This window comes from Delphinapterus leucas, chromosome 14 (assembly GCF_059928025.1).
Source record: "Delphinapterus leucas isolate spDelLeu-1000000601 "Yukka" chromosome 14, BTC_Dleu_Yukka2, whole genome shotgun sequence".
In the NCBI taxonomy this organism is placed as follows: Eukaryota; Metazoa; Chordata; class Mammalia; order Artiodactyla; family Monodontidae; genus Delphinapterus; species Delphinapterus leucas.
In genome coordinates, this window is record NC_143142.1 from 27,426,334 (window position 1) to 27,548,229 (window position 121,896).

Consider the following 121,896-nt stretch of genomic DNA (forward strand, 5'->3'; position numbering starts at 1 on the left):
AAAAATAGTGCTACCATATGATCTGGCAGTGCTACCTCTAAGACTATATGCAGAGAATACCGGAAATCAAAAAGACACATGCACCCAAGCATGCACTGCAGCACCATTTACAATACCGAACATGTGGAGACATACAAAATGTCCACGGACAGATGAACAGATAAAAAAGATGTGATACATGTACACAATGGTATCATTCCGCCATGTAAAAGAATGAGATAATGCCATTTGCTGGAACATAGATAAACCTAGAGGTAATCAGACTACGTAAAGTAAGTCAGAATCAGAAAGATAAATATCATGATATCACTTATAAGTGGAATCTAAAAATAAACACCATTGAAATAATTGAGAAAACATAAACACACTCAGGGATTTAAAAAGAAAATATATGGTTACCAAAGTGGACAGAAGGGGTCAGGGATTAATTAGGAGGATGGGATTAATAAATTCAAATTATTTCATATAAAAAAGATATGGGGCTTCCCCAGTGGTGCAGCGGTTGAGAGTCCGCCTGCCGATGCAGGGGACACGGGTTCATGCCCCGGTCCAGGGAAGATCCCACATGCCGTGGAGCAGCTAGGCCCATGAGCCACGGCCGCTGAGCCTGTGCGTCCGGAGCCTGTGCTACCCAACAGGAGAGGCCACAACAGTGAGAGGCCCGCGTACCGAAAAAAAAAAAAAAAAAGATATGGAGGGCTTCCCTGGTGGCACAGTGGTTAAGAATCCAACGCAGGGGACACGGGTTCAAGCCCTAGTCTGGGAATATCCCACATGCTGCAGAGCAACTAAGCCTGCGCACCACAACTACTGAGCCTGCACTCTAAAGCCTGTGAGCCACAACTACTGAGCCCACACACCACCACTATTGAAGCCCACACACCTAGAGCCCATGCTCCACAAGAGAAGCCATAGCAATGAAAAGCCTGCACACTGCAACGAAGAGTACCCCCACTCGCCGCAACTAGAGAAAGCCTGAGCACAGCAACAAAGACCCAATGCAGCCAAAAATAAATAAATTAAATAAATAAATTTTTAAAAAAAAGATATGGAGCAAGGTCTTACGTATACCAAGGAAGAGCTATCAACTCTAATAACCTATATGGGAAAAGAAGCCGAAGAGGCACAGATATATGTAAATGTTTAAAGGAAAAAGATTCTCTATACCCACAAACAACACAACATTGTATATCTGTGTTACTCCAATAAAAAATAAAAATTAATGTAATTTATTATTTTTTTAAATAGATTTATTTTATTTATTTCTGGCTGAGTTGGGTCTTCGTTGCAGTGTGCGGGCTTCTCATTGCGAGGGCTTCTCTTATGGCGGAGCATGGGCTCTAGGCGCACAGGCTTCAGTAGCTGTGGCTCACCGGCTCTAGAGCACAGGCTTAGTAGTTGTGGCGCATGGGCTTAGTTGCTTCGCAGCATGTGGGATCTTCCCAGACCAGGGCTCGAACCCATGTTCCCTGCATTTGCAGGCAATTCTTAACCACTGTGCCACCAGGGAAGCCCAATTAATGTAATTTAAAAAGTGGTAATGAAATATCACAAAAACAAACAACCCAATCCAAAAATTGGCAGAAGACCTAAATAGACATTTCTCCAAAGAAGATAAACAGATTGCCAGCAGACACAAGAAAGAATGCTCAACATCATTAATCATTAGAGAAATACAAATCAAAACTACAATGAGATATCATCTCACACCAGTCAGAATGGCCATCATCAAAAAATCTACAAACAATAAATGCTGGAGAGGGTGTGGAGAAAAGGGAACCCCCTTGCACTGTTGGTGGGAATGTAAATTGATACAGCCACTATGGAGAACAGTATGGAGGTTACTTAAAATACTAAAAATAGAACTACCATACGACCCAGCAATCCCACTACTGGCCATATACCCTGAGAAAAGCATAATTCAAAAAGAGTCATGTACCACAATGTTCACTGCAGCTCTATTTACAATAGCAAGGACATAGAAGCAACCTAAGTGTCCATCGACAGATGAATGGATAAAGAAGATGTGGCACATATATACAATGGAATATTACTCAGCCATAAAAAGAAACAAAATCGAGTTATTTGTAGTGAGGTGGATGGACCTAGAGTCTGTCATACAGAGTGAAGTCAGTCAGAAAGAGAAAAACAAATACTGTATGCTAACACATATGTATGGAATCTAAAAAAAAAAAAAGATCATGAAGAACCTAGGGGCAGGATGGGAAAAAAGACACAGACCTGCTAGAGAGTGGACTTAAGGACATGGGGAGGGGGAAGGGTAAGCTGGGACGAAGTGAGAGAGTGGCATGGACATATATACACTACCAAATGTAAAACAGATGGCTAGTGGGAATAGCATAGTGCATAGCACAGGGAGATCAGCTTGGTGCTTTGTGACCACCTAGAGGGGTGGGATACGGAGGGTGGGAGGGAGGGAGACATAAGAGGGAAGAGATATGGGGATAAATGAATATGTATAGCTGATTCACTTTGTTATAAAGCAGAAACTAACACACCATTGTAAAGCAATTATACTCCAATAAAGATGTTAAAAAAAAAAAGAAGACAGAAAGATAATTTTTGTAAAGAAAACAACTCTTTGTAACATGAATAAAAGCTAATCAGTTCTATGCATCCAAAAAAAAAAAAGTGGTAATGAGACAAAATTTGGGTGTTTGTTCTGGCACATTCCACTCCAATTTACAAGCCCCAAACAGGATTTCCACGAAGGCTCTGGTTGCCGGGGCAACCAGAGTTGGGCCCGAGGAGATTCTGCCGCCTTGTGGCTGTTTCCCGCAAAAGCAACCTCAAAACGATTAATTATGGGCATTTAATATTCACAAGGACTGCTGGGCTCTAAATCACACTTGTCCTCAAAATATGTCCAGGCCTAAATGTTTGAAAATAATTGAAAACACGGCACACTTCCCAGAAGGCAATTTCAACAGGTAATTTCTACTCACACTGTTTATGAAGAATAACAGCACAAGAAACATGCTCAACATAGCAGTTAGCAGACACATGCAAATCAAAACTACAAAGAGGGATCAGCTTGCACTGGTCTAAAACACCATCACCCAAATTTACAATGAATAAATGGTGGAACGAGCATGGAGAAAGGACATGGTTTTATGTTGCTTGTGGGATGTAAATGGTAAGAGCCACTATAGAGAACATTACGGAAGTGCCTTTAAAAGGTAAAAAAGGATATACCATATGATCCAGCAGTGCTACCCCTAAGAGAATATGCGGAGAAAATCAGAATTCGAAAAGACACGTGCACCCAAGCGTGCACTGCAGCACCATTTACAATATCCAAGATGTGGCGACATACAAAATGTCCATGGACAGATGAACAGATAAAAAAGATGTGATACACGTACACATGGTATCTGACTCCGCTATGTAAAAGAATGAATTAATGCCATTTGCAGGAACATAGAGAAAACTAGAGATAATCATACTAAGTGAAGTAAGTCAGAATCAGAAAGACAAATATTATATGATATCACTTATAGTTGGAATCTAAAAATATGTACCATTGAAATAATTTAGAAAATATAAGTAGACTCAGGGACTTAAGAAGCAAACATGGGGCTTCCCTGGTGGCACAGTGGTTGAGAGTCCACCTGCCGATGCAGGGGACACGGGTTCGTGCCCCGGTCCGGGAAGATCCCACATGCTGCGGAGCGGCTGGGCCCATGAGCCATGGCCGCTGAGCCTGCGCATCCGAAGCCTGTGCTCCTCAACGGGAGAGGCCCGCATACCGCAAAAAAAAAAAAAAAAAAGCAAACATGGTTACCAAAGGGGACCCAAGGGGACAAGGGATAAATTAGGAGAAAGGGATTAACAAATATAACCTATTTCATATAAAACAGATATTCAACAAGGATCTATGTATACCAAGGAAGGGCTAACAACACTCTCATAACCATTATGGGAAAAGAAGCTGAACATGCACAGACATACGTATATGTATAAATGAAAATGATTCTGTATACCTGCAACATACATAACAGTCTATATAAATGTCACTCCAATAAAAAAATTAATCGAATTTAAAAATTGGTAATGAGACACAAGATTTGGGTGTTTGTTCTGGCACATTCCTCTCCAATTTACAAGCCACAAACGGGGTTTCCCCTCAGGCTCTGGTTGCCGGGGCAGAGTTGGGTCCGAGGTAATCCTGCCGCCTGGTAGCCCTTTCCCAAAAAACAACCTGAAAGCGATTGCTTATGGGCACTTAATATTGAAATAATTTAGAAATAATTTAGAAAAGATAAACAGACTCGGGGACTTAAAAAGCGAACATATGGTTAGGAAAGGGGACAGAAAGGGGCAAGGGATAAATTAGGAGGATGGGATTAACAAATACAAACTATTACATACAAAACAGATCTTCAACAAGGATCTGTGTATACCAAAGAAAGTCTATCAACACTCTCTAATAACCATTATGGGAAAAGAAGCCGAACATGCATAGATATATGTATATGTTTAACAGAAAAATATTCTCTAGCCCTACAACAAACACAACCTTGTATATCGATGTTACTGCAATAAAAAATAAAAATTAATCTAATTTAAAAAGTGTTAATGAGACACAAGATTTGGGTGTTTGTTCTGGCACATTCCACTCTAATTTACAACCCCCAACAGGATTTCCCCTAAGGCTCTGGTTGCCCAAGGAAATTCTGCCACCTTGTGGCCGTTTCCCACAAAAGCAACCTGAAAGCGATTGGTTGGGGGCACTTAATTTTCACAAGGCCTGCTGTGCTCTAAATGATACTTGCCCTCAAACAATGTCCAGGCCTAAGTGTTCGAAAATAACTGAAAACAGGGCACACTTTCAAGAAGGCAATTTCAACAGGTAAATTCTACTCACCCTGATTATGAATAGACACCCCATAAGAACATTCTCAACATAGCGGTTAGCAGAGACATGCAAATCACAACTAAAATGAGGGATCACCTGGCTCCCGTCTGAGAGGCCATCATCAAAAATCGACAATGAATAAACGGTGGAGAAAGCATGGAGAAAAGGAAATACTTTTATGGTCCTAGGGAGATGTAAATGGTTACAACCACTACAGAGAACATTATGGAAGTGCCTATAAAAGATGAAAAAGGATCTACCGTATGATCCGGCAGTGCTACCCCTAAAGAGTATCAGGCAGGAGATAGATGGGCTCCAGGCTAGACATTTACAACTGGCCTCCTGTTCACACTTCTTGGGGTGAGAAGAAGATGGGCTCCAGGCCAGACATTCATTACCAGCCCCCTGTTTACATTTCCTGAAGCAAGAGACAAACGGGTTCCAGGACTACAGATTTATGATTGGACTCCTGTCTATATTTCGAGATCTGCACCTCGAAAAAACCAGCAACAGAAATAGGGTAAATAACTGGACATTGGACATTTTTATGGCAGGGACAGAGTGGGACTAAACCCTGTTAAAAGATCAAGAAGGGCTTCCCTGGTGGCGCAGCGGTTAAGAATCTGCCTGCCAATGCAGGGGACACGGGTTCAAGCCCTGGTCCGGGAAGATCCCACATGCCGCGGAGCAACTAAGCCCGTGCGCCACAACTACTGTGCCTGCGCTCTAGAGCCTGTAAGCCACAACTACTGAGCCCATGTGCCACAACTACTGAAGCCTGTGCACCAAAACGAAGAGTAACCCCCGCTCACCACAACTGGAGAAAGCCTGCACGCGGCAACAAAGACCAACGCAGCCAAAAATAAATAAAATTAAAAAAACAAAACTATGCAATGTATTGAACAACTGTAAAGGTGTGAAGTAAAAACACATGATCATATCAATTATTGCAGAAGAAGCTATAATCAAAATCCAGTGCTATTTCATGACACAAACACTCAAGAAAGTAGGAATAAAAGGAAATTTGTTCAATATGAAAAAGAGTAGTATACAAAGCCACAGCAAACATCACGCTCAATGCTAAAAACTAAAAGATTTACTCCTGAAATCAAGAACAAGCCCAGTAAGCTGGCTTTCACCACTGTTAATAACGTACTGGAAGTTCTACCCAGAGTTTTGAGGAAAGAAAGAAAAGGCATCCATGTGTGAATGGAAAAATTAAAACTGTCTATTCACAGAACACAGATCACACCATCTTATATATAAAACTTCCTATAACAACAAAAAATTATTTGACTAGTCAATAATTCAGCAAAGTTATAGGAAAAAATGTCAATTCACAAAAATCGTATCTTATACGTATATACTAGCAATAAATAATCTGAAAAGAACTTATGAAAACAATTCCATTTTAAATAATGTCAACATTAATATTTAGGAATATATTTAATCAAGATACAAGACTTGCTTTTATGTATCTAAAGTTGTATGTTTGAAATTATTGGAAAGTAAATTACTTTTCAAAACACCATGTCAAAACCATGCCAGAAAAGCAGAGAAAACATCAAACTTCCATATAGAGGCCAAGCCTTACCCAGATCCAGTTCACCCAAAGTCCACATGTAATTTAGAAACTATATTAGGACTTCCCAATATAAAGGACTTCCCTTTCTTCCCTGTTGTGGATGACCTGGATGCGGTAGAAACAGTGGGATTTTGGAATTCCAATTTTCCACATCATTCCACCAAAAAACTCTTAGAAATAATAAATGTAAAGATGCAAAATCAACACACAAAAATCAATTGCGTTTCTAAACACTAATAATGAACCATCAGAAAGAGAGAAAAAGACCCTATTTACAATTGCATCAGAAAGAACAAAATACCAAGGAATAAATTTAACCAAGGATGTGAAAGACCTGTACACTGAAAACTTTAAGACATTGATGAAGAAATTGAAGAAGACACAAATTAATGGAAAGATACCCCGTGGTCATGGAATGCAAGAATTACTGTTGTTAAAATGCCCATTCTACCCAAAGCAATGTGCACAGTAAATGCAAGCCCTCCTGAAATTCCAATGGTAATTTCCACAGAAATAGAGCAAATCCTCCTAATATTTGTGTGGAACCACAAAGGACCCCGAATAGCCAAAGCGACCCTGAGAAAGGAGAACAGGCTGGAGGCATCTCCCTCCCTAACTTCACAGTCTATTGAGAAGCTACAGTCACCAAAACAGTGCAGAATTGGCACAAAAACAGGCACAGGGACCAGAGGAACAGGACAGAAAGCCCAGAATTAAACCCATACGGGTGGGGTCCGTTAATTTATGACAAAGGGCCAAGGACACACCAAGGGGAAGGACAGCCCCCACAATAAACAGTGCTGGGAAAACTGGACACCTCATAACTCACACCGGCTACACTGGACACCAAACCGGCTACACTGCACACTGCATACCGGCTACACTGCACACCAGCTTTCCACATCAAGCCCCTCTGGGTCGTCTGAAAACAGACCCCCGCCCCTCAGCAGTCAGCCACCCACAGGAAGCTTCTCCTCACTTCTCAATTTTTCTCACCTTTTCCTCCCAGCATCGTCTGGGTCGTCAGGAAACCCAGCTCCCGTCAGCGTGGACGCAGCTCCACTTTGTCCTGAAGCCGAAACCCCAGCAAGTCCTAAGGAGACTGAGCTCTTATCAGCAGAGAAGCTGACCCCGGCACCCCAGCCAAAGCTCCCGTGGTGCCTGCGGAGACACAACTCCTCTCCGCTGCGCTTAGAGCCGAGCCGGCAGAGAGCGCGCATGCGCTGTGTGTCAGAGAGGCGAGCTCAGCGCTACCCTGTGGTCAGCGAGGGAAGTGCAGGCCGTGCCTCCCTCCCAGGTCACTGGAGACAGCACCGCCTGCTGGCAGAACTGCTGAATCCATTACACTGTGGAAATTCAAACTGAAATAGAGACAATATCCCATAACTTTCCTAAAAATAGTTAAAGAACAATGAATTGGAAACCATATGGAATGAAATAAATGTAGACGCAAACTTTACAACTTACACCAAATTCACTCAAAATTATTCATGGACAAATTTTAAATGCAAAACTATTCAAAATTATAGAAGAAAGCATAAAAGAAAATTGACATGAGCTTGGGTTTGATCATATAGTTCACGAGCTTTGTGGTTTTAACACACAACACAAACAAGCAACCCAGAAAGAAAAACAAGGGATTCTGTGGACTTCATAAAATTAAAGATTTCTACTGGGTGGAAAACCTCATTCAGAAAATTAAAAGAGGGACTTCCCTGGTGGCACAGTGGCTAAGAATCCGCCTGCCAATGCAGGGGACACAGGTTGGAGCCCTGGTCGGGGAAGATCCCACATGCTGTGGAGCAACTAAGCCTTTGCACCACAACTACTGAGCCTGCACTCAAGAGCCCATGTTCCGCAACAAGAGAAGCCACTGCAACGTGCAGCAACAAAGACCCAACACAGCCAAAAATAAATAAATAAAATAAATAAATTTATATTAAAAAAACCTCAAAACTCAAATTACCAGTGTCAGGAAGGTAGAAGGTCATCACTACAGTCCTCTCAGACATTAAAAGGATTATAAAGGAATATATACTTATAAATTGAAAAACTTACATGATATGGACCAATTCTTTGAAAGATATAAATAAAAACTCAAAGGAAAATAGATAAACTGAATAGTCCTATATCTATTAAAGAATTTAAATTCACAGTTGAGAACCTACAAACAACAACAACAACAAAAAGCCATCTGTGAATTCTGCCAAGCATTTAAAATAGAAATAGTATTAATTCTACAAATCTTTTCCAGAACATAAAAGAGGAAGAAACACTTCCTGTCTCATTCTATGATACCAGCATGACTTTAACACCAAAACCAGAGAGCAATATTATTTAAAAAAAAAAAATCAATATCCCTCATAAACATAGACACAAAAATCCTCAACAAAGTATTAGCAAATTGAATTCAACAATGTATATAAAGGATAACACATCATGACAAACTCAGGTTTATCCCAGGAAGGCAAGGCTGCGTCAACATTTGAAAATCAATCAATGCAATTCACCACATTAATAGACTAAAAAAGAAAAACCATATGATCATCTCAACTGACACAAAAAAGCATGTGACAAAATTTAACATCCATTCCTGGGCAAACTAGGAATAAAAGGGATGGCATCACAGGAAAGGAAAAGAAAAAAGAAAAAACCCAAAACATGGCGCCTGCCAGCTCCCATTCCTGGAGAGAATCCCACCAGGCCTCTGCCCCTCAGACCAATGCTTTTAACTAGGGAATGAGTCTCCTTCACACCCAAGTCTGGGCACTGTTCAAAGGGCTGCCTCTGCGCTGGGCCCTGGGGTGCGGGAGTCTGCACGCGGGCCTGTAAGAGCCGTTCCTCAGCTGGCTGGGCCCCGCCGGTCTTCAAAACCAGATGCTGGGGGCTCTTCTCTCAGGAGCCGGTCTTAACAGTTGGGCTGCCGATGTGGGGTAGAACTCTCAGCTCCCCAGGGAGAAGCTCCGGGTTTTGAGTTCCCTCCCGGTTGTTGGTCGCTGGACCACAGGTGGGGTTAATGGAGAGATTGTGTCTCTGCCTTTCCTACCCCCTTCAGTGTGCCTTCCCTCTCATTTACCCGATGGGAAAGGGTCGATCTGCCAGTTTTTAGGTTTTTTTCAGAAGAAACTTCTCCATGTACAGCTGTAGAGTCGGCGTGTCTGCAGGAGGAGGTGGGTTTAGGATTTCCTACACTGGCATCTTGAACCAGATCCTAGATAATTCATGTTTCTTATCATTTTTGAGCCACAGACAGATCCCCAGATAATCTGATGAAAGCTCTGGGCCCTCTCACAGGAAAATACATACACACACATATGTAGGGTAGTTCACAAACAATCTCTGGAGGTTATGAAACCCTCGAAGGCCTTCCAGGGCCTTCCAGGAACCACAGGGCCCAGCATGAAGCCCCAACCCAGGGACTTGGCGCTGCATTCCCCCCATGCCTTTCCACAGAACTACAACGCTCTAGGGCCTCCTTTCCACCCTTTAAAGCCCATGCCTCTTCCCACCTTCCCTAAACCTTCTAACAACCCCACTCTGAGCTGATCTGCCCCTCTGCAGAATCCTTCATCTACACAAGCCATGTGGTTCTAGGATTATCATAGACCCCCTGCTTTTCTTGTCCAGGACTTAATGTTGTCTCCAGAGGATAAACTTTGCACACAATAGGTTCTCAGTTTTGTAATCTGTCAATATTGTTTGGCTTAACACCCCAGGTATACCTCACAGAGGCTAGTCTTTGAATATCCCTTAAATGGCATTTCTCATGCACCATAGAACATGGTCCTGAGCTTTGATTACTCTGGGAAAATGTTATTGGGGCTCGGCACAAAAATAGCCTTTGGGAGGAAAGTTAAAACAACTGGGTAGGGAATCACATCTCCTTTAACATATCAGAGGTAAGTATTGCCTTTAACCAAAACAGACTATTTTTCTTGTATTTTTCCTTTCTTCTCACTGATATACAAACTGAAGCACACAGATATTTGCTCCTAGTCCCATAAAATATCTCTGAAGCCCAAACTGGATTGAAAGTGGACAGCAGTGGCCCTTTCAGTTTCTAAAATGCTACTAAGTAAAACAATACAAAATGTCAAACACCAAGAAGCACATCACAGCGTCTAGGTAAACCCTTCCTCGATGTGTAAACGGAATTAAAGCCGAGGGCTCATATCTGACTAAAGAGAAAGTACTCACCTGGGGCACATGGAGCCAGCAGGAAGGAAGGTTTACTAGCTCCGAGATGCAAAGCAGGAGGGAGTCAGGAGCGTTCCCCTGACAACGAAGAAAGAACTTTGGAGAAGCGTGGGATCACTCTGCTTCACTCGGTTTGGGGACAAGAGCCCCAATCTCCTAAGTGCCTGAGGCTAGGGTAAACTCAAGGTGAAAATAAGAGCTGCCGCCCCCCCAGGAAGCTGACCGAGCTTTAGCATGAGGCTGAGCTGTCTGCCAGGGTCCCATGAAGGCACAGATTGAGATTAGGGCTTCTAGGATGAGGCAGGTCTGGATTTGAGTCTCATTTCTACAACTTCTAACTTCTGACCCTAACCCTAACCACCCTGAATCCTCCCCCTTGCGATGTCGGAGTCGACGGGTTCTGTGACTGTGGGAAGAGGAGCGCTGGGAGGGGCCATCATGGAGGAGGCACTGAGGATGCTCCCAGCCATGAACGGAGAAGACCCCTTCCTGCCACATTGGCCTCCAAGACAACCAGCTCTGTCACCATGTTCCTTCCTCTCCTCACTGCTAACCTGCCAACCACAGCCTGTCCTTCCTGCCTTCTGAGATCTGAAACATACCCTCCGGAGGACTGGAGCTGTGATGCCTGCAGGCCCTGGAGTGAGGGACGGGGACGGGGCAGGAGGGGTGGGAAGACGGCACCGATGCCCATGACCAGGGTGCTCGGCTTCCACCATCCTGCAGGGAAGGCCAACCAGAGCTGTCCCCATGGGAGGAACAGTCTGACATGGAAAAGACGGCCTGGTGTGTGAGCTGCCAAAACGTCCCTGGATTCCTGGCCCCGTGAGGCCAAGGAGGACTGACTCGCACAGATTTGCCACCCAGGAAGGTGTTCAGGTGCAGCCAATGAAACACCCTGTTGGCTATGAGATTCCATGGAGCATCGAGGCACATTGCAAGTTGGTCTCAGACCCTGCTTTGCCCTTTCCAGACCCTGACTTCTGTTCATCAACCCAGACTCAGTTCACCTTGCCTGCAGCCCTGCAGGTGGCTATGGCAACCAGTACTGCTCCACCAGCTGCCTGGAAACTGGCCCAAGCTCACTCTTATCAGCAACCCCCTTCCTTCCGATCAGGACTCATGTGAGCCCTACTGAAGGTGGGGGAGCCCTCCCTGGCCCCAGCTCAGCGCGGTAAGCCATGTCTTCCACCCCAGTTGACACTGGCTCACCTGCATTGCCTCCAAGGCTCAGGCACAACACGCTGAAACCTAAAGCACTTACGTTTCCAGGTAAGAGAGAAGCATGCCACCACATGCTGTGGTTGGATTTAAAGGCCATTGCGGCCAATAGAGCTTGTCAGAGGAGGCCCTGAACCCTGGGATCTGGTCCTGAAGAAGACCAGTGAGGCTGTAGCTGTCCTGCTGTCTGGTCACTCGCCAAGAGAGCCACCCCATCCTGCTCAGACCAAGAGCAGCTACAAGTGCAAGTCCCAATTTTCATCACATGGTTCTTCCAGAGGAAGACACGAGGAAGAAGTAGAAAATTAGGTCAGGCTGGGAGACAGGCAAGATATTCCAGCTAAGAACATCCAAGGTGCCACGAAGAGAACACAGGAAATAGCACAGAGGGAGAAACCTGTGAAAACCAAAAGAGCAGACCCGGAAGCCTGTTAGATGCTGGACAGAGACCTCAGCAGCTACCCCTCTGGGAGGGACAGCCCTTGGAATGGGAAAACTGCCTTCCCTTCCATCTCAGTATACAAGATTTACTCATTTTTCATTCAAAAAAAAAATTTTTTTTTTTTTCTGGTACGCGGGCCTCTCACTGTTGCGGCCTCTCCCGTTACGGAGCACAGGCTCCGGACGCGCAGGCTCAGCGGCCATGGCTCACGGGCCCAGCCGCTCCACAGCATGTGGGATCTTCCCGGACCGCGGCACGAACCTGCGTCCCCTGCATCGGCAGGCAGACTCTCAAACACTGTGCCACCAGGGAAGACCTCAACAAATGTTTTGAGTAGCTACTGTGTGTAGTACATTGAGTTTAGGCACAATTATTAAATATATGTGTGTTACATGTAAAAGTAAATATACATATATGTACTGTTAAATATGTACATTGGTCATTTCTCATTATCAAACGCATTTACACATTTTTGTGAGTTATTCTGTGAAATAAAATTCTTCATTAACTAACCCACATGCTTACAACACAGGAAAAACAATGCTCATAACAATGATATTAAGGCACAATAAGATGTAAATATTAATGGTACCTAAAGACTATCAAAGGAAGATATAACACCTTATATTTTAATGCATTATATGCATTACGTATTAGTCTGCTCAGGTCCCTATAACAAAGTATCACAGACTGGCTCAAACAACAAATTTACTTTCTCTCAGTTCTGGAGGCTGGAAGTTCAAGATCAAGGTGCCATCAGTGCTGGTTTCTGGCGAGACCTCCTTTCCTGGCTTGTAGATGGCTGCCTTCTTGCTGTGTCCTCACGTGGCCTGCCCTCTGTGTGGATGGGGAGAAAGACCTTTGGTGTCTCTTCCTCTTATAAGAACACGAGTCCTATTGGAGTAAGGTCTGGCTCTTATGACCTTATTAACCTTAATTATCTCCCTAAAGACCCTATCTCCAAATACAGTGATATTGGGGATTAGCACTTCAACATATGAATTCAGGGGGACATGATTCAGTCCATAACACATAATACAAGGAAAGTCATAATCTATTCTATACAAAGCATACATGGGAAGGAAATTCATATCTATGATGTGCCATTTATAAGATAGGTTTAATTATGGCCAACTTATCCAAGGTGATAAAATTAGTAAAGCAGAGAATTAGTGATCAAATATTGATCTGATTCCAAAATCTATGTTGTCTTCATTATACAAACTAGGATAGATTTATTGTAAAAACAGTGGCAATTCTTCTATCCCCTTTGCAACATGACTTTGAAGCTCTTCTTTTCAGGAGGTAGAGACTATTCCCCCATCCCTTGAATCTGAGTCATTAAGACTTACTGTGGTCAATAGAATGTGGGAGAAGTGATGATGTGCCAGTTTCCAACTTAGGGCCAAAAAACCTTGTGTACTTTTGCTCCATCTCAGAACAGTGTCATTGCCTTGTGAACAAGCCCAAGTAGCCTCTGGAAGATGGGAGACAGTGTGGAGGAGGGCCACGCTGAGGCCACCTGAAGCCACCCTAGACCAGCCTACAGCCAGCCAACCACAACATCCGAGAGCCCAGCCAAGACCCGAGGTCCATCTCTGACCCATAACTGACTGCAAACTCATGGTGGAGCAGGAGGACTCTTGTATAACACATACTTATTGTTTTAAGACACTGAGTTTGGGTGTGTGTGGGGGTTGTCATGCATCAGTAGCTAACTGATACACAGCCTACCTTTCGTCGAATTCTAATTCCCTAATATTGCCACAGGGTTATAATATATGGTGCCTTTCTGTTAGCCAGTGTATATACATAATTATAGTTATAATGTATTGCATTCCCCAACCTCTAGGCCTGTGAGACATGATTGTTAGGGCTGCTCACATAAGCACAGTATTTACCTATTGCTAGGATGGAGGGTCTCCAGAAAACAGAATCATCGATGGATACAACTTACTCTGACAATGCTTCCTGAAAGTCAGTCAAAATTTTAGCTGCCTTCTAAGTAACATGTTACAGTCCTGGAGCTCACATTCCAGGGCTTTCTCCTCCTCCAGGTCCACCATCAGAAAGTAGCCACAGTAAAGCAGAGACTAACAAGACACAGCACCCAGCCCCAGAAAATGGAGGGCCATATACAGCAGTGGAACATCTGATATCACGGTCCTGTGTTGCATCCCTTTAGAAGTGGACAGTACAGACTTGGTGGGAGATAAGGACAATCACCCAGAACCTGAGCCGAGCTGTAGTTCTAGCTCTGCCCCCACCAGCTCTGTGACCAAGGGCACCCCACTCTAAGTTCTTTGAAGCTTAAAAATGAAATGGTTGAACTTTTCTAGGGACTTTTTCTATTTTAATGTGCTATAGTTTCTGAGTCTTTATTCTAAATTGTCTTTTAAAAATATTTAAATTTTCCACCAAACTTCCCTATTTCACAAAAGTTCTCTTTGTTGCCTCCTGTATTTTTCTTGCACAAATAAAAGGGTGAACATCTATGGGTTGCTTACAACAGACACCACTGCAAACCCTTCACAAGGCCTATTTTCTTTAGTCCTCACAACAACCCTAGGAGATCAATCCTATCATTATTGTTTCCATGTTATAGGTGAGGAAACTGAGGCTTAGAGAACAAAGTAATTTGTCCAAGTTCTCAAGACCACTAAGTTGCACAAATGTATTTTTAAACCAATTAGCATGACTCTAGACCCCAAAATTCACCACTGTGTTGTACCAACCCTCTCTCCATATTGCCCCCATTCAAGCCACCCCATAAACATGCAGGCTGTACCTTGGGCAATTATTTGTCTATTATTTTATAACGTAAGTAGAGGAAGCAAGGAAAATGGAAAATTTCAGTAGAAAGTCTCTTTCTTATATGGCTGGAAGGAGATACAGTAAGAAAAGATGATTAATGAGCAATGGGATAACCAGTCCTCAAGCTCTAAAAACAATACCCAGGTAACGATCCATATTTTTTGTTCATGACCTTTGCTTTATCAAATATTTATATACATTTAAACATCATTCTTAACCACATTAGAAAAAATGATATACTTATAACTCATCTGACAATGAATGCTTGGGGACAGAGAAAAATTGCACCCTGGCACCAGGCACAGTATCTGGTACATAGATCCCAGTGAGTGCTGGTTTGATGAATGGTTCTTTAACAATGTTCTTCACCTGACAATAGGGAGACTGTGCATAACTACAGCTTCTGCAGCACTCTTCTTATTCCCAATCTTCAGGGCCTCTAGACCCACAGCTAGCGTGGGAACTTTTCCACTTACGAAAAGAATTTACCAAATGTTGACCATTGTCACTGCCACCACCCTGCTGCCAAGGCCAGAGTTCCCCACACTTTGGTAGTTTTTTTTTTTTAATGGATTTTATTTATTTATTTATTTATTGGATGCGTTGGGTCTTCCGTTGCTGCACGCCGGCTTTCTCTAGTTGCTGCGAGCGGGGGCTACTCTTCGTTGCGGTGCGAGGGCTTCTCATTGCGGTGGTTTCTCTTGTTGTGGAACACGGGCTCTAGGCATGCGGGCTTCAGTAGTTGTGGCTCGTGGGCTCTAGAGCGCAGGCTCAGTAGTTGTGGTGCACGGACTTAGTTGCTCTGAGGCATGTAGGATCTTCCTGGACCAGGGCTAGAACCCGTGTCCCTTGCATTGGCAGGCAGATTCTTAACCACTGTGCCACCAGAGAAGCCAACCCCCACACTTTTGGTTGATGGTCCCTGCATTTGGTTGCCATTGATAATTAAGATTTATGGAGTTCCCATATTCACTCCTCATTCCTTATTTTACTGTTAAAAAAATCATTGGAAATTTTATAACTATAAGCCTTTGGGGTACACAGTATATAAATAGGTATAGTTCCTGCCAAAGTGAATATTCTAAATCCTCAGTACAGAGTCCATGAGGGAAGACAAGTTTTAGTCAGAACCCTCAAGGCAGGTGTCCCGCGTGAGTGAGGGTGGACAGTTTGCTACTGTATGAAAGTGCATGTCCTCCCACACACTGGCTGCCGGGCAGCCCCAGACACTCCCCTCTCAAACTTGGCAGGACATCTGTTTGTGAAATCAAGGACAAAGATCAGGTCCACACAAGACAATGGTTCTCAGTGATTCTAAATTACACCAAATTGGGGTAATTATGAAGCCAAATTATTTTCCATTGTCTGAAGGGAGTTAGAGGGTTTGGAGAGAATAAGACAAGAAGGAAATTGGTTATTCCAAAAGTTATTTTGCCATTATTCCAAGAGTTTCATCTGGAGAACTTGACTCATACAAAGCAAGAATAAGTGTTTCTCAATGGAGTTGTGAAGGCACTTGGAGAGGCGGGCGGCACTAGGCGCTGAGTTAAAACACCCTCATCCCCAATTATACGAATATGTTAGTTTTCTGCCAAAATGTTCACCTTCTTTTGGCCCTGGCCTGGGTGTAGAAGTGCTGAAATGCATCCCCATAAACCTTAGCTTCTATATAGTGGGGATGTTGATCGTTCACTTTCTGCTTTATCCAAATGTATAAAATGAAAAGAGATCCCTGTCCTTCCCATAACTCAACACTTGGTTGATTCAGCCTAGTTTCAGAATCAACTATGAACATAACCAAAATGAGCAGATTTTGCTTTGCTAAGATTACAGTTTGAACTAATACAGAACCATATGCATTGAAATAAGAAAAGTACTCTCAGTTCTGGATCCAACGCTACCAGTCTCTTCCATTCTCTGGGTTTGTGATTTATACTCAGTGAAGACCTTATATTTTGCATGTGTTTTCTTTCAAATGATAATATTTCCCATACTTTTCAAAGATTTTTCCTTTAAAATGAATCACAGGTCTCAACCTATCAAATTCAGATTTTACGATTTTATATTCAACATTTAAGAGCTCCAAAACATATTCTGCTCTAGAACCATACTCGGACATGCCTCTACCAGCCTCCATTCCCTAGTTGTTTTTAAATCTAGTTCTCTTTGCAATCTCCTCTTAGTCATCAGTGCTTTCCGTTTTTAAATCATTGTTGAGAATTTCTAGCAATAAGTGAAATTCTCAGAGAGAAATTTACTTCTAGTGTAGGTTATCTATTGCTGTGTAACAAACCATCCCCAAATTTAGGGGTTGAAAACAAAAGGAGTCCTTTATTTGCTCATAGTCTTGCAACATGAGCAGGCATAGTGGGGACTCACCTTTGCTCTTCTGGCGTCAGAGTCTCTTGACTGGGCCTGTAGCGGCCACTCCAGAAACAGCTCACTCCCGTGGCTGGCGGGTCAGCGCTGGCTGTGGGGAAGTCAGCGGGGCCATGGCGAGGGGCCTCACTTTTCCTTCACATTGGCCTCTTCAAGTAACCGCCAGAGCCTCCCTCCTCCCAGCATAACGGCTTTCTCAAAAGGCAAGAAGCTGAAGCTGCAGGTATTCTTTAAATATTAACTCAAAAATTCCGAAACTCCCTTCTTCCATATTTTTATTGATCAAAGCAGTCACAGACCCATCCCAGAATCCAGGACAGAGACATAAGCTCCCCATGAGAGAAGCACTGTGTGCCCATGGGGAAGAAAGGACTTTTTAAGGTTATTTTTGGACACTAGCTCCCTCTAGCCACAACAATCCAAGTCCTTCTCATACAAAAAACACACTAGGGGCTTCCCTGGTGGTGCAGTGGTTGAGAATCTGCCTGCCAATGCAGGGGGCACGGGTTCGAGCCCTGGTCTGGGAAGATCCCACATGCCGCGGAGCAACTGGGCCCGTGAGCCACAACTACTGAGCCTGTGCGTCTGGAGCCTGTGCTCCACAATAGGAGAGGTCGCAATAATGAGAGGCCCGCACACCGCGATGAAGAGTGGCCCCCACTTGCTGCAACTAGAGAAAGCCCTTGCACAGAAACGAACACCCGACATAGCCAAAAATAAATAAATAATAATTTAAAAAAAAAAAAAAAAAAAAAAAAAACACACTAACCCCTCCCAAATCCCAGAAGTCTTGCCCTCATGAGGCGTGAAACTCTAATTCCAGGATCTTGTGATCCAAATCTCAAGATAAATCTCTTCCTTTGTGGTTCCTTGGATGCAGCTTCTTGGGTAGTTTATCTTAATTTGAAGACCTGAGAGCTAAGGAGATAAACTATCAATTTCCCAATGTGAGAAAGGCAGAGGGTGTCCCATTCCAAAGGGGACAGGGGGAGGGAGGAAGCACATAGTCCAGAGCCACCCTGAAATCCATCTGGACTCATGGCACCAGTTCCTTGATTAGGACCCAGTGCTGCCGCCCAGGGGTGGTTCTCTGTCATTCTTGGCTCCATTCTCTGAATCATCCTTCCTTTCCCATAAGAAATGGCCCATGCTGTAGCTGAGAAATTTCTCAGCCTGCTTCCTGCTGATACGAGCTTGAGAGCCCAGAGTCCCCTTTTTATTATAAACTGTATAAATTTTCCCTTTCAGTCCAAGATGATACAATTCCTTCAAAACATTTGTTCATTTTTTATGTATAAAATTAGACAAAAGTCACAACCACACTCCATTAGACAGAGGCCATGCCACATTTTTTTTCTGAGAAAGGTGCTTTTTCTACCTTGAGCTCCATGTAAGACTGATATGGAAGAAAGACCTTGAGATTCTTAGAAGCCCGTTTGTCTAGCTGGCAGCTGTACAGGCATGCCCTTGATATTCTTAGAACTTTTGTGCAGTGTAAAGGCACCCCTTTAAGTCTCTTGTGTCTGATCTAAGGCTACTTGACTCTGAAGGTATGTTATGCTGGAGGTGCTCTGGATTTTACCTCTTCCTTAAGGCCATTTATTACTTACAGAATATCTTGCTATCTGGAGAGGCTGAGCATGAGAAATTGTTTTATTTCCAACATGGTAAATCCTGGCTTATTTATATTTCTTCTAAACTCTGCTTGAAAGGTAAACAGTTGCCTCTGCCCATCTAGCTATCCCTGTACTTTATTACAAACAGCTGAAAGGAGCCAGTCAGCATTTTCAAATTCCTCCTTAGTCAAATCCATGAGCTCATTCAGTACCTATTCTAACTTCCTTGTTGCTGAGGCCCACAATTTCAGCAAATGTTCCACCACCATATCGCGTGGATCTCCTTTTCCCATTCTTCTTATAAAAATTTTCTCCCTGTCCTTCAAGCCTTCACTAATAGTCTCTTTGGAAAGTTTCAGCCCTCTGCCCACCACTCAGACCGAAAGCCACCTTTTTTAGGTTTCTGTTACTTGAGCACCCCGTGTTTAGCTATCACATTCTTCAATCGGAGTTGGAAAGCCGTTATGAGTATTAAGGAGTATTATGATGTGTCGTAGTAAAACAGCCTACAAAATTGCAGAAAAAGCTGGAGAAGCAGGAATCTGAAGGGGAGTCGGAGACCAGAGTGAAGTCACAAGCAGCCCTCCTGAAGGCTGCCAGGGTGGGTCACCAAAGGGAACAGGCAACGAGTCTAGTAAATGGTAAGCCTGGCCTCTGTATCTGGCCTGACCATGTGCCTGGATCACTGGGGGAGAGCCAGACCAGCAGTCAGGATGAAAGCCTGACACCAAGGGAGAGATAAGGCCAGGACGACCTTCAGAACAGTCCCTGCCTACTTCTCAATCCCATGTAACTTTCTCCTTTAGCCAACTCTGACCTGGAGTCACACAGTAAACGGGGTTCTGAAAGACACAGTTCCAATTTAGCCCAGTTGATGTAGTGCAAAACCACCACACTTCACTTTTAAAACCAAAGAGACCTGGATCTATGTCAAAGTTTCAAAATGTTCTCTGGACTATTCTGCCTATCAAAAGTGTTCGCAGTGGTAACCAGTTTGTTTCTGTTTTTTCACTTCTGAAATGAGGTGATCCTTGGGAAAAAAGCCATCTTGACCAGCAGATGAGAAACACAAACTCTCTCGGATGTGCTGAAATGTGTGTAGAAAGTTGTCCTTCTTGAAATTTTGTCACTGCCATAAACTAAGCAAGACATTTTCATATGATGATCTTAGGCCAACTTATGCTTTTGTGGTCCTGTTTTTATATTATACAGCAATCTTACCAAAGGAAATTACAGTGAAGTGGGGTGACAAGACAGGAATGGTGCTAGTTATATTTTCATTATTCTTAAATGCAGGTTGGATCACAACACTTTCTCACCAAAAGTCTTTCAGTGACCACCCTCGCCTTCCGAGCTCTGTCCAGCCTTGACCTTCAGCTGCAGGTATACAGCTCAGAACCCCTGGGCTCTCTTTGTGATCCAGGTCCCATGCTCTGTCCATGCTCCTTCCCCTTCCTGGTGCCCCTTCCCATCCTCTACAACACCCCCCACCCCATTTATTCAATGCACCCTTCTTTCTGCTTGGAAGCTTCCTACTCCTCATTCCAGATCCTGCGCCACATCACTTCCAGGAAGCTTTCCTGGATCCCACAGCCCTGTCTGGTCTGATTTACCCATATCTATTTCATGGTGCATGTTACATTCCAGTAGAGAGCAGACTCTGTCTGACTCAGACCTAGCTAATGAGTGCCATGGGGCAGATATAGGTCTTATTCTTCATTACAACTTCAGCCAGAGGACAAGACTGGCACACAGATCTTCATAAATATTGGTCAAGTATAAATGTTCTGATACGTGGGTAGTGGGAAGGACAAATAAATGAGTAAACAAGAAAATCGATGTGTAAATGAGTAAGCATTTCCTCTGAGCCTTGCCCTGTGCCCTAACTGCCAAAAACACCAGCCAGAATTAATGTGAAACCCTGAGATGACCAGCAGAGCTGGGCTAAGGAGGAGGGCTCCATGACTACCCAGATTCCCTGAGCAGCAGTTCCTGGGAAATCAGGAGGGGCTGACAGGCAGACAATGACAATCTAATGGCAAAACCCACAATTCTACCAGAAAGACAGATGTGTGAGTGTTTCCTTCCCACCCTGGATTACTTCTGTGCCATACAATAAATGTACTGCAATTGTCATCCATGGGGACTGAGCTGTTTCTTCCACACAGCTGGCCCCAGGGAGAGCTGCATTTCCTTAAATACACCCGTGAGAAGATGGGGCCTGTAGAATCTGACTCAGACGAGACTATCTACTGTACCCCTAGTCCCAGCCATGTACCCACATGCACAATCACACCCAAACATGTCCACACAGCGTGGTCCTCCCCCTACATCCACCCAGTCAAAAACTGGCAAACCAGAGGACGAAACCCAGAAAATTCTGATACAGACAGAACTCCTAAGATCTTAAAGCCAGATGGGAAACTATGAGTCAAGACAAATCCCACTCCTCACTATTGATTTTTTAAATTTATTGTAAATGCAACCTGCTATCACTGTGAGGAATAAAACCATTTAAAACCTGTATGAAATCAATAGAAAACTTATTTCATTACCTGCCTCCATAAACGATTATTCCCTGGTGTCCACCATTGCTGTGTGGCATCTTTCACCACACCCCATGTGTGTATTACATACACATAGATGTGTGTCTTGAATGCAAACATAAGCAAATTGTATATACTGCTATGCAGCTTGCTCTTTCCGAATGTTACAGATTTACAGAATTCTTTTATTTTCATTCCCTTCCTTCACACCCTCTTCAGCACAGTCATACACTCACACAGACACACACAGACACACACAGACACACACACACACACACACACACACACACATGCATATGTTTAGTTTTTCCGTTGCGTGCTTTACCAATTTGGTGTTTTCTACATCTTGCTTTTCTGACACAACAATATCAGGAAATATCAACTAGTTTAGCTGTAGTTCATTCTTTTTAACAGCTGGGTTATTCCATTCCAAAATGCCATAAATATTCTGTGATGTGGACACACCATAATTTAAAAAAACATTTCTCACTTGATGTACATTAATTTTCTGTTTGTTGTTACTGCAACCAATACTGCAATCGATACCTTAGATGTTAGATTGTTTTCTCAAAATGATGTAACAATTCTAATTTCCTCCAGCAACACATGTGACTGTCCTTTCCACATACTCCCAACAGGAATAGTAGTTATGACCATTTTTATTTTCACCAATCCAATTATGCCTTTATTTTCCACTTCCCTGACTGAGGCTGAACCAAACATTTTATATATTTACTGATTTCTTAGGTCTACTCCTCTGCGATTGGCCTGTTCACAATCTTTGACCTCCTTCTTATTACATTGTTAGTCTTTTTATTACCAGCTTGTAAGGTACTTTTATATATTTGTTCATCCAACTGTACTTATTAAATACATACTAGAGCAGGCACTCTTCCAGGCACTGAAGAAACAGACAAAAACCCCTGCCTGTACGGGGCTTCCACTTGGATGTGGGAAGACAGACAGACAGATGGTCAGCAAATTACCTCATGTCTGATGGAGTAGTGCTGCAGGAAAGGTAAGGCCAAGAAAGAGCTGGGAAATGCCCAAGGCAGTCTCTACCTGACTTAGGCTTTAAAAAAATTTTTATCTGAAATTATAATTTGTCATTTTACTTTATGGGATCTTTTTCCTTACAAATTTTAAAGAGGTCAGATGCTTTTTAAATATATTTATACCTTCCAGGTTTCTTAAGTTGATTAAAAAAAAGCTAGCAAAGTAATTTCACACTTAACCGGTTTCTTGATTACTCCCAGATATTTATTATTCCACATAAATTTTATCATTATTTTATGCAATTCAAAAAAATTGGGATTTTAATTGGAATTACATTAAAGTTATTTATTAGTTTGGGGGTCACTGATAAGCTCACATTGTCTTCATATCTAAAAACATAGTAAAATGTTTTTACGTTTTCATATCTTGCTTTATCCCTCAAAAAGATTTTATTTTCTTCATATAGCATCTATAATTTAGTATTAAATTTAATTCCTAATCATTTCCTCATTTTTTATACTATGAATTGGAATTCTTTTTCCTATCTCAATTCATTACTTATTTTTGCTGGTTAACCAAAAAAAAAAAAAAGTGTTTCATATTTATTTTTTATCCAGTCACCTCACCAGAATTCCATAATAATTATGTAAGTTTTTATTACTGAATTTTCTCTGTATAAAATATCATCAAAGGCAAACTACTGATATTTTATCTCTTCCAATACTTTACTATCTTCTCTTATCCCATTAACCAGGCCTATGGAAACAGCATGGGAATATAAAGAAGACAGTTGGCATCTTGTTCCCAAATGAGAAGTTGCAATTATTGTGCAAAGAGAAAGGTATGTTGGTGGAACCAAGACACAGATTATAAAGCTGTCTCTTAAGCCACACGTGTCACTTCAGCTCACATTTCATTGGCCAAAGCATGTCATGTGGCCAAGCCGGACTTCAGTAGATGGGAAATACATCCCTCTCTTAGAGAAGAGTGACTAGGGGGTACCGTAGAAGGGGTCCTTTGCGGGGGGGGCGGGGCAGAAAATATTTTGAACAGTAATACAATCTACCACAATAGTCTATATCAGATAGCAAACTACAGCTGTAGCCAGATTCTATTTTTGCATGGCCTATGAGCTAAAACTGGTCCTTATATTTTTAAATTGTTGGAAAGTGTTAAAGAAAAAGAAAAAAGGGAAAAAAAGGATCGTTCATAAAACATGAAAATTATATAAAATTCAAATGTTTGTGTCTATAAATAAAGTTTTATTTGAACACAGCCATGCTCATTCCTTTGTGTCTCCTGTGGCTGCGTTCACATAACAACAGTAGTTGAGGTGAGTAGTTATGACCTACTTCAAAGCTACCAGCTGCTCCCTGCTGGTGGCCCTTCGTTCAGGGCCTTCTCTCCACATCCGTTCCGCCTCCTTCCCAGGCACCTCCCGTGAAAACCATATTATGTCCCCTGAGGTCCACTTCTCTCAGGACATAAGTAATGACATCAAACTGCAAACATTCCCATAGGGCATGCCACAACACCCATCATGGCTTGGAAGTAATGTGCCATTGCTTTAAGACCCTAGACACCATCTTATTACCACAGGGATCTGAGGTTGTCCAGTAACTACACACATATGTAAAGAACATGTACACCTGCACGGAAAGAAGGGCCCATCCCCGAGTCAACACCACCAGCTATAGAGCTGGAACTTCAGAGATGCAGGGTTCAGTACCTCCAGACAACAATCCACAAACACATTTTGTCACCTGAGGTTACTCCATGGGACGTTAAAACATAAATGCTTCTTTGCTTTGTACCTTCAAATAAGAAAATCACCCCCAGTGGTATGTGGAATTTCCATCCAAGTGTAGATCTTTGTCTGTGGCTGGCTGGGAACCTCTTTGTTTCCAGCTTAAGGAGTGCCTGACTAATCAAAGGTTAGTCAGAGATTTTGCAGAGACTGGAGCACACATGCCAACTTTATTATGGACATTCAGCAAAAGAAATACTTTCACACTAAAATTGATTACTTTGACAAATGTGCAGTACATCTTTTGCACAGAAACATGGAAAACTGACAAAGTGTGATGTATACTGATATCTTAGGAACTAGAAAACAGAGCTGCCACCAGGGTGAATTGAAACTGGTTACTGGATAATTCAAACAAAAACACCCACAGGTGAGAGGGGGTGAGATGAGGAGGCCACAGCACCTGCCCTTAAGGAGCTTATAACGGAGTCAAGAAAACTTCGGGCAAATCATCACAACACAGGGAGGTAAGTGCTGTGTCCCATGTGGCCGGGGTGCTCCCCTCCCTCCAGAAGGAAGGAGGTGGCCACATGGAAGCTTGCACAGGAGCAAGGAGAACGTGGGAAGAGAGCATTTCAGGGTGGGTGGAGCTGGGTGACTGTGCCAGCCCCAGGCCCCGGAAACTGGAGAGGAAAGAGAAGACACACCACAAAGGGCATTTCCATGGAGAAGCGCAGCTTTCATGCTATGGATCAGTAGTCTTGGAACATTTCTGCTCACGTGCCCACTGAAAGGACTTTGGAATCCTATATCCCCATGTGCGTTTCTCATGGGACATCAAACATTTTTCATCATGTGCCTAAGGAACTGCAAAAGGTATAATTCCTGGCATATTGTACATATTGACATTAAAAAACCGTTACATCACTTATATCCAGGAATGTCTAAATGCTATACAATTTGATATCTACCCTGTGATCCCTTTTCAAAAATACATGAAAAATGTGTTCCTAAAAGTAAGAAATTTTACATCATTTTTTTTTGTCTTTGCACTTACTGAGGGTAACTTTTTTTTCCTTTGGGAAACACTTCATTGGATCCCTTGCTTATTTAATGAGAAGCCCAGGCCTGGGAGGGGCATGAGCATGAGACAGGTGGGGGTTAAGCTACTCTGCAGCCATAGTTCTCAAAGCTTCAGGACATCAGGACCAGCTGGAGGGATTGTGAGACCCGGGTGGCTGGATCCCTGCGTCCCTGACACGTTTTCAGGTCATGCTCGTCTGAAGACCAGCTTTAGGAACCACTGCTCGACAAAACCAAGCAAAGAGGGGTTTTCTTGGACAGATTTTTTTTTTTTTTTGGTTGTTCAAGGAGATTTTCTGTTTTTCTCTGACCCACCGAGAATAAAAGGAATTTGGGGAGGCCAAGGATCCAAGCTGCAAAGAACGTAACATAAAGAATTCTACTCTGAGGGCTCAGCCCTGCACCAAGGTGGTGTCAGGCAGGGGAAGGAGAGACAAAGGGGTCTTTTGGGTAAAGGGGACCAGCCCTAGAACAGAAACTCCACAAAGGTGGCCACTTTGTTTGTTAATTGCAAACTGTCGGCACCCACAACATTGCTGGTCACACAGGAAGCTCTCAACAAATGAGTGAATAAATAGTGCAGCCTGGCCGATGAGCTGAGCTTTCCTGCTTCCATTCTGCTCTTCCCAAGCCTTGCGTCCCACACAGGAGCCTTGCACTGAGGGGTGAGGACTCGCTGCCCGCCCTCTGCTCCCAGCAGTGCAGGAGAGTTTGGCTCGAGACGGGCCGAGGCAAAGGTGAGATGCTGGAGGCAGCAGCTCAGAGCAAGTGGAGGCTGGCAGCAACCCTGGGAACACTGGTTACGAAATCCCACCAGGAACTGGGGAAGGAGCCAGACTTCTGACAGTATCGCAGAATGGTAGCTGAAGTAATTTATTTGTATATTTAATATTATTTAATATTTTATATTTGGACCAATCAAACACGTTTTAGGTATGAAAGATAGCTCATGGCCTAACAGAATGACACTGGAAGAGTATTTCACCTCCCTGGGCCTTGGTTTCCTTAACTGCAAATCAAAGTTTCTAAACCAAAGGACCTCTGGGTCCCTTTCCAGCTCTGAGGTCTGGGATGTGTGAGAGGTTTTTCATTAAAAGCAACAGTGATTGGCCCTGGGCATGTGGACTTGCTCTGAAGCAAAGCCAAATGCCTACTTTTTCCTTTTCAGGGGAAGATCCAAAACCAAAAGTGATTGACAGCATGCCCAAGCCAGAACCAGGCATTTACTAATTGGGGAACCATATTGTTCTTCCATATAAAGTAACACAGGTAGGTTGTGCTTTCTGATAGGAATAATCTCTCCCTGGTGAAGACAGGTAGTGCTAAGAGAAGCATTTCAGACAATTTGGCTAAGGGCAAAAGGAGCACCCTGGGATGCTGTGTAATTTAAGCATGAACACTCTTCAAACATCCTCTAAGAGTGGAAACTGCCTTAGTCCCAGCTGCAGACCACTCAGGCGCCATCCGTGATGTTGAGCTAAAGGATCAAAGAGCGTTCTTGTTACAGAACCACCTGTTGCTGTGTGATGAAAGCGAGACACAGACACGCTGAGCTTCAGTGAGTGAAAGGGGGCACCAAAAAAAGACAAGTGAGCCCTGGACACGGGCTGAGATGCAGGTGCAGTGCTGGGAGGCTGGGCCGGTATGGCCGGGGGCACGCACCTGACCACTCTGCAGACTCCTCCCGAGCCGGCTTCTTTTGGACCTGTGTGTCTTTGAAGGAAAGCTTCCGTGTGACCCCTCCCCACCCCCCTCCCATCCCTGGGCCCTGAGACCCAGTAGTAGATAAGGGAGGAGGAGAGAGGGGGTTGGGCCCCCTCCCAGCTCCTCCCGTGGGGTGGTGACAGTCACCATATCCTCCGCTCTCCCCTCAGACCCAGGACTGCAAACGCACAAGCAGGCATGTGTGTCCCCAGGGCCTGTGCTTCCCCGCGGTTCCCTACATGCTCTGTAAACAGTCCTTTCACTCAGTTCTTCTCAGATAGCCCATTTGATGGAGCCTCCATTCCAGGACCACAACAGTTTCCCTGTCTAACGGAAGCTCCGTAATCTGGGAGGGATGTGGGAATACCAGAAAAGTTCAAGAAGAGGAGAGAATAAGTGGTTACTGGGATGAAGTGAGAGGTGGGACAGTGGAGGGCTCCTTGCAGAAAAGAAGGTGGGGAGACAGTCATCAGGCCTGGGCCCCTTGAAGACTGAGCCAGGGGGCAAGATGAGATGCAGATTGACATCCACTTGGCCTTGGGCAAGTCAGCCTTTCTGGGGTCAGTTTCATCCTCTAGGAAACAAGGAGGGCTCTAACTGGATTCCCTAGTGCCCATGCCGCTGCAGCTATGACCTACTCACACTTCACTGTATTCTGTGAAGTCCCCCACCCTGAGGGCAGTGCCCTGCACCTGGAGGGGCTCAGGAACAAATTTCAAAAATAGCCACCGCCCTACAGCTCCCTCCCCAAATCAATCAACGTTATCCTTCTTACACTCTTCAGTTCAGGGTGTGACTGGTACCCACCCCCCGCCCCGCCAGCGCATACACACCAGTCAAAGAACAGGACACGACAAACAAAGGCCAGTCATGAAAGATTTGCTATGCAAGGCACTTTTTACTCTTTTTTTTTTTTTTTTTGCGGTACGCGGGCCTGTCACTGTTGTGGCCTCTCCCGTTGCGGAGCACAGGCTCCGGACGCACAGGCTCAGCGGCCATGGCTCACGGGCCCAGCCGCTCCGCGGCATGCGGGATCTCCCCGGACCGGGGCACGAACCCGTGTCCCCTGCATCGGCAGGCGGACTCTCAACCACGGTGCCACCAGGGAAGCCCTTGCTACTCATGTTGTCAAAATTCTTACCTACTTTTAATACGCTCCTCTAAATAAAAAATCAAATTCCTTTATATGGCATACAAGGTTTTTCATGACCAAATATTTTCCTGCATAATTAGAGGGAGATGAGTCAAAAAAGAAAAAAATGAAAGAACTAAAATGGCAAAACCTCCTCTCTTTCCTAGGGCTTAGCAAACCCTCCCTGAAATCTCTCTTCACTCCTACATGGAGCCGCCCAAGCCTCTACACGGAGGGGACCCCCCCCAAGACTTGCCTTCTCCAACAGCGCTCCCTCTGCCAACCTGCCTGGGGCCTGCTCCCCGACCTGCCACCAGCTTTCCCAACTAGCTAATCAGATCTTTGGCAAAGGTTCTGGAAACAGCAGGTCTGAGGGTTGAGGACAGGTGTCTCTTCTCTCCTAGGTAGCTTTCTGGGGGCACTGCCCAGCTTTTACATACTGTTCAACTACGTGGCTCTGGTGGGAAAGAGGCCCGCAGAACAGCCTCGTGTGGGCCCCAGGGCTGTTGTGGGGCTCAGGGGTGTTCACAAATGCTCTGAGACCTAGAATGACCCTGGTGCCGGCAGCGCCCAGGAGAACATGCTTCACCTCAGGGACAGGCCAGAGGAAAGACAGTTTATAAAAATATGTTTCCTGGGCTTCCCTGGTGGCACGGTGGTTGGGAGTCCGCCTGCCGATGCAGGGGACATGGGTTCGTGACCCGGTCCGGGGAGATCCCACATGCTGCGGAGCGGCTGGGCCCGTGAGCCATGGCCGCTGAGCCTGCGGGTCTGGAGCCTGTGCTCCACAACGGAAGAGGCCACAACAGTGAGAGGCCCACGTACTGCAAAAAAAAAAAAAAAAAAAAAAGTGTTTCCCTGCCTGGGAAATCAGACTCAGACCTCTGTCCTCAGTCCTCTCCAGACCACTCACGTGGGGACATCATTCAGCTCAGGGCTGGAGCTGCTCTTTTCAGAAATGGCCACCGTTTTGGACTCAGCCCCAAAGCCCCAGGTCCACCCTGACTTGGCCCCAGGCCGCATTTAAATACTCACATCAATGTGCCTGATACCAACAGGAGTCCTCCCCTGCAGGCACTGGAAAACAGAAATCCAACAATGTTGTACCCTTAAACTGAACAATTTTGCTTTGAATGATGGAGCTCTTGATGGTGGATTCTGTGAAGCTTAATGACAGAGGAGAATCGGCAGCACACGAGGTTTTCTTCTTGTGGCAGCCCATGCTCTGCGGGGCCTTGGGCACACAGCCCCTGTCTCACTGTTTGGTCTTGTGAAACATGGATGATGGGCTTATTCCCCTCTTCTTAAAGAGATTAATGAGCTAAATGTTTGCAAGATGCCTTGAGTAGTTTGCTTAAAATTTTAAAACAAATTCTTCCAAAACCATTTCCTCAAAATCCAATTTTATTGAATTCCTTGGTTGAAAACTAACTCTAAAATGATGTTAAAAAGGAGCAAGGGGGCTTCCCTGGTGGCGCAGTGGTTGAGAGTCTGCCTGCCGATGCAGGGGATGCGGGTTCGTGCCCCGGTCTGGGAGGATCCCACATGACGCGGAGCGGCTGGGCCTGTGACCCATGGCTGCTGAGCCTGCGCGTCCGGAGCCTGTGCTCCGCAACGGGAGAGGCCACAACAGTGAGAGGCCCGCATACCGCAAAAAAAAAAAAAAAAAAGAGGAGCAAGGTCACAGGGTCTGCCGTCTGCCATAAACCTTGTCATGAACATTGGAAGCAGCCTTGCTCAGCTGAGCCCATGGAAATTGTGACTTAATCCAACCGCTTCTTTTCATTTCTCTGACTTCGCATTACCAGAAGTATGCAGTGCGTTTCGAATGACATTTATCCAAGGTTATGACAACAAACAACTGTCTCTCCAGTGATGCATTTGTTCTGTGCGTCCCAGCCCAAGGCCCTTCTCTTGCTTTTCTTTCAAACCTCATTCGTTCTCAGTCATCTCGGCCAGAAAGTTCCTGCTTCAGAGCTGAAAGTAAGTACATTTTCTACTAATTTCTCAGGTTCTTAAGTGCTTTGGGATCATAAATAGAACACTTAGGGAAAAATCTTGAGAAAAGATTCTATTCAGAATTCCTAATAGCTCATCTTTTAAATTATGGTCTTTCATCTTCCTGTGGGAGTACATTATTTTCTAATTAAACTGTAACAACAAAATCTCTTACTTGTATGTCTAACCAAAGCAAACTTCCCTCCTGATGAATTTCTTAGCTTCTCTACAGTTTTGGTCGCTACATCATCATCAAGCTCTATTCAGGACTACAAGCAGGTTTTTCCTAATGGGATTAGGAGCAGAAAACGTCATGTTTCTTTTACCTCCTGACAGTCACCCTTTTACCTGATTAACCTTCTGTTTCCATTCTGGTACTGGTGCATAAGCATCTCTGCCATCGACATATACATGTGGACTTTCTGTGGTTCTGGGGCAATTAACACTCTGCCTTTCTCATCTACAAGTTCAATAGTCCTCTGCCTTCCTTGGCAAAAATACAGGGTGTAGGATAAATGAGAATTAAAAGCAGATTCCTGATCACATACTCCTCCAAAGTGGTTGTCACTTGGAAAGCCATGCAGTCACTGCAGACCTGAGACATTCACTCTTTGCTTGGTTGGCTCTGTCATGGGGAATACGTATTCCCCAAAACGGAGGGCTCAGTCTTTTCACAAAAGCAGCTATTCTTCCTATTTTTATTTCCCTAAGCTGCCTTGAGATGATCCCACCACTCATCTTCCTCCCAAACACATACACACACATACACATGTACACACACGTACACACATGCATATACCTGTACGTACATACATGCATGCGCACACATGCAAAACCAAGGGGGAAAGAACTGAAAGAGTGATGAGAGGCCGACGCTGAGAGCAGGGCCTTGAGCAGGATTGGGAGGGGCAGGCGTGCAGAGGGCTGGTCATGAGCCTCACTGGTTCACGCACTGACCGGAAAGGCCCATGCACACTGAGGCACCAGGCCTGTGACCGCGAAGCCGCTGTGGCTGAGACAGCAGGTCACACTCAGTCCTCGAGAAGAGCCCCCACGGGGCTGTGGGAGCCCAGAGAAGGGGGCCCCCAGCAGATGGGGTAGGACACCCCCCGGCGAGTGGAGGGGACACCATGGAGCACCTTGGCTTTTCAGTGGCCCGGATTTCGTGGGGGGGGAGGTGTGGGTGTCCCCCTCCAGCACCATCACCCTCTCATTCCTCAGGGCAACCTCAGGCAGCTCAGCGTAAAAAGAAAAGCCAACCTACCTTCACCTCATTAGTTTTCCAGGCATGTTTCCCACCTGAATACTTAATGGCTAATTAACCTCATGTGAGATCCGTCCGCCTTGTCATAAAAACGCTGGCAGGTCTGTGCTGGGGGGTGGCATCCGGGGCCAGGACGTAAGGACAGGTGGCGGGAGCACAGGTGGGGCAGCTTAGGGAAGGCAGCCCAGAGAAGGGGGGTCCAGGAGGGAGCGCTGTGGGGCGGGGGGGCCAGGTGGCCCTGAGGCTCCGAGAGCTGAGAGACAAGAAGGTGTGTAAAGGGCGTGGGTGTCATCTCAAGAAGTCTGGCTGATATTAAAATGATACAGAAATTCAGAAGAAGATTTACACTCAGGGCGCCACATGCACTTGGCAACGTGCCAGCGATGCGTGTGGGGCCTTGGAGCAGGACAGACTCAGTAGCTCAGTGACCTTGAGCAAGTCCCTCTCTGAGCCTTAGTTTTCTTATTTATGAAACGGGTGGGAGAGCAGGGAACAGGAATAGAATGTGCCCCTCATATTTAACTGGAGCACTGAAGAACACCTCTCACCCCGCACCGTCTCTGACCTTTAACGTGGAGACCATTGTAAGAGAAGCCAGGGCAAAATCAGACTGCTTTTAAAGTACAGATTTTAAGGATGTGCTGGTGTATTGGGGAGTTTGCTCTTTTATATGTTAAAATATTAATTTAAAATGCTAAACATACATTTTGGGCCCTGCGCAGGAGACAATGAATCCTATACAGCCTTAGGTAAAGCCATATAGCTACAGAAATCAAGGCAGAAGAATAGACAAAGATCAATGGAAGAGAATAGAGAGCCCAGAAACAGACCCATACAAATGTAGCCAACTGATTTCAACAAGTGTGTGAGAGCAATGCAAGGGAAAAAGGATAGACTTTTCAACAGATAGTGCTGGGAGAAAACACTTGCAAAATACATATTGGAAATGACTTTTTTTCCAAAATATTCAAAGAAATATTAAACTCAGCAATAAGAAAACAAACAATACAATTTTAAAATGAACAACAGATATGAATAGATGTCTCACCAAAGGAGATCTACAGATGGTAAATAAACATAAAAATAATACTTATCATTTATCATTAGAGAAATGAAAATTAAAATGACCATGAGATACCACTAAATACTTATTAGAATGGCTAAAATCCAAAATGCTGACAATACCAAATTATGGTGAAGATGTGGAGCAACAGGAGCTCTCATTTCTTGCTAATGGGAATGCAAAATGGTACAGTCACCTTGGAAGACAGTGTGGTGGTTTAATACAAAACTAAACAGACTCTTACCATATGATCCAACAATTGTGCTCCTTGGTATTTACCTGAGTTGAAAACTCATGTTCATCACAAAAATCTGCACATGGATGTTTATAACAGCTTTATTCATAATTGCCAAAACTTGGAAACAACCAAGAAGTCCTTCAACTATTGTTTAGCTAGAAAGCCTAAAAAAGACAGGGGTGAAACTTAAATGCATATTACTAAGTGACACAACCAGTCTGGCCATGTGCTGTGTGATTACCATTATATGACGTTCTGGGAAAAGGAAAACTATAAGAGAGTAAATAGATAAGATATTACCAGTGGTTTGGGAAGGGACTGAAGTTGAATAGATGTAGTACAAGGGGAGTTTTAGGGTGGTGATACTATTCTGTATGATACTGTAATAGTGAATATATGACACCATGCATTTGTCAAAACTTATAGAAATTTACAGCATAAAGTGCAAATCTTATGATTTCAAAATTTAAAAAAAATCATTTAGGAGGTTAGAATGTCTCAGGATGGAAGCAACCAAAGAATCTGATTGTATCATAAATACATGAAAGAACCTCAATGCATGTGGTGGGGGAAAGGTGCTGACATAAGTGACTTTGAAAATGAGTAGAGACTGTAAGACAAAGGCAATCTGCTCTCTAGTTGATACAGTTCACCACAGGGATGTGGCCTAACAAGTCTGAAACCACTGGAGGTGTGCATCTGGACCCAGCAATTAAATGATGCCCTGCACCTGGCAGGAGCTGAGTTCCTCACTGTTGGGCCAGGAGGTTACAGGTAAGCAAGGAGAGGAGGTCAGAAGGCTCCACGTGGCAAGAGACTGGAGCTGGAAACTTCAGGATGAGCTCATACTTAGCTTCATGTAGATACAGATGGAGAGAGAAGTATTTGTAGATGTGTGTACACACATGGCTTAGTGTATACACATGTGTCTCCTTACTCTGTTAGTGGAAAGGGCTCAGGAGCAGCAACACCGCAGAAACAACATACACATTAGCCCTCAGATCTTGGTTTTTAACACCATTCTCCAATAAAAGGAGTCAGTGATTCTTGGAACAATGACTGATTCCATGACGATAGCACAAAATAACAAGATGAGCCTGGAACATCTTGCAGTGCAGAAGGTAAATAATTGTTCCAAAAAATCACAGTGGTGAGGGTATGTTCAAAGGGTATGTGCCAACTGCAAGAGCTCCCAACAGCCAAAGTTGGGACAATTTAAGCAACAAAATAAATAAAATAATATTGGATTATAACCTAAAGTATAAAATAAATATCCATGTATCCATACTGATACCAATGATTGAACAAATCATAAATGGAAGACAGTAGACAAATCTCCCATGCAGATTCCCAAATAATTTATGTGGCTCTTCCATTCACAAGAGGCAGGCACAGCTCTCTACTCCTGAGGTGTGGGCTGTGCATACTGACCTCCTTTCAAAGAGGTCAGATGGGCAGGGGAGAAGTTAGACAGACACGACCTCAGCCAGGTGATGCCGGAAAAGTCGTGTTGACAATACGTCCCTTGATGTGACGTAATGAGGATATAACTTTACTTCGTGTGGTCTTCCTCCCCCTAAAGTCCGTAACCCCAGTCTGAGCATGAGAAAAACACCAGACAAATACCAACTGTAGGACATTCTACAAAATGCCTGACCAGTACTCAAAACTGTCAAAGTCATCAAAAACAGAGGAAGTCTAACTGTCACAGCCAAGAGGAGCATAATGAAACATGCTCAATGTAAAGATGACTAAATGTCATGTGGGCATGAACAGAAAAAGGGCATATGGTAAAAACTAAGGAAATATGAATAAAATATGGGTTTTAGCTAGTAATAATGTGTCAATATTGTACCGTTCATTGTGGTTAATGTACCATACTAATGTAAGACGTTAATAATATGGGAAACTGGGTGTGCTGTGTATGGTAACTCTCTAAACTATCTTTGTAACTTTTCCATGAATCTAAAATTGTTCTAAAATAAGAAGTTTATTTTTTTAAAAAAATGTTCATAGCTCCATCACCCAATTAAAATTGGACATATGTCTTTCAGAGATTTTTCTATGCCTTTGCATGAGTGTATATATACTCTGCACCACTGAACCATGACTTTAACCATAGAGTAGTGGTCTACATCATGGGCCTGCCAGAATTTATTTAACCAATCCTCAGTCACCAGTTATATGTATGGTTTTTCAGTTTCCCACTATTATCATTAACATGTATACGCAGTGAGCATCACTGTATGTACATCTTTGTTCGTATCATTGATGATTTGTTTAGAGCCACTGAGTCAGCTTTGTAGGTCCTTTGTAGCTTTGTAGAGCTTGAGTCAGGTTTGTAGGTCCTAAAGGTAGAGTGTGACAGTGGAACTCTCTCTGTCACCTTCTATTGGGTTAGGGTGTGTGACTAGGATCCTCAGATTTTTAGTGATGACACATTTTAGTGATGACACATTTTTAGACACCTAAATTTAACAAAACTTTGTACCTGGATTTTGAGCAATTTATATTTATTGAAACTTAAATAAATCAGCTGTGATTATGATCTTTCACAACACCTTCATTTATAACTTTTTTTTTCATCTTTTCATCAATTTTTATTTCTCTGAAGTGTCATTTGTCAGTTAGGCTCCAATGTTAATAGAAAACTGTTTGCTTTAACCATGTATTTCTCTTTTCCTCCTCCAACTTTCACTCCAGCCAACTATCAGTATTTTCTCCTGTATGAAAAGAACTTGGTACCAAGTGAAGGAGGGGGCTGACCTGCTTCTAGGAGAAGCCTTTCTCAACTCACCTGCCTACCTTTTGATTTGAACCAAATGGAACCCCAGGAATCTGAAATTACATTGATAATATCGGGCTTATACTTTTTGATCACAGTATCTATTTCCTTTTACTCATTAGAATGATACAGTGCTTTTTATCCTGAATATCTCATAGAAGTCATATTTTAATATAGACCTCATGTAACCAGTATGGGTTGCTCCACAAAGTAATGGTAAAAATAGTCGCATCTCTTGATATTTGAATTAAATGTTCAAGCACCAGCCTGCTATGTAGGGAAAAAAGGCCAGTATCTTCCTCTGGGCTGCCTCCTATCCTGAATGTTCTAAAACCCCAGTGGTTTACGGACTCTAAACTGAACAGTGAGCCTGGCATTGGTCCATCTAGTACTGTCTGGACTCCTCACTGCCACTTGGTGCCGCTGTTGGGAACTGCTCCACCTGCTCGCAGAGGTGCTGGTCCTGGTGGGCGTGGTTCCCAGGACAACCAGGGCGGGGCCTGCTTCCCAGGACTGTCAGACCACCGCCCGAGGTCCTCAGCACTTCAACCCCATCACAGCAGCCCCCGGAGTACTAGCCACCCCGGAGCTCTGGGACAAAACTGGATTTGACATTCACCTCTCTCTTCCTAGAGAAGGACCGTCCACTGTCTCTTTCTCTTCCTGAGTAAACATTCCCAGATGCTAGGCAATTTTTCTTTCAACAAGTAAGACATCTGATTTCAACTCCTTTCTACTGACAAAGGCTAGTCACTTGCCCCTTTCCTTCTAAAAACCCTCTTCCTTTCTCTCCTGCACAAAAAGTCTCATTATTTTCTGTTTTTACTGCCCAGGAGAACTTTGGCCAGGCACGTGCTCCTGCAGATAAAGCTGTTTTCCTGGACTCTAGGGGAGCTGGTCCCTCACCCTTTCTACAAGGAGAGTGAGGCTGTTCATTTTACAGGCGCTACTTCAAATAAGAGGAAACCAAAAAATTAAACTCTAGAAGCACTCATTTTCCCACAAAATTCTAACTGAAATTTGGTCTGCCAATGAAAAAATAAAACCACTAACTCTGTTTCTTGCACATTTTCTATACCTCCCCCAAACATATCTTTCTAGAAACACAAACTGTTGATTATTCAATTGATGATGTTCACATTCTAACACATCAAAAATAGTTACTGGGCACTTCAGTGAGTTACTGAAGTGGATCAGAGAGGAGGAGGGAGAACCTACCAGCCCCCGACCCAGGGGGTTACCTGCTGCTCAGGAGACACAGCACAAACACCGGAAGCTGACCTTTCAAATAGGCACAGGGTGCCACATGACAAATGCAAGGCAAGAACAAAACACGTTTCAGGACGTGAGAACAGAAAGGCCACCTGGGTTGAGTGGTAGGCAGAGACACTCTAGATGTTTGTTCTTGACTTGGGGCTAAAACAAAAGTAGGATTTAGAGGAGAGATTGCGGAATTCTAGAGGGAAGACAGTAGTAAAAATGTTGAAGCAAAAATGTGCTAAGCTTCCTGGAGATGATAAGAAAACTGGGCTGGAAGGTGGGTTCTACATAGAATACCAGGAAACATGGCAAAAAAATGTTAGCCTGGGACAGATTGTAGACAGCCGTAAATGCCAAGTGCTTTAAAAATGGATTTTATTCTGTAGACAATGAGAACTCCTTTATGGAGCCCACACTGCATGTCTGGCTCTGGGCTGGGTAATTTACATGTAGTGTCATATATAACCCAAACGTAACGCAAGAGCTCTGAACTAAGTAGTCTTGTCCCCATGTGCATGCGGGGGAGCTGAATATGACAAGGCTTAAGGATATCTATTTCTTTGATGCTTTTTCTTGATTTCGATGATTATTTCTCTGGTGAGCGTCTTCAACTGTATTCTTATGAACATATCTAGCTCTCTTGCCAGAAAAGTGCACCATTTCTCTGGAATATAGTTAAACAAGGTGGCAGATCTAAATATCCTACAAACTCAGCCTCTCCACTTCAGTGATTCAGCCTTTCCACTGACACTGAGCTGATGCTTTTTAGACATGAAGACTGTTGATTGCTGTGGAGTGGTTTGTGAAGGCTTAGCCTGATTTATTACTTGGTTTAATTCTTTGCAGCCTTCTGGAATTAATTTATTTGTATGATTGACAGATGGCCCAAAGTGATGCATGTTACACTGCGGTGTGTGGGGTAGTGAGGAATCTGAAGAATGCTAGGACTGTTACTAAAAGTCAGAGAAGTGATTCTTTCCCAGTGTGCTTTTCTTCCCTTAGAATCACCTGAAGTGTAGAGAACTTCCATGTTGAAGCTCCTTGATTTGCTAACTTTACTTTAGAGCCCTATCAATATTTACAATGAGCAGCAGAATTGAGTTGCTGAAGCAGAAGGGCCTTGGAGACACCTAAGCTTGTCAGGTATGCTGCTGAGAATGTTTTCACTAAGAGATATTTTTTGCTTGTCTTTCCCATCAGTTGAAAAAAGGGGGCTTTATATTAATTATCATAGCTTTTGCTTCCCCCTCCTCCCCTTTAAGGTAACAGTAATCTCACCTAGTCTCAACTGTCACTTGGCTGTCCTTACCATTTTTATGTACTTTGGAGTTTGATATAAATGTGTTGTCTCGCTGGCCAGGGAAAACTCAATTGAATTACTAACAAAATAGGAGATTTTGAGTTTTATACACACAACTAATTAATTGAGTATTGATTTTTCTCCAATTACATTATACAATGCAAATGAAGAAAAAAGGCACAGTCACTGAAGTAGAAAGGTACCAGGGGAAAGGGGTACCCACCACACAGACTGAAGATTTCCATCACTTACAAAGTCCCTCACAACAAGCAGAATCTTTTCAATTTGTTCACTTGTTCAATTACTTTTATGAGAAGTCCTTCAAAGTGTTCTGCCTATTCAAGTCAAACACCTGGGATTGAAGGTGTGGACTGGCAGGTGCTCAGCTCCTTGAGGCGAGCGGGCAAGTGCCTTGGCAAGACAGCTGACAGGTTACACACATTCCAACCATCACACAGACTCCTGCCAGGAGTGCCAGTGCTGAGTGGAGTTGGGTGCTGGGCAGCAGGGAGGTTGGGGAGTCTGCTCGAGGGGAAGCAGTAAGCTCCCGGACCAACCCACATCCTCCACCCTGCCCCATTCCTGTGCTTCACCCTCCATGGTTTAAGTTTCAGCCAGAGCCACTAAGCTCTGGTGAAAATCCGAATAACTCTTCGGAAGAGTGGCTTCCAACATTTCAGTGGGCTTCATCTTAACATGCAATCAGAGTAATATTCAAAACACTTAGAACATGCCAGAGGACACTGACCCCCTACAACCCGACACTAAGGTAAACTGGTCCATTCAAGACAAAGTCTACCATTCAGCTACTTTAAATTTATGTAAAACCTAACCTGTCCCTGCATGTTGGTTTTTAAGACTTTGCTGTTGTTTCCTATTTTTCTTTCTTTCTTTCTTTCTTTTTATTTAACATCTTATTGGAGTATAAATGCTTTACAATGGTTAGTTTCTGCTTTATAACAAAGTGAATCAGCTATATATATTCATTTATCCCCATATCTCTTCCCTCTTGTGTCTCCCTCCCTCCCACCCTCCCTATCCCACCCTTCTAGGTGGTCACAAAGCACGAAGCTGATCTCCCCGTGCTATGTGGCTGCTTCCCACTAGCTATCTATTTTACATTTGGTAGTGTATATATGTCCATGCCACTCTCTCACTTTGTCCCAGCTTACCCTTCCCCCTCCCCCCTATTTTTCATCTTTTCTTTTTTTACTGGATCATATTTAGCTTATTTCACTACTCATTTTTTTCCACTCTTTTTCTTCTGTTTTTGAATTTAAGACCAAGAAATAGAAATCAGTTATAAGGACAGTTTGTACCCAAACAGGAAATGCTGGGTGGCTCTTTCAGCCACATGTCGAGGGAGGCTGGGTCTGGTGCGTTTGTCGGCACTGAGACAGAAGTAGGAGGTAAGATCAGAAAGTCTCAAATGCCCTGAGAGCACAACAGCGGTGGAGAGTCTGCCCGAGATGGGATATCAGAGTAACACAGAGGGAGGTAACAACATGCATGGCAAGTATGTAGACCAAAACCTACCAGGTGTTTTGTTGGCAATGATCGAAAAGTTTGATAACCCTGTATTGAGGAGGCTATGGGGGGAAAGTGCTCTGCTGGTGAGGATGTAAATTGACACAACCCCTCTGGAAGGCAGTTTGACAATATCTATGAAGACCAGTGATGCATATACACTTTCACTCAACAATTCCTTTTCTGTGAACTTATCTAATTCATTATGCACATGAGAAATTATATACTTACATGATTACTCATTACAGCATTCTTTATACAGCAAAATGTCTGAAACAACCCAAGTGACTATCAATACACACAGATTAAATAACGTAGGACATATCCACCCAATGGAATACCATGTAGTGGTTTTTTAAAAAAGGAGGAAGGAGGAGGAGGAGAAAGAATGAGAAAGTGATCCATCTACTTTGTGGAAAGTCTCCAAGATGAAACAAGGTACAAAACACTATGTACAATACACTGACTGTTGAACACAAAGGGCAGGGGATCATGCTGGCCATGGAAATGGGCCTTTCAGATCTGCTGTGGGAAGTAGGGCTGACTGGTGCCCAGCGCTCTGTGTCTGGATCCCACCATGTTCCTGCTGAGGTCCTATTTCCTCCAGACTGCCTCCAGTCCATGACTGGGCACAGTCTATTTCTGTTGGAGCTAGGATTCCTCTAATTGGCAGCTGGCTCAAGGACTCCCCACTGGCCAGGTCAAAACTTCCCAGATCTGTGCTGTGGTCTGAGACTCCCCCTTTCTTCCTCTTATTTGCCCCCAGGAGCCAGACCCGCCTCACAGCCTGAAGGCTCCCCTGTTGCTCTTGTTACCTCTCCCCTTCACCCTAACTAATACCCAGGAGAAGATGCACATACTCCTATTTTCTTTTATGGGCATAAAGAAACTCCAGAAGATTGATCACCTCTTTGAGGAGTGGTAATGGCACACAGGATAGAGGGTTGGGAGGAAGACTTTTTACTATTTATGCATATCTACACATACACAAATATACGTATATAAATATATATGACTGCAGTACCTATTCAAAAATGAAATAAAAATGTTACATGCATCTAGTGAAAACAGGGAGAGAGGGCAGCACAGACCTGGGATGCAGACAGCAGCCCTGTGGCATTGTGATTTATAATAAGAGACATGCATTTGGTCTTCCTCCTCTTTTCTGGCACAGAGCTCACAAGACAGCTGGAATTCTCTAAGTGGGGAGAACAATCAAGTTGTCTTCTGTTATGTTAATGAGGTGACTTTTAGAAAACTGGTAACCTAAGGATGGGGGCTGGTTGCAAGGGAACCCAACTCCACCCCTGAGGGGCTGGAGGTTGAGTCAATCACCAATGGCCAGTGATTCAATCAACTGTGCCTGTGTAATGAAGCCTCCCTAAAAGCCCAAGAGGAGGGGGTTTGAAAAGTTTCTGGGAAAAACCTTTCCTGGGAACCCAGACCTCAGTTCCTCACTGGCTCTCTCTGAAGCCTAGGTTCTAAAACTCCATCAGCTGGAAAAGCCTGGAAGCCCTATAACAAAAACCACTTATCCACTCAACAGAAAAATAAGCCATGTTACCCTCCTTCCCAGCTGTTCTCCCAAAGAGCCATACAACAACCCCCAGGAGCACAGAGAACACGGGCACAGTGTTGCTGACTTGTCTCCAGAAAGGTTCAGGGGAGCCTCCCAAACTGCCCGCCATCTCCAGGGTGCCTGCAGCCCTTCTACTCAAGGCCTCGTGCCATCACTCTCCCTTCTCAACTAAAGGAGGGGATTGCGGGGCCTTGCTCTTCTCTGAATTTCTTTAATAATCTTTGAGAGAGAATTGGAAAAACAATCCTGACTTGGTCATATGTACAGGTTTAAGGTTTTTAAGTTATTTTATTTTCATTTCTACTAAAGCCAATAAAAATTCCTTATCCGATAAATATTTATAGAAGCACTAAGATTAAGTGATTTCTTTTAGCAGATACTCATCTCTGGAGCCAAACAGACCTTGATTTAAATTCCAACTCTGCCTCTTATAGCTTATGGAACTTCAGGCCAGTATCTTGGCCTTTCTGCCTCAATTCCTCAGATGCAAATTGGGGAAAATAAGACTACTTTGTACTGTTGACAAGAGGATTAAAATAAGATGCCATGCACAGCATGTGGCATTGTACCAGTTGGCACATAACAGGAATTTAATAACAAATAATAAAGCCTTTTCCTTTCTCTTAGAGCCCTGCAAATATATGAAAATTAGATATTTTACATTTTCTGGTCAAAGACAATAATCAGTATAAAAATCTCATTTTACAGTTGCCCGTGCTCCCTTGGCTTTTGCAAACAACATCGGCCCAGTTATGCCGCGTAACAGTTGTTGGAGCCACATTCATTTGCCCTGTGATGCCATTAACTCTGGTGACTCGTGTTCCTCGAGACCCAGCCCAAAACCAGAAGTCAGTTTTGCTTTTTGTGGTCCTTATGTGATTATTGTTGCTCCCAATTCTCTTCTTTGTGCCCAAAACCTACCCCTCAAGCCAAATGAGTGAACAAAAGTTGTTGCTGGGTCAGATTCTGGTCCTCCTCCATCATGCCCCTTCCCCCTCAATGACCCCCAGGGCAACACCATAGACAGAGATGGAGCCTTCTAGACTCTGGTTACTGACGTTTAAGATCAAAGAGCTTGGTCTTCAGACAAGGAATTAATCCTGGAGGTGAAAAATAATATAAGAAGGACTGAAATGTAAAAGATCACTCTACAAACCAAGACTTGGCCACCGTCAAGCTCCACACTGAGTGTGACCTCCTTGGGGGTGTGCACAAGAGCTAATCAGTTGACAACCTCACACTCATAGCAAGGCCAGAATCAGCAGGAAGCAAAAAGAAAAAGAAAAAAACACAATCAAAACCAAAACACCTGCTGGTTTAAGAATACATTGATTCTCTTTTTATTGCGGGATAATAATTTTTGGTGTCATTTTCTAAAATGCTTTGTTTGGCCATCATTTTAGCAATTGTTTTCACCGACTGAAAGCACTCTGGGGAGCACCACCCTCCCTGGCAGTGGCATTGAAGCCATGATTCAGCGCTCACTGAAGTCCAGACCTCAGTGGTCTAAAAGGCATTTTCAGAGACAAGTGGGAAAAGTAAAGATGGTTGCTGTCTCAAGGAATGTAAGAGTTCCACTATTAATTTGGAAAAGAATCGCCCATTTGGTACTTTTTTCCCATAGAATCTGAAAAATGAAGTTATAATATTTTGTTAGGTGATAAAGAGCACAAACTGGATTGTTTTCATTTTCTACTAAAGATCTTATAAATAGTTAATGTTGTTTTGCTTTTAATGTTTACCAGACACATTCCTTTTTTTAAAGAAATAGCCAAAACTTTTAAAACATCCATTATATTCTCCTATTATGAAGAATAATTTAACTTTACCTCTTATATTGAATGTTAAACTGGGGTAGTTTCTTTTTATTTTATTTTTTTTAACTTTATTTTATTTATTTTTATTTTTGGCTGCGTTGGGTCTTCGTTGCGGTGTGCGGGCTTCTCATTGAAGTGGCTTCTCTTATTGCGGAGCATGGCACGCGGGCTTCAGTAGTTGTGGTGCACGGGCTTAGTTCCTCCGTGGCATGTGGGATCTGCCAGGACCAGGGCTCAAACCCGTGTCCCCTGCGTTGGCAGGTGGATTCTTAACCACTGTGCCACCAGGGAAGCCCTGGGGTAGTTTCTTAATAGCATTTGAGCATCCATAGTAGTCTATGGCTCCACCAAATTAGAAAACAAATTTATAAACAGTATTACCAAATCAAATACATTTTTACCCTAAAATATGGAACTGAAATCTGTGAGTTCTCCCTTTGAAACAGAAGTGAAAACACATATTGCACCATCAACTATGGGAATAGTACATCAACATCTTTGCCTTTTCCATAAGCTGTAGGGTCAGGCAGTGACCCAGAAAGACAAGCAGTGGAAAGAAAGGACCTAAACATCCTGTCAATTCATGGAACCTGCCACCACATCCAAGTTGAGGAAGGGTGACCAGGTGCTTTCCTGTTCTGAATCTTTACTTCTTTACTTGTTCTAACCCACTTTACATGCAATTGGATTCAGGAGAAAGATAAGGAGGGAAAGGGGAGAAGCACAGGATAATCTTTATCTCTAGGCTCAAAATTCCACTAAATATGTTTTCACAGAGCAGTTAAGATGAGGGTCCAACTATATAATAATAAAAGGATCAATACAAGCAGAGAATATTACACTCATTAACATATATGCACCCAATATAGAAGCACTTAAATACATAAAATACTAACAGACAAAGGGAGGAACTGATGGGAATACAATAATAGTAGGTGACTTTAACACCCACCCCACTTTAACACCCACCCCACATCAATGGACAGATCTTCCAGTCAGAAAATCAGTAAGGCAACAGAGATCCTAAAGGATACAATAGAACAGTTAGACTTAATTGACCTCTTCAGGACACTACATCCAAAAAACAAAAACAAAAACCAACCATAATACACATTCTTTTCAAGTCCACATGGAACATTCTCTAGGATAGATGACATACTAGGACACAAAAAAGCCTCAACAAATTTAAGAGGCTAGAAATTGTTTCAAGCATCTTTTCTGACCACAACAGCATGAAACTAGAAATCAACCACAGAAACAGAAATGGGGGAAAAAAATTACATGGAGACTAAACAACATGCTACCAAAAAACCAATGGGTCAATGATGAAATCAAAGAGGAAATAAAGAAATACCTTGAGACAAATGATAATGGAAACACAACCATACCAAATCTATGGGATGCAGTAAAAGCCATCCTAAGAGGGAAGCTCATAGCAATATAGGCCTTCCTCAAAAAACAATAAAAATCTAAAATAAACAACTTAAATGACCACCTAAAAGAATTAGAAAAAGAAAAACAAACAAAACCCAAAGTCAGCAGAAGAAATGAAATAATAAATATTGGAGAGGAAATAAATAAAATAGAGATCAAAAAAACAGAAAAGATCAATAAAACCAAGAGGTGGTTTTTTGAAAAGATAAACAAAATTGACAAGCCTCTGGCCAGGCTCACCAAGAAGAAAAGAGTGGACCCAAATAAAAAAGATAACAAACGAAAGAGGAGAAATAACAACAAATATGGCAGAAATACAAAGAAACAAAAAAGAATACTGTGAAGAGTTATATGCCAACAAATTGGACAACCTAGAAGAAATAGACAAGTTTCTAGAAACATACAGCCCACCAAAACTGAATCAAGAAATAGATAATTTGAACAGACCAATAACTAGAAGTGAAATAAAATCTGTAATTAAAAAAAAAACCTCCCTGTAAACAAAAGTCCAGAACCAGATGGTTTCACTGGGGAAGCCTACCAAACAAACAAAGAAGAACTTATACTGATCGTTGTCAAACTCTTCCAAGAGACTGAAGAGGAGGGCACGCTCCCAAAGTCATTCTATGAAGCCACCATCACCCTGATACCAAAACCAGACAAAGAGACTACCAAAAAAGAAAATTACAAGCCAATATCTTTGATGAATACAGACGCAAAAATCTTCAACAAAATATTAACAAACTGAATCCAACAACACATAAAAAGGATCATACACCACAATCAAGCTGGATTCATCCCAAGGGTCACAAGGATGGCTCAATTAACATTAACACACAAATCAGTTAATGTGATACACCACATCAACAAAAGACAAAAACCACATGATCATCTCAATAGATGCAGAAAAGGCATTTGATAAAATTCAACATCCATTCATGAGAAAAACTCTTGCCAAAGTGGGTATAGAGGGTACATACCTCAACATAATAAAAGCTATTTATGACAAACCCACAGCCAACATAATACTCAATGGTGAAAAGCTGAAAGCCTTCCCACCAAATTATGGAACAAGACAAAGATGCTCTCTCTCACCACTCCTATTCAACATAGTATTGGAAATCCTAGCCACAACAATTAGACAAGAAAAAGAAATTAAAAATATCCAAATTGGAAGGGAAGAGGTAAAATTGTCATTATATGCAGATGACATGACACTCTGTAAAGAAAACCTAAATACTCCACACAAAAACTATTATAAGTGAATTCAGAAAGGTAGCAGGATACAAGATTAACAAACAGAAATCTGTTGCATTTTTTTACACAAACAATGAAATATCAGAAAGAGAAACTTTAAAAAAATCCCTTTTAAATATGTGTCCAAAATAAAATAAAATAAAATAAAATACCTAGGACTAAACCTGACCAAGGAGGTGAAAGACTTACAAGCTGAGAACTATAAAACACTGATAAAGGAAACTAAAGATGATTCAAAGAAATAGAAAGATATCCCATGCTCCTGAATTGGAAGAATTAGTATTGTTAAAATGGCCATACTACCCAAAGCAATCTACAGATTTAATGCAATCCCTATCAAATTACCCATGACATTTTTCACTGAACTAGAGAAATATTCCTAAAATTTATATGGAACCCCAAAAGACCCAGAATTGCCAAAGCAATCCTGAGGAAAAAGAACAAAGCTTATGGCATAACACTCCCAGACTTCAGACAATGCTATAAAGCTACAGTAATCAAAAATGTGGTATTGGCACAAAAACAGATATATGAATCCATGGAACAGAATAGAGAGCCTAGAAATAAACCCACACACCTACAGTCAATTAATCTTTGACAAAGGAGAAAACAGTGGAGAAAAGACAGTCTCTTTAGCAAGTGGTGTTGGAAAAGCTGGACAGCTGCATGTAAATCAATGAAGTTAGAACACACCTTCACACCATACACTAAAATAAACTCAAAAAGGCTTAAAGACTTAAATATAAGACATGACACCATAAAACTCCTAGAAGAGAACATAGGCAAAACATTGTCTGACATAAATTGTAGCAATGCTTTCTTAGATCAGTCTCCTAAGGCAAAAGAAGTAAAAGCAAAAATAAACAAATGGGACCTAATTAAACTTACAAGCTTTTGCACAGCAAAGGAAACCATAAACGAAATGAAAAGACAACCTGGAGAATGGGAGAAAATACTTGCAAACAATATGACCAACAAGGGCTTAATTTAAAAAATATACGAACAGGGCTTCCCTGGTGGCGCAGTGGTTAAGAATCCGCCTGCCAATAAGGAGACACAGGTTTAAGCCCTGGTCTGGGAAGATCCCACATGCTGCAGAGCAACTAAGCCCGTGCACCACAACTACTGAAGCCCTCGCACCCTAGAGCCCGTGCTCTGTAACAAGAGAAGCCACTGCAATGAGAAGCCTGTGCACCACAGCGACGAGTAGCCCCCGCTCGCCACAACTAGAGAAAGCCCATGTGCAGCAACGAAGACCCAACGCAGCCAAAAAAAAAAAAAGAAAGAAAAAAAAAAAACCGAACAGTTCATACAACTAAATAGCAAAAAACTCCAAATAACTGAATCAAAAACTAGGCAGAAGGCCTAAATAGATATTTCTCCGAAGGAGACATACAGATGGCCAACAGGCACATGAAAAAGTGTTCATCATCACTAATTATTAGAGAAATGCAAACCAAAAGTACAACGAGGTATCACTTCACACCAGTCAGAATGGCCATCATTAAAAAGTCTACAAATAATAAATGCTAGAGAGGGTGTGGAGGAAAGGGAACCCTCCTACACTGTTGGTGGGAATTGGTGCAGCCACTATGGAGAACAGTATGGAGGTTCCTTAAAAAACTAAAAATAGAGTTGCCATATGATCCAGCAGTCCCACTCCTGCACATATATCTGGAAAAGATGAAAGCTCTCATTCAAAAAGATACATGCACCCCAATATTCATAGCAGCACTATTTATAATAGCCAAGACATGGAAGCAACCTAAGTGTCCATCAACAGATGAATGGATAAAAAAGATGTGGTATATATATACAATGGAATATTACTCAGCCATAAAAAAGAATGAAATAATGTCATTTGTGGCAATGTGGATGGAACTAGAGATTATCATACAAAGTGAAGTAAGTCAGACAGAGGAAGACAAATATGATATCATTTATATGTGGAATCTAAAAACATGATATAAATGAACTTAAAAAACAGAAACAGGCTCACAGACATAGAAAAGAAACTTACAGTGACCAAAGGGGAAAGCAGGGAGGAATAAAAGGAGTTTGGGATTAACAGGTATATGTTACTATATAGAAAATAAACAAAAGAATATGAAAAATAAATATATATACACACATATATATAACTGAATCATTTTGCTGTACACCTGAAAGTAACAAAACATTGTAAATCAACTATACTTCAATTAAAAATAAAAATATATTTAGGAAAGATTTTTAAAAAGATGAGGGTCCAGTAAATTGTTTTATTTAAATATTCCACCATTATATTTTGCAGAGGCAATAGAGCTTCCTCAAAGCTAACATGGCTTGTTTTTATTTTGTGATCTATTTTGCAACTGATATTCCTACATACACTTTTTTAGGTGACTGTGTGGTTTTCACCTCAGGTCTTCAGCAAGAACTACAGAGAAGAAAAGATTCTGAAGAATCAATCAAATTTTCTGTCAAGTCCCAGTAACATCCCTGTCTTAACCACGTGCAGGAGAGATGAAACACATTATCAACCTGTATGAAAGCATCAACAGTACAGCAAGAAATAATTCAGACTGTCCTCCTGTGGTTTTGCCAGAAGAGATATTTTTCACAATATCCATTGTTGGGGTTTTGGAGAATCTGATGGTCCTTCTGACTGTGATCAAGAATAAGAATCTTCAGTCGCCCATGTACTTTTTCATCTGCAGCTTGGCTATTTCCGATATGCTGGGCAGCCTGTACAAGATCTTGGAAAACATCCTGATCATGTTCAAAAACATGGGTTACCTCGAGCCTCAAGGCAGTTTTGAAACCACAGCAGACGACGTGGTGGACTCCCTGTTCATCCTCTCCCTCCTTGGCTCAATTTGCAGCCTGTCTGTGATCGCCGCTGACCGCTACATCACAATCTTCCACGCTCTGAGGTACCACCGCATCGTGACCCCGCGCCGTGCCCTTGTCGTCCTGATGGTCATCTGGACGTGCTGCATGGGCAGCGGCATCACCATCGTGACCTTTTCCCATCACGTCCCTACGGTAATCGCCTTCACAGCGCTGTTCCCGCTGATGCTGGCCTTCATCCTGTGCCTCTACCTGCACATGTTCCTGCTGGCCCGCTCCCACGCCAGGAGGACCTCCACGCTTCCCAGAGCCAACATGAGAGGGGCTGTCACACTGACTGTTCTGCTCGGGGTCTTCATTTTCTGTTGGGCGCCCTTTGTCCTTCATGTCCTCTTGATGACATTCTGCCCAGCTGATCCCTACTGTGCCTGCTACATGTCCCTCTTCCAGGTGAACGGTGTGTTGATCATGTGTAACGCCGTCATTGACCCCTTCATATATGCCTTCCGGAGCCCAGAGCTCAGGGACGCATTCAAAAAGATGATCTTCTGCAACAGGTACCAGTAGAATTATTGGTCCCTGATTTTAGGAGCCATGGGGAAATACTGTCAAGGGACAGAGTAACGTGACATACCAACAATACTAATGCTCCAACTGTCCTTTCCTTCCCTAAAGCACACGAGGAGAATCTCACTGACTTGTGTTGTAATAGCTCAGTTCCTTGTGCACAGCCTTGCTGTAGGTACAACTTCTATAGCTAGAGAGACAAAATATTTACTAAAAAGAAGGACAAGATACAAAGCACATACAGCAATACACATATGAGAACTCTGGGCTGAGGAAGAAGTTGTTCTTCTATAGATATCTAGCTAGTCTATCACTGGGGTGACCTTTCCAAAGTACTAGGACAAGTACTCAGTGTATAAACTACAGGGCCTGTGTAAGCCAAAGGTGCCATTAAGTTGCTGCAGCTGAATTTGCCTGTCCCTGACTGCCACACAGAATCCCTGCTCGCCTGCTTTCCCTTCTGCCTGCCTGCTTTATTGTATGCCATCTGAGATCTTTCTGGAAGCAGGCAGGATGCACATTACAAATGTCAAATAACCAGTGTTGAGTTTCCAATAATAAAGAAACCTTCTCCGTTAGTCTTCTTTGCTAACTCAGTATCCCACTGGCCTTAAAGTATTTTCCTGGTTAAAACTCCTCAAGCTTTAGGAGAATAAATTTCAAAGGAGGAAGTAAAAATTTAATCCATTTGGTTCCTATGTAGGAATAAACAAAGGTCAGAGGAAAACTGTGAAGTTTGTAGAAGATATAATCAATCCTTGTGTATCTGTCCAAACACAGAAGTAAATGAAAAGACATCCCAAGCCCCAATATGCATTTTGTGGACTAAGTCAAGAGTGTGTGTGTTCACCATGTTTTTGGACTATGGGGGAAACCAAGACCAAAACAATACTTCAAGACAGTGCTATTATTGAGACCCAAGCCAGGGAGTGATGAAAAACACTTAAACTCATTCCACAGATGAGTCTGAGAGGCAGATAACATCACTGGAGAACTTCATCCTACCATCATCCACAGGAAAGATGCCAGATATCGAAAAGCAACATCCCAAGTAGGGTAAAGGAAGCATAAATTGCAAGTTCATATGTTTTTAATAGCTAAAGATAAAGCTTAAAGAGGAAGCAAATTCTGATCCTAAGTCCTTGCTGAGATGGAAGAGAGAAAGAGGCCAGGTCTGCAGGTGCATGGAGCTGAAATGCTCAGGATCCACAGTGAGGGACGGCGTCTCGGGATGAGGCAGTTCTTGGCCCTCCGAGTTTTCCCTGAGCTGCTGAAAGGAGAAGCAAGCCACAAGCAGGACTGCTGGCTGGGTGATGGGTTGGATATTAGGTGTGGGGAGGGACAGGAGCTTAAGAAGCAGAAGAGAAAGCACAGAGTTAAAGGGAAGGCAGCTGTGGGCAGGTGTCCAGAAAGCCTGTGACACAGCTTGAAGGTGAAACCCACAGTGTGTCTTCTGGTCCTCCATTCTCTAGAAATCCTTCTTTGGTCCTTCCCTCTCACCTAATGAATGATGATACCCTTTTTCTCCTCTTATTTCTCTGGCAGAACCTCCAGGACAAAGGCAAAAAGAAGCAAAGATTGAGGGATCCCTTACGCTTTTCTTCATTTTAATAGAAATGCTTTTAAAAATTTCACCAATAAGTTTACTTTTTGAAAATTACCTTTCATCAAGTTAATAATGTTCTTTTTCTGCCTAGTTTCTTAACAGTAATTTTTAATCACTAATCAATGTTGAATTTTATTTAATGCTTTTTCAGCATCTATCAGATGATCAGTTTTTCCTCCTTTAATTTCTTAAGGTGGTATATCACATTAATAGATTTTTAACAGTTGGGCTATCTTTGCAAACTTCAAATGAAGATTGATATGTAGTATACCAACCATGGTCATATTTACAAAGCTAAAATATATTGTTTGACAAACAACTTATTGTGAATTATACTTTTACATATTTGAAATTACCTATAATGATATAATTTTATTTATATTTCATGAATGACCTCTAGTGAATTTTATGAAAAATGAGAACAGTACCAAAAAATACAGATTCAAGATATGTGGTTTTGAGGGAATTCCCTGGCTGTCTAGTGGTTAGCACTCAGGGCTTTCCCTGCCAGGGCCTAGGTTCGATCCCTGGTCTGGGAAGTAAGATCCTGCAAGCTGTGCACTGCGGCCAAAAAAATAAACAGATATGTGGGTTCCATAAATATTCCCTTTAAAATAAAGGAGAAGAAATTATACATGGAATATTTAGTTGGCTACTCCTTTACGTATATTTAGTGATTTTTAAAATCTATTTTGTGCAGATCCCTATTTGCTACACATGCAACAGTTTGTAGCTAGAAATTCTCACACTCAGGGTGACAATCTCCCATTGACATTACAATATGATCATTGAAGAAACAGCAAACAACTGTTATTTATTTTGCCAACATGTGTTGTACATTTAAGATCTATTATTTGCAAAGTATTGCTGAAAAAAGAATCCAGTTAACTCCTCTTTGCAAATCTACATATATGTTTCTTTTTTTAAAAATTTATTTTATTTTTATGTATTTTTGGCTGTGTTGGGTCTTTGTTGCTGCACGTGGGCTTCCTCTAGTTGCAGCGAGTGGGGGATACTCTTCTTTGCAGTGCGTGGGCTTCTCATTGTGGTGGCTTCTCTTGTTGCGGAGCACGGGCTCCGGGCACGCGGAGTAGTTGCGGCTTGCTGGCTCTAGAGCGCAGGCTCAGTAGCCGTGGCTCGCGGGCTTAGTTGCTCCGCGGAATGTGGGATCTTTCCGGACCAGGGCTCGAACCCCTGTCTTCTGCGTTGGCAGGTGGATTCTTAACCACTGCGCCACCAGGGAAGCCCTACATACATGTTTCTTTATTCACATAAGTGTAGTCTGTATTACAATTAAAATTTTTGATAGTATGTTAAGAGCCCCTAAATACCTATATACCCTCGTGCAGAGAAAGCACATCTTTTGTCACATCCCCTAATGTCTCAGGTTAGACTTCGACCATGTTCCTCAGAACTCTGAAAATAAGGAGGGCAGAGGGCAGGAGGACCCACAAAAGATTAAGAATACCCTTCAGAACAGTGAGTGTCCCTTGTTTCCATTAGGATATTAATAAATGTACCTAATTTAATTTTTTTAAGAAAGTTTTATGTCAGTAGAAGCCATACTATATCTGAGATAACAAATCCCATGAGCTTAAAATCTGTTAAAAGTCTTCATTTTATCTGTCCCTACTTAATCCTTTTCAATTTTCTACAGGTTCTAGCAGTCTGGAGTTTGTTGAACAAGACTGTGATGTCATACAGACTTTAAGCAGGACCCCTTGCAGCCCTTGCTGAAGAGCGCTGAAACTTTTCTCCTGCTCCCTTTCTCCTGATTCTTTGATGATATCCAACCCAAGAGTGTTGGACACATTGAAAATTGTCCCAATACCAATAAAGCTAAAATGTTGATCAAGTAAATTCATAGAATATGTCTAGAAGTGGCAAGAACTTCCTTTTACAGATAGAAAAGCACAGTCATGAGAGGTAAGAGAATGATTCAAAATTCATGTCATTGAGTTCAAATCCCAGTTCCATGTGTACTATTTGTTTTTGTTTGTTTGTTTGTTTCGGTACGCGGGCCTCTCACTGTTGTGGCCTCTCCCGTTGCGGAGCACAGGCTCCGGACGCGCAGGCTCAGCGGCCATGGCTCACGGGCCCAGCCGCTCCGCGACATGTGGGATCTTCCCAGACCGGGGCACGAACCCGTGTCCCCTGCACCGGCAGGCGGACTCTCAATCTCTGCACCACCAGGGAAGCCCTACTTAGATCTTTAATTTCCCTCAGCAATATTTTATAGTTTTCAGTGTACAAAACTTATACTTTTTTGTTAGATTTATTCCTAGGCATTTTATTATTTTTTTTCTTAAGATCATTTTTGAATTGTTCAGTACTAGCACATAGAAATATAACTGTTTTTTGTACATTGATCATGTATTATGTAACTTCGCTGAACTCATAGTTTTTTGATGGAGTTTTTAGAATTTTCTATATATAGTTATCTGCAAGTAAGACAGTTTCACTTACTCTTTTCCAATCTGAACGCCTTTTATTTCTTTTTCTTGCATGATTACACTGGCTAGAACCTAAGTAGCAAGACTGAACATCAGTGCCTTATTCTCAATATTCTTTCAACAAGCATGATGTTAGCTGTAGGTTTTTGTAGATGCCTTTTTGATCACAGTGAAGTTTCCCTTCTATCCCAAGTTTGTTGAGAGTTTTATCATGAAGGGATGTTGGATTTAAAATACTTTATCGAAAATTTCATGCTGTTTTCTCCTTTATTCTATTAATAGTGTTATATTGATTTTCAGATATTAAACCTTCCTTGCCTCACTGGAATAAATCCTAATCATGGTGTATAATCCTTTTTATATGCTGCTAGATTCTGTTTGCTAGTATTTTGTTGAGGATTTTAATCTCTATATTCATAAGAGATATTGGTCTGTAGTTTTCTTTTCTTGTGATGTCTTTTCCTGGCTTTGGGTGGTATCAGGGAAATACTGGCCTCAAAGAATGAGCTGGGAAGTATTCCCTCCTCCTCTGTGTTCTTTTTATAAAAAATATTTATTTGGCTGCACCAGATCTTAGTTGCGGCATGCAGGATCTTCGTTGCAGCATGTGGGATCTAGTTCCCTGACCAGGTATCGAACCCAGGCCCCCTGCATTGTGAGCTCAGAGTCTTAACCACTGGACCACCAGGGTAGTCCCTCCTTTGTGTTCTGTAAGAGTCTGTGAAGGACTGACATTATTTCTTCTTTAAATATTTGATAGAAATCACCAGTGAAGTCATCTGGGCCTGAGTTTTTCTTTGTGGAAGATTTTTAAGTATTAATTCAAGTTCTTTACTATTCAGATTCTCTAATTCTTCTTGAGTGTTTCAGTATTGGGGGTCCTTTTGTCTTTGTAGGAATTGGTCCATTTCATTTGTCTGATTTGTTGACATAAAATTGTTCATATTATTCCCTTATAATCCATTTATATATTGTAAATTTGATAGTAAATTCCCTTCATTCCTCATTTTGGTAACTTGTCTTTTCTTTTTTTCTTGGTCAAGTGTGTCAATTTTGTTGATCTTTATAAAGGATTTATTTCACAGATATTCTCTATTGTCTCTCTGTTTTCTATTTCATTTATTTTCCCCTCTAATCTTTATTTCCATCCTTCTTACTTTGGGTTTAGTTCTCCCACCCCCTCATTATTTAAGTGGAATCTTAGGTTATTGACTTGAGATCTTTGTTTTCTTTCCCAATATAGGTGTTTACAGCCAAAAATATTCCTCTAAGCAATGCTTTGGCTTCATCCCATACATCCTGATGTGTTTTGATTTTCATTCAGTGCAAAATATTTTCCGATCTTCCTTGTGGTTTCTTCTTTGACCTACAGGTTATTAAAATCTTTTTTGGTTTAATTTCCAAATATTTGTGGATTTCCCAAATTTTCTTCTGCTGTTGACTTCTAATTAAATTCTACTGTGGTAGTAAAAATACTTTGTATGGTTTTAATCCTTTTAATTGTATTGATATTAGTTCTATGGTCTATTCTGGAGAATATTTCATGTACACCTAAGAACAATGTACATTTTGCTGTTGTTGGGCGAAGTGTTCTATAGATGACATTTAGTTTAAGTTGGTTGATAGGGTTGTTCCAAGTCTTCTGTATCCTTGCTGGATCAGGGTTATCTTTTAAAAACATAGAATAAATGACCTCATTCATATAATCCTCTTGTGGCTTTCTACTGACTTTAGAATAACAGATTTCTCCCACTCCTACCTATCTCTATGCATTCATCATGTACCACTCTCCACTTTGCTCAATTAACTCAATTAGCAAGCTAAAGCTATCCTTGTATTCTGTTATTGATAAGATCCATTATAAAGATCCAATTAAAATGGTGTGGTACTGGTACAAGGAAAAACAAACTGATCAGTGAAACAGAATAGAGTCCAGAAACAAATTCACACATATATGATCACCTTTTACATGACAAAGGTGGAAAACTGGTATCCTAAGGATGGTTTTTCTCAATAAATAATGCTGGGACAACTGGAAATCCGTAAGAGAAAACTTCTACCTTAAATCCTATTAACAAAAATAAATTCAGTAAGATTTCTGATTTAAAAGTGAAAGGTAAAACAAAAAAGATTTTAGAAGAAAACACAGAAGAACATCTTCATGATCTTGGTTGGAATATGCAAAGACTTCTTAAACAAAATATGCCAACTATAAAGGAGAACATTGGTAAATTGTATATTAAAATTAAGAGCTTCTTTTCACCAAATATATCCTCACAATATGATACATTCAACAAAGGATTCATATCCAGAATAAACATATTTTAAAAACCAACAAGTCACTACAAAAAAGATAGTCTACCCAATATAAAAATGGGCAAAACTTGAACAGATATTTCACAAGAGGACAAAGGCCAATAAGCATATGAAAAGTGCTCAATGTCATTAAGAATCAGTAAAATGAAAACTAAAGCCACAATAAGATACCACTATGTGACACTACTGAGTGTTGGTGAAAAGTGGGACAACTGGAACTTGGAAAACCTGTTGGGTAGAGTCCAATAAAGCTAAGCATGATGTCTGTACTATGACCCTGCAATTCTACTCCTAGGCAGAGAGGAGTACCTGTGCCCCAAAGTTCACGGACTAGAATATTTGAAGCAGTGCTATTAATAGTATTTCCCAAACTGGGAATGAACCAAACATCCATTGGATAAATAACGTGGTTTATTCACGCAGTGGAATACTATACAGCCATGAAAAAGAACCATGTACAAATACATGCAACAAAAATCTCACACACTGTAGACCAAATAAGCCAGTACAAAAGAATACATACTGTTTGATTCTTTTCATATAACATCCAAAAACAGACAAAAGTAACCTATGCTCTTAGAAATTGAGATAGCGGTTACCCTTGGGAGGCAGCTACTGGAAGGGAGCAGGAGGGGCTTCTGTATTGTTTGATATGGGTGCTGACCGTATGCATGTTTTCCGTCTGCGAAAAACACCAACTTATATATATATATGTTACTCTTCAATAAAAAGTTAAAACAAAATAATGTGCCTCTGCCTGGATAATCAGCTCAGACTGAAGAGATGATTCCTCTCGGCCATCCTCTCAACTCCTAACTGCCACTCCCAAATGGTGTCAGCCCCTAACAAAGAAACTAGATTTGCTCTAGGTCTGGCTGCTAAAGGAATAGGCCTACCAAAATGTGAAATCCCAGTTTAAACCTTTGCCTTCCTGCCTATGAATTATTCACTTTTTACCCTCCTCCCTAGTACATTCAAGGGCCCTCCTGCTCTCTCTGCCCCAAATCCTTACTCAGGAGTAAATGCTCCTCTCAGGGAACATTTAAGTAAGTATCAGTTTTGCACCCAAAGGATGGAGCTCCAATAGTTGATGTTTCCAGTTGCAGGTAGCAGATGAGCAAGGAGTCCTTTAGGCCTAACGCCCTGGAGGCATGTAACGTGCAACTGCAGTGCAGGCCCGACCTGGAGGTTATGGGGTGTTCAAATCTTGGCTTTGCCGTGGGCAACTTTGTGTCCTCTCTGTCTCTCGATTTCCTCATCATTAAAACAGGGATAATGGTGCTTACCTCATACAGTTGTTGTAAGGATCACATATAATACATTTAGAAAAGTGACTGACATAAGGGAGGAACTTAGTAAATGTTAGCTGTCAACATGGCTTTACCCAGGGTACACTGTCCCCAAGAACACACGGCCTAGGGTAAGTCTAGGTAGCAGAGGGCTTTGGAGCTCACCCAAGTCTCGCCAGGCAAACCCCGGAGAGTACTCCTGTGTGCCCTATATTTGTTAGGTAGTGCAGTGAGAAGCAGGCACACATGCTCCAGGGCTAAATGGGAACGGAGGAGGAACTGGGAAGGACATGAGGTGGAGAAGAGCTGGCTGTCCCCCAGCCCCACGTATATCTACTAAATAAGTCTATCATTAAATAAACGCATGCATCAGCCACTGTTATCGACTGCCTTCAAAGAAATGCTGTTGTCAGAGGGTGAGAAATGAAGAAACTTCCTATCAGGTGTGTAGCATTTGATGTAACATCGACCAGGGAGGTGGTGAGATCATACATCCATGCTTCCTGTTTGACCAAACGGCCATGGGCATTATGGTACAACTGTTATTACAGGGCCGTGGTCCCTGGGTCTGGCCTCTACTTTGAAAACCTGAGGTAGACAACAAAAAGTCACTTCCTATTAATCATGTTCAGTAGCTAGAATATTTACACTGGCAGTACTTCCCCACAGGCAGGTTTGCACAAGAAGCCAAATCCTCATTAGGATATTTGAAGACTTACCAAAATAACATAATGCAATAAACTAAGACAGGCTGAATAAATACCCAGAAGAGCTAAAGGGACTGCAGATCTGGACAGCTGACAGCTGACAATGCTTCTGTGGTCTCTCCTCTGCTGATCCACATCACTCCCACCTCCAAGCCCATCTCACTTGTACCCCACCCCTCTGCTCTGATGCCCTATAAATACTATTAACGTGAATTCAGGCAGCAATCATACTTCCTCAATTTCCAAGTTTGGGGAGGGGTAGGCTAGGAAACCCTGTACTGATAATCTACCTTTCAGAGTCATCACAAACATTAGTTAATTTAAGTCACAGTCTCTAATCAATCCTTCTCTCTCTGAAGGCAAATTTCTCTGGGGAGTCACACTGGAGTGGAGGCTTGGTGGCCCAAGTGCACAGTCACCACCCGCAGGTTAGGACACTCCCCTTAGAATGCAGTGGGAAACGGCCAGGTTCTCTCCCTGAACACTGGCTACATGGGGCCATTGCTTTATTGGATTCCAGGCCCAAAGAGTTCCATTTGTGTGCTCTCAGTTACACCACAACCAGCCAGGTTCCCAGCCCATTCCTCACGATTTCTTCCCACAAATGCTGTAGCTGATTCTCACTTCTACTTTCATCCTCAGAGGACGAACTGAATGGCAGGTCTGAAAATGCCCTTGAGCCACTTCCAAGAGCAGCTTACATCACTGGCTTGACAATGAAAAGCCATCCTACCACTCCTAACAGTTTCCACTAGTCTTGGATAGAAAATCACCAAATATTTAGACTGCAGATGTGTGTGGAATCGTCCCACAAGCTTTTACCCTGGTGATGGCAGTTCTTCTTCAATCACTGCCCAGACACCTAACTGCAGCAGGAGACGTCAGGGAGGAAGAGCAGAGAAGGCAACAAGGCCACCAAAGCTCGAAGGGCAACGGCTGGGATGCCGCACCCTCTGGCGAGGCTCCACACACCCCTCCACACATGCTAGCCCGCTCAGGCCGAGAGCCCACTCCAGCTCTCTGTGCACCTTTCTATCCACTAAAGGCCTGGGGACCCCACCTTCCTTTCCTCTTGGTTTTGCCATCACAAATTACTCCACCCTTTGGGGATTCTTCTCTCTCCCAAATTACCCATGGAGTAGGACAGAGCAGAAGGAGGTTAAAAATATGCCTTATGACTTTCTTAGAATAAACTAAGACCATTACATGAGGACAGTGGTAGTAAATAACAGAGAAGTTTTTCATACTCTACCCAAACTATCACAATACTTTCTGGCACCTCCCCCAGAACTGAAATGAACCTGGGTACGTAACACCAAGAGCTCACCACCCCTACCTCCCCAGCACCAGCACCAAACTGTAGCTGGCAAATGGCAGCCACCAGGCAGAACTGCTACTATTTATTTTCCCCAATGACTTACGGTGAACCACCACTAAGGCAAATGACCATTTCTGTAAACTGGTAACAGTCTGGAGATGGACAGATTGTGGAAGGAATAGAAGTTAGGTAACCTGTGTTGTCCTGCTAGAAGGTCTGCTACTCTAACACCGTGAACAATCAACACACATAAACAAATTAAGAGACTACAGTTTTTTAACAAGTTCTCTGGATAATTACAGAAAGAAATGTCTTTAAAAACCATGCATGAAATAAGTGATTTTTAAAGGAGCATGTATAAATTGCTCTGCTTTGCTCTTTAAATTTTTCACTACATATAAAAAAGGCAAGTTTTCTAAACGGTGATAAATTAAGAAAAACAATTCACACTGGTGTCAGTTTCCGAAGAGTCACACAAGAAGCCAGGGCTGATAACTCTTAAGGGTTCTGAAATGGCACATGCAAATTGTGAATGGGGACAAGACGCCAGACCCACTGTGCCAAGTACAACGTGGTGACAGAGGAGCAGGTACTGGTTGTTTCTGGGCCAAAGGGGGTAACGGATCTACAGCATGCAGCACCCGTAACCCAGACCCATCATCAGGGTGAATTCCTACAAAGTCTCTCAGTCAGCTTCCTTTACCACCACGCTGCCGCCCGCTCCCCACCCTGCCACCCCAACTGCAGTTCCATATATAAAGCTGAAGAAAATGTGCAAACAGGTTCACATGGGAGAGGTTCACCAAATGTTGAGAAAAGCACCTACGGCATTTTGGTTCAGTAAAGATATGAATTACATCCTTGATAATTAGAAACATTAATTGCTATTCTAAGAAACTCTTAAGAGAAAGCTCCCCAAATCCAAAAGAATTTTATGCTGGAATTTGAAATGTTCTATCTAGTTCTAAAACTGCATCATATTAGCAAATGAAGTAGTTATTATTTAAAATGAAATTTAATAACTGGTTAAAATTCTAGGTAATTAACTTTTATGACCATCTAAAATTTAGTTTTAAACTTATAATTTTAACTATATTGAACACTTACATTCAATTGTACAGAACGCAATTAATTTAATCTTGAAAAACACTAACAAAACTAAGGAAATAAGTACACACACCTCCGAATCAGTACACTCTCTCACCAATTCTACAACTGCAATAAATTTAATACTGTAAATAAACACTGGACAAAGCAGAGCACTGGCGAAAGAACTCAGAGGCTTTAACAAGTCATTTTATAATTTTTATGAGCTAAGAGAGTGGAGGCAAATGGAATTCTTAGAACATTACTTAAAAATAGATTTTTAAAGACAAAGGTCCCGACTCACTCTTATATACACACACAAAGTTCATCTGTCACAGACAGCAAATGTTGAATTTATACACTGTAGTTTCCAGCAGCATCCTGCACGTTGAGAATAATTAAATTAAACAAGGATGTCAGATCTATGGAAGATGGACCATTCAAATCTGTACAAGAAAGAACACAGCTGTTCTGGTGCTACTGCATATGTGATGTGCTCACTGCTGCTTCTCAAATGCAAAAACCAAGTAAATACCTGAAAAGAAAACAAATAAAAGTTAGAGCTTGGTTTCTCACATCCTCAGGGCAACAATCTTGGTCTTGTTCATAATTTGGTGAAAATTCTCAAGCAGCTTTTGAAAAGGAAAAGTTCCATTATTTCTAGGAGTTCTTCAATAATTTTGAGTCATACTTAGGCAGATATGGGATATCTGCTTACTTGAACACAAATATCCACTTACTGTAATAGTGACATCACAGCCCTGGAGAAAACCAATTTAACAGCTCTAAAAATCTCTACTGACCGTTTGAGGAAAAAAAAAAAGTATAAAAGCAAAGAAAATGAAAACTGGAAAACCTTATGATTTAATTCTTTTTACCTGGAATAACTGCACTACTATGAGTGCAGGGGTAATCTAAGTTTGCTACTCGGGGGGGGAAAAACCCTAATAAAAATGGTAAGGAACACATATAACGTGCATGTTAAAATTCATCCAATTATCCAGTGGTTGTGTCGTAGGGCCTGGTAAGGAAAGTGAGCCAAAAGCCACATGATAATCGACAGTCCCAGCCCCAACAGCACTCTCCCTTAAATAAGGTTTCCGGCTTTGATGTGTTCACTCAAAGACATCTAAATGCGTCTATGGTTCCCCATTCTGAACCACACTGAAGTTCAAACTTATTATATCTTCTTTTAAGATACTGATAGATTTTATGATTATGAAAACGACTGAGAAGACAAATCCTCAAAACATCACAAAAATGTTCAGGGTGTTCACTAGAACATTCACCCAGCAAGTCGAGATAAGAAGCCACGTGATGCGGAGGCCTCGCCCCTTGGGTCAACTGTAGAACAGGGGACGGATGAAGGACAGCAGACCACATAAGGGCCTCCCAATCCTCGACTCCTCAGCCTCTCCAACCCAGCCTGCACAGGAGCACCATGGCAGTCTCCCCTAGCATCGTTCTGGTCGTGCTATTCTTTACTCATTCTCTAGCTCCTGAGTCTTTTAGGAGAAATAAATATGGCTGGCAGCAGAATAGACAGATGGGGAGAAAATAGGCAGGGTGATCATCAACACTGTGGATTCTTCTTGAGGGGAAGGAAGCAGAGCAGCCTAAAGCACTCACTGGCAAGTCGTGAGGCTCAGGATAGGCCGGCATTGCTGAGCTTGCGGTGCACTCCAAGTGCTCTTTCTGCAGCAAACGCTGCCAAACCCACCCCAAACACATCTATACCCACTGCAGATAACCTGGCAGTCCTGACCTACCTGGATCTAGGGTCATATAAAACCAGTGCTTAATTTCAGATCAGCAATGAATAACTTTCTCTCCTTTCTTACTCAAAAATTCTGGAAGTCTCACTAATTATATAAAACACCTTCTGTGCCAGCATTTCAACTGGGATTTAAACAAAAGAAACTTAAACCACTTCTAAAAGCAGATCAGCAACAATTCTCTTTTCTTCCACATTTAAAGCATCTTCTAGGGGAGCAGCAGGCTCTGGTAATACGAGCTAAATGATTAGACCAGTAGGAGTCTAAAATATAGCTTCTTAGACTGTGGCACCAGCCCACAAAGCCCTCCAGGTTAGAAAAATGTAATTCATCACAGGGCACATGGACCCTGACACACTGACCCTGGCTGCCCTTTGGCCATTGTTCCTTTCCTATTGCTTTTCTCCTCTCTAACCCACCTCTTCTTCAACTGTCTGGGGGAATCTAATTCTTCACTTGTATATTACTGCTAAAGTCCATGTTTAATATAAAAATACAGTGCTCATCTGCAGCCAGCACCACCATCACGACCTTTGACCTAGGTCGTTCTGTTACACGGCACTTTGGGATTGGTGGGACATCTAAGGTAGTTGGCATATCTCCACTCCAGGGAAACCAAAGAAATGTGTCGGTTTCTGCACATATTTCTATGTTTGTCAGAGATTACGTCTCTAATATCTTCCAATCCCATTTCTACCGAGGTCACCAATATTCTGAAACTGGCTCAAAGTGTGCCTTCTTCCCTTTTCCTCTCTCTCCAATTCAGCAAGTTCTAAGAATTTTCCTTTCCGTGGGTGTCCATGAGGCCATGGCTGCGAGTGTGGAGCACCTGGGCTAGCTCTCTGACCTCAGCCAAGCTATTTGCCTGCTTTCCTATCTGTGAAAAGAAGACAGAATTAATAGTAGTCTACTGACAAAGCTGTGAGGATTAAACGAGGCATAACACAGGAAAAGTTTTGAACAGAGACTGGGCCCAAGCTAAACACTCAGTAATACGAACTATTATTATTTTCCAGATTTCACTAGTTTTTATTAAGCTCTCCTTCATCTGTTTTCCCCATTACAGGAACTTCAGCACGTAAAACAGTGGGCCCAGGAGTCACTTATTTATGTCTGTTTCTTCTACTGGATAGTACACTTCTGGAAAGCAGAGAGGTAACATTTATTTTTTTATCCTCCAAAGCCCTTTCATAGATCTTTATGTAAGTTAATATTCAAAATGTTTATCAAATGGGTTATCTCTGATTACCTTTGATTTTTCCTTCAACATAATCAACAAATATTTTAACCAAAGAGTGGGAACTACCTTTTAAGTCATCAGGGCAACCATATAAGGGTATCACCATCCTGGCAGGGAGGCTCTGGGACTTCACAGACTGGCCAGGCCTCTGACCTCTCCTCCAAAGACAGGTGCCTCACTTCAGAATGTCTCTACATCATGGCTGTTCCCAACCACACACCCTCTAAAACATCCTGCTCAATGCTGCTTCACTAAATGTTCTAGTATTTATTATGACCTCACTGTCAATGCCAGAGAGGCCAGAATCAAATAAAATACACGGAACTGCTCCATAAGCCAAAATTTCCAGCAGAAATGTAAAGACATCAAATACAGATGGCTTCACGGTAACAAGTAGACAATGAAAATGTTTAAGAATGCTCATCAAAGTTTACATTAAGGAACATCCTGCATATATTTTCTCTTGGCACTAAATAGCCGTGCAAGATGGGGAATTAGACATTTATAGGAATTTTGTGTATAATATAATCACCCCCTCACACAAATTAATACATGTCAGAAAAATTCTAAAGTTTTCAGATTTTAACAATCACTTTGAAGCAATTTTTGAAAATGTCAGTAAATCTACACTGATGATATACTCACTTGTAGCTTCCCATTCTGATTTACTTAAGGTTCCCTAAAATTTAAAAAAAAGAAAATTTCAGATTGAATATACATATTGAATAAGTACATATATACTTATTTTTCAATAATGGAGAGGTCTCCAAAACCCTAACTTCATTATAAATACACATGCAATTTACTGTTAATATTATTGTGATCTGAATATAAAATAAATCAATGAGATTAACCTTTAATGCCATCTTCTCACCACTTTTGCGCTCCTGCCAATTCTCTAAACCACTGATTCTCAACCAAAGGGTGAATCTGCATAAAGAGGGTATTCGTGTGTAACTGGAAAAATTATCTAGCTTACATTTGTAACTTGGAAAATGGAAAAAAAAAAAAAAGAGGCCTATCTTGAAACATCAAATAATACTGCAGGAGGGAATAAGATTTTACAAAAAATCACAAAATAAAGTATGTATCATACAAAGGAAATAAATTGTATTTAGTGATGTACTTGCTACTTTGCAAAGGCACTGAGTAACAAGATATACAGTGGCAAGTTTAGTGACTAATATAATTTTGAAGAAGTGATAATTATGTAGCATTCATAATTAAGGAAAATGTGAACTTCCACATAGAAGTCAGAGAAAATGAAGATGTAATTTTTCCCCATCTAAGTTCATAAACCCCTGAATTTTATCTATGGAACACCACGAGTCAGTAGTGTCCAGGTAAAGATTCAATGGTATAGCAAGAAAACTCTCAAGCCAAGCCTATAACTTTTCTCCCATCCTTATTTCCTCCATTCTCAGTTTGTTAAAGTACATTTTATTCTATATTCTACAGTTATAAAAAGTTATCACAACTTAGGGGAAGCAGACTACTGTATATCTGATTTGTAACTCAGTGAACTCAAGTATTATAAACCAGTGAAATAATTTCCTAAGTTTCCATTTTTCTATAAAGCATGTTAAAAAATAAAAACTTACCAATGGCAACCTCACTTGACTGTTCTTCATGTACTTTGCTGCATGTTCATAGTCATCCGCCTTCTCAGATGCAAGTTTGGAATTCTCATTTGCAGGATATGACTAGGGAAGCAAGTGAAATTCCTAGTTGAGACATTACACTGAAATTTACAATTCAGAATTAAACACACAATCACTGAAATAAAATAATTAAGACAGTAATCTTTAAGTATTACTTCAGGAATACAAACTACACATACTTTTGAAATATGAAAAAAAAAGGAGTGAAGGGAATCCTCTCTGAACAAAGCAGCTGCCATGGTCAACACTGAGCATGATCAGAGTATCTACAATCACAGAGAGTCTACACAGGGACTGAATAGCATCCTGAATCGCCACCAAGGACCACTGGCTGCAAACACCTTTACCTCCCTGACTCCTGGTCAAAGGCTTTTTCTGTTACGACTCTAAGCTGAAGGAAGTTATCAGAAGGGCTAAACATTCATTTGAACATTATGGTGACTTAGCAGCCATGGAAGTATGAACAGCAACTGGAAATAATACAAACGAAATGCTCAGTTAACAGAACGTTGGGAGTTCCAGAAGAGAAGGAAAATATCCAGCCTCCAATACAGGTCATCTCCATATTTACATAAAATCTGAAGAAGGGCCTCAAAACAATGCTGTTCTAAAAGGTATGCTGGACAAATGTTTATTCAAATTACTTTGAGCACTATTTTTAATCCATTTGAAAAACTCTTTATACTACAAAGTGCTTTGTAATGCATGTAAATAAAAACAATGAATTACACACTCATGTAGCAACCATCTGCTCTGTAAAGGTTATATACTCTTTTAATTCCTTTCTTTGCCCTGTTACAACAAACTAGCTAGCAAGGAATCACTTTAGATGTACATCTTCCTGAAGAATTTTTAAGAAACTGATCCAGGAATGTTTACTTTGCTATCTTCTTTTTCCCCTTTATAAGTATCCTACAGTAAGATCAGACATTAGAAATTTAGCTATGTGTTTGCTGTTTAAAAAGTATTTAGTTTTTTGGACTTCCATAGTGGGGAGAGGCCAGGGTGCTGCTGAACATCCTACAGGGCACAGAGCAGCCCCAAATGCCAACAGTCCTGAGGTTGAGAACTCTTATGTTAAAGTTCTGTCCTAGGTGTTGAAGAGTCTAGAGTTGGCACCAATAAGCTGTGTAGCTTATATAAATACTGAGTGTGTACATGGCCTTGAAAGAAATCTCAGAGACAGCCAAACAAGTTTATTATCACCTGGAATTTTTACACCTTTTCTAAATACTCACCTCCAGGGCCTGCATTCGTTTTAACAGCATTTTATTTTCATTGTTCTTAATCTTTTCCTCATAGAATTCCAGAAATGTTTTTTTGTAGACTAGTTTCATATTGTACTTCTTCGCCATTCTGTCCAAAAAAGATTATTTAATGAAAAGGCTTCCAAAATATTTGTAATTCCACACGCAACAGTAACATCTTCTGGGCTTAACTAAAAACCTTTACAAATTCACAAGAGGACCATGGAAAATGAGTGAAGGGCAACACACCACTGACCTGAAGGAAATGTGCAGTTAAATCTCACTGGGTCACAGGGAACTCCAGTAACATAACAGGCCAGGAAATGAAATGAAAGGCTGTGAGATGGGGACCACAGGCTGTAAGGAACACTTTTCTACCAACTCCATTTCATTTGACTCGATCCCTCACAGTGGCATTGAAAATAGTGGCCAACTTCCTTCTTAAAATAGTCTCTTTCATCTACTGGATTCCCTGGCAAGACACACTATTAATTTTTATCCTACATCTTGAACTGGTTCTTCACAGTTTGCTTTACAGGTTTCTTTTCCCAACTTCCAAATGTCATGGTTCTGAAAAGTGTGGCCCAGAACCTTGCTCACTGTCACTCCCTGACGTATACAGCTTGCCAACAGCTACGGTAGCTCAGTCCTGGCCTCTGTCACTGCACTGCTCCCTAGAAATCTCCACCAGGACTGTCACAGGTGTGCTCTAACTCTCCACCTCCAGGGCTGAATCCCACTAGCCTGTTCTTCTGCCAGTCTTTGCTATTTCAGTAAATCTATCTAACGATCCACGCCTCCCCCTCTCTATGCCCAGTGTTCAGCACACCACCATGTCCTCTCTGTTTACCTATACAACATACTTCAAACAGGCCCACTTCTGACCCCGTCACTCGCCACCATCCTGCTCCAACACCATCACCACACAGCTGTACCACTTCGCTCGTTTCGCTGCTATTCTTACCCTTCCTCAACCAATTTTCCAACTGCAGCCAGATTATGCTTTTAGCAGTGCACAGGTCACATCCCTCCTTCACACCCTTCACTGGCTCTCCAGCACACTTAGGGCACAATTCAAAAGCCTTTAACATGGCCTCTAAGGCACTCATTTATACAGGAGTGCTGCCTCATCTTGAGCCAGCTGGGCCCTGATTCCTTAAGGCCCAGTCACAATGGCTTTCCTTCAGCTCCTTGAACTAGCCAAGCTCTGTCCATCCCACTTCGGGGCCTTCACACATATCGTCCCTTACGCCTGGAACACTCTCCCTTCCACTCTCCAACTGGCCAACTAGACAGCCTTTAGATGTTGACTTAAACATCACTTTTTCCAAGGTGGCTTCCTTAAATCCTCAATGACATTAGGTCTCCCTGTTATGCTTTGTGTGTGTTATTTTTTCCGAGTGCATTTGCTGAAGTTGATTACTATGTAGCTGTAGACAACAAAAGGGAACCTGAGGATGATTTCAGGTAGCACAAAAGGAGGAGAGGAAGAAAGGGAAAAAGTCTGAAAGGGGGCTTGTGAGGTGACAGATGAGGGGACAGAGTGAAGGAAACATTTGCGGGCCACTTGGATTTGCATGTAAGAGGCATACGGAAGGCAGGAGTCCCTGTAATTAGCATTAGCCCTCCTTGGAAAGACAACATGAGTAAATATAAAAGCCTCTTCTATTCCAGGTAGTTCATTTTCTATCATAAATATCCAAAATGAGCCTTTACAAATGAAACCAAGCTTTAACCCTAAGAAATACCATAATTACAAAGAACTGAGACTCACTTTGACCAATCTGAATAGGTTTGCCATGTAAAAGCTAATTAACGAAATGGCAGAAGGGTATCTCAAAATCCCTATGCATTTTCTGATTGTCTCCCTGAATGAATACCTGTCTTAATAAATAATTTTAAAAAATTTAAAATATTAAAGTGATACTTTATATGTTTATAATCATTAGGCAATATAAGCAGAAAAAATTGCTAGTGTATGCCTAGCATTTTTAAAAAAAAACTTTCATTTTATTCTTTATATTTTGGCGTATACTTAAATCACCACCTTTGTCAACCCCAAACACCAAGCTAACATACCAAACATATAAAACAACATACTAAAAATGTTTAATATTTTTCTTTCATAAAGTTGAAGAGCATAACATTTCCCCAAAGTTTGCTAATTATAAGGAATATGTGATATAAATTTTTTAATTTTATAGTTCATATTTATAAATTGTGCATAGTATTTTCCATGTTTAGTCACATGCTACTTCATTTTCTCATATTATTGTATATAATTTTTATATATTGTAGAACTCCTGAAAATCCTACACCCATAATTTTACAAGCTGCCTGAGACACAATTCAAATAATCACCAGCCAAATATAAGTAAAAAAATAAAGCTCTTCCTCTTCCTCAGTTAATAAAGGCTTTGTTTTAAAAAGAAGGAAATGCAGTTTGGTCAGCTGTGACATGGCCTGCATTTAACTGGACTCTTCCACGTTCCCTATCAGGGAGACCCCCCAAGACCAAGAAAAGGCCTTGGGGCCTTACCTGAAACCCCAGCTTTCCCTGTGCCTGTGGTTTGCCAGGACTCCTAGGAATTCAGGTGCATGAGTGAATACATTCCTGAATCAGGAATTCCTGATTATTCATTCCTGAATAATCAATTTATTATTGCCATTGCCCGTGAGACAGAGGCAATTTCATAAGCTATAGCGAAATATAAAACAACTTTTAATACCTATCCCTGTCAAAAGGAGGATCTCTACTTTGGGAAGACTCATTTTATGTTACCAAAGTGCCAGCAGTTACTTAAAAACAAGTCTTTTGCTATTTATAGTGTCAGTTATTTTCTTCCACAACTTGCAGGCAACAGGCTCCCTTTCTTGCCTACAGGATGAAATAATTCCAGGAATAAAAGAAACTAAATGAGTAAGGCTGCAAGAGACCTATGCCACCAACCCTGGATTTGAAGTTATTCTTTTTTTTTTTTTTAAATAAGGCTATACTTCTTAGGATCCCACTTAAAATAAGAAACAAACATAAATACTGATTTTTTTTCCTTTTCTTTCTCTCTTACGCAAAAAGAGAATAGTTAACAGATTAATGACATTCTTACTCATTTAGCAATGGAAAATAGACCAAGAATTCAGGGACATCCACAACACCTTCCAAGTTGAAGTCATATTTGCAGCCAAATAAAGGATAAGCTCCTTTCTTCTGAAATTTCACAGTATATATTTCATTTCCAAATGATTCTGTTTCTGAAGCTTCAAGGCGTCTTCTATAAAAGTTATCCCCAAAGCAAAACAAAAAGATTAAATTTGTTATTAGGTCAAATTTATTTTGATCAGATTAAATATGGGAGGGGGACACACACATGATGCAATTTTATAAAGATTAGCTTTTAATTGGATTTGAGCTACTTTTAAGAAGCTATACACTAAAAGATCATTAACAATCTCACTAATAAAATTATGCTGGAAGTAGGTTTCACTATCATGACAGCTGGTTAAGTCCCAATGCCTCACATCTGATCTGGAGTTTGTCTAGCAATACCACCTCTGGCTTTTTGGCTGGAAGTAACATCAATCTCCAACTTACACAGAAAGATGTTTTAAAGGTTCATCTGCAAATCTAACTTTTTAACTTAAAATTTGAGTATCTACTCAAATACATTATCAAAGTGCTCAGCCCTTATAAGATCAACACGGCATGTTCTGTAAACTTTATTCCTAATAAACACTTGCTACTCTAAAATAAGCTTAATTTTGAGTATTTTATAAACCACAACATATAAAAGTACTTACATCAATTCAAAGCTATTGGGAGTGGTACCAATAAAATAGCCTCCAGGGCTCAGTCTCTCACATGCATTTCTGAGCATGACGTCAGCCTGCTCATAGGACTCGAATGAGTAATGGCAGACAAACTGACAACTGCAGATGTCAAAGCACATTTCTGGGTCACGAAACTTATCAATCAAAAGTTCCTGAAACAAATTAAAATGGGTCAAGACTTTGAAGTTGGCTGGGACATAAAAATTTAGTGAATTAATTTCTAGAATTAGGATCCTTAAAAGTAGACATGACCTCTCACCAACCTACTCTTTCTCATTACATATCATAAAGATCATAATAAAAACGTTCTTTCTTTCTGATTCAATAGAATTTGATTCCCATTTTCACAGTAATTTTAAAAACTAGAGATTCTGAAATAATGCTAAAAAATATATCAAACATGACATTTAAAGGAGTTGAACCTTTAACTGGCTTTACTTGAAAACTAAAGTAAAATGATGTTGAACAGTAACTTGGGTTTAAAAAAAAACACAAAGCTGGTCTTTGGGACATTTTTTACTTTTTAGGCTGCGCCATGCAGCTTGCAGGATCTTTAGTTCCCCAACCAGGGACTGAATCCAGGCTACGGCAGTGAAAGTACTGAGTCCTAACCACTGGACCACCAGGGAACTCCCTGGGACATCTTTTTAAAACGCAGTAGTGTTTTTAAAGGTTTCCAACTTTCTAGCCCTTTTCCTTCCACTTTCACAACTGCAAACAAAATGTGTAGGGTTACAGGTATCTATAATAGTTCAATGAGCTAAGGAGTCAGAAAAGAAATGTTCAAGGGGGGGACTTCCAGCATTTCGAGTGCCTCTATGGTCTTGAACTTCAGCTGTTAAAGAGATTCGGAAACAGGTGTCACCAGACTGTGATATGCTGGGAAACCACCCAAACAAATTACAAGGTAAACAAAATGAAGTGCAGATCTATTTCAAAATACTAGAAAATAAATCGTGTCCAAACAGAGAAGCAACAAATGATTTCCAAAGTAAAAGTATTAAAAGCTAAAAATTCCCAGAAGTATTCACTGGGTCATTTAAGGAAATTTATCATTAATGGAATTTCTAGTTGAAACTCAAAATCCATGTCCTAAAGATTTTTAATGTTTCAAAGCAAATTTTAAAAAAATGAGCTGATTTTTAAAGCAAACCATTTACTCATACTAAAATACAAAAACAGACAAATAAAAAAAACTACATACCTTTGAACAATCAGCAGTTATAAATTCTGCACTGAAAATATATTCATTATCACGACAACGATTTTTCATGTCCTCGTACCGTTGCTGACACTGTTTGACAGAAACATCAGCAATATCTGGAAGGGGGAAGGGTATTAGTAATGTCAACAAAGGCCCACAGAGGTAAAACGGAAATGCAAAAATGGCACAAATCTAGACTTCATCTCAGCTTTTAAACTTTGGCAGGGAATCTAGCCTTAGAAAAGCAAAAAGGTTCTATTTCCTTCAAAACAAAAGAGAAGAAAGTCTTTTGTTCCAATGGAAATGCCCTCTTATTTTTCAAAAGGAATTAACCACTTTTTCAATAGGTACTGACAACAGAAAAGTTCTACCATGATTTTTAAATGCTTATTCAAAGTTAAAAGCAGAAAGTTTAAATTCCAATTTGGATTATAAAACCTAACACTATACGCCCAGCTCTTTATAGTTTCTTAATAAAATGTTATTTGCCTTTTCCCAGTGTTGAGATTTGCACTGCAGGTACAAAAGCAACGGTGGGTACTTTGTCATGAATACAAGGTAGGGGCACCAATGGTACTGGTAATACTTGATATATTCTTCACTGCTATAAGCCAGCACAGAAAGAAAAAAGGGGGAAAAAATCCAATTTCATTTAAGAATGTCCTTGATAAGCAGTAAAAATTAATTTTATGAAATCTTCAAAACATTTCTGCTACATAACAAAGTCTGCCTGAACAGGACTGGTGTGACTGTGCTGTAAGCTGTACTGCCCACTTTTTTCACACAAAATTGTTTCACTTAAAGAACCACTGACAGACAAACTGGTTATTCAGACTTTGTAATTTGGCAGACCTTTTCTTCATAGTGAAAAAAATGAGCCTGTCATTTCATGAAAACTACGGACTGTATTTGTTACCAATGATAAATTTGAGCTTTCAAGTGAAAGTTCCAACTCTGACAAACTTTTATCTACCACCACCGGCTGGGCACCTTCCCAATACTTAAGACTTTTCTGACCGATGGTGATATTAAACAAATGTGATTTCCTGATGTCAACATTTAGAAGATTTGCATAACTTTAGTGAACATTATTTTCCAAATATTACAAAATCTTGCAGGGCGAAGTGCAAGATAGACCAATGGATTTAAATATAACAGAACACAAAAAGTTCACCAATATGGTTTCAGATTCCACGCTGTAACTAACCTTTAAAGGAACTACCACTTGCCGAATTTTGATGTAGTATCAAAGATGAATATCCTCAATTATCTGAAAAGGCTATTAAAATACTCCATTTCACAACTACTCATCAAATAAAATAACACATCAAAACATATTGATGCAGAAACAGGTGTGAGAATCCAGTTGTCTTCTATTATTCCAGACTCTAAAGGAATTTGCAAAAGTACTTTTAAAATGCCAGTCTTCTCACTACATTTTATCTATAATAAATATTTTTTAAATTCTCGGTTTTAATTTCTATAATCAGCAGATATAACCACATATGCAAAAGCTTTCTGGGGTCCTCAATCATTTTTAAGAATGTACTGTGGTCATAAAACCAAAAACTTTGACAAGTGCCGATTTAGGCAATACTACTCCACAGGTGGTGCTGGGTACTTCCCACAGCAAGGAACATGACATCATCTTGTCCCTCTTCAGGGTTAAGACTGACCAGCAGATTCAGGCACTTGATTCATCCAGTTAAGTTCCTATCAACTTTTCACCTAATAGCTTAGATCTATTATTTTACCAAGCGTGGAAAAATTTATTCACCATGATTTTTCAATAAAGAGGTATTTTTCTTTTCAACCATTTGGTTACGTTGAAATATGGTTTATACAGGGTTAGAGAAGATAAGTACTCGCCACCTCCTCCCTTAGTTTATGAATTTCAGAATGAGTAAGTTTCCTTGCTCCCTCCAAGTGTGAACGAGATTTTTCCCCTTTATTTCATGTTTCAATCCACTGTAATCACTGTCTTTTTAAAATAATTAATTAATTAATTAATTAGTCTTGGCTGCGTTGGATCTTTGTTGCTGTGCGCGGGCTTTCTCTAGTTGTGGTGAGTGGGGGCTACTCTTTGTTGCAGTGCACAGGATTGTCAATGAGGTGGCTTCTCTTGTTGCGGAGCACGGGCTCTAGGCACACGGGGTTCAGTAGTTGTGGCGCACGGGCTTAGTTTTAGTTGGTCCGCAGCATGTGGGATCTTACCAGACCAGGGCTCGAACCCGTGTCCCCTGCATTGGCAGGCGGATTCTTAACCACTGTGCCACCAGGGAAGTCCCTTGTAATCACTCTCTTTTTTAATGAAGAAACTATCCTATCTTTGACCAGTGAAAGCCTTTCCAAGCTTGTGTTTCAAACATGGAGTCCGACATGACTCCAATCATCCTTGTTTTTAACACCATCAGTAAAGTCTCATTACTCATTTTAGAAAACACCCATCTCATGCCTAGCCCCCAGACATCTTGTGGTAAGGTATTTTGGTATTATGTCCATAATGAGATCTTTCTTATTTACATTTACCTGACAGACCACAAATTATTCTTTCCCATGCCATTATCTGTCTTACCAGTACAAACTAGCTTGTCAATTCTTCCCTTTTTCCACTTGAGCAAATCTCCACCTTTACCACATCCCAGGTCCAAAACAGTGATATCACGTTTTTTTTTCAGTCGCACCTTTTCTAAAAATTCTCCTAAAAGAGAAAATTAAGTCATAATAAATGATCTCTTCTCCATTTTTACTAAAGCATAAACTGTTACCCCTAATAACCTACTAACTTCTGCCTGACACGTACAGTAAGTCCCCTACATTCAAATTAGAGAACTTTCAAAGATGTGAATGTGTGTTCGTTATGTCCAATCACGTAAGTTAGTTCGTGTCTGGCATACATTGTCACATGCATGCTCTACAAGTGATTGTGCTTTTGTGTATTTTACGGTACAGTACTGTACAGAGTACAGTAGTACAGTATTATTTCAAGCCCCGAAGGTCCAGAAGCTATTGTAAAAGCAGTGGTGATGTAGCTGGTCCTGCTAAGAAGCACAGGTTGTTGTAATGTACTACTGTACTTTTCAAGGAACTGTACTGTAAGTTTAAAAATATTTTATGTTTGTTTTTTATGTATTATATGTGTGAGAAGTTATGATAACCTATTACAGTATAGTACTATAAAGCAATTGTGTTAGTTGAGTACCCAGGCTAACTCTGTCGGCCTTACAAACAAATTGGACTTATGTATGTGCTCTCAGAACAAAACTCGTTCTTGTGTAGGGGACTTAGTGTAATATAAACACATTCATTTATGTAATTAATTCATAACTTCTAGAAAATATTTCAAAATTTGACTAAGAGTTAATTAACTTGATCCTTCAGCATTAAAGATGAAAGAGTATGTGTCTGGTATTTTAGAAGCTAAGACAGGTTTTTGAAGGTTATTTTCAGAATTTGATTCAACATTAAATAGCAAACATTTTATTTTTTCTCTCTCATTTTATTAAAAAGAAGTTTAATAGTACAAAGAAGCCACATGACCTTGGTGGGTCAATAGCAAACATTTTAAATTCTAATTAATACAAGAATACCGAACACTTGCTCATAAGAAAAAAATTATTCATAATTTTTTGCAGTTCTCTTTCCAAAGCTAAGTGTTTAGCTTACTATACACGTAATAATTATGGGATCACAAGAGACCTTGGTTTTGATAAAAGATGTCAAGCTTACCTCTAAACTAGTCAAAAAACTATACATACCTCTTAATTTTACTATCATCAGAATTCTTAAAAACTCTGAAATAAAAATGGAGTCTTTTATCCCAATCTACCAAATCACATTAAGATCCAACGAATAACATTAGCATGTCCCTTACATCAATAGCCAAATGGTTCAAACATAAGTTACAGGCATATTAATATTCTTAGACAATGAAATATTCAGCAATTCTAAAATTGGATAAAATACTGAATCCTAGATCTACTCTTCCTGTCTATCATTCTGAGTTTAATGTTTTCTATTTCTTATGTGTACTATTTTGACTGCTAGAATATTCTGTATAAGTACTTCTGCCTTTCACTGTCACAGAAGTACAAGTGTTCCATATTCAACTTTCTGCTATGAATCTTAAAAAAAAACCAGCATAAAATATAATACGGAAAGAGTGAAAATAAGAATTATAAAATCTCTATTTCCACATAAGATTAATGAGAGGGGAAATCTTCATGAAACATTATTCAAAGATATCTTTATCACATTCAAGCATTGTACTCAACTATCACTAGCTATAAGCAGCAACAAGGAAGCGAAAATGAATGACAAAAAATGGGTGTTGAGAAGAAAAAGAAAAAAGGCAGCAAGGGAATTTGGCACAGACCACACTGATTACAGCAGGACCAGAAAGACAGGTGCAGATAGCAAAGCACCCATTGAGAGAGTTGCTGGAACAGCTGAAGAAGATATAATACCATAAATATGCTAAGAGATAAATTTTTGCCAAGTCTGACATACGTGTTTTTAAAAACTACCCATTTCCCTGTTTATAAAAATAATACAACTAACAATGTGAAAAATAGTGCTGAACTTAAAAATATTTATTCAATGAATAAATACATGAATAAACAACACATTAGGAAAAATACTCAATGATAACTTATCTGCATTACTGAGGATGATGAGGAAAGGAAGAGAAAAACTGAAAAGAAATTAGGAACAGCAACCAAAGATTACGAGTATAGAGTAAAAATGCCATAAGTAACCTAAAAAAAAATAAATAAATAAAAAGAAGTTCGTTTATTCATTTACCCTGGCTGACAAGTAGCAGAGTCAAATAAGTCTTATTTTTATAATAAAACAAAGAAAAATATTAAAATGTGTTCGAAATAATGAGTCTAGTTCCCACTCCTGACACTTCTCAGAACGGATAATTTATCTTTTAAAATTACTAAATTATTGTTAAAACTAGTAGAAAGTAGCCATAATTAGCACTTTATTCTTTTCAGTGTAAATATGAAAGCATTCTCACTTTTTCTGAGGTTGGCTTTTTAGAAAACAAAAACAGAAACCAAAATTAAAAAAAAACCTTTTTGTGAAAAACTCCAAAATCTACTGGCTTTTAAAAATTCTCTAATCTCAGGTAAGTGACTATTTAATGTACTTGATACACAAAGCAATAGATATATTCTGAATCATATTTCCTCCACTGACTTCCATTTTAATATCAAAGGTGAGTTTCCATAGATAAAATGCTTCTAAAAAGCTGAATGTCTTCATCAATCCTCAGAGTAAACTTTATTTCTCCCCAGAAGAAAAAACAAGTTCAATGGACAATCAATACACATGATGACCTTTAACAACTCATTAAAGGCCTAGAGATAAAAGATCATGGCACTGCCCATTTTCTTGACCTAATGGAACCCAAATGTTTAATTCAACAATGTATCATTGCTCCAAATTATTTAATAGCACTAGGTTAGCTTGATTCTAAATGTAAAAGCACGTTGCCTTCTGAAAGCCTGATTAACTCATCAACTTAATATTAATTAAACACTCATTGCTATCTTATGTAGTCAATCATAAGTAAATATGAAAAAGATTTACCTAAAAGGCTTAGTTTCAGTTTTGGCTCCAGTCTTATAAAGCCAAGCTTTGATGATTAAATGAATAGTAACTAAAGACCTAGTAGCTTTGTGTATGATTAACCATTTGGGGAGTAAAAATGAGACATAAGCTGAAATTAAAAATTCAAAACTATAAATCAAAAAACAAGCATACCAATGAGGACACTTTTCATCCAATTATTAAAGTTTCTTAGGTAAAAAATTCTACTTTGGCTACGCTTCTCCAAACCAACTTCCTGGAGTTCATTGTAGTGAGCAGCCACTGCTGAGCTGTGTCCTTCTTCCAAGTTCTGAAAATAAAAGAATTGAATAAAATTAAGAAGCTGAACATGAAAAAAATTAGTCTAAAAGAGCATCTGACCTATATACGGATAAAATACTACTGAAATTGGTAAACTTCATTAAGCAATGGCATAACCACAGAAATCCTAATTATAATCACATGGAAGATTTTCCCCTGTTCCCTATTTTTAAAAACATCTCCTGATTTAAAAAATTTTCATCTTGATTTTCATCTATAGAATTTTGGTGTTAATGTATTAATAAAACCAGTACTCTTCCAGAGTTCTGATTTATTCAATTCAGTAAATGTCAGTCAGTGGATGAAGTTCCTACAAGAATATAAAATAGAAATAATACATTTATTATATTACTATAAAATTGTTGTGGGCATTAAGTGAGATAATATACACAAAGAGATGGGAACTCAACAGGCTATGTTCAGTGTCAGTGATTTCTATTATTTGCTATTAATCTAATTCAAGTTTCAATTTGTGCTCTCTATCTAAGACCCTAAGCATTCTGCAAAAATGCCAGGAAAGTAAAGGGCTTCAGATCCCCCCACTCCCCTGCTCAACCAAAGTGTTTCATCTGACATGTAAAATAGGTAAAAGGTTTACGATTTTCACTTGAAAAAAGGGTTCCACTGCTAGTAAAAGTTTAAAAACTACATTTATGATACAAGCTCCTCTCTGTTACAAAGATTTGCATTCCACCAATGACAAACATGTGGCTTATCTGCTACTTTCTTCCTGAGGAGTGATGGCAGAATTTTACTCATTCATTGAGTAATCCAGATTCCAACTCAGATCCCACCACAATATAGTATTTCCAGACGAAAATGACTTGCTATCCCTTGCTTTATAATATTCTTGCTAAATACCAGGCTTAGCTAAAATTGTATGTAACTACCCTAATAAGAAGTGGAAACACCATAGTTTAAGGAATTACATTAAGAAAAGAATGTAAAGCTGGGTGTCATCTTGATATTTATCATTGTAAGTGATAATCTCAAATACTTCAGACATAAAAGAGATGAACACCTAATTACGAAGGAAAAAAAAGAGGATGAACACCTAATTAAAAGAAAAAAAAGAGATGAACACCTAATTAAAAAGGGAAAAAAACGAACACCTAGTTAAAAGGGAAACAAAATTTAAAATTAATTAGGAACACCTAATTAAATGATCTGGACCTTACACTGTTGTGTTTTTGAAAGTACTAAGAAAAAGTAAACTATAAAACTACCTTTCAAGTTTCTAGTTAAATAAGATTTCCGAAATAAGATAAAAATTATCTCATTAGCAGAAGTTGTACCCACATAGAAAATAACTAAATTACAAGAGTTAAAACCCTACTTTATCTTAAGACGATGTCTATTAAAAATAGAACATTCCTACAGATGGTCAAAAAGCACATGAAAAGATGCTCAACATCACTAATTATCAGAGAAATGCAAATCAAAACTACAATGAGGTATCACCTTACACAGGTCGGAATGGCCATCATCAAGAACTCTACAAACAATAAATGCTGGAGAAGGTGTGGAGAAAAGGGAATCCTCATACACTGTTGGTGGGAATGTAAACTGGTACAAACCGTACAACCACTATGGAGGTTCCTTAAAAAACTAAAGATAGAACTACCATATGATCCAGCAATCCCACTGCTGGGCATGTATCCAAAGAAAACCAGAATTCGAAAAGATACATGCACCCTAATGTTCACTGCAGCACTATTTACAATAGCCAAGACATGGAAGCAACCTAAATGTCCATGACAGAGGAATGGATAAAGAAGATGTGGTACACATATACAGTGGAAAATTACTCAGCCATAAAAAAAAATGAAATAATGCCACTTGCAGCAACATAGATGGACCTAGAGATTATCATACTAAGTGAAGTCAGTCAGAGAAAGACAAATATCATGATATCACTTATATGTGGAATCTAAAAAATGATACAAATGAACTTATTTACAACACAGAAATAGACTCACAGACTTGGAAAACAAATTTATCGTTACTGAAGGGGTAAGGTGGGAAGGAGGGATAAATTAGGAGTTTGGGATTAACATATACACACTACTATATATAAAATAGACAGTCAACAAGGACCTACTGTACAGCACAGGGAACTCTACTCAATATTCTGTAATAACCTATATGGGAAAAGAATCTGAAAAAGAATGGATATATGTGTATGTATAACTGAATCATTTTGCTGTATACCTGAAACTAACACAACATTGTAAATCAACTATACTCCAATATAAAATAAAAATTAAATTAAAAAAAGAACATTCTTAAGTTATTAAAATTATGTAAAAAAAAAAGGTATTATTTCACAACTGCTCCAGATTTCAATCTGACATATTCCATTATGAATAAAAGAAAATACACTCAAAATACCTTTTGCTTTTCAGGAACATCTTCAAGTTCTATTTTTCTCCTTTTCTGAGTGCCATCTCCAGTAGGTTCATCTTCTGGAAAACCATCAGTTTCCATTCTTCTTTTCCTTGAAATGCCTTCATCATCACCAGAACCTTTTTCCTCTGGGGCAATTTCAGCATCAAGTTTTCTTTTCTTGGATGGAGTGTCTTCCCCACAACTAGAACTTTCCTTTACAAGATCATCTTCAAACTCCATTTTTCTCTTTTTTGGAGTGTCTACTTGCCCACAAGTAGGAGCCTTTTCAGGAAACCCAGTCCCAGGAGAGGTTGTGTTTTCATTAACAATGAATGAAGACTCTGTTTCTGAATCTATTGATGTTTTTGCCTCTTCATGAGAGATCTTTTCACATTCCTCTGCTTTTGCAGAATTTTCCATTTTTGATTACTTAAATATATGGTAAAACTTCATGAACTAACACTGGAATGGCAAAAATTTCATATTACTTGTAAATGTAATGCTAAGACTTTAAAAACAATTTAAACCAGAAACTAGTCATTTAATTTCAGCGATCAACTAAGAGTTTAAAAAACCTCATTAAAGAATATTGAAAACAATATTGATATATATCGCATATGAATTTCTGAAAATGCTAATGTGGAAGTACTAATTATAATCCCGGAACACTTCTACAATCTTGTCCATAAAAGTCACCATTGGCATTAAAACTGACGAAGTCGTGGTAAATGAAGTCGGTTCCATTTCTATCCTGATCCTTACCCTACAGCCTTGGTTCCCCAAATGTGCGCTGGACTCTATAACAAACTGATATGGGCACAGGAGAATATTTCAAAATTTAAGGCAACGGTAGTGACATCTGACATATGGAAAATATCACAGATACACCTTCAAATAGAGCATAGTTTTAACTGAGTAGATTGCACTACATTTCTTTAAATGACACCAGAAGCTTGTGAAGCTGAGACTGGTGGTACCACAGAAAATCAGTGTAAAACAGGAAATGAAGTTGATGTCAAATCCGATCTCAAGGCTTGAGAAGATATCCAGTACTCAACAGATGTACATATTCCACTAGTATGCATTCGTGGTTAGCTAAGAATTAAACACAATTTTTTTTCAATCCGTGCATTATTTTTAAATACAAAGTTGTTAGGACACGCTTATTAAATTGTTTGGACTAAACTATTTAGTAAGGGAAACTACTAGGTATTTCTTTTGGCCTAGGGACACTGAAAACCAAGAACAGGAGAAGTCTGGGAACCTACAGTTGACTTCTAAAATCCTTACTTCGTAATGGGTGTCAGAATTAGGTAGAAAGTGAAGAAAGTAGAATTGGGTGGACAAGAAGTTTCAAGACCCAGCCTGCAACTTAATGACCATTAGTCTCTTTCAAATGTTCTTAAGCCTATGTGTGAAATGGGAGGGGGAGAAAAATAAGTGAGCTATTTATTGGACAGGAATTTATTAAGTCATTCAACAAGTTGAGTGAAAGCCTACTACAGAGAAGCTCAATAAGACACTATGTGAATTAGTCTTCAAGAAGTATACAGCTGATATACTACTAAAATGTTAGGCTGTATTATTCAAACCAAATGTAAAAGAAAAAGCAAAAGTCCAAAAATCAGTGAGATTCAGCAAATTCAGAACCTGAAAATTATGAAGCGGGGGGTGTTCCCTGTAAAGAAACAGAATAAGAAATAAAGTCGCTTAATGGAATGGGTAAAAACAAGTCACTCTAAACCGGGAAGGGTTTCAAGGGATATTAACTTTCACTACCCAAGGTTTGAGGTAACAAAATACCAAGACGTGCCAAAACAGGAAGAAATGACGCAGAGAGAAAAAAATTACCCAGAAATGTAATTTTATGAATACTGCTTAAAATGATTATCTAGTAAAACTATCCACCAAATTATCAAGTCCCTATCCTCTCCTCCCTACCATTTATTTCTTAATAGGGAAATAGAAACTGGTTTTAATGTAACTTATCCTTAGCTATAAATAATTTCAGCTGTAAATGTAATATCTAAATTCTCTATTGGGAATAAAAGTTAATTTTATTTATATTTATCTGTAACATTTCCACAGATGAGATGGTCTAAAGACAATTCGGTCAGAATAAACACGGATTTCCAAACGAACCCAAAGATGGATAAGACTGAGGCCGAGCGTCTAAGGTGAACAAAGAGTAAGGTCCAGACCCAAGAGGGCTGTCCTTCGGAACCCTCGAGGAAGAACTCCGGTACAGAGTCGACAGATACAGAGATGCGCATGAACGACCACACCTGCATCTCGGTGACCTGCGCGGCAGTCACACCCGAGGTTTCACGGGAACCGCCGGCCCCGGGACTCGAGCTCAAGCAGGTGAGCTCCACGCCCAACCCGCCGGCGGGCCGGGTCTCCTCGAGCCCGAGGACTCACTGAGCTGCTCCGGCGCCGCCCGGCTCAGGTTCCAGTCCACTACGCAGGCCAGGCCGCCGGCCGCTCCGGCTCCGGCAGCCCGGCAGGCCTAAAGCCGCTCTAGGGCCTCCCGAACCCGGGCCGGCTCTGCGCGGAGGGGCGTCAGCGCCCACGGACCCGGCACTGCCAGCGGTCTGAGGGCCTCTTCCACCGGGGCGGGCGCGGCTACACACAAAGAGTACGAAACCCAGCGTTGCAACCACACACTCACCGTCCAGCCATCCGCGACTCTGTTTGCGGAAGCGGCTCCGCGCCACGCGCACGCTGTGACGCCACTTCCGGAGAGCGCGGGTCACGCGTCCCGGAACCCCGAGTCCCGGCGTGCCGCGCGCGCCGTGCTGAGGGCGCCGGCAAGAGCGGTGCGATCCCGTGGTTGGTGTGGACGGTGTGTTGGGCGGGCGGGCGGGCGGGTGGGCCGGAGGCCGGGTCGCCTGAGCACGCGGCTTTCGGCGCCCTGACCCACGCTCGGCTGGTGGCTCTGCGGAGGGGCACGGCGGGGGCTCCAAGCGGCCGCACGGCGGGGAGCGGCGGCGGCGGCGGCCTCAGGTCCTGAGGTATCCTGGGTCGAGGCCTCTGGGGGCGGGGCCGGGCAGTCGGCGGGGCCTCCTCAACGTGGTACGCGGCGGTGAGCGCCCCCGGGGCGGACAGAGGTCACCCCGCCCTTCGCTGTGCGCCGGTGTCCTGCAAACCCTGTCTGTGGGTCGGTTTTCTAGCCTCCGCTCTGCCTCCTTCACCCTTTGCTCTGCCCTTCCTTGGACGCCGGCCGGGAGGGGCCTGAGAGCCCCCGCGCTCGGACTTGATTCGGAAACGCGCGGCGCCCTACTTCTCCCCGGGGACCGCGGGTCGCTCCCTACCGCCGCATTCGGGAGGTTCAGCCAGAGTTCTCTCGAGAGGGCCGTTCTCATCTGTCAGACTCTGAAGGAAGGGGCAGCCCCCACCTGTTTAGGAGAAACGCCTTCCTGGTAGTATTTGTGTTTTCTGGATTTTGGTATGGGATGGTTGGGGAGTCAACACGCTTTGTTCGTCCTTTCCCTTCAGTTTCTACTGGAGAGTCGCAGGTACCTGCTTGCCACCCCAGACTAGGGTCAAAATTGTGCCTGTGGACCTAAAATTGTTGATGCTTTGTGCCTCAGCACCTCCCACCTGAAGGGTGTAAAACGGGATCAGAAATACGTTTTCCATTATTCTTCACCAAAATTGATCCGTTTAAAAGCAGCTTTGGAAATAGGTTCACTAGCCTGCATACTTGGCAGTAGACGCAGTTATATTAGCCACTAGACTTCGCCTGGGGGAAAGCAACATTCGCAGCATATACTTTACAGTCGAGTCAAAATTCTAAATTGTGGGCACTAACCTTTCTGAGGTTGTTGACCACTTATAAACTTTGGACCAAGAATGAAGTCTGTTTTTAATGAATGAGGATGAGCCATCCATTTCAGATGACTGTACTTGTATTTCTTTTTATTATATGCAGTGAGCTAAGTTGAGAATTAACTTCAGTTCATTATTATTTTTTCGAGGTTGATTTTTTTTTTTTTTTACCATAGTGATGCATGCACCTTTGATACTTACCGCCCTCATAACACAAGTAAGATTACTTGAGTATGTGTCTGTAAATACTCTTTATGCATACAAAATAGCCAGTGATCCTTCCAAGAAAGTTTAAGCATCAAACCTAAAAATTCAGCTAAATGTATTCTTATTTATTTCTCTAAACATAAATTAGTGGCCTGCCACAGCTGATGTGTAGAAAATCACTATGACGAAATATCTCTTCCTCAGTGTGATTTAGTAGTACTTGTTACTTTTCACAGCGTATTGGGAAAATATATTTTTCCACATGGCATATTTTTACTTTTCTCTTTGTTGTTTATTTTTATAGTAGGTTGTTTTGCTCTCCACCTGAGTTCATTATTATTGACAACTGCAAAGGTTGTCCTAGAGATTGAATGTGTTATTGCGTATTCATGCGTTTAGAACTGGCTAATTACATATCCATATATGCTGGTTCCAAGGCTAAAGTTTCTTATGATAGTTGCTGTTGTAATTTTATGGAAAAGGAATCTAATTTTGACTTTTTAAGAAATTTTCTCATTAGATTAAAAGTCTCCTAACTATATGTTTATACAAACTCTACCGTGAATTGATGTTGTGAATGAGATATATAGAGATAACATTTTGTAGTTTTTATTAAAGTTAACTAGAAGTCAAGTAGATTCAGTTGAGAATATTTCTGAACCAGGTTCGTTTTGCCCAACTCCCAGCAAGCCAAACACTGAGATGCTCAGGTTCGCAGCAAAGAGAGGGTTTATTCACAAGGCAAGCAAGTGAGGAGACAGGAAAACTAGTCCATCTATCCTAAAGCGAAGGGCTCTGGGTATTTATGGGATAAAGAATAAAGAAGTAGGGCTGTCTGAGGTGGGGGGAGTGTGGGGAAAGGTGATTGGAAAAGGGTGTAAGGCAGGGTACAGGTGAAATGGATTTAATGATTACCCACTGGTTTCAAGAATAGAGGAAGAACTCTTGAAGGTAGTAGTGATGGAGAGAGTAAATGGGCTAGATAAGAATATTTTAAAAGTTACCATTGGTGTTATTTTTCCCACCATTGCCTGAGTAATAAATGGTTTTCTGGAAGTTGAATTAAAATAATAATAGCTGATAGTTTAGTACCTTCTGTGTGCCAGAGTAAGTGCTTTATACATTTGAAGTCATTTAACTCTTACATTTTCAGTGGGATAGTTGTTATGATTATTTTTGTTTTATAGGTGAGGGGTAAGTAACTTGTCCAACGTTATGCAACTGGGAAGCAGTGGTGGGCTAGGTTTTGGATCCAGGCAGCCTGACTCCAGAAATCAGACTCTATGCTAATGATGAAACAGTGCCAGTTTAAGGCCAGACTCAGAACTGGAAGTTGACTGAAACACAGTAGATTTTCAGAAAATGTTTTGATACTTCTTAATGCTTGGGTTATTATGTTCAGAGAGAAAATAGCTGGATAAGGATGTTGTCTTGCTAGCATATGAACTCTAGCAAGACAGGGATCATCATTTTGTTCAGTGGTTTAACCCAGGTGCCTTGAACAGTGCCTGGCACATAGTGGGGTGGTAATGGATGAATGAATAGCCTAGAAAGGTTTTTAAAAATCCCATTTTTTTTGAAAGGACATACAGGATTTATTTCAGCCTATTTATAAGATTTCTTTATGTGCTGTTTTGATTATTTGGTCCATTATTCACCCAGACTGGTTTGGATTTCTCCTGGTTTGTATTGGGTTGGCCAAAAAGTTCGTTTGGGTTTTTCCATAAGATGTTATACTTTTGTCAGTGAGAGAAAATGAAGTAGTAATTTGTAAGTTTTCTGGTCAGACTAAAGACAAGCAACAGTTTCAATAGATACCATCCCTTAAAGTGAGAGCACTCAGAGGTGGGTAATTTTAAGGTGTCATTTCTGTTGTGGAGTTGAAGATCACATTTTTGAAACATAAAAATTGTTTTTAAAATGTAGATACGATGTTATAGCTTCCTAGGAATGATAGTGTTCTTGGAGGTAGGAAAGAGAGGTGGTTGTAGAAGCTGTGTTTCTCCAAATAGTTTTGGAAGAACTGTTCATTCCTTCAGTCCACTCAGCCGAAGTGTCCCTACTGAAATTTTATTGCCTTTTTTGAACACATAAGATATTATTGTTTAAAAGGTTTTTCCTGTAATAGAAAGTAAAGATTTGCTTGAGAAATCTGTAAGTTTATATTTGTGATGATTAGTTTTATATGTTAACTAGACATGGCTATAGTACCTATTAAGTGATACTGTGATGGTATTTTGAAAATGTGTCAACATCTGTAATCAATTGACTTTAAGGGGATTACCCTCCATAATACGGGTGGGCCTCATTCAATCAATTGAAAGCCTAAATTTCAAACTGAGGTGCCTCAAGAAGAAAAAAATCCCAAGGCTGTGGCATCAATTCTTTTCTTTTTAAAATTTATTTATTTAATTTATTTATTTTTCGCTGTGTTGGGTGTTCATTGCTGCACGCGGGCTTTCTCTAGTTGCGGCGAGCTGGGGTTACTCTTTGTTGTGGTGCGCGGCTTCTTACTGTGGTGGCTTCTCTTGTGGAGCATGGGCTCTAGGCGCACGGGCTTCAGTAGTTGTAGCATGCAGGCTCAGTAGTTGTGGCTCGTGGGCTCTAGAGCACAGGCTCAGTAGTTGTGGCGCACGGGCTTAGTTGCTCTGCGGCATGTGGGATCTTCCCGGACCGGGGATGGAATCCATGTCCCCTGCACTGGCAGGCGGATTCTCAACCACTGCATGTGGCGTCAATTCTTGTATGAGTTTCCAGCCTGCAAATCCACTCTACACATTTCAGATGTGTAGCCCTCACAATTGTGTGAGCCAGTTCCTTAAAATAAATATATCTATTTAAATAAACTAATAATAGATTCCCAATAGGTAGATATAGATATATGTATATGTTTTTTCCTGTTGGTTCTGTATCTCTGGGGAACCCTGTCTGATTCAGATTTTGGTACTGAGAGTGGTTCTAGAGGAACAGAATCTTAAGGATTCCCACCCTAACAAGCCCTCAAGGGTCAGCTACAAAGTGTGACCTGAAGGGGTGTGCCATACTCTTAAAAAATGGCAGGAATGTTTATTTGTTTATACACATGGAAATCTGGGGGATATGTTTACGAATGGATATTAAGGATGTGGGATAATGGTGGAAGGAACATAAAGTTGGGCCAGGCTAAATTTACTGATATAGGCCCACTAAGCAGAGATTCTTGATTCACTTTTATAGCTTGAGGGGTTAGAAAGGGCTCTCAGCAGTTTGATTGGTTGGCTGAAGCATGGACCAAAAGGTGACCCACGCTAAATGAAGTTGAAATGCCAGGCCTGCCTTGGTACACTAAAGAGGAAGGGGTCCAAAGGCTTAGGGACACTGGAATGGTAGAGTGGATTTAACACGTAAGAGCAGCTCACCCACTCTGGGGGAGTCCAGAAGAGAAACTTTTCACCATGACTGGGAGAATTAAATTTGTGAGGGGAACCCCAGCATCCATGAAGAGCTCTATGATTGCTCTTCTCTGTGGGTCAGAAATTACAGTGACTTTGCTGCCACTAAACTGGGGATCCTTAAATGAAGTGAAGGTATTTGGAAATTGGGCAGATACTATAGAGAGACATATTTTCTTAATTGCATATGTATATGCTGAAGGAAAGAAGCCAGAGGAGAGGGCAGTTGGAGTACAGGAAAAAGAATAGCAGTAGAAAAATACAAGGAAAACTTGGTTGAGCAGAATTCTTGGAAGACACAGGAAGAGTTTAGATCTAGAACACAGATGGAGGAATGGGCTTTGAATGGAGGGATAGTTCATTTTCTGAGGAGGCAGTTAACTGACCCTGAGATGGGTTTGGATGCAGGTAACTGGAAGGGAGAAGGCTGAAGTTGAGAAAATTCATCCCCTAATAATTTTGGTTCATTTTTAAGGGGAAGTGGGGGATAGCTTTATCTAATTATTCATTTAACAAATATTAGGTGCCTCCTATGTGTCAGCCAACCTTTGTTGTCGGCACCTGAGATGCAGCAGTGAATAAAACGGGAAAAAAAATTCTGTCCTTGTCAGTCCTTAAATGGACTTAAATGATAATAATAAGTGAATAATAATTATCCTAAAACAGTAATAAATAAGTGAATCATGTAGGGTGTTAGACAATAAGTGCTATGGAAAAAGAAACAAATAGAACAAGGTAAGCAATATTGGGATGACAGGGCTGGAAGAGAAAGGATTGGGAGCAGTGACCCCATGGAGCGGGTACCATTTGAACAAAGACTTGTAGGAAGTGAAGGAGTTAGTCATGCAGGTATCTGGAGAAAGACTCTTCCAAGCAGAGGGAACAGTTAATGCAGAGTTCTTAAAGCAGGGGCCTTTTTAGCATGTTCGAAGAGCTGTAGGGGGGCTAGTGTGGCTGGAGCAGAGTGAGCAAGGCACAGGCTGAGAGTAGGTGATGTATTCAGTGAGGGAAAGGTAGAAGGTTGTGTAAGGCAGGGGTCCCCAACTCCCTGGCCTCGGACCATTACCGGTCCATGGCCTGTTAGGAACTGGGCCACACAGCAGGAGGTGAGCAGCGGTGCAAAGCTTCATCTGCCGCTCCCCATCGCTTGCATTACCACCTGCACCTATTCCCACCCCCGATGCCCCGCCCCCAGTCCGTGGAAAAATTGTCTTCCACGAAACTGGTCCCTGGTGCCAAAAGGGTTGGGGACTGCTGGTGTAAGGCATTGTAGGCAGTTGTAAGGACTTACCTTGGGAGAAATTGGGGAGCTTTAAACAGAGGAGAGACATGATCTGATGTATACTTTATATTTTACCATCTGAAAGTGAAGTATGAGGCTTGAAGAGATTGGGAAAAGTGAGGAATGGTGGAGGAAGCTCATCTGATCAGAAACCATCATCAGTTGTCACAGCATTCAGAGCCTTTCTGAGATAGAATGATGTACCATCAATGTATGCTGGTACTAATTTACTCAGTTATGTGGCTTTTGTTAGTGCTCAGCTATGATTGTGGGATGTAGTTGTGGGAAAAACAGATGGTTGGACTGGCTCTGGATTAGATTTTGTGGTCTGGTGTTGCAGAAGGACAAAGTAGTGATTCAAGTAATGCACTGTAGAATCCAGGCTGGATAAAGACTTCAGAGTGAAACCAGGAGGAGCTGTTGGATTTGAAGGAGAAGGAGGGTAGAGTGGGACAAGGTCCTGGAACTAGAGTCCAGAGAGAGTAAAGGAGTGGAAGCTGGAAGAAGAAGAGGCTGAAGAGAGTGGGATAGTATAGTTTGAGGACTTCAGTTGTGGGTCAGTAACAGATTATTTCAGTGACAAAGGTATGACCAGTGGAGTGTATTGCTAGAGAGGCTGGGATTTTGCATGGGTCAAACAAATGGAATAATGGCAGAAGTTTAGATGAAGGAAGACTATGAGCTTGGTTTGACCAGGTCAGTAGATGAGACGACGAAGAAAGAAAGCTAGAATTAATTATTGATCCAGCATATTAAGTGCTAGATACTATACTTTATCTCATTTAATCATATAAATACAACATGATAAAAGTGTATTTAACCCCATTTTAGGAATGAGGAAAAGAGCTAAGTAAAGTAATTCCAGAAAGGGTCGGAACTAGTCTTTCTGACTGTAAAGCTTGCATTCTTCCCATTGCAATGGGATAACACCTGCCACAGCCCAAAAGGAAGTGGGTGGAAGTCTGGAACCACGTGGATTCTGGACCAGTGTTACCATAACAAATCACCCTGACTTGGCTTGTTGAACTTAGAGCCTCTGAAAAGAGAAAAAAAAAAAGAGAAACATTTTGTGTAAATTAAGATATTTGTGTAGTAATTTTGGAAAATTTGATTTTCTTTACAAGCTGGGGAAATCAATGAGTCATTAATGAAATTCCTTGGGAATTCACTAGGGGGCATAATTTAACCTTTTCTGAAGATTAGAAATTTAACAATGGCTTCATCATTGCCACAGCTTTAGTGGCTCAATTTTGGTAATAGAAAGCTTAAAAGCAGAATAGATTGAAGAAGATGGATTATATAATAGAAATTAAGTTGAAGCCATCCAGTGCCTTACGGAGCAGGAAAGTAACAGCCCAGAAAGTGCTGCAAATAACTTTGCATCCTGTTACTTTTTCTAAACAGCAAACTCAATTTGATTTGAAACAGCAGTCAAGGTGTAATTAAGAGAGAGATCAAAATGAATAAATTAGAATATTAATCTGTTGAAAGGAGAAAATTTGAATTTCCTCCTGTTTGATGGTAATTGAGGACTTTGTATAAGTAGAGGCAATTCTTTCCTTCATTTATCCTTTTTATTATGTTTCAACCTGATGAGTTCTACGTTTATCCTGTTCTCATACCTGTACTTCAAGTTAAAGTTATACTATGTATCAGTTGTATTGGGTAAGGCCACAGTGTACTGTCTTTAAAGAAATTAATGAATGGACTATTTTAGCGAAGTTTAGGTTTATAGAAACATGGCGCAGAGATAGTACAGAGAATTCCCCCCTTATCCACCCCACCCACCCACACACTGTTTCCCCTATTATTGACATCTTGTATTAGTGTGGTACGTTTTTTAGAATTGATGAACAATATCAATACATTATTAACTAAAGTTCATAGTTCACATTAGGGCTCACTCTTTGTGTTGTATATTTATTTTTGTGGGTTTTAGCAATTGCATAATGACATTTATCCACCATTACAGTATCATACAGAATGTTTCACTGCCCTAAAAATGTCCTGTGCTCCTTCTATTCATCCCTTCCCTCCCCCACCCTGGAAACCACTGATCTTTTTACCACTGATCTCTATAGTTTCACCTCTTCCAGAATGTCACACCTCTTCCAGCATGTTGGAATCATACAGTATATCAGTTTGTTTATCCACTCATCTATTCAAGGACTTCTTGGTTATGTCCAGTTTTTGGCAATTATGAATTAAGCTGCTGTAAACATTTGTGTGCAGGTTTTTGTGTGGATGTAAATTTTCAGCTCGTTTTGGTTAAGTACCTAGGAGTGCTATTGCTGACTCATTGTAAGCCTACGTTTAGCTTATACGAAACTGCCAAACTGTCTTCCAAAGTGACTGTACCATTTTGCATTCCCACCAGCAATGAATGACCGTTGCTGTTGTTCCACAACCTCCGCAGCATTTGTTGTCAGTGTTTTGGATATTAGTCATTCTGATAGATGTGTAGTGGTATCTTGTTTTAATTTGCAATTCTCTAGAGACATGCTGATGAGCATGAACATCTTTTTTTCAATTGAGATATAATTGACATGTAACATTGTGTTAGTTTCAGCTGTATAACATAATGATTCAGATATTTGTATATATTGCAAAATGATCACCACAGTCTAGTTAATATCCATCATCTCACATAGTTACAGAATTTTTTTCTTGTGATAAGAACTTTTAAGATCTACTTTCCTAGTAACTTTCAAATATACAATGCAATATTAATTATAGTCACCATGCTGTGCGTTGCATCCTCATGACTACTTACGTATTTTATAACTGGAAGCTTGTACCTTTTGAACACCTTCATCCATTTCACCAGGCCTTCTTCCCTCACCCCCCCTGCCCTCCCCAGCAACCACCACTCCATTCTCTGTATGTACAAATTTGAGTTTGGGTCTTTGTTGTTGTTGTTTTTAAGATTCCACATATAAGTGAGATCATACAATATTTTTCTTTTCCTTTCTGACTTACTTTGTTTAACATAAAGCCCTCAAGGTTTATCCATGTTGTTGCAAATGGGAAGATTTCCTTCTTTTTTTTTTTTAAATTGAGGTATAGATGTAGTGTGTAAGTTTTAGGTGTACAACATAGTGATTCACAATTTTTAAGGTTACATTCCATTTATAGTTGTTATAAAATATTTGCTATATTCCCTGTGTTGTACAGGATATCCTTGTAGTTTATTTTATCCATTGTAGTTTGTACCTCTTAATCCTCTACCCCTATTTTTCCCCTCCTCCCTTCCCTCTCCCAACTAGTAACCACTAGTTTGTTCTCTGTGAGTGTTTCTTTTTTGTCATATTCACTAGTTTGTTCTTTTTAGTTTCCACATATAAGTGATACCATACAGTATTTGTCTTTCTGTGACTTATTTCACTTAACCTGATATCCTGCAAGTCCATCCATGTTGTTGCATATGAAAAAATTTTGTGTTTTTTTATGGCTGAGTAGTATTCCATTTATATATACCACATCTTCTTTATCCATTCATCTGTTGATAGACATTTAGGTTGCTTCCATATCTTAGCAATTGTAAATAATGCTGCAGTGAATGTTGGGGTGCATGTATCTTTTTGAATTTTTTCAATATTTTTCATGTTTTCATTTTTTTCAGATATATATTTAGGAGTGGAATTGCTGGGTCATATGGTAGTTCAATTTTAGTTTTTTTGAGAAACCTCCTATACTGTTTTCCACATTGGCTGCACCAATTTACATTCCCATCAGCAGTGTACAAGGGTTCCCTTTTCTCCATATGCTCGCCAACCTTTGTGCATTTCTCTGATGATTAACAGTGTTGAGCATCTTTTCATGTGCCTGTTGGCCATCTGTATGTCTTTGGAAAAATGTCTGTTCAGGTCTTGTGCCCATTTTGTAATTGGGTTGTGGTAGTTTTTGTTGTTTGATATTGAGTTTTATGAGCTATTTATATGTGTTGGATATAACTCCTTATCGGTAACATCATTTGCAAATATCTTCTCCCATTCAGGAGGTTGTCTTGTTCATTTTACCTATGGTTTCCTTTGCTGTGCAAAAGCTTTTAAGTTTAATTAGGTCCCATTTGTTTATTTTGCTTTTATTTCCTGTGCTTTAGGAGATGGGGCCAAAAAATAATGCTGCAATTTATGTCAAAGAGTGTTCTGTCTGTGTTTTCCTCTAAGAGTTTTATACTATCTGGTCTTACATTTGGGTATTTAATGCATTTTGAGTTTATTTTTGTATATGGTGTTAGAGAATGTTCTAATTTTTTTACATGTAGCTGTCCAGTTTTCCAGCACCACTTACTAAAGAGACTCTTTTTTCCATTGTATATTCTTGCCTTCTTTGTTGTAGATTAATTGACCGTAAGTGCAGGGGTTTATTTCTGGGCTCTCTATTTTGTTCCACTGATCTATGTGTCTCTTTTTGTGCCAGTACCATACTGATTGATTATTGTAGTCTGAAGTCAGGGACTGATTCCTCCAGCTCTGTTCTTTCTCAAGATTGTTTTGGCTATTTGGGAGTCTTTTGTGTTTCCATACAAATATTGAAATTATTTTTTCTATTTCTGTGAAAAATGCCCTTGGTATTTTGATAGAGATTGCATTGAATCTGAAGATCGCCTTGGGTAGTATGGTCATTTTAACAATATTTTTCCAATCTATGAACATGGTATATCTTTCCATTTGTTTGTGTCATCTTCAGTTTCTTTCATCAGTGTTCAAGTACAGGTCTTTTACCTCCTTAGGTATGTTCTCATCCCCTTTCTCTCTGTCTTATCCTTTTGGGACCCCAATAATGTGAATATTAGTCCACTTGATGTTGTCCTAGAGGTCTCTTAAACTGTTCTCATTTCTTTTCATTGTTTTTTCTATTTCCTGTTCAGAGCAGTGATTTCCACTACTCTGTCTTCCAGCTCTCTGATCTATGCCTCTGTATCACTAAGTATACTGTTGATTCCTTCTAGTGTATTTTTCATTTCAGTTATTGTATTCTTCATTTCTGTTTGGTTGTTCTTTATATTTTCTAATTCTTTTTTAAAGCTTCTAACGTATCTCTCTGTGCATCCATTCTTCTCCTGAGTTATTTGATCATCTTTATGATAACTGCCCTAACTCTTTATCAAGTAGATTACCTGTCTCCACTTTTAGTTCTTCTTCTGGGGTTTTATCTTGTTCCTTCATTTGGAATGTGTTCCTCTCTTGCCTCATTTTGCCTAAGTTGCTGTTTTTGTTGTAACATAACTGATAAGTTAGTTACATTCCTGACCTTGGAGAAGTGGCCTTTTGTAGGAGTCATCCTATGTGTCCCAGCAGTGCACTTCCCTTTCATCACCCTAGCTTCCTAGGGCTTCCCCCTATGAGGGCTGCATGGGTCCTCCTGTTGTAGTGGGCTATGTGGGCAGTCTGGTAGGCTTGGTTGGCCCCTGGTCTGGTTGGTTGCCAGGCCCTGCCTTGTGTGGAGGCTGCTGGCCACTGGTTGGCAGGACCAGGTCACAAGGTGGCTGACTGCAGAACCCAGGGGGGCCCTGGGGCTAGGGCTGGCTCACTGGTGAGTGGAGTCAGGGTCCAGGAGACTCTGGGGCTGCTGCTCACCCACTAGTGGGTGAAGGTAGGTCCTGGGGTTAGTGTCAGCCTATTGGCAGACAGAGCCAGGTCCTGGAGTCTGGTTGCAGGGCCCAGGGGTCTCAGAGCTAGTGTCAGATAGCTGGTGGATGGGACTGGTTCCTGACACGGTTGGGTATGGGGTCTGGGGTGTCGCGAAGCTTGTGTTGTCCTGCTAGTGGGCAGGCCCCAAGAAAATTCCAATATCTGTTCAATTTTCATTGGAGTTTCTTATCTAGCCTGTGGAGCTCAGGAGCTTCAGTAGGAATAAGTGCCTATGTTGTGACTGGTGGGAAACTGGCAATTAGGCAAAGTAGGACCAGCATTCACAGAGATTTTATTTTCACTGTTAGGGCTTCTGTGGCTGTGCCCTGTGAGCTGGAGGAGGTGGGGGCAAACCAGAGGCTCCATTCCTCTCACTCCTGCTTTAATCTGAGCAACTTTGCTTCTAGTTATTTCCTTTGTTGGACTTCCAAATAAGAATTTGTTTGACAAAAGAGTTACTTTGAATTCACATAATAGACAACCAGGTTCTGCTATTGAAATTTGTTGCTTTAACTCTAACTTTTTAGTCATTGTTTTTTTATTTCTTATGTAAGAACAGAGTATAAATTATGTAAGAACAGAGTATAAATTAGTTAATTTTTGCAGCTATTGTATTTCCAGTGCTGCTTGAATGTTTTAGGCTTCCAGGTGTGAGGAACAGAAACAGAAACATGCTCGTATAACCTTGAGCAGTATGGGTATGGTAAGGATATAGAGGGAGGAAAGGAGTCTCATAAACTAACTCATTTGGCCTTATGGAACTGCAATTTCAGGATATAGTGGCCCTAGAATCCCAACAGCACTCTAATATTTGTGCTTTCTCACTGGCATTTGTTTCCAGTCCATCTACCCTCCCCTTCATTCCTTTAACTCAGCTCCCGCCTCCCTTTCCCCATCCCTCTCCCTCTCCCTCATGGTTCCCACTGCTTCCTTATGCTTCCTCTTTTTTAAAAAAATTTATTTATTTTTGGCTGTGTTGGGTCTTTGTTGCTGCATGCGGGCTCTCTCTAGTTGCGGAGAGTAGGGGCTACTCTTTGTTGCGGTGCGTGGGCTTTTCATTGTGGTGGCTTCTCTTGTTGCAGAGCACGGGCTCTAGGTGCATGGGCTTCAGTAGTTACGGCATGCAGGCTCAGTAGCTGTGACTCGCAGGCTGTAGAGCGCAGGCTCAGTAGTTGTGGTGCACGGGCTTAGTTGCTCCGCGGCACGTGGGATCTTCCTGGACCAGGGCTTGAACCCATGTCCCCTGCATTGGCAGGCAGGTTCTTAACCACTGTGCCACCAGGGAAGCCCCTATGCCTTTACTCTTGACCACTGTGTCTTCACTCTACTTTGCTCTGCCTCAGGACTACATGAGAGGCTCCTGACTTTCAGACATGTGTGTTACTGCTTCCTCATGCCTGATCCTGAGCCCTGTCTCTGAAAGGTTAGGTATTAGGGAATTGATTAGTTACAGTTTCATATAAATTTTAAATTTTGGGCCAGACCTATCCTAAGCAACTGTTTATCCTATAGAATCTCCTTTTGCCTCAAGCACTGATCCTCCGGCTTTACCACTGCAAATAAGAGCAATAGGCTATTTTGCTTACTTATAATAATAACTTGTAACATTTCCTGAGCACTTGCTGCATGCTAGGTATTTTCTAAACCTTTTACATGTATTCATTCATTTTATCCTTACAACAACCCTATGAAGTAGGTTCTATTATTAACTCCATTTTACAAATTGGAAACCAAGGCATAGGGAGGCTGATAAACTTGTCCAAAGGTTACATAGTTTATAAATAAGGTTTTCAGGATTTGAACCCAGGCAGTCTGACCTCTCAGATCCCAAGCTTTCCATTTTAAGTTAGACGCTATAGCTTGCTTACTAAAATTAAGTAGGTCATTAAAAGAACCAGGCTTTACTTAGAAATTATTCTAAGCAATTCAGAACAGTGCCCTCATCTCTAGACATGAAGGTTTCATGCTGCTGGAGCAGGAAAATAACGTGTCACCGTTCTGTAGGAAATAAGCTAAGTCTCATGATTTAAATATTTATTACTGGAATTACTGTATTTCACTGGAAGAAATTCAAGATTAAGTTCTCCAGATTCTCCATGTGTATCAGAAATATTTTAGGTGCCTGTTGGTTCACAATTTCTTCAGGCCCACTCATTCACCTGTCCAGATATAGCTGACTTGATCTGGGTAGGACTTAAGAGGAATGGCGCCTCCGTTATTGGCCAGTAACCAGAAACTTTTATCTTTAATTGAAAATATGAGCAGACTAGTAAAATCAAGAAATGGAAGCTGCCAGTGAGCTGAGGCCATTATACACAGGTGCTAGCTGTGAGACAAGAAAATTTCTACTTTGTCATTTTATGTTCCTGAAGCCTGTTCACTCCAGAATATTGAATATACTACTCAGTCTCTGCCTGCCCTCTCCTTTTTTTTTTTTTTTTTTTTTTGCGGTACGCGGGCCTCTCACTGTTGTGGCCTCTCCCGTTGCAGAGCACAGGCTCCGGACGTGCAGGCTCAGCGGCCATGGCTCACGGGCCCAGCTGCTCTGCGGATGTGGGATCTTCCTGGACCGGGGCACAAGCCCGTGTCCCCTGCATTGGCAGGTGGACTCTCAACCACTGCGCCACCAGGGAAGCCCCTGCCCTCTACTTTTATTTGCACTCATCTGAAGTAGGTTTGTTCCTTGAAATCGCATGAGTCTTAATGTGTATGTCACCAGTATTGTGATTGGATACCTTTGGGAGTCTAGCTATCACCCACCCATTTAAATTTAAATTGATTTAATTTTAGTTTTTAATGTAAAATTTGACCCAGTTTTTGGGCCCTGTGTTTCCTTAGAGAGCTTTGACCATGTGTCTTATATGTCTTGGTTTGCTGAAAATTGGCACTGTCTCTTCCTTCTAGAAGTGGCCATGTTAGCTTAGTGACCCAGTATGTATGGGCCTGGGATTAAACTGGGTTTGAATCCCAGCTCCTCCACTCAGCAGTTGAGTGGCATTGGGCAAGCTGTTGGTTCAGTGTCCTCAAATGTAAAGTGATGACAGTAGTCCCTCCTTCATAGGGTTGTTACAAGAATAAAACGAGTTAATACGTGTAAAATGTTTGTAAAGCACCAACCACATAGTAAGGGCTCAAAATCAAAAACACCTTACCATTATGATGATGATGGTGATGATGGATGATATTTTTGCTGCCATGCTGCATCTGGCACTGAAGCCATTTGATGGGCTTAGGGAAATGGTTCTTAAGTTCATATTGTCAGGTGTGACTTGACTGCAGGACATTCTGATTTATTAGGTCTAAGAGAGTCCAGGAATCTATTTTCAAACCACCTCCACTCCCCCCACAACATCCCCAGCTCCCCATGATTCGGAACAAAAGATAACATAGTGTGATTCCATTTGTACGAAGTGTCCAGAATAGACAAGTGTAGAGACAGAAAGTACACTAGTGGTTGCCTGGGACTGGGAGGGTGAGGGAATGGGCAGTGACTGCAATAGATTTGGAGTTTCTTTTGGGGGTGATGAAAATGTTCTAAATTTAGATTGTGGCGATGGTTGCACAACTGTGAATATACTAAAAATCAGTGAATTTTATACCTTGAATAAGGGACTTCTATAGTATGTGAATTATATCAATAAAGATGTTTTTTAAAATGGGAGGGGAATAGTTGAAACCAGGGGAAGGGATGCAAACTGGAAGCTTGGAAAGAGCCTTTTTAAAAAAATCCTTTTTCTTTTTATTCACTAACACAAACACATAATAATCCAGTTATCTGAAAGTTAGACTTCTGGGAACTTCACCTCCTGGGAAACTGCCCTGTAAAGGAAATAAGTTTAAAAGAGAAAAAGAAAGCCTTTTGAGTTCAGAAAACATCTGTACTAACGCCAGGGACAGGAATCATTCAAAAGTAATGAATGGTGCTGGAGAAAAGCCTCAAAATAAATTCATCTAAAATAGAGACCAAAAAATTCATAGTAAAAGTTTCTAAATGAATTTTTATATTTGACAGATTTTAGGTTATAATTCCAACTGAGCTAATTCTTAGAATAAATAACCAGTTGGTGTTTTTTCCCCTTGGTGTAGGCATGGCATGGATTTATAGGTAAAATAGGGGTGGTAGGCGAGCACAATAAGATATCCTTTACTTACTGTCTGACTCACAACAAAAAAATAAGTCAGTTTTGTAAAAATAATTACAGACTTAATCATTTCTCTGAATGGCCTTAGTCATTTAGTGTTTAAATCATTCTTTATTTGAAGCACATGTCATTACCCTGTAGCTTTTCTCTTTGGTTATTAACTGGTCTGAGTCTTCTGTCACTTTTCACTGGCTTTGCTTTGATTCAGCCATCTCCAGTATCACCTTTAAAGGCTTCCTGGGAGCCTGTTTGTTTTGCAAGATTTGCAGTTTCATTTCACAGCCCATTTGCCTTGTGTTGTTGGATCATCTGTGCGAGCCTGATAGAAGCTAAGTTAATTATTAATTAGGAAGGGAGGAGTCTGGGATTAATTTTATAAAGAGACAGTTTGTTAGTAGTTGTTTTTAAATGACAGCTTTGTATCCCAGGTAACAAACATTCATGTAAGATGGGGTATCTGTATTTGTTGGAGTGCTTAATTTACTGAGGTGCTAACTCAAAACTTGTGATTCTTATTAAGTACACAGTTTATAAAAAATAAGATCATCTATTCTCAATGTATTAGAATTGGAGAGGTAGCTGGTGCAAGGTGCGGGTGAAGATTAGGGGTTAGGCGGCACTGCCTGATGTTGAGGGAAGGGAACTGATTTGCTATATATAATAATGCATACAATAATTATATTTTACCAGTGGGGAAACTTTGTGTCTAGAGATGCTAAGTAATTTGCTCAAAATAATACCACTATTAACTCAATTGGGCCCATCTTATTTCAAAGTCCATGTTTTTTTAAAATTATACTATCCTGTCTTTTTTTTTTTTTTTTTTTTTTTGTGGTACGCGGGCCTCTCACTGTTGCGGCCTCTCCCATTGCAGAGCACAGGCTCTGGACGCGCAGGCTCAGCGGCCATGGCTCACGGGCCTAGCCGCTCCACGGCATGTGGGATCTTCCCGGACCGGGGCACGAACCTGTGTCCCCTGCATTGGCAGGCGGACTCTCAACCACTGCGCCACCAGGGAAGCCCCTCTATCCTGTCTTTTAACAAAGTTGTAGCTCTCTGGAAAAGTCTGTTCTCACCAGTTAATAATATATGTAATTTACAATTTTATATAATTTAGTCTAAAAGCATTATAGAATAAATGAGATTGATGTCAACTCTTCATCAGACCTTAATATTTTAATAACTAACACTTATATGATGCTTGTTAGTTTACAAAAGCACTTCTTTTCATCATAAATTTCATATAATTCCTGTAAAAACCTATGAAGTAATCCTTGTTTTACTAGTGGGTTTAGGCTTCAAATCTAAAAGACAGTTGCATAGAATTATGACCCCAAAACATTAGGGCCCAGCTCTTTAGCTTCCAGATATGATTTTTCTGTTATACTACACTGCTTCTTTGTAGAATGACAGAAGCCCTACAAATATGCCTTTTGTGGCAATAAAATAGCCCGGAAATCTTACCGTCCATGATGTCTGTTGGACTGGTTTACTATATCATATTTAAATGATGTGTTTTAATGAAATTCTAAAATTTGGTATGGTAGAACTATATACCTTAACATTAATTTCTGTGGATTTGGTAACAATGTCTATCCTTTTACTTCTTAATAGTTAATGATATATGTTGAAGTAGATTGGTTTATAATGGAAATCTATGTATAATCTAATTTTTTTTAATCTAGTCTCTATAGAAGCTGGAATCCATCAATCTCCGTTCTTCAAAATGCAATGGAACGTACCAAAGACTGTATTCCGACTGGCACATAGGACATGCATGGAACCAGATAAAGCTGGTCTTTGGGGACACTGTCAAAACATGAAGGGACCATTACTTTTGTATACCTCAGAATCCAGAGTGGTTTGGGTACAGGGCCCTCAGAAACGATGGCTGCACTTACCTGCTGCCCAGTGTGTTGCAAAGGAAAGGAAGCCATTCATTGCTCACCCACCCCAACCAGGGATCCTTCATAAACAGTGGGAGCAGGATACCTTATCCAAGAGGGTTCTGTCATCCAGTGCTACATCCCCAGGAACTCCCTCTGAAAAAAAGGAAGAACCTGATCCTTTACAAGACAGATCAATTAGTCTTTATCAACGATTTAAGAAAACATTTAGACAATATGGAAAAGTTTTGATTCCAGTGCATCTAATAACTTCTGGTGTTTGGTTTGGAACGTTTTATTATGCAGCCATAAAGTAAGTTTTTGCTTGATTGAGCACCTTTCCCTGTTTTATCAGAATGTTACTCTTAATTGTACTAATGAAAGCCTTTAAGTAGTTTTTTAAATGCTTTAATATCTTCAATTGATAGAGGATGACTATTTTTCATAGCAGTTTTCCACATTTTAATAACAGTAGCTAACATTCGCTTACTGTGTACAGCAGGTATTATGCTAAAATTTTTATAACTGTATCATCTCATTTAATTCTCACAGCAACCGTATGAAGCAGGTAGTGCAATTATTCCCAGTTTATTAATGAGAAAACAGATTAAGCAAGAATAAGTCAAAATAACTTAGTTTTTCCCAAAATAACTCGGAGTCTGATTTCAAGCCTTAATCACTATGCTTGTGTCCCATCAACATATAGGATAGCACAGGAATAAAATTAGTTTCCAGAGATTTGGCAGCAGCGTGAGTTCTGTACTTAAATGTTTCTTACAGTGTTTATCAACGTGAAAAGATAACTTATTTTGCCATGTGTATGGTTTTGGTTGGAAATTAGTAAGATTTTGCAAAGCCTGGCTTGTATCTGTTGTAGACACAAAAATGAACAAATTGCAGACTTATGCTTTAATGTTACATCTGATGAATGTCAAGGTAAGGTCTTCTGTTCTGATCAGAAGTTGATTTGTTGTCCGCTTAAAATCTTGTTAAGAGGGTATATCTCGTGTTAGGTATTTTTTACTACAATAAAGTAAATGTTTTTTTAAAAGTTAATTTAGTGGTCCTAGCCTCTGGGTATTATAAAACATAGAATTTCTAAATGTACCTTTCTTGTTAATTACTGTTCCTTTCTTTTAAAGTGAGTTGTATCATTCACAGTGTTTTAGGAGCAGGAGTACACGTAGAAACAGATTATCAATGATTACCAGTTTCTTTCTGCCACCAGCAGAACTGAGTGTGCCAGCGTGTGCCTGTCCCGAGTGCTGTGTGGCTTTTCTTCCTGTGGCCTGGGTGTGACCTATGAACAGTATGCTCACCATCCTGCAGGCAATGAGATGCACAGTGAAGACCACTTTGATGTTTTTGTAAACTCCTCTAATGGGTTTAGAATTATTTTATACTTTCCCAAAGTCCACTGATTTTCAGTTTTTGGTTATATTTAATGGTTTGACAGTAAGGTATTAAATATTTTAATGTAAAGCTCACTCATTGGAAAAAGCTTATCATTTATTAAATTAAAAGATGATGGAATGGAGACTATTCTTATTCTTGGGAAACATGGGATTAGAAATGTTTCTTTACAAAAGTTCTGTTGAATAAAAGGATTTTTTTTTAACCTTATATAATTGATGCTGTTCTGTTTCTTTTCATATCTTTCTATTTAGTTCTTGTTATTCAGTTATTTCCTTCTTCATTATGTATTATTATTTTCTTTAAGAATTCCTTTCTTTGCAGAGATTCTTATATGTGCATTTTATGGAATTATCTTTTTGTTTATTAATGACATTTTCTGGACATGTATAAAAATATTTATAGAAATCTTCGGAACTGCCCTTAGTTTTTTAACAGAGCCTAAAATCATGTACCATTTTGAATAAAACTTTCATAGGCGTTCAGTTCTTCTATTTAATGAATAGTTTTCTACATATTGAATTTTCTTTTTTGAGCCATTTAGGATTTTTCTGATTCGGTGTTGTGGATGACGATGAGTTTCTTCCATGTTTCTTTGCCTTTGCTAGGTTGCCTTTAATAAGCATTCAGCCTCCTGGCCTCAGGGGGAGAAATCTAAGTTTTTAATAATTGAATATGAGATTCTTATTTGGACTATTAAAAAGAGTACTTTTGTTCCTTTTACTTTTCCTTGCCTTCAGTAAAAGAGTTCTATAACCAAAAAAACAGACCTTCAAATAACCTAGTAATATTATTAGACTTAGGACGCTTTCGGTGGTGTCTGCACTGATGCAGTTGTGGTGATGTTCTGCTGTCCCCTGTGAAGTCCACCTTTCTTGGTTTTGTCCTTCCCCCTCTTTTTTCTGTGAATGCCTGTGTGTAAATGTGGTGGGACTGTCCACTTTAAAGTCGTATGCCTCATCCATCACCGCCTGCCTTTGGCTCTTTGTCAGCATGGAAATTTGGTTCCCAGACCCAGCTCTACTGCCCCACCGTGACCACTGGTCCAGTTCTGTTACAGCATCACATAGCTAAGTTATATTAGGTAGGATGTGTTGCTTTCCAGAACAGTCCCTAATGTTTTGTTAAGTCCTTAATGCTTGAGAAATTGAAAGTTGATTTGTTCTAAGGGAAATGATACTTCGAAAATATTAGTTTATGTTTGAATGGCAGCGTATCTTTCACTGTGAGATGATTTTATTGTGATGTTGGAGTTGATTGTGTTAAATACAGGTTTTCAATTCAACTGACTAGAGGCTGGGTTTATTTTATTTGGTTTTAGCTGAAAAAAGTTCTCTGTTACTTGCTTGTTGCCTACTTACTATTTTTTTTTTTTTTTTTTTTTGCGGTACGCGGGCCTCTCACTGTTGTGGCCTCTCCGTTGCGGAGCACAGGCTCCGGACGCGCAGGCTCAGCGGCCATGGCTCACGGGCCCAGCCACTCCGCAGCATGTGGGACCTTCCCGGACCGGGGCACGAACCTGTGTCCCCTGCATCGGCAGGCGGACTCTCAACCACTGCGCCACCAGGGAAGCCCCCTACTTACTATTAAAAGAAAAGGGAAAACATAGTTTGTAACTTGAGGGACAACTAGCATTACTGCCTCTCAGCACCACAGAGCAAAATGCCATTCTGTATTTAGTTAACACAGTGATGAAGATCTCAGGCTTTTGAAACATTTTATTTCAGGGAGATCTAAATTGTGCATCCTCATAGATTTTATTTTTTTATTTATTTTTTAATTAATTTATATTTTTGGCGGCATTGGGTCTTTGTCGCTGCGCACAGGCTTTCTCTAGTTGCGGCGAGCCGGGGCTACTCTTCCTTGTGGTGAGCGGGCTTCTCATTGTGGTGGCTTCTCTTGTTGTGGAGCACGGGCTCTAGGCGCACGGGCTTCAGTAGTTGTGGCGTGTGAGCTCAGTAGTTGTGGCTTGTGGGCTCTAGAACACAGACTCAGTAGTTGTGGCTCACGGGCTTAGTTTTGGTTGGTCCGCAGCATGTGGGATCTTCCCAGGCCAGGGTTCGAACCCGTGTACCCTGCATTGGCAGGCGGATTCTTAACCACTGCACCACCAGGGAAGTCCATACATTTTATGTTAAACTAAGCTTTGTTGTTGCTTCTCTCTGGAAAAGTTGCAGAGATCTTTTATCTTCTAACAAGAAGTTCTCTGTTTGGTCAAATGAAGCTCTTTGAGGATGATTTTGTCTCTACATTTAGATGCCTTGTGTTTGGGCCTCAAATTTCTAAAGTTACAGATCCATTTTGAGGCACAGTCCTGACTGGTTTTCACTGCACTTCATCCAGACTGTGGATATACTTTTGCATCATTTGGAACATCCATAAAGCTGGTGGTTTGTGAAGCACAGGTTTCTGTCAGGCTGAGGGAACTTTTGTGACAAGAGTGGATATTACTATTTGGATCAGACCCTCATTAATGCTTCATGTTTAGTAATTCCAAAGGAAATAAAAGTTATTTTTTAAAAGTTAAGTCATCAAATCAATAGTTTAGAAAAAAGTGGGACCAGGTGGTTGCTTCTTTATTTTACACAGGATACTTGTGCAAGATATCTTGGTCATTATTGTTTGTTTTTGTGATAGTTTTTTTTTTTTTTTTGTGGTACATGGGCCTCTCACTGTTGTGGCCTCTCCCGTTGCAGAGCACAGGCTCTGGACGTGCAGGCTCAGCCGCTCCGCGGCATGTGGGATCTTCCTGGACCAGGGCACGAACCCGTGTCCCCTGCATTGGCAGGTGGACTCTCAACCACTGCGCCACCAGGGAAGCCCTATGATAGTTTTTTTTTTTAGATTTGTTATTCATTTATTTATTTATTTTTGGCTGTGTTGGGTCTTAGTTGCAGCACGTGGATCTTTGTTGAGGCATGCGGAATCTTTCATTGCGGTGCGAGTGCTCTTCGTTGTGGTGTGTGGGCTTCTCTCTATTTGTGGCCTGCGGGTTTTCTCTTTGGGTGTGGCTCGTGGGTTCCAGGGCACGTGGGCTGTGTAGTTTGTGGCACACGGGTTCCAGAGCGTGTGGGCTCTGTAGTTTGTGGCATGTGGGCTACACGTTGAGGCGCATGAGCTCAGTAGTTGTGGCACATGGGCTTAGTTGCCCCGTGGCATGTGGGGTCCTAGTTCCCTGACCAGGGATCGAACCCGCATCCCCTGCATTGTAAGGCAGATTCTTTACCACTGGACCACCAGGGAGGTCCCAGTTGTTTTTTGTGTTTTTAAATCACTCAGTTTGGTCTTATATTTAGCCACATGTTGTCTTTTTTTCCCCCCTGCATGATTGCCGTTAAATATGTAGATTTTACATACAGGGCTTAGTCTGAACTAAGAAATGATTAATGAAATAATTTGGTAATTGTACGGGTACCAGAAGAGATGATTAGCATGTTATGGTAGGATGTTATTGTACCTAGTGACTTGATTAGATCCACAGAATCGCTAAATCTTTGTAGTACTAAGTCTTGCTTCAGTGGGGTTCTGTTGTTTAAGAGATTTGAAAAGGAAATGAGGGTGGAGATAAAAGAAACTGGATTGGACTTGTAGTTGATTTTTAAATCTAACTCTTTAAAGTTTCCTTCAGTTATCTGGTTTCCTCTTGTATAGATGGCCAGTAATTCCTGGTGATGATCATCCGTATCTATTGAGATTAGTCTCTGATCTCCTAGTATTATAGTGAAATCAGAGAGGGACAACTTTTCCCCAGTTAAGTAAATTATTTTTTAATATTAAAAATAAACTAGGAGATTACTAGTACTGTAATAATAATGGATCCAGGCTGTTTCCTTTCTTAATTACAAAGAGAAAGAGTGCTTGTACAGAGGAGCAACCTGTGGACCCGACCTTAACCACAAGTCAAACTCACACAAGTCAAACACCAGGTCAAACTCACAGGACAGACTGAGTGTGTGGCTCCTGTTGTGATGCTCTGAGATGGACATAGAATCAATTCTGCAGCTTTCCTGTCTGAAAACATTTACCCCAAATTTAATCATGAGGAAACAATCAGACAAATCCAAATGAAAGGCTATTCTACCACAAAGCTGGCCTGGGAGCTTCAAAAATCTCAGCATCAAAAAAGACGTCCTGCCTTCCTCCTCAGCAAAAAGTGCTGAGCAGCGCTTCTGGAGAAGAACTGGAAGACATGACAAGATAGTGACAAGGGACTCACTGGACAATTCAGGGAATTTTTTTTTTTTTTTTTTTTTTGCGGTACGCGGGCCTCTCCCGTTGCGGAGCACAGGCTCCAGACACGCAGGCTCAGCGGCCATGGCTTACGGGCCCAGCCGCTCCACGGCACGTGGGATCCTCCCGGACCAGGGCACGAACCCGTGTCCCCTACATCAGCAGGTGGACTCTCATCCACTGCGCCACCAGGGAAGCCCCAATTCAGGGAATTTTAACATTAAATAACGTACTTTTGTATTAACTATGTACTGTCCTACATGTTAAGTTTCCTGGCTGTGATGATTATATTATGTTTATGAAGGAGAAGCACAGAACAAGAACCTTGTGATTTGAGGTGAAGGCTCACAATGTCTGCAAAACTACAGGCAGTGAGGGAGAGAGTGGGAGAGCACGAGTGTTCCGGCGTGGCAAACTTGACACTCAGGGAAACTAAAAAGAAATTAGGGCTTACCAGTTGGATTAGAGACTTTTTCTGCCTTCTTTCCCTCCCTCCAAAAATTTGTTGCAATTCATGGTAATTGCTTCTTTACCTGCCTTTTAAGTCTGATAATAGAATAGAAGCATCTTTTTAGAATAATTGAAGTTTTCATGAAACCCATAGAATCATTTATTTTTTGCATAATACAGTAAGTGGTGTTATAATATCACTTGTTTTTATGATAATAGTATAGTTTGACATGTAATTTTAGAGGTAAAAAATCGTAGGTCTTAAACTTTGAGTTGGATCATTCTAAGGAACTAAAGATTATAAGATCAGGAGAATGATTAGAATCATTTCTGATCATTTCTCCTAGGTTACTTAATGCTATTAATTTTTCTCTGATAAATGATTCTGTTTTTCTCAGTGTGCTAATTAGGGATGTCCATGAACAGAAGCTGTGAACAGTGAGACACAGCAGGACGCTGGTGTTCATGCACATGTTGTTCCTTTAGAGTGAAATTAGAGTGCTTGGTGGTGCAGGATTGACTTTTAAACAGAATTTGGTTTTGATGTTTTCAGATAATCTTTTGAAAATATTTATCCCTAAAAGTTTATCTATATGTATATATAAATTACTTTCTGTTTCTTTCTTAGAGGAGTGAATGTCGTTCCTTTTCTAGAACTTATTGGGTTACCTGACAGCGTAGTAAACATTCTGAAAAATTCCCAGAGTGGAAATGCACTGACGGCATATGCCCTGTTTAAGGTAGGTACTGCTGTGGGTAGATGGCTCCTCACACTGAACCTCTGTAACACTCCGTGCTTGCTCCCAGGGTTGCCTTTGTAACTTAAAATACCGTGTTTCATCTCTTACATGTCTAATGATTAAAAGTAAACTAAAATTTTTAAGGGCAGGTAAAATGGTGGTTTAGGAAGAATTGCCTTAAGAATAGGTAGGTTTTTCATAACCTGCTGTGATGAGACAAAGTGAGACTTCTGAATTTCTAACGAACAGGTTGTCTCTGTGACATTTCTCCTATTGATAGTACATTAATTTTCCTTATTCAGAGATCCACATGCCACCTGACATGTTAGTGAAATTTAGCATTTATTTTACTGTTTATAATAGTTTATCTTTCTAAAAAGTAAAATAGTAAAGTTTAATCAAATTGTTTTATGTGATAAACCTTAGACTTAGTTGTTGATGTAATGTATGTTTCATTTTGGAGTTCATTGTCTTTACAGTTGTTGTCTGGATTCAGAGAATGACATCTTTGTAAATAGATAGTTTTTACACTTATGGGTCTTTATTTTGGAAGAGAAGACTCATTATTGTAAGTTGTGGAATTTAGCTATATTAATCTAATTTTTCTCAACTGACAAATTAGGTTCTATGTAGCTTTATCCTAAGAAAACAGGTAGAAGAGATTGGGAAACTAGATGTTATTTTACTACTGTTATGAAAATATTTAGAATTATGGGTTTATAGTAGTACTCAAAAATAATGTTTTATTCTGTCATCCTCATTAAAATCCTCTGAAATATTGGGAGATTTCTTATATGATAATTTTGACTAGAGGGCTAAAGCTTAATTGCTGAGTTTTTCAACATTAAAACTTATTAAATTAATAAATTATCAAGTTTTTAGTTACAGTGTATATAATTTAACCTTAATCCAACTGTCATGATGGTTGAAACCATTTCCCTAATTATAACTGTTCCTTATCCCATGCTCTCATTTCACAGTCTGTGTGTTGAGTCTTTTTTTAATGTCTGTTGTCTTTGATCATGAGCTCCTAGGAATTTAGAGTTATGTCTTCTTTCTTTGTATTTCCACTGTGCCTGTGCTGTGCTCTGGAGGCACATCAGTGCTCAGTGCCTGTTGGCCTGCTTGGAATTGAAACACAAGGTTGGCACGCAGGTGGGCTGGTGTCAGCAGGGGCTCTGCTCATGTTCCTGTGCAAGGAAAGAGGTGTGGAGGGTCCACCTGGGTGTTTGGTTTCTGTAACCTGGTTTCTCAGGTAGAGCAGCAGACACTGAGGTTTCTTGCCTCAGAATGTGATGCAGCCTGTGCTCTTAACAATTCTCCCTTTGTACCAGTTCATCTACTAGTTAGTTTGGGACCTTAAACCTCTGGTCAGTTGACATGTGTACGTGTCTCCTATATGTGTGCCATTTTACCACTTTTTGGCCTCATGGAAGTTCCTGGTTGGGATGCCAAACCCAGCATGGACTGTAAGGAGAAAGTAGCATAAAGCCTGGAAAAGCCAAAGAAAAGAGATTTGGAAGTGAAACTAAACTAAACTCAGTGAAGAATAAACATTTGGCCCGTGCTTGCCCCTCAGTTTGGTTCCGGTTTAGATGAATAGTGTGTGCAGGTCGGCAGGGTTTCTGGGGAGTGGAAACGCATGTGCCTTTGTTATAGGGAGGGTCCTGAGGCCTCCCTCTGGTTCTCAGTGAGTCTGCCCCCCAGGTTCACTAGCACATGGGTACAGAACTTTGGAGCTGCCCCTGTGAATGTTCTCTAATCCTGGGTCAGTGTCTAGGTGACAAATACGGAATGTTAGGAGGGAAAACCATATAGGATGTAACAGCCTTATGAAGCAATAAAGTAATTGATAGTTTGGTTATTAACAGGAATTTTAACGTCACACTGTTTTTGCTTTAGACAACAGTTGTAATCAGTACTGATCTGTCCATTTCATTTTCCCACAGATTGCAACGCCTGCGCGGTACACTGTGACCCTGGGGGGGACCTCCTTCACTGTGAAGTATCTGCGCAGCCGTGGCTACATGTCGACGCCACCCCCTGTGAAGGAGTATCTGCAGGACAGGATGGAGGAGACAAAGGAGCGCCTCACAGAGAAGATGGAGGAGACAAAGGACAGACTCACTGAAAAACTGCAAGAAACCAAAGGAAAGGTTTCTTTTAAGAAAAAAGTGGAATAGGGTGCCTTATATACCAGGTTATAGACAGTTCCTGCACTTTAACCCTTGGGGACTGGACAAAGGTACATGCTCTTGATTATTTTTTTGGTTAGCAGCCTAAATATAGCAGTTCTCTGAGGGTTAAAGAACTAAGATAACTTTTTAAAGTTGAACATCACTAGAAAAATCAGTGTTTTTTGAAAAGAAAAAATGAACCCAGTATAAGAATTTCATGTCAGTAGCAGCGTTAAGCAGTGGTCCATGTCTTCAGTCATCCTTGCTTTGTGTTTAGATAGCTGCTGACTCCTTGAATAGCTGGTGCGGCCCTACACAGATTTAACACTAGGTCTTCATCTTTTTTGTTATTTGAGGTTTTAACGATATTCACTTCTCAATGTGGAGACAAACTGTTATCATCAGAACTGCCTGTGAATAAGAGGATATTTAGTCTTTCTCTAAAGATAGTATATAACGGTTACATACCAGTTAAAATGTAGCCTTCATATAAAGAAAGCTGAATGAAAATTGGGTCATATATATGTAAATAAGATGTATTGGTTATATGTAAATGAAAAATTGACCCTTTAAAAATGATTTTTACCTCAAGCTTGCCATAATCAAATTTTTTAAGCAAATCTGTGCAGTCATAGCACTTTCTCACCCAGAATGTAAAACTGTTATTCCTGCATCATGTCCTCTCCAACTGATCTCTCAGAGGAAAAGGGAAAATCATCACACCTTAAGTTTATGGTGGAGATCAGATGCGCTTAGCAGTGCCTGCAGCTTGTGGTTCTCGGCAGTGCAGGTTTGGGAGGATGGGACCTGCCTGTCCCTGCCACCTGGTCTCCACCAGCCAGAGTCGGTCTTGATTCCATTATGGAGTAAAATTTTAAGATTGTAGCTGCTGTTTTCCTCTTGCATTGAAACATCCTTACTTGAGCATTTTACTTGAATTTTTTAAATAGCAAAGCTGTCATTAAAACCTGCTTGGAATGAAATTCAGTTGTTGTCAGATGTGAAAGTTGCCACAATTTGTGTGGGTGTGTTTGAGGATGTGTTTGTGTGTTTCCTTTTGCTCTAACTGCCTTTACTTCAGTTCTAACCTTTGAGTTGAAAGAGGGAATGGCCTCTTTCTAGATTGTCTTTGTTGTGAGTGATCTGATAAGGCTGCAGGCATCACTGCTGTGATGCAGGGTTTTCGTATTAAATACTGAGTTTGGCCAAATTTAGAGAATACTTTAAAGGGAAAAAGATGTTTGCATTTGATATGTCTCATCATTATATTGGCTGTGCTGTGATTGGACTCTTCTTTGTGGGGGTGGGTAGAGTGGTGAGGGGGCAAGGCTCACTCTGCCACATGCAGGCCCGATCAGGCAGGATGGTTTGTCTCCTGATACAGATCAAACGTGTGATTTCAAATTGACAGCACATTTTCAAATTCAAAAACAGTGAACATGTTTTAGCTTGTTTATTAAATAATTCACATTTTTGCATATATTAAATGCTAAGATGGATATTAACAAATTCCTTGTTTGTTTATTTTTAACCACTGAGACTGCTCGGTTTAAAATCATGTGTTATATGAAACTTTCTTTTTACTTTTCACGTTGCATAGGGCGTGTTTTCCAATGAGGATAAATTGTGGGTCTTAGAAGCACTAATAACCCTGAGTTTCCACCTTTGGTTCAGCCTGTTTGAGATTTGTTGCCATCCAGTTTCATAATTGTGTTGTGTTTGTCCAGTTACAGAAAGTGAGATAATAGGGAGTGCTTTGAAATTCTCTAGTAAAACATTCTCTTAAGGTGTAAGAAGTTCTTTTGTCATTATTTGGTATCAGGAATATCTGATCTTGTCAAATGCTGCTGCTCTCATCTTGCTAACCTAGTCCTTAAGGGAAGCTACAAAGAGCCGAAAGGGGGACCCCTGAAATATGCATGTGGAGTATTCGTAGCAGGCCAACAGCACATAGTGGGCATTGAGTTAAATTATCCGGGTGTGTGTGTGTGGTAAATATCATAACCATTTCATTTACAATAAGCCTTATACTTGCTGTGTCTGGTGTGCACATCTGTATTTAAGTAGGATTTTTGACAGGGTAAAGAGGGAGCCATGGCTGAGATTTAATTTAACACCTATAAAAATAGATAAAAAGTGTTTGCTCAGCAAATTAACAATTGAAATGAAAAATAGATTAGGTAAAAAAAGACTTAGTTTATTCAAGAAAAATAGCAAAACCAACCTTTTAAAGTACCACAAAAATGTCTCTTACTGAACCAACATTTTGCATACAGTAGGGTGCTATTTGCAGATTCCAACAAAGGAGAAAGAGTTCATGTATTAAGGTCACCTTCCTGCCACTAGTAAAAATAATAAAACTATGCCTTCAAATATAATCTTCAGCTTATTTGTTATAGAATCTGCCTTCCATTTATTTACAGATGGAAGACGTTACTGTAGTCCTTTATGCTCTAGGAAGCAATGGAGCTATTGGCTGTCTTATTTCAGTGACCTCAGAAGGTAATTCCAGGAATTTTATAAACATCTTAACAGTTTGGGCAGAAGAGATGTTTGAAGAAAAGAAGCAAGTTGTACGTTAGACATATCTAGCTCTTTTTTGTGTTCTTTCCACTTGGTTCATCTTCAGGATTTCTTATCCAAATTCAGATGTTCTGAACAAAGCCACTGTAGAAGATTGTAGAGTATGGTGATGGTAATGAAATGGACAGAAAATGCTTTAGCAAATGAGTCAGAAAGAGTACATGCATCTTTCCTGATACCTTTGAGATGATACCATTTTTATAAAATGCATTGGTGAGATATACATTTCTGAATTATTAAAGGATTCTGTCTGAAAAATACTTGCTTTCATGGTAATATAGACATATTTCTTCTGTTGGCTACATCTTACTTTTTAAAATGGGGACCTTCATTTATTTCAGATTTTCAAAATTGAATCTCCATAGGGAAGATATGGAGTTAGTTTAGAAGAAAGTAAATACATTTAGATTAAGTGTTACCAACATTGGTTTGAAGTGGTTTTTGGTATTAGATGCTTACTCAGTTGGCTTTTCCCGAGCCATGGTCTACGGTGCGTCCAGTCACGTTGGCCTAGAGGCCGGAGTTGCACAGGAGTGTTCATAAAAAGTATGGGCCTCTCTACTGCCTTGGAATTTAACCACCTGAACCAGAAATCTGCAGAACCAGAGGTGGGTGCTTTTAATTATTCATTCTGCAAATAGGAGCTTTGTTTGGTCTCTCCTGGTCCATCTGTATATTACGGAGTACCCAAAAGATTCTGCCTCCTTGACCCAAAGGAACAATAGAGGCAAGAATTCTCCTTCTCTTAGAGACTTGGCCAGAATTCGTCTTCAGCCATGAATTTTGGCCTGGCTTTCTGATTCTTGAAAGATATTTGTCCTGCATTTTGAGCTTGTAACTTACATTTGAGAAATGCTAAGTTTGTGCCGATTGGGTATACTTTTCCCTCTTTGAGATTTTTTTCCTTTGTGACTTCCATGTCAAGCTGGTTCATTTTAACTCATTAAAACAAGTTTTTGGTTGTCTTGCTTCTTCAGGGTTAGGCTTTGAAAATCAAGCTGTATTCTTCCCCATAAATCGCTGGCAGCCACCAACAGTAATGATGACAGATCATAATTGTCTTGTGGCAGTTATCTGGCTATTTTGATAAGAATGATTCTCTCAGCAGAGAGAATGCGGCTTGACTTCAGAAGCCTTCAAGGCAGAGTATGACATTATTCCGTTGACTTGGACAGTGCTCGTGGGAAGTGCACAGGCAGCCCCAAAGTCCTCCTCAGCACTTGTGTTTTCTCTCTACAAGTAAGAGGGCTCATGGAGCCTGAGACGAACAGAAAGCGCATTCACGTTGTGTTTTCTCTGGGACAGCATGGTCCATAAGAGCAGAAGTTGTAGGACAGGTCAGAGATGTTCCATGTGTAGCCACAATATATTCTCATTCTTCCTGACTGTGAGGAATGCATAGAACCTTTCTTCCTTCTTTCCTCACCTCTCCCTCCCTCCCTATGTCCAGCTTTTTCTGCTTTGAATTTTGACCATTTTAAATGGTAGAAAACTCTCTTTGAAGTGAAAAAGAAAAAGGCGAGTTTGCATGCAAGCGTGCCTGGTTGTCCTGCGGTAGCCGGTATGTGGTTCTCCCTCCCTCTGGTGGGCAGGCGCTATGGCCCACTCCTCAGTAAGAGCGGGACAGAAAGCTTGCAGGTGTTTCCTGACTTTCTAATCAGGTACCTGCTGAAAGTCAGCCTTTTACTCCATTTGGGTAATTTCATAAGATTACTTTTAAGTGTACCATATATGAAATATATCTAATATAATCTACATGAAATCTACCTAATATAATCTAAATAGGGTAAAACAATGAGATGTTTCAGCTCCTTAACACTAATTGAGGGTTTGTTTGTATTTAAAAAAAAGAACATACAGCATTTCCTCTATATACACAAATATTAAGCTGTTATTTTGTATGCACCTCTAAGTATGAGATTTGAGATTCTGTAATGATTTGAAGCGCATTTTGACTAATTTGTATTTTATTGAATTTGAGTCAGTATTTTCTTTGGATACAGTCTTGCGACTTAATTATGGCTGTTGCTTTACTTCTTTAAGAATAGTGGCTGTTTGGGTTCTCTCTTTGCAAGGGTCCCAAAGGCACAGTTTGTCCAGTCCTCAAACACTGACTGCCCTGCCATTCACCTTGGTCTGGAGGTAGAGTTACAGGGCTTGGTTGCCATCGTGCTCCATCACCATGTGCTTGTTATTCCCCTCCTGAAGAAGATGGAAGATACTGGTAGGTTGTAATTGCATTCCTCACTTCTTTTGGTTTGGAAATAAGGGACAAGTTTTACTTTCCAAAAAAAGTTGAAAATATTATTATCAGTAAAACGCTTGTCCACAAAACCTAATGCAACTTCTGTTGAGAAATGTAGATCATTTTGTAACTGCATTATTTTGGAAGCATTTTAGATTAATAGAAGTTTTCTCAGTCATAAACCCAATTTTCCCTCTAGTGGGTCACTTCAGAATGTTGAGGCCAGTAGCTGTAGTTGAAGAAAGGCGCAGGAGAGCCGGGTCAGACGTTCAAATCCAGGAACTGAGAAAGGTAAAGTAAGTACCTGCTTTGGAACTTGTAAAATTCTTTGTATTTTTGGAGCTGAAGCCAATTTATGAATATTCCTAATCCTCTGTCCTCTTCTGGTGATTTCTATCATCTTTTCCCTTTTAACTTCATAATTTTCTTTTTTAAAATAAATTTTTATTTGTTTGTTTTGGCTGCGTTGGGTCTTTGTTGCTGCACACGGGCTTTATCTAGTTGCTGTGAGCAGGGGCTACTCTGTTGTGGTGCTCGGGCTTCTCATTGCAGTGGCTTCTCTTGCTGCGGAGCACGGGCTCTAGGTGTGCGGGCTTCACTAGTTGTGGCTTGTGGGCTCAGTAGCTGTGGCTCACGGGCTCTAGAGCGTAGGCTCAGTAGTTGTGGTGCACGGGCTTAGTTGCTCTGTGGCATCATAATTTAATTCTTTCTTTAGAGTGATATTTCATTATCCAAAGAGGATTCAGCCTTAGAAAATACCCCATCCTCCCGTGGTAAGAAAGTGAGTTTGCTTTTCCTACTGCACTTGTGTGGAGGGTCATGGTGGTGGTCACAGCACCTGAGCCTGCATTTGCGACACTTGGAACAGCTCAGATTGGAATTTTCCTTTTCCTTGGGATCAATCGATGTAACATCTGAAGCATCAGGAGCTGGCTTTTGTGGTTACTTTTCTCACTGGGAAGTTCAGTGTATCCCCAACTAAGAACTGTTGGGCTGGCCTCTCTGGGAGTGGAGAATGTGTGTGCGGGAGGTTTACGGGAGGTTGACAGTGAGGCAAAACCATGTGCTCATGGATGGTTCCGGAAGGAAGGGAGTGTGCCAGCATTGGTGAAGAGGATGCATACGTGGTACAGGATCCCGGCACCAGGAGCCTGGGGTCCTTGCGGTTTCCTTGAGGCTGTGACAGCACTCAGATCAGTGTTAGCTCCCCCACCCCTCACAGAAAGGAAGCCAGAGAAGGAAAAAATGGGGGCAAGGTGGGAAATTATTTTTTAAAAACTATTCTCCCTTCAGATTTTCACATTTTATTGCTAAGGCTGTAAGAACACTCCCTGACACACACACAACATGGTTTTTTAACCAAAAAAACTGTCAACATCTAGAGTAATGAGAAAAGAAACAGATGTATTTTACTTAAAACCATGGTGAGGAGGTTTGGGTCCTGGTGGTTCAGTCTCTGCCTTGACACAGGTGCTCCAACCCCCTTGGCACTAACTTGGCCCGTTTCCGTCACTGGCATTTTAAGCTGCAGTGTTAGCGTAGAGAGCATGCCAAGGCAGAGTGCTATTTACAAGTCTGTAGGAATTGGGTGAACCTGGAAAGTGAAAGCTGAGCAGCACAGCTCCCTCTGTGGGGGCCGCATGTGGCAAGCATACCCTCTCCTCCAGTCTTCGCGCAGGTGACCCTGTTGTATGCGTGACATTTGAAGACATTAACCTGAGACAGAGCTAATACTTGAGGCCACCAGGTCTGTAGGCTCCAAAGCCTGTGCTGCCCTTGAACTGTAAGCAGGAAATCTCAAGCAGGACCTCAGGGTCCCCCACCGAAGCCAGGGTGGCAGACACAGCCTGGCTCAGGTGGGGCCAAGGGGATGGGTCCCTGGCCTGCCACGTGGGAGAGGCCAAAGTCAGCACTTTGATTTGAAAGCATGCTTACTCTGTCTGCTAGTGTAGACTGCTAGAATATTTTGTGCTTCCAGATTCTGGTGGTAGTACCACAGTAAACTCTATAAATGCAAATGGCTTTGTAAACAGGTTAAGTCATATAGGAGCAGTATACTATACACAAGTGTGTGTAAATGTATATATACTGCTTCCTGGTAAAGCCTTTTGAAAGTCTGTATTGCAGTTAACACCATGCTGTGTTCAAATGACTAAGACTGTAGCTTTTGATTTTTTTAAAGTAGGGTGAATGAGGTTTACATTATTAGCACAAAAGCCCAAAGTCTGGACAGACACATGCCATCAAAACAATGAAATTTACAAATGCACAGCTTTTACCTTTTGGCTGTTATTTTTAAAACATGCATTTTAATTAGAATCCATTCAAAGCAAAACGTCAAAACAGTGTAACGAGAGAAATTATGATGTTTTAAGTAACAGGCTCGTTATAAACTGTTTTGTGCAAGTGTCATCATGGAGAGTCAGAAATAAGTGTTTGTTCCAAGGCCACTGTGAGTGGCTCTCTGAAGGATTCTGGAGGTTCCTTTCGAGCACACTGCTTTTCTAGATGTCCTCGAGGGTGCAGGGAGAGGGCTGCCTGAGTTGCTAGTCCATCTACTTAGCTGTTGGCAGCTCTGCTGTTTCACAAACAATCCAATGAACAGAAGTCGGTCCAAGAAAGCCAGAGACTGGTGGGGTATGGGATCCGGTGCAGGCCCTGAAGTGCACTGGGGGTTCCCCATGTACCAGGTGGGTCAGCAGGGAGCCTATCGCCAGGGAGGGAGGTGTTGGGCTCTGTTATGTCCTGTGCTGAGTGTAGCCTGAGCAGAAAATGGTGGGTCCAGACCTTGGCGTCTCTCTCCCTGGCTGGCGGTGCCTCGGCTTTCGAGGGCCCACAGGGGCTCCTTGGCCTTTGGCACTTCAGCTCCAGCCCGATGGACAGCTCCTGGGTCACGGGCAGCCTCCAGGCCTATTGTCTGGTTTTGGCCCGGGGCTTCTTCTGAAGTCTTCAGAGCCTTCTCAGTGCACAGCCAGGGCTGCGGGAAGGGGTCCCACAGGCCCCCGACAGTGGAGATCAGTGTCTCGCCTCCTGTCCTGCAAGAGTGCAGTCTCTGGTTTCTCAGCGCCACACTGAGCCCCGCTGCCCAGATGGACACAGTGGGCCCACCCTGACCATCTCCTGCCTCCTTCAGAGCAGCTCCAAGTAACCTCCCTGCACCCAGACCCAGCCAACCAGGCGACCTCATATAGAAATGGGTTTACTGAACCCAATCCAGTAGGAATCAAGCCTGGAATCTCCTCTCCTTCTGTGACGAAAGTTTATACTGGTCTTACCTTCACTGAGGGATATAAGTTTGGGGAATATTCTTTAAAATTTCTCAAATATCTGCTGAATAAGAGATTATAGAATTTATTCAAGAGCATAATGTGGTTTATCAGTGACTATTTGCTGTTTTAATAGAAAGAAATCCTTTTCTTACAGCTATTTTCCTCCTTATAGCTTTCTAATCCCCTTTCCAAAATTGTCTTAAAAAATTAATTCAGAATCTAAAATGGGTTTTATGGGAGCTCCTTGGTGGTGGTCCAGTGGTTAGGACTTGGCGCTTTCACTGCCGTGGCCCAGGTTCAATCCCTGGTCAGGGAACTAAGATCCCACAAGCTGTGCGGTGTGGCCAAAAAAAAAAAAAAGTTTTATAACTAGAGTTTGGGGCCCATACAGTTATTTAAATGGTATTTTAAGATTTCAGTTTCCAAAGTTCATTTGTTTCCACAGTTCATTACTAACATATAGAAATGCAAAAATATTTTAATTGTATTTCCTGTAACCAAGCTAAACTCACTTATTCTAGTAGTTTGGTAGGTTGTATGAAGTGTTTTTTTTTTGTTTGTTTGTTTTGTTTTTTTTTTGCGGTACGCGGGCTCTCACTGCTGTGGCCTCTCCCGCCGCGGAGCACAGGCTCCGGACGCGCAGGCTCAGCAGCCACGGCCCACGGGATCCTCCCAGACTGGGGCACGAACCCGCGTCCCCTGCATCGGCAGGCGGACCCCCAACCACTGCGCCACCAGGGAAGCCCTGTATGAAGTTTTATACATTTCACAATTATGTAATCTGTGAATCCATATACTTACTTAGAGCTTAGAGATATCATTCTAATCTCTCAGTGAAGGAAACTTAGATTCCTTTTGCTCCATCATCACGAACTGAAAACCTCTGATGCTAATGACCTTATTAGCCTCTGAGGGTGTCTGCTGAACGATTCTCTTTACAAGTCTTGCTCACGTTTTGGGCTGAGTTGACTCAGTTTGTCTGTGACAGCTTCCAGAAGCCTGAAGGTGACACCTCAACTCAGGTGACGATCCCTGAGTGTTCTGTGTAGAACCCAGGACTGTATGATGTGATCTGCCAGGGTTTATAGCAAATATAATGATTTCTGAAAAGTCAGAGTGAATAAGAACTGAATGGGACGGTTACCTGGGGAACCATAAGAACCATTTCTGAGACGGGTTTTTAAATGCAAGTAGTTTTCCCCCCACCCCCCAACATATGCTTTGTCTGTGAAATATTTTTTTAAAAAAACAATAGACACGTGTATCAGTGATCTTTTTTTAATGATTTTGAGCTGTGGTTCGAACACAGCATTAAGAACAAGCAGAAGAGGCTGATTTCATAACACACAGCACTTAGAGCAACATCTTCCTTTAAAAGTCCGGATTGCGGTTACAGACCTTGGGTCTAAGAACTACATCCCCTCGCTCAGTTAAAGAGGCAGATACATGACAGCTGGAAATCTTTCTCTGTGTATAACTGGGAATTATGTTGAACAGTAAGCACAAATGTCTGTTTAAAAAAAAGACTTTAACAACTTCAGATTATTATAGATCACGTGAACAACTGTTGAAAAGTTCAGATAAAGTTGTACTTTTTCATTATAAAGCAGCCTAGTGAAAATTAAGTGAATTAAATGCGATGCATAGTATTGTACATATTTAAAAATAGCTTTTACACCAGAAAGTGTGATTTTTGAAAGCCATGAAATGAAGAATAGCAATATACCAGCAAGCACATTAAGATGAACCAGTATAATTAACAGTAAGGTTTAAGCCTCTATTAGTCCTGTAGAAAAGCCATGACGTGGTAACAAATTTAGTGCCTTTGAGTCCAGAACATCCTCAGATGACACTCCTGCTCAGCAATCCTCCCAAGAGATGAAGTCTGGGGGAGTTTTTCTAACAGGGAGGAGCCTCCACCCTTGACCTGAACCACCAGGGCCACTGCCATTGGCAGTGAGCAGACAGCGGGGGCAGTGGGTGCAGAAAACACAGATCCCCATCTTCTTGTGGCCTTGCAAAGCACAGTCAAAGAAGGGCTGACCTCTGGTCCATTAGCATCAAGAGTTGCAGAGGTGTTTTCAGTTTAAGGATAATCAGTAATTGTTTTGTGGAGGACAAAAGTATGACTCCGTCGTGATTCTCAAAATCAAAACATACACCACGGAACAAATAAAAAACAAGGAATTATTAGAATTTACATCCTCTGATGACAGAATAAACTGGAAATAGGGATCAGGTGGGCAGAATTTCACGAAACTGTGGATGGCACTGGGAAGGATGCCCACACCCACGATTTCATCCATTTTTTTTTTTTTTTTTTTTTTTTTTGGGTTCGCGGGCCTCTCACTGTTGTGGCCTCTCCCGTTGCGGAGCACAGGCTCTGGACGCGCAGGCTCAGCAGCCGTGGCTCACGGGCCCAGCTGCTCTGTGGCATGTGGGATCTTCCCGGACCGGGGCATGAACCCATGTCCCCTGCATCGGCTGGTGGACCCTCAACCACTGCACCACCAGGGAAGCCCCTCATCCATGGTTTTAATGAACATTGTGATAGGCTCTTCTTTTTTCTATTTTCAATATTAGAATATTTGAATGCAGAGGTCACCGTCAGACACTAAGAGCTGTAAGTAGATGCTGAGTCAGGGGGTGTGACGTGGTCCCTGGTCAGTGGCAAAGCCTAGTTTGTTTCTGGGGTCGTGATCACCAGGAGACACCAAAAGGAAGGGACAGGACATAAGAATTCACTCGGCTGGCTGATTGCCAGTCTGCTAATTATAACCCATAACAAATCTTTCTGAGACTGGGGTCTTCTCAAGTGGACTGGTTTGTCCTAAGTTATTTTTCCTGCAAATGCTACTGTTCATTCATTGGTTCCACAGCTTCCGTTTGTCAAAAAGGCACAGAAAGACAGATGGTCACAAATGCGTCTGGACTGCACAGTCCTCTGCTGCAGGCTGATGTGCTCACTCTGACCTAAGTTTTGCAATTTCAGTGAAAAGTGCACTCTTCACTGGGTTTGCCCTCTTCATTCTACAACATGAAACAGAATATTTTTTCATAAAGCAAGTTGAAAAATCCACATTTTTTTCTGATTATAGCTAATACTGGTCCAACTGAACATTATCGAAGGGATTAAAATAAGCATCTGGTGGCTCCAAAAGGCTGTGGTATTTTAAAAAATTATTAAGTGTTTTCACAGCAAAGATGCAACTCTGATTGCTGTACATATGTTGTTCATAGGCTGTGCTTGCTTGTTCAGACTTGTTTCCCTTGTGTCATAATACTGATATTTATTAATAAACTACATAGACTTTTATCTGTATGCATCCATTTGCACATTTCCTTATAAAAGAGGACAGAGCACATAGGCATTCACAAATTCTATGCCATTTCTCTTAAAATTGGTATCTATACCTTATATTGCAGTATTAACAAAGTTTTGTTCTACCCATTGGGTAGGATTATGTGCGTAATATAGTCAAGTTATATACAGCACCTTACAAATGAACGCCTGACAGACACTGAAAGCACCATTGTGAGTGAGGCACAACAAAGGGGGCTGGGTTCCTGCATCTGCAGAAGTTAGAACATGAAACACCTTGGCTGCTTAAAAACTACTGCCACGCTGAGCTCTATGAAAGGACGTGGATCTTCACCATCTGCATCTCTGTACAGCTCTCACCCCAGCACCTCACACACACTGAGGACAGCGCTGCTCACAAGGCATCCCTCCCTGCACACCAGCCTGAAGGCAGGAGCAGCAAGTGGCCGTCTAACCCTGGCCGTGAACATAAACTTGAACTGTGCAAGATGCAGCACTTGGGGAGTAAAATAAGCTAAAGCTGAAATCCTGATTCCTGCGGAATTCGCACAATTCACGTGAGCTACTGGGACCCACTTGTGGTCGGGGTGAGAGCAGGTCTTTCATCTGCTTTTGTTGGGCCCCTTTAGACACAGCGTCCTTACACTGGGGGGGACTTGCCAATGCATCTCCATTTCGCCAAGGCCAAGGTGACCGTGCAGAAGGGGATCCTGGTCCCTGCCTCTCCACCAAGGTGCGGGGGGGGGGGGGCTGTCACCGCAAGGCCCTGCGCCCAGCACAACTATCTTTCCCAGTTTTTCCTTCACAGACACTGCTCAGCTCTGGAAATTTTAAGAAAAATGAACGGTACACTAACATGTTGCTGTTCTAAGCAGCAGACCTCAAGCAGCAGCCTTGGCACAGCAAACACAAGGCTTGGGGAACAGCCCCTAGCCGCTGCCTCGCAGCCAGGCCAGTGTGGGAGCCTGGTGGCCAGCAGCAAATGGAAGCTGCTTTGGAGGGGCTCGTGGACCTGGACAGTCTCTGCAAGGACTCTCTGGACAGAAGAGCAGGTGGAGGTAAGATCCAGGCCCACCTGTCAGGATGCAGCCACTGGTTCTGAGGAGGGCAGGGATCTGAATGGATTCTCCCAGATCTGAGCTGCTTTCGAAAAGTGCTTGCCTTTGAGCCCTTCTCATTCTTATGATGATAAAATACAGGTGAAGAGGGGGATAATTTGAAGCTGGAGACACGCTTATCTGAGTACAGGTCCCTATGCTGGGGTAGAAGGCCCCCTGCTTCCTGCTGGCCCCTGTGTCCTCCTCTCCCAGCTGCAATTAGTGGACTTAAGTGTCATCCTCATGACAAACCTTCCCAAGTTTTGCACATTTTCCTCTGCTGTCTGAGCTGTGTGTCCAAGTGTATTTGTGGTACGGAGGACAGAGGGTATGCTTGTCAAGCTTTTTTAACACTGAGTTTTGGTCCCAGATAGAACTTTGTGTTGGGTTGGCCAAAAAGTTGGTTCAGGTTTTTCTGTAACATGGAAAAACCTGAACGAACTTTTTGGCCAGCGCAATAAATGCACAATTTCTTCAGCAAAATCTCTTTTGTAGTAAAGGACAACCTTAGTGTCTGAGGAACACTAGGCTTGCTGAAAAAGCCAGCAGACACGAGTGTTCCTATAAGTGGGACTCAAGGTGCCTGGGGTTCATATCCAGGGAGTCGCTAAGACGATGGAGCCCAGCTCCCCACCCACTGCTCACTGATCCCCTAA

General features: G+C 41.1%; 3 protein-coding genes across 17 annotated transcripts; 2 read left to right on the forward strand and 1 right to left on the reverse strand.

The window, feature by feature from the left end:
* The first annotated feature begins 48,113 nt into the window (after positions 1-48,113).
* Positions 48,114-49,665, forward strand: MC2R (melanocortin 2 receptor). The gene has a single exon (XM_022551419.2). The coding sequence runs from the start codon at positions 48,369-48,371 to the stop codon at positions 49,260-49,262; it is 894 nt and encodes a 297-aa protein (XP_022407127.1). The 5' UTR covers positions 48,114-48,368; the 3' UTR covers positions 49,263-49,665.
* A 6,365-nt stretch (positions 49,666-56,030) lies between these two features.
* RNMT (RNA guanine-7 methyltransferase) lies at positions 56,031-82,075 on the reverse strand. Its single transcript, XM_022551375.3, has 11 exons — positions 81,971-82,075; positions 79,303-79,761; positions 76,765-76,900; positions 73,568-73,693; positions 70,993-71,108; positions 69,759-69,940; positions 69,068-69,232; positions 65,952-66,069; positions 64,654-64,755; positions 63,698-63,731; positions 56,031-60,572 (listed from the first exon to the last, which is right to left on the reverse strand). Exons 2-11 carry the CDS (start codon positions 79,717-79,719, stop codon positions 60,535-60,537), a joined length of 1,434 nt encoding a protein of 477 aa, XP_022407083.1. The 5' UTR covers positions 79,720-79,761; positions 81,971-82,075; the 3' UTR covers positions 56,031-60,534.
* On the forward strand, positions 81,569-120,945 carry MIMS1 (mitochondrial inner membrane structural 1). 15 transcript variants are annotated; one of them, XM_022551384.3, is made up of 7 exons: positions 82,732-100,027; positions 106,436-106,547; positions 108,497-108,792; positions 111,148-111,226; positions 113,383-113,531; positions 113,752-113,848; positions 120,497-120,945. In XM_022551384.3, the coding sequence occupies exons 1-3, from the start codon at positions 99,486-99,488 to the stop codon at positions 108,728-108,730; spliced, it is 888 nt and encodes a 295-aa protein (XP_022407092.1). In that variant the 5' UTR covers positions 82,732-99,485; the 3' UTR covers positions 108,731-108,792; positions 111,148-111,226; positions 113,383-113,531; positions 113,752-113,848; positions 120,497-120,945. The 15 variants fall into 15 exon arrangements, with proteins under 15 accessions (XP_089751008.1, XP_089751009.1, XP_089751004.1 ...); XM_089894882.1 differs by adding an exon at positions 81,569-81,663 and having other exon boundaries at positions 99,514-100,027; positions 108,497-113,531; XM_089894883.1 differs by adding an exon at positions 82,055-82,131 and having other exon boundaries at positions 99,514-100,027; positions 108,497-113,531.
* Positions 120,946-121,896: the final 951 nt, after the last annotated feature.

Coding starts and splice junctions, on each gene's coding strand:
- MC2R (XM_022551419.2), top strand. CDS start 48,369: ATGAAACACATTATCAACCTGTATGAAAGCATCAACAGTACAGCAAGA.
- RNMT (XM_022551375.3), bottom strand. CDS start 79,719: ATGGAAAATTCTGCAAAAGCAGAGGAATGTGAAAAGATCTCTCATGAA. Junction 71,109..73,567: donor TGACAAGCTAGTTTGTACTG/GTAAGACAGATA, acceptor TCCCCCTTCCAG/ATATTGCTGATGTTTCTGTC. Junction 66,070..69,067: donor TATTTTCCATTGCTAAATGA/GTAAGAATGTCA, acceptor TTTTTTGGACAG/AATGGCGAAGAAGTACAATA.
- MIMS1 (XM_089894875.1), top strand. CDS start 99,486: ATGTATAATCTAATTTTTTTTAATCTAGTCTCTATAGAAGCTGGAATC. Junction 100,028..106,435: donor TTTTATTATGCAGCCATAAA/GTAAGTTTTTGC, acceptor TTTCTTTCTTAG/AGGAGTGAATGTCGTTCCTT. Junction 106,548..108,496: donor CGGCATATGCCCTGTTTAAG/GTAGGTACTGCT, acceptor ATTTTCCCACAG/ATTGCAACGCCTGCGCGGTA.